The sequence below is a fragment of the Triplophysa rosa genome, linkage group LG2, assembly GCF_024868665.1.
Source record: "Triplophysa rosa linkage group LG2, Trosa_1v2, whole genome shotgun sequence".
In the NCBI taxonomy this organism is placed as follows: domain Eukaryota; kingdom Metazoa; phylum Chordata; class Actinopteri; order Cypriniformes; family Nemacheilidae; genus Triplophysa; species Triplophysa rosa.
This window is the reverse complement of record NC_079891.1, coordinates 23,628,871-23,730,758: the sequence shown is the minus strand read 5'-3', so window position 1 is coordinate 23,730,758 and position 101,888 is coordinate 23,628,871. Positions and strand designations below refer to the sequence as shown.

General features: G+C 38.0%; 11 protein-coding genes and 1 long non-coding RNA gene across 15 annotated transcripts; 9 read left to right on the top strand and 3 right to left on the bottom strand.

Moving 5' to 3' along the window:
- The first annotated feature begins 727 nt into the window (after positions 1–727).
- On the top strand, positions 728–4,327 carry dpagt1 (dolichyl-phosphate (UDP-N-acetylglucosamine) N-acetylglucosaminephosphotransferase 1 (GlcNAc-1-P transferase)). Its single transcript, XM_057361526.1, has 9 exons — positions 728–1,549; positions 1,641–1,761; positions 1,907–2,120; positions 2,197–2,343; positions 2,569–2,653; positions 2,735–2,923; positions 3,086–3,173; positions 3,470–3,625; positions 3,765–4,327. The coding sequence occupies exons 1-9, from the start codon at positions 1,389–1,391 to the stop codon at positions 3,828–3,830; spliced, it is 1,227 nt and encodes a 408-aa protein (XP_057217509.1). The 5' UTR covers positions 728–1,388; the 3' UTR covers positions 3,831–4,327.
- A 332-nt stretch (positions 4,328–4,659) lies between these two features.
- hinfp (histone H4 transcription factor) lies at positions 4,660–9,987 on the top strand. The gene is made up of 10 exons (XM_057360463.1): positions 4,660–4,730; positions 5,091–5,296; positions 5,383–5,612; positions 5,734–5,833; positions 6,021–6,173; positions 6,377–6,454; positions 7,650–7,770; positions 7,905–8,043; positions 8,287–8,411; positions 8,686–9,987. Exons 2-10 carry the CDS (start codon positions 5,134–5,136, stop codon positions 9,035–9,037), a joined length of 1,461 nt encoding a protein of 486 aa, XP_057216446.1. The 5' UTR covers positions 4,660–4,730; positions 5,091–5,133; the 3' UTR covers positions 9,038–9,987.
- Positions 9,988–11,408: 1,421 nt separating this feature from the next.
- si:ch211-117m20.4 (CUB and sushi domain-containing protein 3) lies at positions 11,409–13,580 on the top strand. Its single transcript, XM_057327741.1, has 6 exons — positions 11,409–11,452; positions 12,007–12,157; positions 12,485–12,646; positions 12,799–12,966; positions 13,181–13,384; positions 13,480–13,580. Exons 2-6 carry the CDS (start codon positions 12,040–12,042, stop codon positions 13,491–13,493), a joined length of 666 nt encoding a protein of 221 aa, XP_057183724.1. The 5' UTR covers positions 11,409–11,452; positions 12,007–12,039; the 3' UTR covers positions 13,494–13,580.
- A 318-nt stretch (positions 13,581–13,898) lies between these two features.
- On the bottom strand, positions 13,899–15,480 carry LOC130563787 (transcobalamin-1-like). The gene is made up of 4 exons (XM_057349568.1): positions 15,402–15,480; positions 14,729–14,870; positions 14,279–14,412; positions 13,899–13,998 (listed from the first exon to the last, which is right to left on the bottom strand). Exons 1-4 carry the CDS (start codon positions 15,478–15,480, stop codon positions 13,931–13,933), a joined length of 423 nt encoding a protein of 140 aa, XP_057205551.1. The 3' UTR covers positions 13,899–13,930.
- Positions 15,481–16,827: 1,347 nt separating this feature from the next.
- Positions 16,828–34,472, top strand: abcg4a (ATP-binding cassette, sub-family G (WHITE), member 4a). Its single transcript, XM_057328193.1, has 15 exons — positions 16,828–17,544; positions 19,540–19,777; positions 26,577–26,694; positions 26,780–26,912; positions 26,991–27,041; positions 27,187–27,332; positions 27,482–27,605; positions 27,723–27,837; positions 31,147–31,292; positions 31,380–31,478; positions 31,585–31,753; positions 31,953–32,053; positions 32,366–32,524; positions 32,932–33,050; positions 33,169–34,472. The coding sequence occupies exons 2-15, from the start codon at positions 19,549–19,551 to the stop codon at positions 33,392–33,394; spliced, it is 1,935 nt and encodes a 644-aa protein (XP_057184176.1). The 5' UTR covers positions 16,828–17,544; positions 19,540–19,548; the 3' UTR covers positions 33,395–34,472.
- A 3,482-nt stretch (positions 34,473–37,954) lies between these two features.
- Positions 37,955–42,606, top strand: nherf4b (NHERF family PDZ scaffold protein 4b). Of its 2 annotated transcripts, XM_057321816.1 has the most exons (11): positions 37,955–37,971; positions 38,986–39,019; positions 39,347–39,408; positions 39,685–39,896; positions 40,020–40,224; positions 40,448–40,584; positions 40,679–40,883; positions 40,982–41,178; positions 41,261–41,485; positions 41,848–42,070; positions 42,203–42,606. In XM_057321816.1, the coding sequence occupies exons 2-11, from the start codon at positions 39,006–39,008 to the stop codon at positions 42,229–42,231; spliced, it is 1,509 nt and encodes a 502-aa protein (XP_057177799.1). In that variant the 5' UTR covers positions 37,955–37,971; positions 38,986–39,005; the 3' UTR covers positions 42,232–42,606. The 2 variants fall into 2 exon arrangements, with proteins under 2 accessions (XP_057177799.1, XP_057177806.1); XM_057321823.1 differs by lacking the exons at positions 37,955–37,971; positions 40,982–41,178 and having other exon boundaries at positions 38,969–39,019; positions 41,415–41,485.
- Positions 42,607–43,180: 574 nt separating this feature from the next.
- atp5l (ATP synthase, H+ transporting, mitochondrial F0 complex, subunit g) lies at positions 43,181–47,238 on the top strand. The gene is made up of 3 exons (XM_057320457.1): positions 43,181–43,326; positions 43,816–43,976; positions 47,030–47,238. The coding sequence occupies exons 1-3, from the start codon at positions 43,275–43,277 to the stop codon at positions 47,126–47,128; spliced, it is 312 nt and encodes a 103-aa protein (XP_057176440.1). The 5' UTR covers positions 43,181–43,274; the 3' UTR covers positions 47,129–47,238.
- Positions 47,239–47,343: 105 nt separating this feature from the next.
- ift22 (intraflagellar transport 22 homolog (Chlamydomonas)) lies at positions 47,344–48,832 on the bottom strand. The gene is made up of 5 exons (XM_057320444.1): positions 48,552–48,832; positions 48,381–48,463; positions 48,194–48,283; positions 47,862–48,064; positions 47,344–47,747 (listed from the first exon to the last, which is right to left on the bottom strand). Exons 1-5 carry the CDS (start codon positions 48,585–48,587, stop codon positions 47,599–47,601), a joined length of 561 nt encoding a protein of 186 aa, XP_057176427.1. The 5' UTR covers positions 48,588–48,832; the 3' UTR covers positions 47,344–47,598.
- A 1,326-nt stretch (positions 48,833–50,158) lies between these two features.
- ftr82 (finTRIM family, member 82) lies at positions 50,159–55,153 on the bottom strand. Its single transcript, XM_057320429.1, has 7 exons — positions 54,388–55,153; positions 52,690–52,785; positions 52,071–52,304; positions 51,801–51,960; positions 51,314–51,370; positions 51,132–51,200; positions 50,159–50,999 (listed from the first exon to the last, which is right to left on the bottom strand). Exons 1-7 carry the CDS (start codon positions 54,976–54,978, stop codon positions 50,479–50,481), a joined length of 1,728 nt encoding a protein of 575 aa, XP_057176412.1. The 5' UTR covers positions 54,979–55,153; the 3' UTR covers positions 50,159–50,478.
- Positions 55,154–61,218: 6,065 nt separating this feature from the next.
- ftr83 (finTRIM family, member 83) lies at positions 61,219–67,604 on the top strand. 3 transcript variants are annotated; one of them, XM_057329012.1, is made up of 8 exons: positions 61,219–62,179; positions 63,147–63,242; positions 63,928–64,161; positions 64,342–64,501; positions 64,706–64,762; positions 65,187–65,294; positions 65,724–65,809; positions 66,599–66,712. In XM_057329012.1, the coding sequence occupies exons 1-7, from the start codon at positions 61,583–61,585 to the stop codon at positions 65,780–65,782; spliced, it is 1,311 nt and encodes a 436-aa protein (XP_057184995.1). In that variant the 5' UTR covers positions 61,219–61,582; the 3' UTR covers positions 65,783–65,809; positions 66,599–66,712. The 3 variants fall into 3 exon arrangements, with proteins under 3 accessions (XP_057184995.1, XP_057184996.1, XP_057184994.1); XM_057329013.1 differs by having other exon boundaries at positions 65,724–65,813; XM_057329011.1 differs by lacking the exon at positions 65,724–65,809 and having other exon boundaries at positions 61,226–62,179; positions 66,599–67,604.
- Positions 67,605–68,257: 653 nt separating this feature from the next.
- Positions 68,258–77,543, top strand: ruvbl2 (RuvB-like AAA ATPase 2). The gene is made up of 15 exons (XM_057327965.1): positions 68,258–68,332; positions 68,980–69,034; positions 69,134–69,189; positions 69,305–69,446; positions 71,809–71,938; positions 74,029–74,095; positions 74,514–74,620; positions 74,753–74,846; positions 74,944–75,067; positions 75,178–75,272; positions 75,428–75,546; positions 75,630–75,749; positions 75,965–76,094; positions 76,216–76,330; positions 76,954–77,543. The coding sequence occupies exons 1-15, from the start codon at positions 68,321–68,323 to the stop codon at positions 76,980–76,982; spliced, it is 1,395 nt and encodes a 464-aa protein (XP_057183948.1). The 5' UTR covers positions 68,258–68,320; the 3' UTR covers positions 76,983–77,543.
- Positions 77,544–94,327: 16,784 nt separating this feature from the next.
- Positions 94,328–95,634, top strand: LOC130548919 (uncharacterized). Its single transcript, XR_008962102.1, has 4 exons — positions 94,328–94,435; positions 94,663–94,755; positions 94,991–95,186; positions 95,458–95,634. It is a non-coding gene; the product is annotated as an uncharacterized LOC130548919 (long non-coding RNA).
- Positions 95,635–101,888: the final 6,254 nt, after the last annotated feature.

Below are 101,888 nucleotides of genomic sequence, written 5' to 3'. Positions count from 1 at the left end.
TCACCAATATGGCGACGGCGTTGACCTACGATCCAGCGGACAATGAGGCGTCTAGGGCTGCGACCGAAGTCGCCTACTTCCATACTATATAGTAGGCGAAAATGAGTATGAGTCATGAATAGTATGTCCGAACCCTCAGTATGCATGCATGGACACTTCTCTATCCCATGATGCCACGGGAGCTGAGCAACGGTCAAATTTCAAAAGTAAATCAAATAAATATAGCGGAAAACTTTAAGGCGGACGTCCACGCGTTGTGCACACATCGCAAGCGCCTCTACGCGCGCACGTGCTGATTCGCAGTATGTCATAAACAATAGAGTTTGTACATGCGAGTATAATATTACACCATTTATAATGAGCTTAAAAGCATAACATCGTAAAATAAGCGAGAACACATTGTAAATAAATGAAATATCGTATGACCAGTGCTTGTTTGAACCTGGTGCCTGTTGAAAACGTGCCGTTGTTCAATAGTTATTCACTTCAGCTAAATAATATAATGCTCACAAATATGCCCAGACTGGTGTGTTGCAACAATACAGACATAATAAAGTCTTCTAAGTATGAATGCTCATATAAATAAAAAAACATAGGATAATTCATTACTAAATGAAATAATTCAAATGATAATGTTACTACAAATAGAAACGGGACTTTTAACACTCATATGTTTCCGGTTGTGTTACGCCTAAAAGAGTTCGATTCAAACCAAGACAACAATAAATATATTTATAAAAATGTCTGATAAAAAACCCACATCATTACTATCATAGCACTGTATTTGGTTGCTTTGCGCTTTTAAGATGTTCGTGTCAACATCTTCTAAAATAAATAATAAGACAGCTGTGTTAATATTACTAGTCGGCGGACGGATTATGTTGACGGAAGTAGACGTGGATTTTGTGATGAGCCAAACCTACAGTATTCACTGACATATCTATCACGTTTAGATGTCAAAGTTTCCATGTTGCAGATAAGTACTATTAATCTGGTTTAGTAGTTATTTGGAAGATGTTCCTGTTCTAGGTTGTTATTTACCTGATTTAATGGAGATCTTGTTGTCAGTATAAAGTCAACGGACTGCCGTTCGTTGATTCGGTGCTCTTAAATGAAAATTGTTCGTTCCCTTCGAAAATAAGCAAGTCATATGTAATTCATACTGGCGTTTTTATAAGATCATGACTACAGTTGCGTCTACAGCTGTATTTGTCTAGACACTCAGTGAAATTTATTTAGCCAATTCCAGTTAAACTATGGGTATACAACTTAAAAGTTATGAATGTTGGTGACAGCAAATGCTCTTTAAAACAAGAGATTTAATTTGATGCATTGGCAAATTATAGAGCGACATAGTTTTTTATATACTATATAGATCGTGTTAGTCCATGAAAATGTCTCCTGTTCCTGTCCTTCCTATTATCATCAACTGTTTAATGTCTGCAATGGGGTGCATTGCAACACTTAAGCTTATTCCAGCTTTTAAGGAACATTTTATATCCGCAAGACTCTTTGGAATGGACTTAAATAAAACCACCAAAAATCAAGTGTGAGTGTTTCATTTATTTAAACACATTGTGCACTTGAAGTATGCATTGCAGTTTGATATCTGAAAATTGATAATGCCTTTTTTTAACCAGGCCTGAGTCACAAGGCGTTATCAGTGGCACAGTCTTCCTCATCATCCTTTTCCTCTTCATCCCTGTGCCCTTCCTCCAGTGCTTTATGGGAGAGCCATGTCAACGGTTCCCTCACAATGAGGTAAGAGCTAAATCTACAACTATGGTTCGACGTACACAATAAACCATCACTGTATGGTACTGTATGTGTACGCTGCAGTACTTTTCCTATTCAAGTCACTTCTTTCTTTTCCTTTTTATCTCTGATCTATGATACTGTCATGAAGTTTGTGCAGCTTATTGGTGCATTGTTGGCCATCTGCTGTATGATTTTCCTGGGCTTTGCTGATGATGTTCTGAACCTACGATGGAGACACAAGCTTCTGCTGCCCACTATGGCTTCTCTTCCTCTCCTTATGGTCTACTTTACTAACTTTGGTAACACCCTCATTGTCGTTCCCAAACCTTTCCGGGTGCTGCTGGGGATGCATCTGGACTTGGGTGAGTTTGACCATCAGACATCGTTGTATAATATGTTGAAAATATTCTAAGCACTTGTTTTTGTATTGTGTTTCAGGCATTTTGTATTATGTGTATATGGGAATGTTGGCTGTGTTCTGCACAAATGCTATCAACATTTTGGCTGGTATCAATGGCATTGAGTCAGGACAGGCTCTCTTTATATCTGGGTCCATCATCGTCTTTAATTTGCTGGAGCTCAATGGTAAGATGTTTGCCCGTTTGCTATCTTGTCCATGATGTCCTATATGACACATTTTTTTAACCTAGATCCATAATTCAAAACTCATGTTTCTAGGACATAAAGTAATTTCTAGAAATTATCAATTAAGGATATTTACTTTACTAATATTGCTTGAGTTTATATTTATAAGTCTGTAACATTGGCTTGAGGTCTTAACACCTCTTATGTCTTTTTATCCTCTGTCAGGAGACTACAGAGATGACCACGTTTTCTCTTTGTACTTCATGATTCCATTCTTTTTCACCACGTTAGCCTTGTTCTACCACAACTGGTTTGTTAAAACTATTTTTTAAGTTATATTTATTGTTCGCTTATGACGCATGATTAAATATTTTTTTATTCTGCTGTACAGGTATCCTTCCTCTGTGTTTGTGGGAGACACATTCTGTTATTTTGCCGGAATGACGTTTGCGGTGGTTGGAATCCTCGGTCACTTCAGCAATACCATGCTGCTGTTCTTCATCCCCCAAGTCATCAACTTTATTTACTCTCTGCCTCAGCTGTTTCACATTATTCCCTGCCCCAGACATCGTCTGCCCAGGTGGGTTATTAAAGTAAAATTTAAAAGAGCAAAGATTTATATATGCAGGGAAATTCAGTTCTGTGGAAACAAAAGAAGACATTTTGTGGAATGTCTTGGTGGTTTTCGTCGATACAGTGAAACTGACTTGCTTGAACCCTCACCTCTAAAACATTATTGCAGGCTACAGTCAGACACGGGAAAACTTGGCATGAGTTATTCCAAGTTCAAACAGAAAGACCTCGGCAAATTAGGACAACTTATTCTGAAGGTAAAAACAGATCTCATTATCATTATTTATCCTTGTTTGTGAAACCAATTATTATTTCATGCATTCTGAATACTAAAAGTTTTTTGTCCCAGTGATTCCTCAGTGTATAACATGTATTATTTTTCATGGCTGGTACATAGTAGTCCAGTTAATATGTTGTAGAATATTTTGACAGTATGCTAAATATTAGAACTCGAATCAGTGTTTATCCAAGAAGAACACATTCTACTTGGCAGACAGATGGTCACCCTGTGTACAAATGTGTTTGAATGGCACTTCTCTCCTCTGTCCTGCAGGTGGCAGAAATGTTATGGCTTCTGGATGTGCGTAGGGGACAGGAGGGGGATGATGAGTTTATTGAGTGTAACAACATGACCCTTATCAACCTGGTACTGAAAATACTTGGACCTACACATGAGAGAACACTGACTGCAGTCATGTTGTTTATACAGGTAGGTGTACATTCTAAATTGTTCAAATCCTATCCTTTACTAATGTACAAGCAAGCTCTTTGAGATTATCATCTTTAGTGATTTTATATGGCATAACTGTTGTTTAGATGGGCTAAAACATTTTTTATTGCATTCACAGGTCTTAGGAAGTGCTGTGGCATTTGGAATCCGGTATCACCTTGTGCGTCTTTTCTACGACATCTAGAGCCCTCAAACTCGATGTGTAAAACCCTGAGAGACTTGACAACCTGCTGCTTTCATTTAAAGGAAACCATATTCCACTGAATAACTGTCTGTTCGCTATAAACTATGGGATTTTACTACAGTGCAGTGCAGTTCATTAATGTTGTCTATACATCTGGAAATTGGACAGACAACAAATGATTCTCATTGGGATATGAACATCAGTACATTATGGACGACATGTATCTGACTATTTATAAAGAAAATTGTGAACCGAAAAGCACATTCTGTTTTGGAATGGGAAAGATTAAAATCAGAAATATTGGTGATGCAGGGATATAGGAAGTAGGATGTATTTTTATTAGTTGATGTTAACTTATATTGTTCTGTCTAATAATTTGCCTTGATTCATTTGAATAAATCAACGTGACAATGGACCACACTAGTTTTGGGGGCAGAAATATTTTGTATGTGTAAGTATTCTGCATTCAGACCTGAAATCAAAACACACTTCATTAACAACAATATTTTTAATTAAAATTTTTTATTTAAATTTGACAGCACTGCACATTGTGAGTGTTATTGATCTGACATGTTGAGAAGTTGACTCAAAAATGAACCCATGATCTAACAATACCATGGGTAAAACAAATTAATTATGTCATTATTAACATAAAATTAGTGAATGACGAAAAAACACATTTATTTCTTAATCGTATTCAAATATTGTTTTGAGAGCAAATCGAGCTGTGCTGTCGGAACACGAGAAAAAGTCCTAAAGTCCTACGGAATGATAATTTTGACGTACCTCGTGAGTGTAATTTGATTGGTTGAGGTTTGAAACAGACGGCGCAAAGGCGAATTCTGATTGGTTTAGTTATTTCTTGGTGAAACGAGGAAATGTTTCGAGTACTCGCAAAAGGTGAGTTATTTATAAAACCTTTAACACTCAATTAATTCCGTCTTAAAATCTTGAGTGAACTATTCTTCAACTTTTCTTACCCGATGCAAGTAAAAAAGAACAGTCAACAAAATGGAGGCAAAATGTTACAAATGTTTTCGTTGTGCTAACCTCTCATGCTAGGTCAACAACTTCCGCTTTAAAACTACCAGCTGTATCATTTTGGTAGTTAAAAAGTTTGCATGTTTTGAAGGTAACTATTACAACGTTGTTTGTTCATTGAGCACGGTTGTTGTCATTTGTGGTCCGAAGTACAATTTGACAGATATGAATAGACAGCTAACATGGTGCTCAATTAACTGTAGTCTTACTGTGTTTCAGAGAGACGAAGGACCAAACATTGTTTAACTTTCAGTCCTGCACGATGCCCTCCTCGGGCAAGCGCGCCCCGCGCAGAGAGGAGCTGCAGCTCGAGCTGATGTGCGAGTGGGGCTCGTGTCAAGAGACGTTTGGCAGGATGCAAGAGTTCTGCGAACACGTAGAGAAACATTATACAAGTGTAGTGGAGGCTGAGACTGATTTACTAGGTGGGTCCATGAAATGAAAGTGTCTTAAGACATTTATTTTATCAACAATTAACGATGCAAAATGGTGCTAAATTTGATGTTTACAGAAGAAGAGCATAACTGTCTGTGGCGAGACTGTGGCTTTTGCTCGGTGGATGGGGATGGGGAGCTTCTCAGACACATGTTCTTTCATTGCTACCACACAAAGTTAAAGCAGTGGGGACTTTCTATACTCAAGGGTCACAGTGACATGGGTTCCTGCTCCGTCGGTATTCACAACCGCAACATTGTGCCTGAGGTCCAGGAGAACTTCTTATGTCTTTGGGAACACTGCGAGGTAAGGAGACAATCCAATTCAGAGGTCTATATGTATTCTGTTCATCAGAGCTATATTTGTCTGTTTTTGGATAAAATGAAGTTCCAAATCTGAAGTAGCCGATAAGTGTGTTTGCGTTCAGATGTCTATGGATAATCCAGAGTGGTTCTACAGACATGTGGAGATGCATGCCCATTGTCTGGAGCCTAATGAAGAAAGCGTTTTGTTTTGTGGCTGGAAAGGTAAGTAGGGCCTTAAACATCGCGTATCAAGCAAATATAATGTGTTTGTGAGATGAAGACAAACTTCGAATGAATGCCTGTTGTCTTATCCTCAGTCTTTGCTGTGAATACAATTTTAGAGGTGAGCTTTTTGCATTTTAGAGAATTGTTACTGATTGGTTTCCATTTCACTTTTCTTTTTGACTAGACTGTGAGGCCTCCTTCAAGGGAAGGTTTAAGTTGCGTGAGCACATGCGTAGTCACACGCAGGAAAAACTTGTGGCATGTCCGACCTGTGGAGGAATGTTTGCCAACAACACAAAGTTCTTTGACCACATACGACGGCAGACCTCCATAGAAGGTGGGTTCAAGCTCTATGATTTGATGTGTTGCAGGGAAGGGAATAACATATGCAAAAGAATCAGCATTAACGTATATAACATCTTTAAAACTTTAAATGTATTTATTCTCTATAGATTTTTATTCCTTGTTTACTCGTTTATGTCAATGAAAATATTGTAATAATTTTGCCTTACGTGTTTGTTACATGTGTTTGTTTGATAGGTCAAAGATTTCAATGTTCTCACTGCTCTAAACGCTTTGCCACCGAGAGGCTCCTGAGAGACCATATGAGAAACCATGGTATGTGTCTTTTGTATGCACTAGGGTTGTCACGATTATTAAATAATCGTCTCATCGCGATTGTTTGACCTCATCGCGATGGTTTCAGATCATCGTAATTATTGCACATCTCTATAGAAGCATATTGCATATTTTATTGTATATATTGTAACTAAAGCATGGTAATAATTGTAAAATGTACCACCACAACACAATCACTTTAATAAAAACTAAAGCATTAGGGTTGTAACGATTCACTCAGCTCACGATGCGATTTATTCATGATTTACTCACGATTTATTTTTACAAAATGAGTTGAAACAAATTAGAAATGAACAACTTCACTTGCATTATTTCTTAAATGCTTCACGTTTCTTTGTATACTATTTTTTTTAATTTCAAATAACAAAACTAAACTGCAATTTTAAAACAAATTAATAATAGAAAAAGTATCTTTAATATAAACAAACTAATACTGTCTGTGCTTTTCTTGGATTTTTTGCATTTAAGAAATATCAGCATGTCCACGTTTAGGTTTGCAGTGAACATGGTGGCCCCTGCTGTTCAAAAAAATGTATTGCGATTCAGTTCACACTTCAACCGATTTGAATCGTCACACATTATAATCGATTTTCAAACGGCTCACGGTGAATCGTTACATCCCTATAAAGCATATACCTTAAAAATAACCTGCAGTACAATTTTATATTATTTCAGTGTGAAAACCAGTCTACCAAAATCTCATTAACATAGAAGTAAACTTTTATTGTAGTCTTGCAAGTGAGAAAAAAACAGACTAGAAGCTTTTCTATGACTGATAGCATTTTAATGGTGGCTTCAATTCACTCCTGATCAATTTACTTTATTTACAAGTATTTGGCGGTTGTATTATTGACAGGTAAAAGCCTAAACCTTAAGTATGATGACCCAATTTTTTCCTATGTATTTCCAAGAAAAAGAACATAGTCTTTATATTCAGAACAATATGGTCGTTTCAAAGCTGAATAAAAAATGTTTGAGAATTAAAAGTTTTTTAAAGATTTATTAGACAATTCATTTCATAATCGTGACAGCCCTCTCTTATGTTCTGTATTGATCAGGTTCTGCTCATGCTGGCATTGTTAGTAATACTGAGATCGGCAGCTTTAAAGATTAAAGAGGTTGATAAAGTAGCCTGGTTGTTCTAGTAATGTTCCTATCTGTTCTCTGATGACAGTCAACCATTATAAATGTCCACTTTGTGATATGACCTGTCCATCACCATCATCACTGAGAAACCACATAAAGTTTCGTCATTCCAACGAGAAGCCCTACAGCTGTGACTACTGCGAGTACAGGTGAGGGCACTCAGGTCAGGTTATCATTGACTGTGAGATGCATCATTGTTGGATTGTCATATCTATTGTCATAATTGAAGATGTTAATGTTTAGAAAGTGGAAGCTCATTTGTCTGTGTGGTTGTGGTTCTCAGCTGTAAAAACCTGATAGACCTGCGGAAGCATTTAGACACACACAGCAGTGAGCCAGGGTATCGATGTGACTTTGCTGACTGCGGCTACTCCACCCGCTCCCTTTACTCAATCAAGAACCACTACAAACGTGTTCACGAGGTGAGCCAAACAGAAGACGCCAGCAAAATCAACACTCAATCAGCCAAAAAAACATAAACATTTAAAAATCACTTTGAACACTCAGAGGTTAAAAATATGCAAGAATATATATTTATAAGCATTTAAATGAAAAAAAAATTGTGTAAATAATGTTTGTCTTTGAAGATTTAAATGTCGTATTTCATTCACGCATTGTTTTAGAGTTGTAAGAATGGTAATGTAATGGTTTTGTTCTGTGTTTAGGGAGATTACACCCCTCGCTATAAGTGTCACGTGTGTGAGCAGTGCTTCACACGTGGGAACAATCTCACAGCCCACCTACGCAAGAAACATCAGTTTAAATGGCCATCAGGACACCCCAGATTCAGGTATAAAATAAATTGTTCTAGTTTCACAGAGCTTAATTTGGTTTGCCAAATGTTTGGTCCTATCCATCTAGTCAGGTTAGCCCATCTGACCAAACCAGCCAATCAGATTTGAGTTAACACTTCAGATGCATATTTTTAGACAAAATTCTAATTCAAAGTCCGACACATTTAGCTTTAGCAGAGAAAAACAAAAATAAATCAAGAACAAAAATGAAGAAATTTAATTTAAAAATAGATTAAAATAAAATAATGCTGTTTCTGCTGGTCATTTCAGATATAAAGAGCATGAAGACGGGTTCATGCGTCTGCAGCTGATCCGCTATGAGAGCGTGGAGCTTACAGAACAGCTGATGCGAGAGAGACAGGGGGACAGCAGCGAGTCCAACCCGCAGAACATCCAGCCCGGTGAAGAAATGGAGATGGGAGCTCTTGGCACCATGGGTGCTGTTACAGAGACAGGAATGAGAAAGGAGGCAGCAGAAGACTGTAGGACACAAGAAAGCAGAGAAAGTGTGTTTCTGTTAATGACAGCCGGTACGTCCTCAGAGACTCAATCTATAAGCGAGGAGTCAGTGATGCTACAGCTGCAGGACACAGCACAACAGCTGGGCATGCAGGTGGTCTAACTGCGCCTCTGCTTACTGGAGCTCCCCAAGACTGATTTTTCATCATTTAAAATGAGTTGGAATGTGCCTATTAACTTTTGTGGTAAAATGTGTTATTTTAGGAGACTAACAGGGAACCAAAAGTCAAAACAGCTTGTACTTTAGGAGGAAATGGACAATATTGAATGGAGCAAGTTGGGCAAATTAGTTCTAGTGAACTGACACAATGTTGTTGTTCATGATGTTGAGCAGAGTGTCTGAGCGTTTTATTTTTGTTTTCAAAACAATGGAGGTAAATGGTTAATTATTCTGCCAAGTTTCAAAAGTTAAAAGAGTTAAAGGAGAGCGCTTTTTTAGAGATGTTCTGACAGCTCTCGTGTTTTCTCCTTTAGATAGATGGCAGGGCATTATCATCCATGAACAGCTAAAACGTCAGTTTCGGATCTCACATAAAGTTATTGGCTTCACAACATATGGAGCATAAATTCCATTCATTTCTTTGTTTTATGAAAAACACTTGCTGAGACATTCCGTCCAAGATCATTTGGGTTTATAGAAGAACAATGGTCTTTTGAAGTTGGAAGGTAGAAATGAGGTGATAGTGTGATGAAGTGATATTTCTCAGAACTTGACCATGAGAGAGAAAGGAAGAGTAGAGAATTTTAATCCTACTGAACAATTTAACTTGTTTTTTAGACTACAGGTTTAGTCTTAATGTGAAGGGAGAATCACTCAGTCTCAAGGTCTTTTTACAGTGTATAGTTTTATACAGTTTGGCTGTTTGCTTCTGTTTTAAAAGTGCCCCTGAAATTTAAGATGAACACAAACGTGTGTAATTTACGTGTGTAAATTTCTATTGGGGTCAGTTTATAGGTACCTGCGAACTGCATATAGATATGTTCTATTGAAAGTTTCCTTCTGTTGATAACTTGCTTTCCTGCAGCCTTTCTATTAAATTAAATTAAGTTTTCAATGTATTAATGGGTTTCTCATTTTTAAATTGTCTTCCATTTACACTCTTAAAAATAAAGGTTCTTCACGATGCCATAGAAGAACCTTTTTTTGTCGGAATGGTTACATAAAGAACCTTAAACATCCGAAGAACCTTTCTGTTTCACAGGTTGTTTATTGCGACAAAAGGTTCTTCAGATTATAAAAAGGTAAGAAACAGATGGTTCTTTAAAGAACCTTTGATGAAGGGTTCTTTGTGGAACCAAAAATGGTTCTTCTATGGCATCGCTGTGAACCTTTTAAGCACCTTTATTTTTAAGATTGTAGGATGTAGTTAGGAGTATTTTGTTGTTCAGTACTAATAATCTAGATAAATGTTCATTTTTGTTCTGTGTGGGTAAATAAGTTTGCCTAGGACCCAAAGCAGTTCTGTTGGGTCAAAGGTATCTATAGAGATTTTCATCTGTTTTAGTTCTGTCTTGGATTTTCATTCACTTCATTTTCCATCCTTCACAGGTCTTCACTATATATAAATAAATTGATTGTTTACAAATTTGAAAGCATCCACCAATCAGGTGGCCTTGCCAGCAAAGTGCAAGACAATACCAACTAATCTAGTAGTAATTAGTTGTAGCCTAATGGTTAGAAAGTCGGACTTGTGACCCGAAGTTTGCCGGCGGGTAACGACTGAGGTGCGCTTGAGCAAGGCACCTTACCCCCACTTGCTCCCCAGGCGCTGCAGTGATAGCTGCCCACTGCTCCGGCTGTACGTGTGTTCACGACTCACTTTGCATGTGTTCACTACACACTGGATAGGTTAAATGCAGAGGTCACATTTCGGGTATGGGTCACCATATCTGACAAATGGGTCACTTTCACTTCTTACTGAATGGCAGCCCATTAAAGATGAAGCAGAAATTCTTACACCAAATTGTAATTTTGAAATAACAGAAATGTCTGGCCATTGCATCCTTGACAGAATATTGAAATACTTCACAGTAGTGGAAGTATTAATAGTATACAATTACTTTAGTTCTGTCCATTGAGTCCCATAGACAAGTTGTGTGAAATTATGGAAATTTAACTACATGTCAGCAACTACTTGTAATTTGTTAACCTTCTAGTCAAGATCATTTTAATTAACAATTAATTTTGTCTACAGGTTTTATTGTCTTGCAGGTTTATTTAAAAAGGAGCAGAAAAATGGTTTGAACAAAATATTACAATGCTGTTTTTTTCTATTGAAGTACCTGTAGCTGAATAATGTTTCTTTCAACAATTGTGACAAACTAATGATTAGATTCAAACAAACTGTGTACATTACTAGTCCTGTAAATGCAGTGCTCTTTCAGTTCACTCTCATCTCTAAACTTATGCTAGGTGGTTAACAAGATTAAGGGTTCAGTTCTGTACTGAACACTGCATGTTTCTGCTTTTGACACTCCGCTCTGTATATGGATACCATGACAGCACATGTTTGATAAAGTAAGTGCAACTTTTTTTCTAAAAATGATCAGCCTCAATATTAATATTAGTATATTTTATTTTTTATATAGAAATATGTCGAAATGTTATTAATTATTCGGTATTAGTTTTAGTAAATATTTTGTTGTTCTTTAACAAGTTAAATATGGCAGCTGTTGTAATCTTTTTGAAGATTATTTTTTTTATGCTGGTGTCTTTGTTTCCACATTTTACACTGACAGTGTTGAAAATAACTGGTTTATAACAACAAGAATTGGAAAATGGTAAATATATAAATAATATATTTAAAGCCAAGACAGATTGGGTATTTGATGTTCTGGTATTATCCAGACAAACTAAAGAGTTATTGAGGGACCATTTCCCAGTTCAGTGTTTCTGGGGGCGTCCTATCAAAGCAGCGTTTCATTACATGTTATTCTGTGATATTTTAAACCATTAGGAGTCAGCATTGATGCATTAGTGCAATAATCTCTCTCTCTCTCTCTCTCTCTCTCTCTCTCTCTCTCTCTCTCTCTCTCTCTCTCTCTCTCTCTCTCTCTATCTATCTCTGATAGACTTATCAGAATTTGAGAAGATATTAAAACAACATGAATTCAGAAGCTGCACTGCTGCTAATACTTGTAAGCTCCTTGCAAGGAGTGTTTGCTCAAGTGCCTATAACTGCATTGTCTGAAGCAACAGCTGTGGAAGATTATCAAGGCAGTGGTAAGAAAAGCATTTATAGTTCTGTAATATATAATGGTGTATGCATTTGAACCGCACACTGTTAAAAAATGTCCTTTAAAAGGTTTGATGCCATAGATGTAAGAATCCATAAAGTTCCTTTGTTCCATAAAGAACCTTTAACATCTGAAGAACCTTTCTGTTTCAATAAAGGTTCTTTGTGGTGAAATAAAGGTTCTTCAGATTATAAAAAAGTAAGAAAGAGGTGGTTCTTTGTGGAACCAAAAGTGGTTCTTCTATGGCATCGCTGTGAAGAACCTTTAAAGCACCTTTGTTTTTAAGAGTGTAATGACTAAATATGTGCTTTAGGTCTGTTAGAAGTGGAACAGGAAGATGAAATTCGAGACACTTACTGGTCTGGGACAGCCCCGCTTTGTTTCGGAGGGTGCAGGGGTCGACACAAGGAGCTGAGTAGAGATAGCTGTGGAGATTCAGACTGCTGCTGGATGGGATACAAATCCCTCTGTAGAGGTATAACTTACGTTCATCACTAGGTTTACACATAACAGTTTTATGGAACAACAGCCTTTTCACAAGCCCACACCAATTGTGATACTTTCTGTGACAACCTTTCTGTGTAATGTTTTGTGCATTTAATTTCTCTGTTGTTGTCTTTGCTCTAGTGAAATGTGGGAAGCCTGATGTAGATTTTAATGGGATGGTGTATGGGAGTGATTGGTGGGTGGGCTCTGTGGTGCGTTATGACTGCAGACCGGGGTTCGTGTTGGTGGGGGATCCTGCTCGAGCCTGCCAGTCCAATGGAAAATGGACACCCAAACCATCCTGTCTACGTAAGTCATGGATTGCTTGGATTTTAGCAGCAACAAAAAATCTGCAAAGCGTTACAGGCTGTTATTATTCACACTTTCTAGTTCTGCTCTAGTTCTGGAACTGGAAGGTTTTCTAACGTACATACTGTATATATTTAATAGGTATGTGTTTAATCCGTTTAATCAAAGTCATCATTATGTGTGTCTGCTGTTCTTTCTCATGTGTGCATATTAGGAGTGTGTCATCTTGGGCGGGTAGAGATCAATGAGAGGGACATTGACGGAAAGTGCACATCCACCTGTCCAGATGCTAAGAGCTATGCGGTCCCTCTGAACCATCAGTGCAGTCGCATTGAAAACTGCAGGACTAAAGAACCGGGCTGGAAGGGCTGGTTCTCACTCTGTAACTACTGCGACTGTGACTGCTTCATTCCCTGTGGTAGGTGAACTAAACCGCTACAGCAGTAACACAAACAATGTCTCAAATGAAACAATTTATAGAAAAAAACTGTCAAATGTTTGTTTATTTTTTAGCTTCTGCAGGATAGAAGACAATGAATCCATTGGTTATATGGAATAATTATGGAAGTTATGGAATGAACTTCAGGACATTTAACTGAATGTTTAGAGACACTTGACAGAACTCACACTGAAGATGACGACATTACAAAAATGCAGGTATTAAAAACATCGCAGTTCTTCCCTGATCTGTGTTTAGTACAGTGATAAATCCTTAATCTTGTTACTGTCCTTGACTAAACTCCTGTAGGTGAGGAGTGAACTGTGAGAGCATTGAATATGACAGCACTCACTGTATACTATGTGTTTGCATATAATTAGTTTGTCACATTGTTGACAGGCACGTTTTTCAACGCTTTTACGTTCCTGAACAACGACCGGGGAAAGACTTAATCAATATATTTATTCATATCTTAATCTGAATTAAAGAGGTATCCTTTGTAACCAGAGAATGCATCTGATAGATCTATTTTTTCCAAGTGGTGAACCTCAGGACAATATGCTCATCTTTCTTGGGTTGGTAGCAGCCAACTCCTACAAATAAAAAATAAATAAATGAATACATGTCGTAATGTTCACACTCTTGTACTGCATGTTCTCATTGTAATTCTAAATGCGTTATAAAATAAGAATTTATGTTGTAGTGAAAACAAAATATTAGTAGATAAAATGGTTTTCATCTAGCTCTACGACATTTGATTATTCTGTATTCTGGGATTATGGATGTATAGAATGTAATTCTGGGATTATGGATGTTATAGAATGTAATTATTATATAGAATATAATTATTTTTATAGATCAATGACCTCTTACCAATTTCCAGTCGAATCAGGTTCCCTTCACTCTCAGTCAGAAGCTCCCAGTATGTTTGATCCTCATTAGACCCAGCCACTCTGTTTACACTCTCCAGAAATATTCCAAAATCATCATGAATAGAATAGGTGAAACTATTGCATTACAAAACAAAAGTAGCAAATCAGCACAAATCCTAAATCAAAACATGACTGACAATATGTGTCTTGAGTCAGTCCTGACTGTAATAACATCTCAGTCTTAAACCTGCCAACATCTTAATTTCCACAAATAGACTTTGTATAACACAAATACCCTTGGTTTTGTCTCCCCCTAGTGTTCACACTAGTAATTTTCAAATGATTTTAAGTCGCTTGATTCATCATAATTATTTATAGCTAGTCGACAGAATTAATTGGAATCAGATTTCAATTTTCTAGATATAAAGTACACAAAATACAATTGAAATACCTGAATCCATTGTTGGATTTTTGTAGATTATTTAATACACCAAACAGCACACCTCCCTCTATCACAGAGCTGGAGAAGGGGGTCTTTTCATTTGTGAGCTCATTGAAGACGGTCAGCTTAACAGGATATGTTTCAAAGTTAACTGTTCGGGACAGAAAAAGTGAGAAAAAAAAGATTCAGTTGGAACATGGAGACAAATTGCAATCATTGCAAAAATTGAATTTCTTACAAAGCATTTCTGTCTCGTTTTCTAGTACAAATAACTAAATATACTGATATTGTTCACCCAAAAATGTAAATTCTGTAATCATTTACTCACCCTCTTGTCATTTCAAACCTGTATGACTTAATTCTTCTGCAGAACACAAAAGAAGATATTTTGAAGAATGTTGTTAACTGGCCCCCATTCACTTGGTTTTGTGTCCATACAATAGAAGTGATTAAGGGCCAGAGCTGTTCGCTTTTTTTGTGTTCTGCAAAGGAAAGAAAGTCATAAAGGTTTAAAATGACAAGAGGGTGAGTAAATGATGTAAGCATTTTTATTTTTTGGTAAACTATCACTTTAATTTAATTTAATTTAATTTAATTTAGTTATACTTAACGTATAATGCTTTACAAGTTATCTGCAACTTGTCCTTGGCTTTATCAAAGAAAACGTATGTTGTTCGCTCACCTGGGTTTGTCGGCAGCCCCAGGGCAAGGAAAGGCAGAAAAGCCACAAAGCACAAAAGACCAGTCATTCTCAGAGTCATTCTACAGCCTGTTCAGCGTTTCTGAGTGTCTCTTACACAATAAAGCTGTACTTTATATAACATATTACTGCTTACGTGGCTCATATAATTGAAATGCTGCACTGTTTGTTTAACTTAACCTTCATATTTTGCTGTCTGTATATGTGTACTTTCTGATAACTGGTGGGAAAGAAACGGTCTGTTCCTTGGCTAAACCAGTTTTCAAGGATCTGTGATTATACTATATAAGCCTCTCTGTGTCGGATAATAAACTGACAACAAACTTAGACATAGCCTACCCTTGTGTGCATCTCCCTGACTTCTCAATGCCTCCTAACAGTACAGTAAAGTGTCCAGCTGCAGTACATAATTTATCTTTTACAACATTGTTCCACCAATGATTAATTTGGCTTCTTCACACTGGTCAATAGAAAAAAGCTTTCATGTTGAAATTTATGTAGAAAATTTTAAATATGCAAAGGGAAAATGAATGACTTGGAAGTAATCTTGTAATTCATGTGAAAAAAAAGAATTTTTGCAGTGTTGCTTGGAGTCTTATTTTATATTCAGTGTGCAAGTTCTGCCACAACAATGACTCACCAGAGATGTATTTATACTGCAATTTATAAAAACTCCTTGACTATACTCATTTGTCTGTTTATGTCTGTCTATCTGTCATATATGTCTGTCTGGTAATATCTGTCCTGTGTATTTTATAAACAATGGTATTAAGTATCACAGCAAAACAGCAGTAACAGTATGTGTATACGAGTGAATAATATAGGGCGTCGTTTGAACGCTAGTTACCCCATCGGTTTCACCGAGAGTAACCCGACCACTGCAGCATCAGCACCAGCGGATGCGCAGGTGCCGCCTTTAAAGAGACCGCGCGCTTAATTCTCTTATGCTACCGGATAGGATGTAATTTCCCTTTGTGTTTTTCGTCTCCATCATCTCCAAACTCCCACCCCCTCCCTTGCTTTCCTCCCATAGTAACCTCATAGGCAACCGTTACTAAAAATAGATTTTCCATACGTTTCTTGCTCCTGCCCTAAATTTTGAAAAAACCCTGTCCCCCGTTTGCACCACTTTGTTATTATTTACATGTGCCCACATCTTAGAGCCCGTCGCTATAGCTCAGACTGGGGAGACACAGTTGGACCTGCTTGACTTCTCTCCCGGATCATGAGAAAACTAAGATCTCCACCTGCCCCGTGTCGTACGATGGCGCAATGCCAACCCTGCCCTCACTTTCCTGCAGAGGAGTTTGTAATGTAACCCACCTCACACAGTCTACCGAGCATCACGAATAACAAAACATTTTAGCGGAACGGTGAATACCATCCATTTTTGAATCAGAAAAAAAGAAACTAAACTTCAAACTGCATCATATTAAATATCCATAAATCAATTATTTGGAAATGTTATCTCTAAATGGAAGAAAAACAATACAATGTGTAGGTAACTGAATTATCACGTCTTCTTTTATTGCCTCCCACTGTTTAACGCGGGTTCAGCCTGCCAGTTACGCCCAGTATCCCAGACCGCCGGGCGTGCCAGGATACTCTGACCACTGCGCGCAATAACCAGCTACTGAGGTGCAGCATCCGGAGGAGCGCAACTCTTCTCCCCACAGCACCGTACGCGTCCTGGATAATTGATGTAGATGCGCAATGATCGAGTCGCGGTTTGTCCTTCCATCTCCTGTCCTAAACGAAACTCATGCTTTAACACGGATGCTGCGTCTTTTTAATTATTCATGACTCTTATGTTTGTTTTGGATGGAGATTGTCTCCAGATATGAGTATTTCTAATAAACGATATGAATGTGATGTGTCGCTGTTTTCTGAAGGAGAAGATCATACTCTCATACACTGCTGAGCGGGATCGGTTGTGTAACGGACCCTGACGCGTACTGGGCATCTTTTTTTCTCGGCGGGACTATTACGCTGCCCTCTCCTGTTGATCGCTCCGGTGTGTACATATGATGTAATTGGGAGCGAAGGTATGAATTGGATATTTTTGTAAGGATCGACACTGCGAGCCCCTTGAGTCGTCTTTTGATCAACTCGGCACGTCAAAAAAGTATGTATAACGCAATTATGTGAGTGAGTGAGTGTGTATGCATTAACAGAGGGTCGCCTATCTAAACCCAGTCCTGTGTTTTGAATGCGAGTGATGTCATTGACAGGCATGTGATGGATGCTGTATGAGAGATTTAGTGTGTGTGCAATTAGAGCACATGCGGTACTCGCCGTGAGGAAGCTATAAAGATATTTCAGCCTATTTTTAGTTTTTTTTAATAGACTGCTCTGTTAACAAAATTGCTTATTGTGTATTCTGTCTCATATTTGTGTTGGGTAGTAGAGGACCAGTGAGTGAGCTTAGGCGGTGACCTTTCTCCGAAAGATCTTTGAACAGCCAGGCTATGATTCTCTATGGATATGGCCTTTCTTTGAATGGTCAGAAAACAGCTTTTAGAGTCAGATAGTGTTTTACTAATACAGTCAAGCAACGTAAATAAAGCCGTACATAGTGGGAAAATAAGGTCATTCTAATTGGAAATAGCTATACGTTTCCAAAATTGTTGTTATTAACTAAAGATGCATCAAAAAGAGGACAGGCCGTAATCGGCTTGATCTATGGATTGCCTCAACGTTTTGTCCAATGAGGATTTATGCTTCATCACCGATTCAATTATTTCATCCAGCTGTGACCACCGTCACATCATCACAGCATCAGGAATGATACGACCTTCGTCATTCAATGACGCTGTATGTCAAGCTTACTACAGAGGTCATGCTTTTCTCATTTACACTCATTGTGAGTGTTGGGTGTCCCATATGGATTTATAGCCTTCTAGATCACTGCTTTTGGAAGCACTGGTTTGTTCGATCCTTCAGTCTTCGCCCTTACTCATAATACAAAATACACAAGCCCTTCCTAATGGAATGTAGCATATTGACACGTAAGCACTTCAACTGTATAATTTGCTTGCTGGCAACAGTGAAAACATTTGGTCTTCAGAGAGGCATAGCCCTATCAAGCGTTGCCCCCGGAACTGGTTTAGACGCTTCTGCTGTATAAGTGCATTCTTTCTCATTGACATGAAATACAATAACTCCTATGGATTCCACATTCTCATTGCTGTCAGGACTGTTTGTGCCCCTGTTGCTTTGCGCAATGTTTTGCAATGTCAGTGTTATTGAATCTGAGTGGTGATTTTTAATTAAATGCTGATTTGACATTTGCACAATATGAAGTTCAGTATTCTCAAACTTTCAAATCAGCATTCCCACATCCAGAAGAAAACTAGTTTAGATTGTTTAAATTAAGATAAGAATGCACTGCATTAGTAATGACAGGACAAAAAGCTAAATACAGACATGCTCAATGCAATGGTCATTTCATCTGTATTCCAAATCTTCAGTGTCTGGCCCCACGAAAATGGAAAAAGCTTTCTTTTATACAGTAGATTCTAATTCTGGTATTAAATTCCACAGCCTTCAATTTCTGTAATAGTTGAAACTGTAAGTGCTTATCCATCATCCCATGCATAAGCAGATATCAGAGATAACAATTTTGTGCTTGAAAGAACAACTTCAATCCTATTCTGACGGCCTAAACCAATCACACTTCATATTATGTTAATAGGTATCGTAATAAGGTTAGCGTGAGAGAATGACCTCACTTAAAAAAAAAAAATGTACAAAAGTTTTCACTGAAGCTGTGCCATATTAAAAAGTAGGCACCTTAGCACCTTATAAATGCATATTAGTGCATACCAAATGTATACGTATCTATATGTAAATGGTACCGTCCCACTGATACCATTTCATTTTCGAGAGTGCACCATGGTTGCTTGAACACCAGAACAGCATGCTTAAATAGGGGCTTGAATATACACCCCACTCACCTAAGACAGTTTTGGTTTGCATTAGTGTGTGTGAATGACTGTGAAGTGAATGCATTGTTTTGGTTCATTTAATTGCTGTGTACATGAGGTGTATTTTATCGGACGCAGTATCTAATATGTTCATTATAATGATCTTCCCCCTTGTGTCCTCACACATTTTCCAGGCTCCAGGTATGGCTGCAAAGCCTTCAGAGCCGGGGTCAGTTTCCATACCCATGGAGGAGACCAAACGTGCTGGAGGAGCTCCTCCAGATGCTGCCATGCTTACTCATTTGAAGAAGGTGGAAAACCACATCACAGATGCGCAGAGGTTTTCTCACCTGCCTCGGCGTTCAGCGGTGGACCTGGAGTTTAGAGAGCTCTCATACACCATCCGTGAAGGCCCCTGCTGGAGGAGGAGAGGTACAGTGCGAATCCATTACTTTATGTGGTCGATTTAGTCAAAGTGTTTGAAATTTATCAACATCTAGAGGTGAGGTTGCGAATTGCAACCAACTGCTCACTCCACCCCCTCCCCTCTCACCTCCCTTTTGAAGAACTACGGTGGCTGACACAGGACTAAGATGTTGCTACGTTTTCGCTTCTTTGCCGAAGGAGATTATGTATTTACCAAACGCTCTGTGGAGCAGTTTGTCCGTTTAGGGCTGCTGTAGAAACAACATGGTGAATTCCATGTAAAGGGATCCGCAGTGTATGTAGATAGAAAAAGCTCATTCTAAGGTAATAAAAACATAACACATCATTATGTAAGTTCTTAAGACAGCTCTGAAGACATAGTTATTGCATTTCTGTCAAATATAGATCCTCCCAAAAATTACACACTGGACCTTTAAGGTGAAGTGTTTGAAACACCAGGACTTTCAATGATAGTCCCAACCAAAAACATGCTATGACATAGCACACATCAACACACATACTATTAGTCTCTAACAGCCACACACACTTACTCCACCCTGTGTGTTGGACTGTAGAGTGCTGTTCTCAGCAGACTTTAGATATAGTAAATAATTCACTTCCCCGGACGACTCATCTGTCTGATGCCGTAGGCTAACTAAACCAGCCCAACATGAGTTCAGCCCACACGCATGCACGCTCACATGCATTACGCTGATAGGGACCCTTTCCCTCTGCACCACCCATTTTTGTGGTTGAAGGAGATCACTGTACATTGTGTTCTTCACACTGTCTGCAGAATCCAGGCTGGTTTTGAAGGGTGCATTTAATTTAGGGTTATAGCTTATCTTGCCTAGACTTTTCTGACATTCTCATCTCTGTGGCTCAGGAGGTGCAATAAGAAATAAAATTATCTGAAGGCTGTATCATATCCAATGATGTCATAAGCAGAGGGTTGACACGCCTCTAGGAGGGCAGAAGGGGAGCTTTGGAGCCATTTAAAGCAATAGTTCACCCCAAAATGAAAATTCTGTCATCATTTACTCACCCTCAAATTTTGTTATTTTGCTGAACACAAAAAAAGATATTCGGAAGAATGTTTGTTATCAAACAGTTCTGGGGCACTATTGATTACCATAGTATAGTTTTTCCTAGTATAGTAGTCAGTAGTGCCCCAGAACTGTTTCATTACAAACATTCTTCTGAATATCTTTTTTTTGTGTTCAGCAGCATTTGAGGGTGAGTAAATGATGACAGAATTTTTGTGTCGTTTTCCACATTCTTTAAAATATCTGTGCAGAACAAAAAAATAAACAAGTTTGATACATCTTGAGGGTGAGTAAATGATAACAGAATTTTCATTATTGGGTGAACTGTCTCTTTAACATGGTTGTGGATAGTGTAATTAATTGGTGTAAAGGTTGGTCTATGTATGTCAATAAATGGGCCCAGTTGCATAAACTTGGCCATAAACTAGTCTCACTGACTAGCAATTAGTTAGGACTAATCAGTCTTACTTTTCATATTTCAATTAGCCCAGTCTACCCTTTTATGTATACCTGATTTAAAGACGTTATGACCTGTCTTGAAGAAAACAATTAGATGACTAACTTCTAAGACTAGTCTAAGCAGTTTATCCAACCTGCCCCTGGTACAGCTCATGTAAAAATATTATTTTGTTTTGAAATCATGTTATTTTCTGACAATGCTGTTTCTTATGTCTAGTACATGATGTACTTGAAGTTGTATGACATCACGGTATTAACATCACTTAGATGTTTTACCTGCAGAAAAGAGGTATATCTCTACATATTAACCTCTGAAATTTGTTAGAATTCCCCACTAAGGTTACTGTATTGTTTATGCATAACATTGATCGTTATATAGCCATTGATAACAGGCACTATGTTCTTCATTCTTCCCAGTTCATTTTTTATATATTGATGATCACGGTCCATTTGAACTGCTCATGGGGTTTCCCTGCATAACCCAACAATCACATTAATGAGCATAACTCTCTCTCTCTCTCTCTCTCTCTCACACACAAACACAAATGCATGGTTCTCACACCTGTGTTTATTTTTGCCAGTAAGCAGCACACCCAGAGGCTCGGTTAATGCAGTGCTCGGTTAATACAGGTGAATGATGAGGGTTGCACACGCAGCAGCTTCTGTAGCACCACATACACATCTCCCCGACACTCACATATACACACACACGTGGTGCAAACCGAGTACACACATAGGATGTAGACATGCTATTTACTCACCCTCTTGTCATTTCAAACCTGTATGACTTCCTTCTGCAGAACACAAAAGAAGATATTTTGAAGAATGTTGTTAACTGGCCCCCATTCACTTGCATTGGTTTTGTGTCCATACAATAGAAGTGATTAAGGGCCAGAGCTGTTTTTTGTGTTCTGCAAAGGAAAGAAAATCGTTAAGGTTTGAAATGACAAGAGGGTGAGTAAATGATGTAAGCGTTTTTATTTTTGGGTAGACTATCACTTTAATTTCATTTAACTTAGTTATACTTAACGTATAAAATGCTTTACAAGTTATCTGCAACTTGTTCTTGGCTTTATCAAAGAAAACCAGTGTTGGGTAAGTTACTCTGAAAAAGTAATGAATTACTAGTTACTAATTACTAATTACATATTCAATAGTGTAATTAGATTACTGTACAAATTACTCTGACCAAAAAGTATTTAGTTACTTATTACTATTTACTTTCTCTATCCTATATTCACCTTGATTAGTTAAGTGATTGGCTCCCAACGTTGACCTCCATTGAATGGACGCAAAGCCAGTAAAACATTTCACAAAATATCTTCTTTTGTGTTTCACAGAAGAAAGAAAGCCATACAGGGTTTGAACAACATGAGGCTGAATAAATAACGAGAGATTTTTCATTTTGGTGAACTATGTCTTTAACTTGCTTAACCAGCTTTTGTATTGCATTTTCTGATGCAATACATTACAAATGTATTGGCTTGCATTCGCTTAAAATTCTGGTAAAACATACCTTTACTGAATAATCAGGAAGTGTATTTGCAGTCAAAGGAACAGTCATATGCGACATATTAGTGAAGGACACGTCTTTCCTCCAAGTACCGCCCTTCCCTTAGCATGATAATACTGTATATGTAAATAAGCACAGAGCAAATCATGGTTATGTGCAAGCTGAAAACTGCTTTTGACGGCTGAAGCTGTGTGTTTTTTCTGCCATCCCCCCCAAATGTCAAACTGCCTCTTACCTTTGTTTTCCCTCTTCTAGCTTCTCATCTTTATTGATCCGCCTCTGTTGTTTTTGTTTTTTCTTGTCGCTCTCGCTCCAATCTGTCTCTCTCACTAGACTCCTGTCATGTTTTATTTTCTTAATCTCACAGCAAAGTCTTGTCCCATTCTTTTTTTTCCCTCTCTCACTGCCTCTCCTCCATCATTGTGCTGGTGTCAAAAACATGGATGGGTTTTGGATGCGGTTGCCTTGGAAAAATATGAAACTGTGGGATTTAACATAGATTCCTGACACAGATGTTAGAGTTACTAATGCATATGAAATAAATCCATTAATAGAGTTATTGTTAATGCTTAAAGACTATATTGCTTTCTGACAATGATTTTATTTGCCAGAGGACGACTGTCTCTGAACTTGGTGATCTATGTGTTAAATAGCAGCTGTACTATTTTACTGCACCAAATATTAAATTCAGTTTGAATTCAACACATTTAGTGTACACAGATGGCACCTTCATGCACTCCACAAGCTCATTACATTACTGTGATTCCACACTTCTAAGTTTCAGAAATCCTACTAATACTTCAATTTGTAAGTCTAACCCCATAGATATGTGCTCTGGTCTCAACCATATTGCTTGGAGATTGATGGATGCTTTTTCCTTATCAGAGCATAACCACAGACTGCATGGATGCATTTATTGATCCAGCGTGTTTAAGCTTTCAAGAATGCTTTCAGCCTGATCCCAATTCAGTTCATATTCAGAATACAGACCCATATGCAACAGATCTAATGCGGAGATGGATGCTCAGGTTACACAACATCAGCATGCAGAAAATCAGAATGAGGATGTCTAATTATTGCTTACATAAATATACAGGGCATATCATTTGTGAACGAGTTATTGATACTATTGTACACTCACACCTCAAAGCAAAATCATTGAGATGCAGAGTAGCATTCAGGAAGTTATAGGGCAATTAAGAGGATTGCCATCATCTTTTGCTTTTTGAGTTTAATTTGTCTTTCCGTAAGATTAGCACAGAGATTGAGAGGAAGAGGGAAATAGAAATTGCTTTTATAACCTCACTAATGACTCATAGCTTTGATTGACATATAGAGAATATAGTAGAGATATTATACTAGAGACGGGCGATTCATATGTAAAATAAATGTTAGAAATCGTAATAAAGTTATCCCACACAAGCAAAAGTGCTGCAGTTAATCACAGCTGTATATAGTACTAACTACTTACATGAACAGAAATAGCTGTATGGGGGTGTAAATATGGTTGGTGACTGGACTGAATTGCCTAAAACAGCTTTGGAGACATAAAAAGAAAAGGAGAAAACAATACATACAACAAAAAATAGAAGCTAACAAAGATTTTAGTTGCTGTTCCAGTTTTCTCCTTGCATAGATAATAGTCAACGGTATGACTCACTAACACAGGGACATAAACAGTCAGGCCACTTATTATTATTTGATCTCAAACTATTTTTTTAAAGAGCAAAATATATTAGGTTCTGGTTTGTTTCTTGCAGTTGGTCTCAGCAGATCATTCTGCCAGTTCATTCCACCAGAGATGAACAGAATGTATTTTTTGCTATTGACATTAAGTGACTGTAAATAAATAAAATGCTTGGGAATTTTCTTCATGATGTTTATTAGTAAAAATTACTGTATATGGTGTTAATGTGTAAAATATTGCACATTTGACTACTTAATTAATTATTTTGACAAATTTGATTAGAAGCGAGTTAAGGGTTAATCTTCTAGTGTTGCATAATCAACATACTATTCAAACAAAACATACTTATTTGGAGTTATAGCTAAGCATCAGACCCCTGTTTGTTTGCTGCTAACTACACTGACCAAAATTATAAACGCAACACTTGTTTTTGCCCCCATTTTTCATGAGCTGAACTCAAAGATCTAAGACTTTTTCTATGTACACAAAAGGCCTATTTCTCTGAAATATTGTTCACAAATCTGTCTAAATCTGTGTTAGTGAGCACTTCTCCTTTGCCTAGATAATCCATCCACCTCACAGGTGAGGCATATCAAGATGCTGATTAGACTGCATGATTATTGCACAGGTGTGCCTTAGGCTGGCCACAATAAAAGGCCACTCTAAAATGTGCAGTTTTACTGTATTGGGGGGTCCGGGGGGTCCGAAAACCAGTCAGTATCTGGTGTGACCACCATTTGCCTCACGCAGTGCAACAAATCTCCTTCGCATAGAGTTGATCAGGTTGTTGATTGTGGCCTGTGGAATGTTGGTCCACTCCTCTTCAATGGCTGTGCGAAGTTGCTGGATATTGGCAGGAACTGGATCACGCTGTCGTATACGACGATCCAGAGCATCCCAAACATGCTCAATGGGTGACATGTCCGGTGAGTATGCTGGCCATGCAAGAACTGGGATGTTTTTAGCTTCCAGGAATTGTGTACAGATCCTTGCAACATGGGGCCGTGCATTATCATGCTGCAACATGAGGTGATGGTCATGGATGAACAATGGGCACAACAATGGGCCTCAGGATCTCGTCACGGTATCTCTGTGCATTCAAAATGCCATCAATAAAATGCACCTGTGTTCGTTGTCCATAACATACGCCTGCCCATACCATAACCCCACCGCCACCATGGGCCACTCAATCCACAATGTTGACATCCGCAAACCACTCACCCACATATGACGCCATACACGCTGTCTGCCATCTGCCCTGTACAGTGAAAACCGGGATTCATCTGTGAAGAGAACACCTCTCCAGCATCTGCCAGACACCATCGAATGTGAGCATTTGCCCACTCAAGTCGGTTACGACGACGAACTGCAGTCAGGTCAAGACCCCGATGAGGACAACGAGCATGCAGATGAGCTTCCTTGAGACGGTTTCTGACAGTTTGTGCAGAAATTCTTTGGTTATGCGAACCGATTGTTGCAGTAGCTGTCCGGGTGGCTGGTCTCAGACGATCTTGGAGGTGAAGATGCTGGATGTGGAGGTCCTGGGCTGGTGTGGTTACACATGGTCTGTGGTTGTGAGGCCGGTTGGATGTACTGCCAAATTCTCTGAAACGCCTTTGGAGACGGCTTATGGTAGAGAAATGAACATTCAATTCACGGGCAACAGCTCTGGTGGACATTCCTGCAGTCAGCATGCCAATTGCATGCTCCCTCAAAACTTGCGACATCTGTGGCTTGTGCTGTGTGATAAAACTGCACATTTTAGAGTGGCCTTTTGTTTTGGCCAGCCTAAGGCACACCTGTGCAATAATCATGCGGTCTAATCAGCATCTTGATATGCCACACCTGTGAGGTGGATGGATTATCTCGGCAAAGGAGAAGTGCTCACTAACACAGATTTAGACAGATTTGTGAACAATATTTGAGAGAAATAGGCCTTTTGTGTACATAAAAAAAGTCTTAGATCTTTGAGTTCAGCTCATGAAAAATGGGGGCAAAAAAAAAAGTGTTGCGTTTATAATTTTGGTCAGTGTACCTTAGTTGTGCAAGTTGGAAAGTTGGCTACTGTTACTGTATAAAAAATGCTGATACTTTCTACAGGATTTAAAGCCCTTCTGAAGTGTCTCTCTGGAAAGTTCTGCAATCGGGAGCTTATTGGAATCATGGGACCCTCAGGGGCTGGAAAATCCACTCTCATGAACATACTTGCTGGTTACAGGTGAGCGTGCATGTTTGTGTTCATTAGGAGAGAATGAATATTCATAATATTTATAATATATTGAAAATGATCTCTCTCTCTGCAGAGAGACAGGCATGAAAGGTCAGGTCCTGGTCAACGGGCGACCCCGTGACCTCCGCACCTTCAGAAAAATGTCATGTTACATCATGCAGGATGACATGCTACTGCCACATCTCACAACACGAGAGGCAATGATGGTGAGAGCCTTGTGTGTGTATTTGTGTGTGAATGTGCATACATTTGCACATTATTTCATGTTTATTTGTTTGGTGTAGGTCTCGGCTAACCTCAAACTTAATGAAAGTATGGAGGTTAAAAAAGAACTGGTAAGTATAGTTTTTGTCACCAAACCATCTGCACAGATAAAAACATAAATGTTAGCAAATATTAATAATGTGACACTGTGAGGTGACGTGGTTGTTTCTAATACACAACTAATTCATATAAATCCATTAATATCATGTATGACAGGTGGATGAGATCCTGACAGCATTAGGACTGCAGGAGTGTGCCCAAACTCGTACCATCTCTCTGTCAGGTGGTCAGTGTAAGCGGCTGGCTATTGCTCTGGAGCTGGTCAATAACCCCCCTGTCATGTTCTTTGATGAACCCACCAGGTACCCATAGCAGCAATATTACACACATTTCTAAGCATAATCCTTTCTAAATCTGAAGAGAAATGTTGACTGTTTACGTGTTAATGTTTTACATAACATTTCCTTTTAATTTCCACAAAATCTACATGTGTGTTTGTTTGTGTGTTTAGTGGTCTAGACAGCTCGTCCTGTTTCCAGGTGGTGTCCTTAATGAAATCTCTGGCTCAGGGAGGAAGAACTATTATCTGTACCATCCACCAACCCAGTGCTAAACTCTTTGAGATGTTTGACAAGGTATACTCTCTATTTATTCTTTGATTTCTACAATCTAAAATGATAAAACTGTGTATTTTGGGGCACAAGTGCGTAATGATCTCTTTCAATGCGTTAAGAATTCTGTTTTCTTTATAGCTTTATATCCTAAGCCAAGGTCAGTGCATATATAAAGGGACAGTGCCTAACCTAATACCCTACCTGAAAAACCTTGGACTCCACTGCCCAACATACCATAATCCTGCAGACTTTAGTAAGTATTCCATTTGTGCATGTGTGTGAGATGACATAAGATTTGATGTGATGTATGTAAAATTTACTTCTTTTAGATTTAACTTGTTCAGTCGCAGCTTGTTATCAACTTAAGTTTTATTAAAAAGTGGACAACATTTTTCAAAATGATTGTTAAACGCAGACCATTAGGCCTATATTTCAAAACTATTCTAAAACCTATTAATTGGAAGCATTTAATGCTAATGCTAATGTTGCTAATCATTCTGAAACATCTATGTATTTCATTATTTTTATTTTTTGCCATAAATCATTATTATTAGTCATCCTTTATGTTTGCTAACAAGAAGTATTAAAAAGCTCTTGTTAGCTTTGACAAAACAGTATTTAATCATTAAAAAAGTACAGTGTTTTTTCAAGTTCCAGAAAAACAGCAGATTTGGACATACAAGGTTTCAAAAGGACAGCGACAAAATGCTTGTTGAGATCACAAGACTCACAAGACACTGTCATGTTCCTGCCTTCTTGTTCAGGATTTTCTAGTCTTGTGGCAGGATCGTGACAGATCCCTTATGTTTAGTGTGAGAAAGTCATGGTTTGTTTATCATTGACATTCCATGTGTTTTCTCGTGTCTCGTCATTGGCCCCGCCCCTCTCGTTTCCCGTATTGCCTTCCTGCCGTGTCTCATGTTCCTCACCTTCCCCTCGTTATCTTCCTTTGTTTGTTCCCTATATAATGCCCTCGTGTTCATTGTCCTGTGCTCGTTCGTTGTGCTTGTGTGCCTGTGCTTTATGGTGTCTGTTCAATATCCACTGTGTTCCTGGTTCCTCGTTTTTCCTGCCCTGCCTTGTCTTGCCCTGCGTGTCCCTTAAGAGTGAGTTTTGTTTGTTTATGATTTTAGTTCTCGTTTTTGTCCCCCTTGAGGGACGTTTTTGTTTTCCCCTTTTGTAAAGAGTCTTTTGTTAATAGTGTTTGTTCCCCCACGTGGGTTCTTGTTTTGTTTTATTTGATAATAAACCATCTTTGTTAACCCCTTCACCGCTGCTGCCTGCGCTTGGGTTCTTCCCCCCCTACAAACCGTGTCATAACGAACGAGCCTCTACCGAACCCAGTAGGCAGCTGGGCATGGAGTCGGATGAGGCATTTAGGAGCCGCCAGGCTCACGTCCTGTTCAGCTTCCGCCAGAGGGGGACCCCCGTGAAGGACTTCACCATGGGCTTCCTCTCCACCGCGCGTTACTCGGGGTTCACCGAGGCAGAGTTGAAGGTAATCTTCAACAGCTGCCTCGATGAACCCTTCAAGCCAGCAGAGATGCGCCGGTTGAGACCCCTGGGCTTCGTGGACCAGCTCCAACTCGCGATGAACCGTGAGGAGCCCAGGGGAACGTCCATGGCTTAGTCTCTCACGGGGCTGGCGGCTATCCACGAGGACAGCCCCTTGCAGGTCGGGGTTTTGGGTGTTGCCACACCATCCGCATCAACCCCTGCAGCCTCGCCTCCAGCCAGCCTCGGTGGCAAGCGGGGGAGGCGAGAGTCTTGGGGGTCCCCGTCGGAGGCCTCCAACCCCGAGCCAGCCGTGCCCTTCACCTCCTTCCTTCAGCCGACCACCAGACGGGTGGCTTGGATGAAGAAGAAGAGGCAACGGAGGGGGGCGCGGGATCCAGCCCAGCCGGTGCAGCTGTCGTCCCAGCCGGTGCAGCCGGCATCCCAGCCGGTGTCCAGTCTTGTGTCCAGTCCGGTGTCCAGTCTTGTGTCCAGTCCTGTGTCCAGTCCGGTGCAGCCGGTATCCAGTCCGGTGCAGCCGGAATCCAGTCCAGTGTCTTGTCCAGCCCAGCCGGTGTTTTAGCCGGCGTCCCAGCCGGTGCAGTAGCCGGCGTCCCAGCCGGTGCAGTAGCCGGCGTCCCAGCCGATGCAGCAGCCGGCGTCCCAGCCGGTGCAGCCGGCGTCCAGTCCTGCCCAGCCGGTATCCAGTCCTGCCCAGCCGGTATCCAGTCCTGCCCAGCCAGTATCCAGTCCGGTGTCCAGTCCAGTGCAGCCGGGATCCAGCCCGGTGCAGCCGAGATCCAGTCCGGTGCAGCCGAGATCCAGTCCGGCGTCCAGTCCGGCCTTCCAGCCGGCCTTCAACCCTGTTCGGCCGGCCTTCCAGCCGGCAATCAGCCCTGTTCAGCCAGCCTTCCAGCCGGTGTTCCAGCCGGTGACTCAGCCAGCCTTCCAGCCGGCGACTCAGCCGGCAGTCAGCCCCCTAGCCGGGTCTGGCCGCCAGCCAAGTCGGCCGCCACCAAGTCTCCGGGGACTCCACCCATGCGAGCGCCCCCAGGGACTATGACTGCCCCTGATTTTACTGTCAATGTTTGTTTGGTTCTTGTCACTGTCCCAGTCGGTCTTGTCTTGTTAGTCGGCCCCTTGGTGAACACCTGGGGGTGTTCATTAAGGGGGGGGGGCTCTGTCATGGTCCTGCCTTCTTGTTCAGGATTTTCTAATCTTGTGGCAGGATCGTGACAGATCCCTTATGTTTAGTGTGAGAAAGTCATGGTTTGTTTATCATTGACATTCCATGTGCTTTCTCGTGTCTCGTCATTGGCCCCGCCCCTCTCGTTTCCCGTATTGCCTTCCTGCCTTGTCTCATGTTCCTCACCTTCCCCTCGTTATCTTCCTTTGTTTGTTCCCTATATAATGCCCTCGTGTTCATTGTCCTGTGCTCGTTCGTTGTGCTTGTGTGCCTGTGCTTTATGGTGTCAGTTCAATATCCACTGTGTTCCTGGTTCCTCGTTTTTCCTGCCCTGCCTTATCTTGCCCTGTGTGTCCCTTAAGAATGAGTTTTGTTTGTTTATGATTTTAGTTCTTGTTTTTGTCCCCCTTGAGGGAAGTTTTTGTTTTCCCCTTTTGTGAAGAGTCTTTTGTTAATAGTGTTTGTTCCCACGTGGGTTCTTGTTTTGTTTTATTTGTTAATAAACCATCTTTGTTAACCCCTTCACCGCTGCTGCCTGCGCTTGGGTTCTTTCCCCCCTACAAACCGTGTCAAGACACACTCGACATAACTTCCCAGATAGCACGGGTCTGTTTGTAAGATATTTGCTAAAAATCTGGAGATCTGGAAAACATCTTCTGTGCATAAACATCTGATATACGTTTTAGAAAAGGCTGTTTTACATAAATTATAAATCATAAACATCTTACAGACATCATCTAGATATCTATCCCTTACGAAAATTTACCAAAAAAAGCATGGTTACTGTAGTAAAACGATGGTTATCACAAAATAACCATGGTTTTGAAAAACTCATCTGATCAGTCAGCATGTGCATGAGTTCTACAACTTCTTTGTTGGCAGTAATTGAGGTTGCTTCAGGAGAATATGGTGATCTGAACCATGTGCTCTTCGAGGCTGTCCAGGGTGGCTTGTGTTCAGATGAGGGCAAGAAGAACTCCATTGACAAGAATGATCCGACGACATCTTGTAACTCCCAATGTCATACTGTAAGCAATGTACATTAAATCTGTCTGTTTATCATTTTCTCTGTCTCTGACACAATACAAATTTTATGTTATTTTGTATTCATACAGGATTCAGGCCATATTGAGAAACACACGTTTGCTACCAGTAGCCTCACACAGTTCTGTATTCTCTTCAAGAGAACCTTCATCACTATATCCAGGGACGTGGTAGGACTTTTCCTCCCTTGTTATTGACTCTTTTGAAATTGTGCCTGTTAAAAACTGCAACTACAAAATAACAAAATCAATATATACTGTATATGTGTGTGTTTAGGTATTAACCCACCTGAGGGTGATGTCACACTTATGTGTCGGTGTGCTGATTGGTCTGCTGTACCTGAACATTGGAAATGATGCCAACAAAGTGTTTAACAACACAGGCTTCCTTTTCTTCTCTATGCTGTTCCTCATGTTTGCTGCACTCATGCCCACAGTCCTGACATGTAAGAGAATGGGTGTGTTTGTGTGTGAGGCATTATGAGCATAAAAACTTATTTGAGCTGAGTGATTACCAAATCCTTTTTTATTTGTGATTGATTAGAATCACTTAGATTGGCATAACAGAGAGTTAGTTCCTTTACAGAATCAGTGGATCAGATTCAGTTAAGCTCTGATTCAATAATGCATAAACTTTCATTGCAGTTCCGCTGGAGATGTCTGTTTTTATGAGGGAACATCTGAATTACTGGTACAGTCTAAAGGCATATTACCTGGCTAAGACAATGGCAGACATTCCATTTCAGGTACATCTGTTTTTACATCGTATTTGATGCTATAATGTTAAAGAAATAGTTCACCCAAAAATCTATTATTTACACTCATGCCACTCAAAGCGTGTTTATGAAACACAAAAGAAGATATTTTGAGAAATGTATCAGTGCTTTTGTGTCCATATAATGGAAGGCAATGACATCATTTGTTGTTTGGTTATCAACATTCTTCAAAATATCTTCTTTTGTGTTCTGCAGAAAAAAGTCACAGGTTTGGAATGACATGAAGATGAGTAAATTTTGGATTTTTTTACCAGTCCGTTTTTCTCTCTCTCTCTCTTTTAGATCATTTGTCCGATTATGTACTGCAGTATAGTGTACTGGATGACAGAGCAGCCTCCAGAAGCAGGCAGATATCTGCTGTTTATGGCCTTGTCCACCTCCACTGCTCTAGTGGCTCAATCTCTGGGGCTTCTTATTGGAGCTGCATCCACATCACTCCAGGTATGATGACTTTGTTACAGCTGTAACATGTATATATTTCCGTCTTGTTAATGGTCATGACATGAATATTTTTGGTCTTGGCGGAACTATATCTGCTTTGGCTGCTGCTCCTGTTTCAGAGCAAGTATGAAGACTAAATACACAGCTGCAGTGAGCATGCAAGTGATGCTGTTGCCGCAATGTAAGGCATAATATCCCATAACCCAATAAATAAATATAGACATGGGGAGTTGGGGAAGGGGGCGGGTGATTTAAATAGTATTCACTGGCTACAAATTACCTTAAAGCCAGCTGCTAGACATATTATTTAAACATATTCATGCAGAATCCATGACTTACAAGTTAGTGCATGTGATGTGAACCATCTGTGGGTGAACTTTGTTGTTCCTCTTTTGCATCATCTTCAGGTCGCCACATTTATAGGTCCAGTCTCTGCCATCCCGGTCCTGCTGTTCTCAGGCTTCTTTGTCAACTTTGACACTATCCCCAAATATCTGCAGTGGAGCTCCTACGTGTCATACGTCAGGTCAGTCGAGAACACTCCTAAACAGGCCCTCACCTAAACTCATACTAACCCCCTAAAACACACACACATTTAGATTTATTCATTTTTATGCTGAAGAATGTCATCTCTTCTTTTTCAGGTATGGCTTTGAGGGAGTACTTCTTTCTATCTATGGCATGAACCGCTCAGAGTTAGAGTGTCCAGTTAAAGTGTGTAAGTTTCAGAAGCCAGAGGAGGTGTTACAGCTCCTGGATGTGGAGGACGCTAAGCTCTACGTGGACTTCATGGTGTTGGGGGCCTTTTTCTTAATTCTGAGACTTGCCACATACCTGGTCTTGCGTTATAAAGTCAAATCCGTGCGTTAGGAGCTTATTATTAGACATATTTGATATTATATAAAACACACACACATAATACTCTCAATATATAAATGCACATTAACATCCCTTTGTGTGCAGAAACCTTCAGACACCAAAACCAATGCACATTGATACCGGGGCCATTAACTGGCAGTGCAACAATAACGTTCATGTTTTTGCTACTTAAAAATGTTTTTATTCTCGGATGAGTTTAAAATAGCGAATTAAAAGCTGAAAATATTTTTACTTTGATTTTCATTTTTTTATGTATTACATGCAGTTTAACTATAAATGCATTGTACATTGAACCTTGAAGCATGTTGACAGGTCTGGATGTTATTATAATGACAATCCCTTCAGAGCATGTGGATTGGCCAACACGCAACATATGAAAAAGGGATTGAGGGATAGTCATATTGTTAATGAATTTTATTGAGATCCTTTTACAGTGTTTTGGAAGAGAGTGTTCTGCATGCCTCGGGCACTTTAGGACAAGCATACAGCTGAACCAAGAACTTTTCTGAGCTTAATCGGATATACAAGTTGACCAACCAGCGTATCATCATTTTCTTTTTTGTCTTCCGACAATACACTGAGAATTTATAGAATAGCATTGACCTGCTGGATTTAAAGAACCCTTTATTTCAGTTCTGGCAATTTTGGGCAAAGAATTCATGTCAGCCTAAATCTGACCATTTGAGGAATGTTGCAGCAAGTGCCCTTGATTGGAACTGCCTGTATTTTTTCCTGAGAGAGAACTGCTTGACAAACATTTTGGTTGTCAGTATCAAATCCATCTGTCCTGTTACCTTGAATTTCTGGACAACTGCCTGTATGGATGTTTAAGAGATAAACGGCCGTACGTCTTGTTTTTTCTCTTTTGTTTTCATCAGCAGGGATCATACTCCTATGATCCAAAAGCTCCAATAGTGACCAAAAAGGTGAAGAATGTGAATTGGGGCCGATCACATAAGCACCTTTGAACTACTTGCTTCTCCTTAGGAACGGCATTACGTGCAATCCTGATGTCTCACATTAAAGGGATATTTCACTACCAAATCAAAATTTCCCCATGTTTTACTCACCCTTAAGATATCCTAACTGAATATGGTTTTCTTCTGGAAGAATAATCCAGTCAGAGTTATAATACCACATATCATTTTGCTTCCAAGCGGTAGAATGGGAGTGAACGGGTGTTGATTTTTTGAAGCTCCAAAAAGTTCATGCGCATTCGAGAGATGGCGGAAGCTAGACATCAACGTTAATAGCGCTGTCAATATGGATATTTCTCTTAAACAAATGCATGGATTCGCTTCAGAAGACCTTTGTTAAGACCACAGAGCCGTGTTGAGCAGTTCTTTGATCAATGGATGCACTTTTTGGAGCTTCAAAAAATCAACACCGGTTCACTCCCATTCTACCGCTTGGAAGCAAAATGATACGTGGTATTATAACTCTGACTGGATTATTCTTCCAGAAGAAAACCATATTCAGTTAGGATACCTTGAGGGTGAGTAAAACATGGGGACATTTTGATTTGGTAGTGAAATATCCCTTTAAGCCTGTCTCATAACAGCTGATCCTCGTGATATCCTCTTGTGAACGTCCATCACTACTGAGGATTTCAACCGTTACTCAACATTTGCTGTTAGCTGCACTATCAAGTGAATGACATGACCACACACAGGCCAGAAATGTGTGTCATGAGAAACATGGAATGCTGGATGAACAGTTTCTACATCTTCTTATAAACCTGGATGGATTAATCTTTGTCTCTTGTTTTCACCCGTATGTACACTTCCTGTTCCTTGCTTCTCTACCACCTAGCCAGGCTACTCAATACTGCAATGCAATGCAAACATTTTCACAAAAGACTCTGTGGAAATACTTCTGCTATGTGTTACATCTCCTTATATATTGATGAATACTAATATCCTGAATATATACTAAATGAAACTAAATGTTATGCTTCAAGCAAAATTGTAAATACATGTACAGTATGCACTTTTGTTCATTTTGTTTAATTTAAACTTTTTGGACGTTAATTTGTAATTACTTTTATTTTTGTATCCGTAAATACGACATGCACTGCTGGAAAGGGGGGTGTGATGGGAAAAAGCATGAGATACTTGGAATCAAAAAATAGGATGACGTAAGGCATTGTTTTGCACATTGTAATCCAAATATACTCCCAAAAGAAGTTGTTTTCGCTAAATAATCAGCAGACGGTTAATTTCAGGAGATCTTAGTTATGTTTTAGGAACATTACCATTGGGCTTAACCAAGCTGTTTTGTCATTTGAGAAATAAAAATGCGAAATAGAGGTTGGCCATCAGAATGAAGATTGTCATTAGTCAGTAGCATTTAGCTTTTACACATAGTACTGTAAGGTATGATTGCTCTTTTCAAGAATAATCTGTCCACTGAAACATTGCACACGGCTTTAAAGATGATCTTTTGATCATTCTGCAATCAAAAAATGCTGCTTTGATAGCTAATTTTTACTTTTTTTGCCATATGGTATACCCAGGGAAAACCAAGGTTAGCCAAGATCCTAGGTGAGCACCCATGGATGCATTAGGAGCACAGACTCCATTTTCAAAAGCAGAACAGACTCAGAGATCGATAAAAGGCGAGCAGACTAAATATTTTCTATTCAGGAGTCCACAACTCAATGTTTAATATTGTGTGATACTAAGCAATCTGCAGCCTAGCAGATAAAAGCGTCTTATGTGTTCGGTTTCCTGTTTCGGTTGCTAGATTCGAGGAAAAGTTGACAAGATTATTTTTTTCCTTTAATGGTACAAAGGTGTAACAGAATGTGCAGTTACGATCTATAGTGTGGAGAGTTGGGTAATACCTGTGTCTAATAGCAATACAATAGTAATTTTCTGTGCCTAGTGAGTGATATTTCCTATCTAATCCTTGAATATTCCATATAATTCCTGTGGTTGTCTATCAATTCTCTATTGTACAAATCACCATTTTGTGTTTATGTGCTATTATGTGTTTGTATGGGTTACTGTACATGGAGCCTCAGCCGAGAGACACCATATCCAAACACTTATAATTAGCACTTATGTTTAATTAACTAGCATTGGATCCATTTTAAACATTCATCACATTCTTTGTTACGCAGCATGCATGCCTTAACAAATACATATTACAACAATTCTCTCAGATTAGACAAAAGATTAACAGGTAAAGTGTAATGGGATTGTGAAATATTAAAAAAGAGTTATGTTTATTCAGTTTGTATGAACATATTTTGCAGGGTTTTGGCTTGCATCACAATTGTGTAAATCGTGTTCAGAAAACATGATTTATTACAGTTTCTGCATATTTATTATGTTTGTCTCATCAGAAATGCGTTATATGTGCTAAACCATGTTTAAATGATTATAATAAATGCATTTATATGTAACTAACATTTTAAGCTTTCTGTCTCTGCAATAGCCTTCACTTCAGTTTTCCAATATTTTGTAAAATCATCTCTAAAGGAAATTTTATTTTGGTATGATTTTCCTATATGCATAGTTAGTCTTCCTAAATTTCAAAACTGTTGAAATTATACTATGTGTCAATAATATGATACAATCTCATTTATAATGTTGTTTAAATTATTGTTTTAATGGTTTTCATAGTGAGCTATAGTAAACTGTTGTACAAGTTCTAGATACTTGGGTGTTTTTCATCTTTACTATGCATTGACGTCACTTTCCCATTGAGTGGTATAACACAGCAAAATGGCTGCTTTCAATCGGAGAAACAAAGAAACCGGGACTAAGACACAATTATTTGCTGAAATTACAAGCAGTTGGACTCGACGGTGATCCTTGTGACTTACAAAGGAACCAGGTGTCCTTGGACACTAGTATGTTGCTCGGAATAGCGTTTCCTGATATTGTAAGCAGCCATTTTGCTGAGTGTTTTGCCACTCAAGGGAGCGTGTTTTGCCGTGTTCACGTGGGAAAGTGACATCCGTGCATATGCCCTACAGTAAATGCTACTGTATGGCATACTACAGTATTATACAATATGCTATAGTATTTTGGGGTACAAATTAGCTTGGTTTAAAAATGTAATTCCTCTGATGTGTTTCAGATTCTATTTGTTTCTTTATTCTTCTGAATATGATTATACTTTCTCAGAAAAGATAAAGATTTTTTAGCTAGTTTTAGCTAAGGCTTTAGTTTCATCATACTTTTGCAATTAGAAGCTTAGCACCGTGTCCTTCAGAAAGGATACATTTTCACAGCTCTGGATAGCTGTGGAATTCTCACTCTGTCCCAGAATTACAAAATAATTTACAGTTTCTTTTCTAAGCCTAGATGCATTTTTACTAAAGTTTTATGTTGTGTTCTGGACTGGACTGGCACACTGGCACTGTGTGAATGAAGTGTGTGTGTATAGGTTTTTTATGCAAGAGCTCACATACAGTGTGCCCTCTCCCTCTGAGCACATAGTGAGATTAGTCATTAAAAGTGAACAGAATGAGGAACACACATGAGAATAAAACAGTGCACCCTAATCTCACGGTGTTCCTCATCCACAGCCGCTATGAAAACCGAGAGGCAACACAGGTACCACCACCTTCTTTTCTTCTTTTGCTCAACCTCTCGGTTTTGGTGCACAGTTTTGCACATTTTATTTTTATTCAACCATACATTTTATTTACTTTTGTTTGCATGAAGTCTTTAGTTCTTTATGGATTTTGCTGGTGAAATCTGGTTAATTACATTTTCATTTTCTGTGCATAAGGCATCAATTTTAAAACTACTGTTTGTGCTTTGTGTGATAGAATCAAACTTTTGTGTGTCCTCATAAAATGTCAGCTGATGATTAAAGTATTAGTTTAATGATTTACTGTAATTTATACTATTCGTTTATACAAAATTGGTGTATTTTGAATGATCATCATGAATGTTCAGGACCATCTCCTGCATGCTTTTAAAGACACACGACACTGTTGTTATTGAATTAGTCAGGGTTCTCTCTCTTTACCGATGGGAAAAGTCAACAGTAATTGTAAATCAGATTCACTCCATCATGCTTGGACATGCGTGTGAATTCTCACTCAAGGCTACTGGGTTAGGTTCGTTTATCATTGTTGGGTAATAGATCTATGATTGGCAGAGGTCAGCTAGTCTGCGGAGTGTTCTTTGTATCTGCATTGTTTATTATTTTAACCACCAGTAAACTACAATTGAAGCTTAAATGAGTAAAAACCAGTGACATGATTTACCAGGCAATCCTTTAGACTGTCATCTAAGCCTTGATTTTAAACAAAGCCTAGCCAAAGCAAAGTTAGTTGTGGTCAACAAACATCACAGTTAGAGCAGAAAATACCAATAGAGCAGATCAAGATCTGAATTATAAAGGGTGGAGATAGCAGATGAGCTACAACCATTTTTGGCTCGATTTGTCACAAAGTCTGTTTACAAAAACCCAAGGTGAAATTGTAATCTTTTATACAAAATGACTATACTTGTCTCAGTGCATAGAATGCGTGCTGTTGATTTTGTCCTGGAAAGTAAGGTGTGCCTCACTGTGAAATCTCACCATTTCATAATAATCTATCTTCCTCATTACTTCAGTTGCAGTTCTGGGTGAAAGCATGGAACTGACAAAGTAAGTTGTGCTTTAATGACTTTTTGATGGTTTTAATGCCTATTCACGATCACAGATTTACATGAGATGTGCACAGGCAGACTTTTACCTCATGACAGACCTTTCAGCTTTGACTTTGTGCTTTCTGGTTTGATAAGAGTGCATGTGCTCAGACACACCACACTACAATGATTTCAGCAGATCTCTTATTTTACTTTCTAAAAGAATGTCAGTGTAGGATAGAATATTGGCTGTTTTATTGCAATGCACTGTATCTTATTGGCTGTTCGTGTACAGTATATCAGAGGGTGAAAACTGATTCTTAAATCTCTTTTTATGTTCACTAAGAAGGTTTAGCTTTAATCCCAAGGAGGGAATTGACAATCCAGCCATGGTGACAGATGACACAGGTCAGTGTTATTTATATTTTTTGCTGTGTTGCTATTTAAACAAAAGTATTTATTTATTTATTTAAAGTCTAAAAGTACAGTACATAAAGTGTAGTTCATAAAAGTGATTGTATCAGGTTTCAGAAATCTATTTATACCACATGTTTATTTTATTATTAGAATTAAAAAAACATTTAAACACCACAGATATGAAAATGCTGTATTAATTTTTTAGCAATGTTGTAGTAAGTTTTAAGCATAAACAGCTTGTCATTTATCTGTAACCTTTGCCAACAGAACCTGCATCAAATCCCTCTCCACGTGTATGTGTGCTGAAGAGGAAGGAAGGAGAAAACTTTGGCTTCAATCTGAACGTGGAAAAAGGGAGGAAGGGTCATATTATCAGGCAGATAGATTCACAGGGTGTGGCAGAGAGGAGTGGGCTCAGGGATGGGGACTGTCTGCTTGAAGTCAATGAGATGTTTGTAGACAACATGGAACTCAAGGAGGTGATTCATAGGTTTAGTCATTATGATGCAATTTGTTTTTAGTACATGAAATAAAATACTTGTTGTGAAAGTCTCTGGGTAAAGTGTTGTAACTCACTTGTAACTTGCTCTTTTTCTCTAAAGGTGTCCCGTATGATTCAGGTGAGTGGTTCACACCTTTGCTTCCTGGTGTTGGATGGGCAGGTCTATGATCAGGCTGTGTCTGAGGGTCGTGACCTTAAAGAGCTGGCTAAAATCAACCGTGGGGAAGGATGGAGGCCTCCTCGCCTCTGCCACATCACTAGAAATGATGTATCTGGCTTGGGCCTCAAAATACTGCCCTTACAGGGTAAGGAAATTTTATATTTACTTTAAAAAAAAAAAAACATCTTCGAAATCAAACTTTCATGTAATGCATAATAGTCCTGGCCCAACCTACAACATTTTTATGTCCAACTTGTTAGGAGGCCCAAAGAATCAGAGCAATGTTTTAATAGTGACACAGAGCCACAATGTTTATCATTTATAAAAAGTAAATTATTGTTGTCTTGGTTGGTTTGTCTGTGCTGTAGGTAAGAAAGGCAAATTCATGATAAGCCCAGTAAATGGAGGTGCTGCAGAAAAGGCAGGGGTGAGGAAAAGTGACCGACTGGTTTGGATCAATGGTGCCATTGCTTCTGAACTTACACATTCTGCCATCAGCAAAATGGTACGCAAAGTTACGAAGACTTCCTTTAGATTCAAACAACAGGAATTCATGCTTCAAGATTGTTAAGTAATAGTATTAGTGATCCTATTTCCAGGTGAAAAAGAGCAATAATGATGTGACAGTGCTGGTGATTGACAGCGAGAGTGAAAAGAGTTATGCCCTTAGAAAATTGCCCATTCTGCCATCCATGGCTGATGTTGACAGCATGCCATATCGGCCCTGCAGACTGCATCTGGCGTTGGGGCCTGAGGGGTACGGCCTTCTGCTTACGCAGGGAAAGGCTGGTGCTGGACGCAGCGGTAAGAGATACAAATGCGCTTTACCTGCAAAAACTTCCACTTTCGGTAGGAATTTGTCCACACGAGAATATTTACACATTTATATTGAGTTTACACAGTCCATATGCTGGGTGAGGTGGATAAGGGCAGCCCTGCTGAACTGGGTGGTATAAAAAAAGGTGAGATGCTCCTTGAAGTGAATAGGGAGTCCATGGACTCACTAAGTCATGAGGAAGTTGTCAGCAAAATCAAACATAGTGGGCAGCAGGTCACCCTCACAACCATGCCACCTCAGGGCAAAGAATTCTACACTAAGGTACATCTACAGAGTTAAAAACTGGATAAGCAGGATAACACTTTATGACCATAAAGAAGTAATTATGTCGTTTTTTTCTCAGTTGGGCCTTTCTCCATTGCTCTTCTGTTTGGACGTTTCATCCTCTAGACCTGCAGAAAAAAATAAAATGCCAGTGACGCTTGAGCTTACAGCTCCCCCTGTTGAGACCAAGACGAATGTGCAGATCAATCCTAATATTAGACTCTGTGTTCTAGAGAAAGGTTCAGTTGGCTTTGGCTTCAATTTGGGTTGTGTCCAACAGAAACCTGGCACGTTCATCAGCCAGGTACAATGAAGTCCTTTCATTGACAAGTCTGTCTTTAGACAATACTGACCTCAGATATGATTTGGGCTGATTTCCAGGATAGAATTAAGCTTTGTTCTGGACTAAACAACACTATGTGGGTATTCTTCTCTTAATTATACACCTGGGAAATCAGCCCTGGATAGAACTTCCTTGCTTGGTTAAAGTAAAAAATGACTTCAAACAATCCTCATAGCAAGATTGTTTTTATATAAATATATTCTTGTATTTACGTAAAAATCTATTGGCCTATCTGTATAAAATAGTCTAGGTATGGATTATACATTTATATATATACATATAAACCATATTACTACCATGGTGTGTTATTTCATGCTGTTAAGGTAACAGCAGGAGGCCCAGGGGGAAGTTCTGGTCTCCTGCAGGGTGATGCGGTGGTGGAGGTGAATGGACAGAATGTGGAGAACGAGACTGTGGAGGATGTGATCTTATGTGTAAAGAGTGGAGGAAGATCTCTTACTTTATTAGTAGTAGATCGAAGAGGTTATGAATGGCTGAAGATGAATGGAAAGCCAATCACAGCTAAAAAAAAAAGCAACCTCTGTGGTATGATATATGCTCTATCTATACAATCACACACAATGAATTATGTAATGCGTTATGAGTGTTTTTGAGACAAGCTAGTGTTCATTTCATGCACTTCATTATTCATATCAATTCCTTTACTATTTGTTACAGGTGGACAGAAATGTCTCCAATGCTGCTAAACCAGCTAAAGATGACTGATGATTGTCTGATGACATGGTCTAATTCACCCAGATGTATGGACCATTAATAAAACTGCCCTGATAATGTTGATGATATGAACTTATGAATTATATTTAAATTGTTTAATGGGGCTTATTTTTGCAATAACAACCGGCTGCATGTATATTATCCCTTACGTGAAACATCAAATGTTTGCTGTGAATTTATGGGTGTTCTGTTTATTCCACATTTAGGCTACTTTCACTTTAAGTTTAGCCATATATTGAAGTCGTTTCAGCATTCATTCTGATACAAACTATGTTTCTTCTTAAAAATGTTTAAAAAGTTTTTTTAAGTTGTGTTTTAAATAAATAAAAGATCTATTTAATAAATAAAAAGTAAAATATATAAAATAGTTTTGTCTGAAAACATGACTATCAAAACATGATAATGAATATATATATATATATATATATATATGAATATTATAAATCGCATAATATGAATTTTATGTTATTTTAATGTAGGCTACCAAATATCATATTTTAGCCAGAAGATAATACAAGATATTAGGCTGCGTAACTCGATATATATTATATTTAGATGAGCAACTTATTGTTTATTTATTTTCAGAGAGTATTTATAGTCATTCTCATTCAACTGACACTGTTAATTTACTGACAAGATGAGCATCTGATTCTGCGCCAAAGATCTTCCAAAGAGTAAGTTATGGACGGATCTGCGCCATAAGCAGCACATACTGTACATGCACAATAGTCGCCGGTTTTGTGCCGTTTTGTACACAATTCATTCAATCCGGGCGAACACTTTGCGAATATTTCATTTTATACGTAATTTATATGTTCATAAAACAGTACATTTTATATTCAACAGTATGATATATAATCTACACAGGTGTATTTGTAGGCATGACCGAAATTTACGTCAGGCATATATTGTGCCTCCTAGTTTGCAGGGTCTTTCGCTGGAGGTGACATTCGCTTGAAGGGCCTCGGTTTGTAAAGAGAGTAGCGGCGATTAAAACTTCACAGGAACGCTAAACATGGCCCAGGCAGTACAGAAACTAGTGGCTAAAGTACCAACATTGGTCGGGGGTAAGGATATTTATATTTAAAGAATGTATTCGGTTTTATACATCTTTATTTGTTCGAGTTACATGCTTTTGATCGCGGCTTCTAGTGGAACAGGCCGCAGGAATGAGGAAAACATGCATTCGTTCAATATTTAAAAATGATTAGTTACACAGCTGTAATAATCCATAGATTTTTAATACACACGGCGGAGTAAGTTAATATAGACACCTTGCTAGTGTTTTATTGTCAGCTTGTTTTAGTGTTCATCTCTAATCTATAGCTGTCAATTCATTTTCATGTTTCGCTCGCCCTACAGTAACGTTACGGTGAAGTTTACGATAATATGTCGTTGCATGATCTCACTTGAAATATAATTTAATTTGACTAATAATTTAATTTATTAATTGTGTTTGATTAATCATTGTTTATATAAACGTCTAAATTTAATATGGTGTATGTTTTATGTTGTTGTAATTATTAATAATAATAACCTGTATTTTTATTTTGAAGCCGCTGTGAACTACTCCAAACCCCGGCTAGCCACATTCTGGTATTACGCCCGAGTGGAGCTGGTGCCACCAACCCCTGCTGAGATTCCCAAGGCCATCAGCGGTGTCCAAGATCTCCTCAAGGGCTTTCAGTCAGGACGGCTTGGTCAGACCACAGTCAGGGTCTGTATAACGTACATTCTTTAAACAAATGTGACCCAGTCTGTAAAAAAAAACAGCTGAAGTGTCAAAATCTAATAACCACAGTAGGGGATAAAAGTTTGATTTCAACCATTAATTTCACTATGATTTCAGTCTTTGCCTTACTCAGTCAAATATATCAAGGTTATATTTTCACAAAATGTTCTTTATATTATGATGATGATTTTTATGTAAAAAAAACAGTTAATCACAAAAAAATGACTAGCTGGGTTACTTTCCACAGACTGGGTAACAATATTTTCTTGAAGATTATTATGTGATAAATTAAAGTTGGCACATAATAATGAGTAAAATGTATAATCCCAAAATTTAAAGCTGCAAGTCCTTATCTTTGGCCTCATTGTCGCCATCTCAGTTTGTAACAGAAAATGTCAGTTATATGCGGAGTTATTTTCTTTAACGTGGGTTGTTCTTTGGCACTGCTGCACTGTGCGGATGAATCCGAGCTCTGTGCTCACTGACTGACTGCTCACAGAGCACATCTGTACATCAACGTGACAGTAACATGTGACCGTGTCTATACCAGATACAACGCAAAACGTTTAAACACATCACTAATATAGAATCAATTGTAGCGTTAGATAGAGGTGGGCATCGTCAATGGTCTCACGATTCGATTACGATTATTATGTTTTCGATTTGATATCCCGATGCACCGCCGCAATGCATCATGATGCGTTGCATCATCAATTTTAAACACCACTGCACAAGTAAGTCTGTCTCCCTACACTTTGTAAACATGTACAACTTGCAGTGAAATGTTAATCTGGTACACTCCAAAGACTATAGGAGAATATAGGAAATATATATACAATGGAAATTACAAAAACAATGTACTTGCATACTAAGAAGTTTAAAGATTGGATTCTTATGATAAATAATAGGTTTAAATAAGAGATCAGTGTTGATGTAGACAGCAGGTGGCAATGGAATCAGAAATGTGCAAATATATGTTACTGTGTTCTATAAGTACAATGGTAAAGTGCAAGTGCAATGAGCTGATGAATGACATTACACTGTCAGAGTCCTTAAAATGTGGGATGTGTCCATATTAAAACGACAACAGAAACCATTAAGAACAAGGCATTTATCGCGCGGGATCCAGTGGGGACAGAATTTCTGTATATAATAGGTTCTGTAGTCTTTTGTCACGTCGCACCTGCAAACAATCCGAAACTTTCGCGGCTCTTTCTTTTCATAGGCCCGAATATACGCTTCAGTGGCGCGCACTGCTTTAATAACGCGAGTAGATGCTTTTAGACGCAGTGTGGTGTCTTTAACATGTCAATCGTGTGCTTTACATCAAACAGCGGTCCAAGTTAAAAAATCTATGAAAATGCGCTTTATTTACAGTACACGCAGCTTCATCCACGCACACATATTTTCATCTGAACACATACAATATCTGCCGCTTTTGTTCTGACTAAATGAATCAAAGATTTACTTTAGTTAAAGGTTACTTTATCAATCCTCCAGATGTTTATTCAGCGTCAGAACTGAATAAATTGTGATGTTAATATGACATTCCCCAGATGATCGCTTTTTAAAACATTTCAGATTAAACACAGCCATCTAGAAGGCGATTTAAATTCTAAACGATGGTTATAAGAATGAACAACTCTGTCACCCGCATCCACACGCGTGATAACTAACCGGTTCCTCCAATTTCTGTTTACGGATGTGATGTAATGACGCAGAGAGGCACTCCCCCAAATTTAAATTCCCTGCTTGAGGCTACCTGACAGCACAAATGTGACCCTGGATCACAAAACCAGTCTTAAGTAGCACTGGAACATTTTTAGTAAAAGACACAAATACATTGTGTGGGTCAAAATTATCGATTTTTCTTTTATGCCAAAAATCATTAGGATGTTAAGTAAAGATCATGTTCCATGAAGATATTTTGTAAATTTCCTACCTTAAATATATAAAAACTTTATTTTTGTGAGTGGATGGTCTGCCACACAGTGCCCCTGATTAACAAATTCAAAGGCAATTTTCTCAATATTTAGATTTTTTTGCTCTCTCAGATTCCACAGTTTTAAACGGTTGCATCTCAGCCAGATATTGTCCTATTCTAACAACTCAGATATCTATAAAAAAGTTTATTTATTCAGCTATCAGATTATGTAAAAATCTCAATTTCGAAAAATTGACCCATAAGACTGGTTTTGTTGTCCAGGGTCACAAATTATAAATCTTTATTATAAGCTTACCGTTGTGAATCAGAGTAAGATAAGACAATCGTTTTGAACACTGATCTGTCTAAGTATTTACTAAATAATTTATTTCTGATTGTTTCCCCCAAATAAGTTACGGATTGTAGCTTTAAGTTGAGAGGCCTAGTTTTCATATATAATATATTTAAAACATATATTTTATTAGAATTGTGCAGTTGCTTGTCTTTCACCTAACCTGCGTTTTTTCTTAACATACTTAACTATTTAATGTATAGATGTGCCAACAAATAAAAGATATGCTTCCATTGACCCTCTTAATTTTTTTTAGAAAAACAAAGTTTGAAGTAAACGGGAAGGAGGCGGGAACCGGCGAACATTAAATAAACTTTTAATAAAATAAACAAACAACAAAACGAAAGTAAAGTAAAGGCACACAAACCTAATAAAACATAACATAAAATCCAGGCCAGGTTCTCTCTCGTCTTTCACTGCTGTCGCTCCGCCTTTTATGCTTCCGGAGCTCCTCCGTGAGAGATGCGAGACCGGTGCAACACGCAGCTGTGAACGGCCTTTCGCCGTTCCCTCACGGCCCTCGTCCCGCTCTGCTTGTCACAAACTCTTATAGGGATTTTTATGGGGTTAGTCAATTATGGATGGCACTGATGATCCAGTGGACTGTGTCTCGACATGTGCAATAGCGCCATTCTAACAATACTGTAGTATTGCATTGAACTAAGCTCAGAGGATATTAAATTCATGCATTTTTTTAAATTCTTGAATAAGCTAATTAGTAAGAATGTAATGTCTGATTTCACTATTCTCCTGTCTACACAGGATGCTCTAAGGAATGGACTTGTTGCAACAGAAGTTCTGATGTGGTTCTACATCGGGGAGATCATTGGAAAGGGAGGCCTTATAGGCTATGATGTATAAACGTGGACTGTCCTTTTTTGTTTGTTCTCTGCTGAGCTTTGTCTATTCCCTTCATTGTCATAATTCTTGGAATCCAGGAACTAAATAAATGGAAATTATTAAAGAAACAACAGCCTTTGTGTTTTATGGTTGATACTTAAAATATGTAATATGTTAGTCTGTGTAAATTGAGTTAATTCAGATATTGGTTAACTTGAGTATGTTGATCGATTTTTATTTTATTATAAAAATGCTAGTGTCGTCCATAGTGAATTTTGCACTACTTGATTCTTGTATGTAAACAACTGAGTAAAGGTCAACACACTTCTACATTAATAAACATAGTAAAACGTTTGATGGAAAGTGATTATATATATATTCAAGAATATGACTAATAGAAAAGATACCACAAACATTTATAAAACCATATGTATATTATGTGCACAATGTATATTGTGTGATTTAGATTCAGTGTTGTACAGAAATTCTAATTATGTAATAATTGACATCTCTTCACGTTCCTGACTTTCTGATAACATCCGCAGAACATTTCCCAAATATTTGTGAAACTCTTGACGGACGTCTTCAGGATCTTCCTCAAGATTTGAGTTAATAAGAGGCAGTTTGCTCAGCTTTGAGGCTATGGAAGAGAAAATTAAATATGTTAAATTTCTTTCAACACCAGTACATTATCTTTTCCTGGTCCTAATCAGGTTGAAGTTACTATAAAATACTGCCAAAAGTGTTTCAGTACCTAATGATGGGCGGCCAGTGTCAGCCCCACTTCCTGGTTTATGGTGTGCTATCAACAGGCACTGGGTCTCCAGTAACCCCTGAGAGGAGATGATTGTAGCATGCCAAGTCTCTATTTCCTTCAGATGGCTGGGCACATCTGGGTTGAATACTATAACCACCCCATTGGATTCTTTCATCAAAGCTGGCCAGCATGATTCAAACCTGTGTGCATGCATACAATGTTAAATAGAACTTCAAAAAAAGGTGAGATTTTTGGACATAGTGAATTTTAAAAACAAAACGCATCTAGATTACTTATAGACAAAACTGGTCTATATTTTATCAACCTACTTAAAATCTCCTGCACAATCCCACAGTTCCACCTCACATGCTGAATGTTTGTTGCCATTAGATAGATTTTGGGGTTCAAACTCAAGTATCCTAAAGATGAAAGTAAATGTCATAATTACGACAACAAAATTAAACCACTGCAGTAAAAAATATTTATCGCAAAAAAGCATCTCCACACTCAATTTACCTTACGCCCTGTGTTGGACTATAATCACCCCCGATTGTTTCCGTTGTATCGGAGAGAAAATTAGCCAGTGCTGTTTTTCCACACTGTTAAAATAAGATATTGTATATTGTAGACTTTCATCACAAAGAAGATACATAGCATCAGATTAAAATGTAAACATAACGATTTTACCTCGCTTGGTCCAATTAATAGTATTTTCAACTTCATCTTCAAGTATCGAGAGAAAAAGGTAAGGCGAAACAGACTTTTGCCTGTCGTACTGTTGGCCAGTCTAGCTAGCAAGCAAGCTAATAACAAGGCGCTTAAAACGATTGAACATTTCTTTTCTGTAAAAAATTAAATGTTGATTAAAGCGTGAGAACTGTCAAATCAGTGTGATCTTTCCTCATATAGATGTATGTAGCTAGATGAAGCTCATTGAGGAAACGGCAAGCTCGTGGCTAATATAAACATCTCGTTTCCAAGGCGATTGTAGATGTAGAGTAAGTTAGGTAAAAAGCAGCCGCAGATTCGCAAAGTTTTCTAACTGATTATTTTCTCCCCCTAGGTGTGTATTATTGAAAATTCAGATTTTGTAAAACGATATGAAATCAAAAGCTCATTTTGAACGAAATTTTATATTTACAAATATTTGTGTATATTTTTAATAGTTGTAGTAGATACTCGAAATTCAGTTTTAGTTCAGATTTAATCACTGCAGCTGGCTTATATAGCATTCTTAATAATTGATCTGATTAAGTCTGTTTTAGTGGATGAACATTTTTTCAGGATATTTGAATTTATTTATTTGCGTTCCTAGTGAACAACCCAATTTAAGCAAAGGTCCTATACGGGGCAGCGTTTAGTCGCGGATAAAAGACCTCTTCAAAATAATTTTACGTTTTTCAGAATTTACCATTTATAAGTACGTGTTTAAGTAAAATTATTATTTTCGTTTCATTATGTGAGCTAGTGACCAGATTTTTAGTTTTTTCTTCCAAATACCCAATTTTTTGCATTCATATGCAGAAAACAGGACAATGATCAAAATAACAAAAATACTCAATAATGTTTGCAAATTCTTAATACTGCAAAGAAAACAAGTACTATCCATATTTAAACATCATGTTTTAACATGTGTTTTAGAATCGGTTAAGAATAAATTTGATCGAATAAACCTGATTTCACAACTTTCTTGCAGCTTTGCATTCTCTCATACTCTCATACTTTCACGTTGCTGTTGGGTGACTTGGTCATTCTTGAGGTTTGTTTCTGTTGAAACTTAACACAAACTGGACTGGCATGGCCACAATACAGGCAGAAATGCTGAAGTGGTCTCTTATAATTATAATCTTGAACTGTTCTTGCTCCTTTAGGACCCGGTTTCACAGACACCGCTTAGCTTAAGCCAGGACTATGCCTCAGTTGAATTAAGATATTTATGTCGCTTTTATAAAAATGCCTAAGATGCCTACATTACTGGTGAGCATCTTGAGACAAAACAATTTTAAGATATTTCTGGCCAAGTTATATTCAGTTAAGACAGGGCAAACATTCATTTTAGCCTGGGACTAGCCTTAAGCCTTGTCTGTGAAACCGGGCATATAAATTTCTGGATGTACTGTCAAATAGTTATTAGGCCTACTGGTCTGTGATTAAACTTTGGTGGTTTCTGCAGGAACAACGCAACAAGATTAAAAATTACTGTAAATTCTGTGTGATCATAGAAAGGCATGTGTTAAATTGAAGAAACAAGAGGGATAGTTGGTTTATTATTACTGAAAATGACAGAGACTGGGTTTAATACAACAATGCAATTTTATTGAAATATGAAGAGGTCATTGTTGAATAATAGTGCATTTACATCTCTTGCTTTTGAATACACACAAAGATTATATTAATTTCAAAAAGCAGATTGTGGCATTGTTGAGGAATCATTTTCTTCCTTTAAGCGTCCAGATAAACATGGGATCCTTACTGAAACAATAATTCCTTCGGATCCTTAATAAAGTTGATTAAATGACAGCTGACAATTTGCATCAAACACATAAGGCAGAGTACAAAATATCAAAGAATAAAATAAAAATGTTGGACTCTTTATGAAAATCTCATTTCGTGTTCATTTTAATTGGCAGATCTTGACTGACGTTCCAACCCCAAAGCCAGCATAGACAGGCTCAGCAAATGTGGTCTCAAAACGATACAGACGTGTCATTGTTTCACCAATACTATAGAAGGCCAAAATCCCTGCAGAATGGTCCAGAAAGACCCCTATTCTTGATGAGTGTGGGCCGCTAACTGCCTTGTCAACCCTGTTATGCCAGGCAGAGTACCCTGTGTCAGAGCAAAGGAGGCTCCAAGATTTATCGTTGTAGCCCAGCAAGCACAGGGAACCTTTACCCTTACGGCTAATGCCCCTATACGCCACTCCAATGGAGAATTCCCCACTCCACTCAATTTCCCAGTAGAAGCGGCCACCTGACAGGGCGTCACGACAGAGCACCTGGGCAAAGCTGTCAAAGCGCTCTGGGCCATCTGAGTATGGCTGTAGGTCCCGGGTTCTGATCACCTTCTTGTTTCCTTCTGACAAGTATAGCTCCTTATGTGCTGTGTGGGGGTCTAGTCTGAGCTGACAGTAGTCTGGAAATAGCACAAAAACAAAGGCAGCGTTAATGGGTTGCTAATAACAGAACCGTGTAATTTGCAATGTCAGAGCAGGAAAATGTGACGAAAACACAGAAGGAAAGGCTTTTATGGAGGCCACATACTTACATTTTAGAAATTCAGATCTGCTTCTGGGTTCTGCCGGAGGTGCACTGTCCACTGTAAGGACCTCCTTAACTGAAAACAGAGAAAAACACAAACTTCATTATATTTCTTTTATATTTTTAATATCTATATTCGGTATAGCAATGGATATACACATAAGCATTTTATCCATCGTTGTGTCTTACCTCTGATACTTTTCTCCTTGGAGCGGTTCTCCACAGTGTACACAGGTACTTCATTCACTATAAACAGAGAATGAACAGATATGTTGAAAACCAGGAAATCTTTGTTTACAGTATATTACTTTGAAATGCCAGCAGATCTTGGGAAATCACAACATCCGATTGTTATTACGGTCTCAGAATAGAATTGTGCACTAGCTACTTGTTTGATCCAAACTGAATCGCTGTTTTGTTTGTTATTTGAACCTTGCTCGGTGAATTGGGAACAGAGCGGAGCTATGTTCAGACTCCAAACATAATCACATTTAGACCTTGTTTATAACTTCAAACTCTACTATGTACCAGAATTACCGGTTATTTCCTCATTTAAATTCTCATAGCTTGCTCAGAGATTAGACTTGATGTGTGCTAAAATAAGCAAGCAAAAGCAATTTCACACCTCAACTACTGTATGTATGTGCCTTATATGCATTGCTATGTGTCCTCTGACCTGATTTTGAGATCTTTCGCAGTTCCTCTCTGCCCATCTCTTCCAGTCTCTCTTTGATTTGCGCCACGGCTTTCCTGGCTGCACTGAAGGAGAAGTCGGGGTTCAGAGACACTTTGGGTATGAAGCCGTCATCAGTTGGGGTGCAGAGATAATTGAAATTCTGTTGAAAAAGAGAAAAATGAATCTCGGTACAACGTGTGTGCATTTGATCCATTAGGAAGATCCAGGTATTGCTTTTATCAGTTAACAATCCTTAACAATCAGTGATACCTGTAAGAAGTGGATATGATCCTCAGTGCTATAAAGTTGTTTCAGTCCAGTCTCTTTCTTTTTCAGTTCATCAATCTCCTGCTCCAGTCGCTCCATCAGCCCTTCGGCCTGACTGAACGCTGCCTTCTCATTGATGTTGATCAGTTTGGTGACCTCTGACCTCATCCTCTCAATGGAGGTAATCATTTCATCAAACATCTTTTTGCTTTCGGCCATCGCTCTTTGTGCAGAACTCTATAAACGAATCAAAATTAGAGTGTCTCTCTTTTTTTGTATAAAAGCTTATTCAAGAGTAGCTTTTGGTTGAGCCCAAGTCGTTAGAATTACTGGAGTCAAAAAAGCCACAGAATGTGTCAGCAGCACATTGTCTAAAGACCTTACATCTGGATTACTTTATGAACAACTAGAGAACAATTATGGCCCGTTTCAAGGACTGTTTGCTTTTCCAGATTGAAGCAGTTACAGAGTGACTTAACAGATAAAAGTTATTGTTCCAAAAATCACCTTTGCCCAGATAACAATGTATCCGTTTATGTTCTGATTTGGTCTAATGTGTTTCTGTGTGGCTTTGATAAGAGCAGTGCTAGCATCGAGCTGTTGCATAAGGTCTGAAACATACTTTCAGAGAATCCACATCTGTTTTTAGTTCCTCCAGTTCTTTGGTCCTCTGCTGGCATTTTTGTTTGATCTCTGCTTGTGATACTCCAAGAAGTTTCTGTGCGTACAAAAGAAGAAAAACTTACATTAGAATGTTTTTATGCAAACATCTCTATCATTACTAATGATCTTTCCGACATGATTCTGCATTTCTTCAGTAGTGCTTATCCTCCCATGTCACAAATCTTGATGTACATTAACTGTATGTTCTACGTTTAACCGCAATTTAAAGAATGGATGCTTTTATCTTTCAAAAGCGAGGGGAATGTTAATCATGCCAGGAATGTAAAACTAGCTGGGACTGCTTGTCAGAGACACATTTCAGGTGCACACGCTCGACTCTTCAGGAGAAAGAAAAGGGTTTTTTGAAGAAACCCCTCGCCAAGCTCACCGAACCATTCTTCAAGATAAGCTTGAAGGAATGTGGAGAATCTGGGGAGGGGGTGAATAAAAAGAGTGTGTGCGTGTGCGTGTGTGTGTGTGTGTGTGTGTGTGTGTGTGTGTGTGTGTGTGTGTGTGTGTGTGTGTGTGTGTGTGTGTGTGTGTGTGTGTGTGTGTGTGCGCGCTATAGGAGATGAGATCTCAAATGTGGGTTTCTGTGTTTAACAGAACAAACAAACCATTAGCAATTATGCCTGCGATAAGTGTTAGATCACAGATATAATTATCTAAATGATACCCATGTCAGTTTAGTCAAAACAGTAACATATCAACAGCTGTGCTTCCTCTTTGCCTTGAGCGCAGACTTACGTTGGTTATTCAATCCTAAAGAATTGAAGGAAAAGCTTTGTAATTTCAATCCTTTGAAGGTCTTCCTTCTATTCAGTGGTCTGTCCTGATGAAACAGTAAACATCTAGCCTGTATCTATATATAGTTTCGGTGAAATCTTTGTTACCTCAGTGTTATTTTTTCCCAATGACTCACACTGAATGTTTTCAGGTATTTAATGAACATTTAATGTACCAATTGTTGCGAAATTACTGTCAACAAGTTGAAGAGCCGGTTGTTCTTTCAGCTTTGCAATTTTTTTGCGATTCCTTTAGTAAAAAGACAAGGCTCTGTTTTTTTCCTTGATAGTGTGTGTGTGTGGGGTGGGGGTCTGTAAACTCCCGCCTGATTTTCTCCATCTCGCATTCCTTCGTGGGACCTGCCTCACCCCACACCAGAATCCAGACCTGCCCTGTTTCCCATCCCTCGTAGCTCATAACATTTATATCTCTCACAGCACGAACAGAGTTTTCCGGAAAGCAGGCCAGAACAACCTTTGAGTCACGTAACCGCTGAGACGCACGTTGTAAAGGAACACACCCTGTAGCATATCTCAAGAGTTTTATTGAGGAATCTGAATCTGTATCTGTTTCATTAAGTGCTCTACTGCCTTTCAATCTGTTTAAGGCAAATCTCCTTATTTGTCAATCCATGTTTCTTTGTAATGATCTGGACCAGTATGTTTTGCAATAACAGAACCGGTTATACTGTGTATCCTCAACATTTCTAAGCATTTTTTTAACACTCCACAGCAGAACACCTTTACCCTATACACAATCTCAAGAAGGAGAACAAACAATTAAGGTTCACTAATGTAACCATGTAGTGGTTACTTTTGTCCGTAACTATATTCAGAGCATATGAAATATTACAGCAGACAGCTTTTCTTACCTGTTTTTCACTCCTTTCTGCTTCGGCTGAGACGATGTCATGCCCTTTGTGCTCGCTGACAGTACAGATGGCACAAACACACATCTGGTCCGTGCGACAGAACAACTCCAGGCTCTTCTGGTGCTGAGGGCAGATTTTACGGTCCAGGTTCCCCAGTGCATCCACCAGTTTGTGCCTCTTGAACGTGGCAGACTCGTAGTGAGGCTTCAGGTGTTTTTCGCAGTAAGAGGCGAGGCAGTTGAGGCAAGACTTGACAGCCTTAAGTTTTTTACCAGTGCAGAAGTCGCAAGGAACATCTCCGTGGCCGGCGTAGCTTCCATTGCTGGCGGGCATCAAATTGAGGTTCAAGCCTGTCTTCTTGATCTTCTCGGCAACTTTGGTGAGGGTAGCGTTTGGCCTCAGGACGGGTCTCTGGGTGAACGTGATCCGACACTGAGGGCATATGTAGATGCCTGTGTAGTCAGCTTCATTCCAGTATCCGCTAATACAGTCCATGCAGAAGCTGTGGCCGCATGGAATCGCCACCGGGTCCCTCAGTAGCTCCGTACATAGAGGGCAGTTGAAGTAGTCTGAAGATATTTGTTCAGCCATTATTTTAACACATCTATACAAAAAAACCCGCCTGAAATGTCTGCAAGATGTGAGAGAAGGAAAAGAGAGAGACGCAGAGCTCTGCACAGATGATGTTTTACTACGGACAGCCTTGAAATTCTGAATTCCACAGGTTATTAATTAAAGGAAGGAAAACCCTCCCCTTTGTACTGTTGGAGTGTGTGCGAGAGCGAGTGTGTGCGAGAGAGAGAGAGAGGGGACGGGTGGGAGGGACACAGACAGAGAAAGATTAGGGCACAACCCAGCTCTGATAAACTGGTTGAGCCAGGACGGCAGGAGGCTTGAGTGAGAGACATGTAGTGGGTTGAGGGGAGGGGCAAAGGGGTGGAGTGAAAGACATCGAAGAAGAAAGGTACAGTTGAGAATGAAGGAATTGTAGTACAAAGCAGGACCATCCAAGATGAAACTTAAACATGAAAGCGCTCTCACACGTACACAGACTGAGTTTTGTTTAGTCATTAGCTGAAGGGCAAGTATACCGGTTACCCTATACCACAGTCTGTTAATAATTGGCCATTTTTTGCTCTGCACTTGTGTGTTGTGTGTGTGTGTGTGTGTGTGTGTGTGTGTGTGTGTGTGTGTGTGTGTGTGTGTGTGTGTGTGTGCGCGTGTGTGTGTGTGTGTGTGTGTGTGTGTGTTTATCAGAGTTTAGCCTCTGATATGGGAAAGTATTTATTGTAATGTGGACACTTTTGGACCCTTTAATAATTTATCCTTTCAGCAAAAATATTATTTGATTTAACACTTACTGCAGCTTGTGCTCAGTCAAAATGTAATGCAGTGCTTTTAGATTTAAAGGAATAGTTCACCCAAAAATACGAAAGAATATATTTTGTCTCAGTGGTTTTGTGTCCATACAATGGAAGCCAATGGTAGCCAATGTTGTTTGGTTGCCAACATTCTTCAAAATATATTTTGTTTTCTTCGGAGAAAAAAAAGTCATACAGGAATGACATTAGTAAATGATGATTGATTTTCATTTTTTGTTCCTTTAAAACTAACAGAATTAGGTTATGAAGTTGTGCATGTTTCATTGGCTTAAAACATGATATATTTCACTCTGTAACATACCAGTCTGTAACACAAAGGTCTTTCTGTTAAATTTATAGCCTTGAAACTGTCTTTAACACACCAAGGACTTTAACTATTTGCTCACAACACTAGACAAACACTAGTGACATTCAATGTGTGATGTGTTTGATCTGATATGGAAGCGTCTGAATGTATGAACTAAGGCCAGTTAAACTGGATTGGGTGTTGCAGACTTAAAAATATGTCATCAATTTGTTTTAAGTGGGTGTGGCATAAAAGAAACGAACAATATTAATTACGTTTTTAAAATATTTCAAACCACTAACGTGACATTTTCGTTTTGTAGTTAGTTTTTGCTAGTCACAAATATGTTTGGTGGGTGTTGCAAAAAATGTGAAGTATTTGAATTGTATAGACTGATGTGAGCATGAATGTGCTATACAGTATGACGTAAGCAGTCTTGTACCTTTGATATAATCTTGTGACATAACAAATCATTTTGAATGCAGTACAAACCTGTTTCAGATACAAGTAATTTGCAGTGAGATAAAGTCTAGGAATCATGCATGAGTAAATATGGTTTACATAATATATAAGCCAAGCTGTAATAAGTATGCACATTACTCATAACAAACTTCTCCCTGTTGTTGTGTTCTCCCTGCATTCCAACACATGAACAGCGATACAATTGAAACACTTTTTTTCAAGCGTTTAAGCAGATTCCGACAACAAATAAATATAAAAAGCTAATGTTGAATGAATGACATGATGCTTTTTCTCTTTATTTAAAGTATATGAATCAGCTGAACATGACATTTGGTGTCATGAATACCTAAAATATGATGTAAAAATGCATTTCAAAATCAAAATGGGGTGATCATTACTGTAAAATAAGAATTTTGAATTGGCCCAGCCAGAGCCCAGGTGACGCCCGACTGATAGAAACTGACACCTGATTGGTTACAAACGGTTTTGCCATTAGCTCTGCCCAATACACACATCTTGCATCACTTCATAAATAGTTTCACCTCTTTCCTTATTTGGTCTTGTTTCTGATAAGCCAGTTTCTTTTCACCTTTTCCCAGAGTTGATCAGATTCCAGGAGTTACAGTACAAGGTATACACCGCATTACTCATTAACCAAGAGTCAAAAACCTAGCATGGTAGCGCCTTTACTACATATTTGACATCGTTTTTGTTCTATTTTCTGCAGCTCGGAGGACTGATTTTCCGAATGAACGGGGGTCAAAGATCAGTCATATTCAGTGCATGGGGTGTTGTTTCTCATGGTCTGGATAAAGGAAATGTTGTAAGATGAAATCAGTTCCTTTAACACAACCTTTATTGTTCTCCACACCCTCGTTCTGACCCCTCAGAGTTCACATCAGTTCAGCAGAGAGTTTTCCTATTCAAGGAGTTGGGCATGCCAGAGGTCTTGTGTTTCCTTGTGTATATTAAGGGTCAGAGGACAAGTTTCATTAAACTACCTGATTAAAGGGAAGGTGGGTTTGCTGCCTGCTGGAGCGTGACAAAGTGTGAAGAGTAAGAAGTTAAAACCGTGGGCTCGCCCCTGGCCTTCCTAACGTTCAGTGGGTGGATACAAGGTATTTACAAGTGTTTCCCATGAACAATGGTCACCTTTGTGAGATTTGGCTAAAATACAGAGCGCACTGTTGTGGGTGTGTGTTTGGTTGGTCATCTGGAGAAAGGCCAGATAAAATTGTACAGACTGTGCAGAATGAAATTGACAAAGAGCCCAAAGGACGAACAGCACTCGGAGGAATTCATGAATCTCTCCAGGGTGTTTCACTGCGAGTACCTTACATGAAGAAACAGATTCTGTTTCCATAGGAGAAAACACTTATAAATAAGATCTAGCAATTGGTTTTCCAAGACATCATGTGATTTCATGAAGAACAAAAGGAGAATATTGCTTCGAATTATCTCGACTTTATATGCTCACAGTAAAAAAAATCACCAGCCTTACATTTTTAAGTTAAAGAAATTAGCTTTACGAGTCAATTGAACTTAAATATATTGAACTGACTTTTAAAATCGAGTTGTAAATACAAGTCGATTTTTTTAAGTCAGTTCAACATAATTTAAGTTTAATTGACTCATAAAGCAAATTTGATTAACTTAAAAATTTTATGAAGCTGTTTAACTTAAGTTTTAGGTTGGGTTTTTACAGTGTAATGTTATTTTATACCATATCAATAATTTTATAATCATGTTAATGTTTTGACGTCATTACATATAGGGATTCTGATGCATAAATATCATAAATATTTTTTGCTTTTAGTAAAATGGTTTATTTTTATCAATATGATGATGAAATACCTTTTAAAGTTTGAATAGCCTGAACATGGATTTTGTTTTGAAGACGTGAGTGACACAGTGAGTGATAAGTAGATAAGCTGTCAGGGAAAATGTCAATCATTCTGTTCTTGCAGCATACTCACGTCCACGCTTTCTTCAGACGCGTTACTGTGGAATGACAAGCAGTCTCAGTTACAACGCAATCAGGAAAGACTAGATCAGCCTATAAATACTCTTGCACCATCAGTACAGTGTCCATCCACTGACAGCAATGCAGACCAAACACTAACATATGAACTTGGTTTGGAGCAGGTGTTAAAACAGTGCTCAAACAATGAAAGGTTTAAAAGGTTGTATAAAAAGTATTTATTTGAAAGATATATAAAAATATAGAGGTGAATGTGAAATGTTGATGTTATTTTGTCTGATTAGAATGTAAGAATGTAGGCGATGTTGCGTTGCGATATATTTGTTGTTGTTTTGTTTTGTTGTTTTCATTTTTTGAGAATTTTTATATAGACTCAAGATATCGGAACTACTGTATGTGGATGTGTAAAATGGGGCAGGAAATTAATAAGTTTTTGCTTCATCCTGCTCCGTTTCGGACTTACTTCAATTTTGTTGCAGATTTCTGTGATTTAATGTTTTATGTATTTTGTTTTTGTTACACGCCAACATAGACTCCGTGTGTGTCTGTTTTATATACAGTATATATATATATATATTTGTTCGAAATAAATAAATAAATAAACTTATGAGTGAAGTGATCTGATGGGCTGTTTTGTGTAACTTATACTGTATGCTACACGAAAATTGCATTTGACAAAAGGCTCAGAACATTTGGAAAATATGGTTAAATACATTCTTAATGATAACATAAGTGTAATTATAACTATACATTTTTTATTTTGCAATTGCAGATTAACTTGAATAATTATTTAATTTATTAATCAACTATTCTGAGCTGTGAATTAAAGAAATAGTTTATCCAAAAATAAATATATCATCATTTTGTCATCTTCACCCTCATGTTGTCTCAATCCCGTATGACTTTCTTTGAAACACAGTAGGCAGAATGTTGGTGACTCAAAATTCTCATTCACTTTCACTGTTTGGAAAGTAAGAGAAATTACAACAATCTTTCAAATAGTCTCAGTTCTTCTTAAACCTCTATGTTTTACAGAAGTCCTGCAGGTTTGAAACAACACGAGAAGGGTAATCCAACCAGTAATTTAGTGACCACTCACACACACTGACTCACTGATCCGGAGTCAGACTCCAGATGCTGCAGACTCTCCTGCATCGACACACCACATGTCCTGTGGAAGTCTGGATATTCTCCTGCACAGTGGAAACTTTCACCTTTGCTGGCCTCCTGTGACTTTCTCTTATCTCACTTATCAGGCCTGAGTGCATTCCTGCCAACATTTTTTGCTCTCAGTGCTGAAACTCACAAGCCGGCAACCATCTTGTGCCGGAATCTTGACGTAAATTAGTGCAAGTTACAGTTGGCTGCTCATCTAGGAGTTGCGACTTTGGGTTTTCAATATAAATATTTATCTTTTATGTGTAATATTATTGAACATTAACATTTTGTTAAATTTGCATAAAAATATGTTTTAAAACAAGTTCTGACATTATTGGAGTAATATAAATGACTGAGTTATATGTAGTGAGAAATCCCAGCAGGAAAGCCCTAATTAGCTTTTAACAGCTCCATGCAAGCCACTGCAAACTCACTTCCACTTCCTGTTTTCCAACAGTGATTCCTGGAGCTTTGTGTGCTGTACAGAGGATGTATGCTCGAGAGAGATGAGAGAGGCTAATCTAAAACAAACACTTATTTCCATCTTTGAGCGACAGGAATAAACGCTTGTTAGAGGAGAATGAGACACAATAGCTTCAGTGAAAGTTACTATTTGAAAATTAACAATATAGTCTTTTTAAAAAATATATAAACTTTTTTTGTGTGTGTTGTACCATAGAAATAGAGGGATTCCCTTGCCTTGCAATATTTGGATGCATAAATACAAAGTTTGGTAGTTCAAGGACTTTTTAAGGGGATAGTTCACCCAAAAAAGAAAATTCTGTCATCATTTACTCATTCTGTCATACAAGTTGTTTCAAACCTATGTGAATTTTATTGTTCTGCTGAACACAAAGAAAGATATTTGGAAGAATGTTTCTAACCAAACAGATCCGGGGCACTATAGACTTCCATAGTAGGGAAGAAAATACTATGGTAGTTAGCATGCCACATTAAATAAAATGTCTTATTTTGTGTTCAACAGAACAAAGATTTATATACAGTTTTGAAACAACTTGAGGGTGAGTAAATGATGGTGAACTATCCCTTTAAGCTAAAAGATGTAACTCTTGTAATACTTTTGTAACGCTATTGTATTACTTATAACCAATTTTCTATCAGTTAAAGTTGTGTGAATGTGACTAGTCACACATATTAAAACGCCAGACTTACTTACTTTTGGACTACACTGTTTGGATAACAGCAGATAAACGAGGTGTTCAATAACCATGCAATTCAGCTGCAAAATCTAGTGTGCCAAAAAGTACACACTTATACTTTAGCAGATTAAGGAAAAATATATATTTTCTTACTCAAGTCTGTCAAGAAATGGGCCAAGTATACTCTTCCTCCCTAAAATAATTTACTCTCCAGCTTTGATGCCCTGTGCCAAAGATTACCGCATGCTTGGTCTCTAAGTACTCATCCATCACGGCAGCTCCTCCTCAGTGGAGCACTATGCCACATCTGACCGCATGGGGCCTGCTGTTCGTAAAAAGGTCAAACAATGAGATCATAGTTCGCAACAAAATGCATTAAGCAACACAAGGCAAGTTTTATTAAAGATAAAAGAAATGCAGCTGAAACTGACCAAAAATTAGGAACATGGCTCATTTTGAAATCGGCAGAGACAATATACATTCTTTAGATGAAATCATACATTTCATTCATTCTTTTCTACAACACTGTTTTCTTTTCATTGACACCTGATGATACATGTTGCCTCTTTCTCCCAATCTCTCTCTTCACCTGCGCTTCAGCCACTCCCCCATTCATTTAAAGGTTTCTGCATAACCAGTTTAGCCTCCCTCCCTGTTTACTCTATAAAACATGCAGTGGTGGCATTTTAAACTCACTTTTCTTGTCTCGCATACGCACGCGTTTCCTCTTCTGAGATCTCATCCAGATTTCTTTGGGGATTGAGCCATGTCGTTCGACCAGGACATCTGTTACCTCTGCAAGGAGGATCTCAGGGAACCTGTTTCTATCCCATGTGGTCACATATTCTGCTCGGTCTGCATCAAGACCTACTGGGATCATGCAGACCACACCGGACAATACCTGTGTCCACAGTGCAGGGTGACTTACAACAAGAGGCCGAGCCCACGCAAGCTTCAGTCCTCTCGGCATTCGTCTTCGACCCTGAGAAACTCAAGAAATTCCCAACAAGAAACGGACTTCCCGCCGGCACCTCCAACACCTGACTACAACTACGCAGGACCTCAGGATGTGGGATGTGATATCTGTATCGGAAAGAAGCTCAAAGCTGTCAAGTCTTGTTTGATGTGTCTGGCTTCTTACTGTGAGAAGCATCTGAAGCCTCATTTCGAATCAGCCACCTTTAAACGTCACAAGCTGGTGGATGAGATCGGACACCTGGACCGTCAGATATGCCCTCAGCACCAGAAAGGCCTGGAGCTCTATTGTCGGACGGATCAGATGTGTGTCTGCGTGCTGTGTACAGTGAAGGAGCACAAGGGTCATGACATGGTGTCGGCCGAACAGGAAAGAGCAGAAATGCAGGTAGGGCTCGGGAATGTGTTTGTGGAGGAATTGTGTGACTATCAACAGTAACACTGAGGTTATATTTTTACTATTGGAAAATGATGCTGGTTTGTCTGTTATGACAACAGATTAAATAGTGAAAAGTGTATCATCACCAGCACCATTATGAAAAATAATAAATTATGAAAATATTATATTATGAAAATTATATTATGAAAATGCAAGCTATATGCATGTAAAATGACATGAGAATATATATTGAATTTTCTGTGTCGGCATATTTTCAAGTTGAAACAGGAAGTTGGTGCAGAAGGGCTCTTAAAATAGCTAGTAGCCTTTAGTTTTTATATCACAGCCATTAAAATTATTTGCCATTGCTAGTCTGAAGTGACTAGGGGCATTCTCATTCTAAAGTGATTCTAAAAGTAATCAGTATTTTTGCTCCGTATTCCTGAAAAAGATTGTAAACTTGAAATGTGTATTTCTGCTAAAAGGAAATGTTTAAGAGTACACAAGATGCCCTTAAAGCTAACAGACATGGACAAACTTACCCATTTTGATTCAATAGGGTCTTAAAAGTAGCCAGCCTTCCTAAAACAAACACGTCCAGTGAGTGATCTCCACCCAGAAAGGAAATAAAGATTCGATCTGCGCTGATGTTCTAGTGAAAGAGAGGTTTCATTATTAACAGTAAAGAAAACCCGGCATTGTTCTACAGACACACGCAGTATTGCACAATAACTTGTTGGGTTTCTGTGGAAAAGAATGAAGCAAAGTTTCAGCAAACAAACCCACCATGTTTGATGATGTAAAAATAAATGAATGCGCTTCGAAATAATGGAGGTGTTTTCTATCAAGTACACGAAGAGTTACAGTTTATGAATACCGGAAGTGGAAGTTGTGTTGTGGAAGGATGCTGTAATTCAAACATTCCTTTGTGGCTGCAACTCATTGTCATGAATTTCTTGTTTATAATTGTCCATAGCAACGGTTGGGCGCCACCCAGGCTGAAATCCAGGAGAGGATCCACGACCGAGTGAAACAAATGGATGAGTTAAAACATGCTGTTGAAGCACTTAAGGTTTGTCTGAAGAATGAACAGAGATGTGGGGTGGGGTCATAGGGTGTAAAGACAAGAAGGTTGCCAGATTTCATCCTTTAATTAAATTTTCTCTGGTAGAGATTTTCACTCTCCAGAAGGTATTGATTTGCAATTGTATGTTGAACAGTAGTACTTTTACAGTTTCTAAGTGACATGTTCGTAGTATATTAGCAGTTCCATGATAAATAATGAAACTTAAAGGGTCAGTTCACACAAAAATAACAATTCTGTCATCATTTACACACCCTCAAGTTGTTCCAAATCTGTATAAATGTCTTTGTTCTGAAGTACACAGAGAAAGATATGTGGAATAATGTTTGTAACCAAACAGTTCTTGGCCACCATTGACTACCATAGTAGGAAAAATTACAATGGTAGTCAACAGTTCCCCAGAACTGTTTGCTTTCCTACATTCTTCAAGAAAAAAAAATGTATATATATATATTTATAAACCAATTTTTGTTCTGCTATGGTAGTCAAGGCCATGGCTAAGAACTGTTTGGTTACAAGCATTCTTCCACATATCTTTCATCAGAACAAAGAAATGTATACAGATTTGGAACAACTTGAGGGTGAGTAAATGAACACAGAATTTTTCATTTTTTGGGTGAACTGTTCCTTTAACAAAACAGCAACAGAATAATAATTCCAATCGTTTCTTCAGAGTTCAGCACAGCAGGCCTTACAGGAGAGCGAAAAGCTATTTGGTGACATGCTTCGTTCCATTGAAAGAATGCAACAGGAAATGAGCAAACTCATCTCGAGCAATAAGAAGGCAGCACTTAACACAGCCGAGGGTCACATGGAGCGTCTGGGTCATGAAATTGCTGACCTGAAGAGGAGAGACAACGAGCTGACACAACTCTCTCGTACCGAGGACCACATCCACTTCATCCAGGTGCCTGAATCAGAATGCAGAAAAAATAATGCATCAAATGGATAGATTTTAGTGTCACTCCACATTGAATAATATTGCATAAGTTCAGTATACAAAAAATTTGATTTAAGTTTTCTATTATGCCACAATAATAGCTAAAAAAAACTACAAATACTTAAGGTTTTTGGTTCCTTACTGCAGAGTTACCACATGCTGATCGCCCAGACTGAGGCTGAGGAGCTTCCCTCTGTTACTGTGAACCCCTACTTCTCCTTTGGTGCTGTCACGAAGACCGTATCTGAGATGAAACAACATCTAAATGAGTTCAGCAATGAAGAGCTGGTCAAAGTAGCAAAAACAGGTATGATTATCAAGGTTTGCAATATGAAATAAATATTTATTTCAGCATAATTATTACACTAAAATGTTCAGGCTTGTTGTATTCGCTGCTGTCATTGCTTTTAGATCATATGATGTCTGTTTTTGTCTTGTAAAAAATGTCATTTATTGTGGCATTTTACTTACAGATCCTAAACAACTGACTTTCTTGTTCATTTCTTTTTAGTTAACAAAATGCCATTCTGCCAGCTGGAGGACCACAAGAAGAAAAAGAGTGTGAAGTGTAAGTTGATGAAGCTTCAGCTTCCCTGCTGTTTACTTTGTGAAAATGAGCTGGAATTTTGGAATGGCATTTGTCAACACCCAATGTCGGAGACCAAGGATTTTTTGGGCCAGTTGCTAAGGAACGATCTTGAAAGCAACATCCCATTAAATGCAGATGTAGTAGCTGATCTTCCCAATGAAATCCACACACATTAAGGCACACACTTTTTTTATTTGACCTTCGGTTCGTGTAATTGTATCCTCACCTCACTCAGAAAGTACCTAGAGTTCCTCTTACTCACTGACATGATCTGTTTGTTATGAAACAGATGATTAAAGGTTTAAACGTGAAGTCCTGTCATCTGCTGAGATAACTGTTGAAATGAATAAGACTATTAGACCTTTGGTGATAATTTTCATCGTTTTCTTTATTGTATCTCTAGCTGATGATGTTGACATGCACAAGAGCTCCAACCTTGCAAGGGAGCCTCGAACAAGAGACGAGTTCCTCCAAACAAGAGACCCTCGAACAAGAGACGATTTCCTACAGTGTAAGTTTATCTGTGTTTACACAAATATGACATTTTTATGTGGTGTCAATAACATTCACAGGATATTGAGTAAAAGGTCAGTCGAATTGATCATTTTTATATGTTAATTAGCTCACAACTGCTTACAAGACATGCTGGCTTTTGTCTTGTTGTAGTGGGAGTAGTCTAACATCATTCCTTAGATACTGACTCTGTGTCCAAGCATATCATTAAAACAGGTTTAGTTTGCTCAGTAAGTGGGTGTATGGGCGATTCATTGTAACTGTCATCACTGAAAACTCAGCTGGGCTCTTTCAGTGAACTAAAACACTTACCATACAAATATGTCAGAACAAAGCTTGTAAAAATGTAGAGTTATGGAAAGAAAGACATATATGCAGGGTGTGTAGACATAGTCTTAAATGTGTATCGACCCTCTCGGCCCTCTAGATCAGAGGCGTCCAAGAACTGCCGGCAGACACCACCACCAAATGTCCAACCAGCTCTAACAGGCAATGTGCAGATTCAACTACTAGGCAGGTGATTCATTTATCAAGGCAACGCTTATCCACCTGACGCTTATGTTGTCCCTGTAACATTGTTTTTCAAGCTGTCGTTTATTTTTATTAAAAATCTGTATTTGACGCTTTCTTGTGGAACACAAGAAGATATTTTGAAAAAAATGTTTTAGGTTTGGTTTCCATACAGTGGAAGTCAATGGGGGCCAACGTTCTTCAAAATATCTTCTTTTGTATTGTGCTGAAGAAAATAAGTCAGGTCAGGTTTGGAATGACATGAGAGTGAGTAAATGATGAAAGAATTTTCATTTTTAAATAAACTATGCCTTTAAGGACTGCTGATCTAGGATCAGATTTGCTACAATGTGTTTGTAACTAGCTGAGCTGTTCCCAGATCAGGACTCCTAACGGAATACTAGTTCTTATTTATGTTTCTAATAAATAATTGCTTCGCCTAAATGGTAAATTAGCATTGATTGTTCTGCAAACACTATGTAGTCTTTAAATCTTTAGTCTAATTCTTAACTTGACCATTCACATTTGTAATCCACACTTATTCACACTTAAGTGAACTTGCGTCTTGAAGCACTAAAGAAATATAGACTTAAGAAAGACCCGCCTATGTACATGGATCAAGATTCTCGCATGCAGGTGGTTGTACACGTGGGTGCACAAAGATTCATTGTGAGCAGGGTCTTCAAATCCTTTTTATTAAGTATCGGGTCAACCAAATAACCTTTTGTCTACACACACACAAAGTATGTTTTTGTCAATGCATGACCATCCCTCTTCCAATTTCTTTTAAAGATGCCTGCCAGCTAACTCTGGACTCCAACACAGCATACAAACAGCTCTACATTTCCCGTGGCAACAGAAAAGCAGCGCTTAAGAGAGAACCACAGCCGTACAATGACAGCAGCCAGAGATTTGACTGTTTACCCCAGGTCCTGTGTCAAGAGGCTCTTTCGGGAGGTTGCTACTACTGGGAGGTGGAGTGGAGCGGAGAGGGAGCTTCCATTGGTGTCACTTATAAAGGCATTAAGAGGACAGGTTATGGGGACACGGCTCGTATTGGCTACAACCGCAAGTCCTGGAGTCTCTTCTGCTCTGACTCGAGCTATTCTGCCCGACACAACAAAGATCAGCTTGAGATTACAGCACCCTACTCGTCCCGTATTGGGGTGTTTCTAGACTGTGCAGGAGGCACTCTGTCCTTTTACAATGTGTCTGAGTCCATGTCTCTTATTCATCAGTTTAAAGCTACTTTTAGTGAGCCAGTCTATCCTGGCTTCTGGGTGTGGTATGAGTCTGCTATATCTATTTGTCAGCAGTAGATATTAAAGTGCACAGGGGGCATAAGGGATGTTTTTCTTTTTTTATTAATATAATATTTTTAAGTATATTCTTATGGTTCTGATCACTGTTGCTTTTGTATTTTAATCGATGATATATCATATAAAATGACATAAATAATATATTCAAATGTGAATCATTTTATTTTGTTTTCATTTGTGTGATTGTATTTTAGTGATTGTGAAGGTTTCATTTGCTGTATATTGTAAGATTTTGTCTAATTATGTGTGCATTACTGGCAACAAAATAAAAGTCTGTTTTAAAAGATGTATTGTTCGTAAAATGTTTACTTGAAGCATCTACGAAAATGTTTTGTGATGGTGCACAGATTATAAAGATGCTGATACCTACACTTCAGAATGCACAGAATGTATGAAAAGTTTGGTTCCAAAATGAGATAAGTCCGTTTTAAAAAAAAATCTAAAATCTTGTTTTTTTATTGTGCATTCCAATTAATATCAATAAATTAATATATAAAACTGCAGTTGGTTCGTTTTGATTCAAGCCATAATAACTCAAAAAATACATCTAACTAACACAATAAAACATGACACGTTAAATAAAAACATGATTTTTGATTTTTTTTAAATCGGAGTTATCTCCTTTTTGGAACCAAACTCTTCGTATGATCCCAATGACAACCAGATAAATAGTAAGAGTGACATCTGCTGGTTGCTACAGGTTATATCAGGTTAATGGACATTTTCTTGTTGTCAAAATCTCTATATAGTACCAGAAAGCAAATTCAACTATTTAATGTATTTACCTGTTATTTAATCAAGCTATTGTTTATTTCCTGTATTAACTTATTTATTAAATATAACATTAATTTAATAATTTATATACTGATATGCTAAAGCAAGCTGCATTACGATAAAAGTTACCTTTGAATTATATGTTCTATTTGCATTCTGAGCACTTGAGCAGTTTCAAGCATTCCATTTGATTGGTAGATAAAAACCTTTTCGTTTTCTAAAAAAATACAGTATACACTGCATAGATTCCCAATCCAGGAGAAGGGTCTCAAAGCGCATGTGTCCGAGTGCGCAATCGCGGCTGAGAGTGCATAGTCTGCAGCTAGATTCTATTGCAATCCAGGACCCAATCGCGAGATCCTGTGTTCCACCCGGACTGGTTTCTACGGCGCACTCATTCAGATACGTTACAGGAGTGAACATGGCAGCGCAGGTAAAATAAATTCATATTTTATTTTATTTCAGTTAAAGTAACTTATTTGTTATTCTTTCTGGTTATTTACAGGATAATGAATCAGTTTCTCACTTCCGTCTATAGTCTGTAGCGTCTTGAAATGTTTTAGACAAACAAGCTGAATGTAGTAAACACGTTTGTGAGCTAGCCGCTTTTAGCACATGTGCTTCAGGGTACAACAACAGATCGTTTTAATTTTGAACTTCTGATGTACTGTCATGAAAATGTATTACGACCAACTAGAGAGGAATCGAAGCCCATCCTGCCGAATTATCTTTTACAAGCATGCTTGTGATCATAGCTTAATTTTTATAGTGGTTTAGTCCTTGTAATCACATTCTTCAGTGAATATATAAAACTTCAACATGCTTACGTTACTGTTAATGTATTTGCAATTTAAATCTATTTTCTAAAACTAACTGTTACGTTAAGAGTTTTCGAAACCAGTTATCGTTAGCTGGAATGTTGTGACTCGTATGTCACTATGGCAACGAACACGCGCTTAACGACTGCTGACCTATCAAATGACAGAAACATGATGAAAACAAAATTAAACAATATTATCTCTTTGTTTAATACTCGCACGTTACGCAATATTTACATTTTTAATTTATTTGTTATGACAGGTGGCAACTACGAAGGTTCCGGAGGTGCGAGACATCACTCGGATAGAGAGGATTGGTTAGAAACTAAATTAAATAAATAATAATAAATGTCATAGAATAGTTCTGCAAGAATGTTTTTCGAAAAAAACGAAGTCAATCTTTTCTTCTGTCACAGGTGCACACTCTCACATTCGTGGTCTTGGATTGGATGATGCCTTGGAACCACGACAGGTAATATTTAATGTGTTTGATTGAATTTTCCAGTAACTACATACTCTTCTTTGACTTTTTAACCAGACTGCATGTAGTGACAAGCACTTTTCTGTCTGTCTGTCACTGTCATCAGGTGTCCCAGGGGATGGTGGGTCAGCTGGCACCTCGTAGGGCAGCAGGGCTGATCCTGGAAATGATCAGAGATGGTCAGATTGCTGGTCGTGCTGTGCTCATTGCTGGCCAGCCTGGAACAGGCAAGACGGCTATTGCAATGGGTAAGTTGCATTCTTCCAAACTTTATAACTATAGACCCATTTCCATGCTGCCCTTTCTGGTGAAAGTTCTGGTATATCTGTTGAAATTGGAGAATTTTCATCATCCCCAGTGCCGATAACCTGTGGGGTGCCACAGGTTTCAATTTTCGGTCCAGTTTTATTTTCCCTTTACATGCTTCCCCTACGCTTGATTCTTGAGCGTCATAAGGTTTCCTATCACATCTACGCAGAGGATACCCAGTAGGGGTGGGCAGATCGATCTAAATATCGATAGTATCGATGCCAACACTGGTATTGGTATCAGATCGATACAATTGTAATTGAATCGATATTTTAATTTAAATATCTCACCTCTACGTTCATTATACTTTGCTCGTGTCTTCTACCGCTACAATCCTGAGCAAACGCTGCTTTCACATCCTGGCCCACTTTGCTACTCCTCCCCCTCCTGCTGCGATTCGTTGTTGTGTCGTCAGGATGGCCGAGAGGAAGAGAAGCGTTGTGTGGAGCTATTTTACGGCACTAAATGATAATATTGCAACTTGTGATACGTGTAAAAAGAGCATTCGATACTGTGGCAACACTACAAACCTATACAAACACTTAAAAACACATGACAAGGAAAATGCTGAGCTACAAAAACGAAGAAATGAGGAGGGAAATCCATCCACTTCCAAACCCCCGGCACAGAGACAGAGTTCGTTGGGAGAGTCATTTCAGAGAGGCAGAGAATACCCAGGTAGCTTGTAAGAGTAGGCTAATATTATGTTAGTCATGTCATATCGCATCTTCAGCATTAGTTAGTGTGAGATTGCTCAAGAATAAGACATTGCGTAGCTGAGAGCAACCTGACTAACTTTAATTCTTACATTTAGACCTGGGCTATATTCACTTATCTTGCCCGCCCCCCTCTAACATTAGATTACACTTGTGCAAATGTGTAAAGTTGTAAAACAACACTTTAAATTAATTAAAAATAAATGTTGTGGACTTCAATACATTAATAAAAAATATTGTCTAAAGAATTGATCATTCATTCACCTCAGAAATAATGACATACTGCTCTCCCCTACACAAAAGTATTTTTTTTAAGTAAAAAGTATCGTATTGGTATTGGTATCGGCAATACTGACCCTATATGTATTTGGTATCGGATCGATACCAAATTTTGCAGTATCGCCCACCACTAATACCCAGCTCTATTTACCATTAGATTCTGGCAGCGACTCTGTTCTTCTCTGCTAGCATGTCTAAAGGATATTAAGGAATGGATGGATGAAAACTTTCTCCAGTTGAACGAAAAAAAGGTTATTCTGTTTGGATCCAAATACAGTGTAATTTTGGGGAACCTTCAGTCAAACAATCACTCTTGTGTTAAAAATCTGGGAGTCATTTTCGATTGCCATTTGAAGTTTGACAAACAAATTAACTCTGTAGTCAGGGCCATTTTTTCCAGCTAAAGCAGCTACGAAGGTTAAAATCTTTCCTTTCTTTTAGAGATTTAGAGACCGTTATCCATGCGTTTATTTCCTCAAAGCTTGATTACTGCAACGCCTTGTATGCTGGAATCAGTCAGTCATCACTCTCATGATTACAAATGGTCCAAAATGCTGCAGCTCGCTTTATGACTGGGACAAAAAAGAGGGAGCATATCTCACCTATCCGAGCCTCTCCATTGGCTCCCAGTGAAACAAAGAATTGATTTCAAGGTCTTAATCTTTGTGTTTAAAGCTCTACATGGACTTTCCCCTATTTATATATCAGAACTTTTAAGTTTTTATCTACCTCAGAGATCTCTTAGGTCTTCAGACCAGTAATTACTAAACGTCCCGAAATCTCGTCTGATATCTTTGGGAGACAGGTCTTTCTCAGTCAATGCTCCAAAACTTTGGAACACAATACTTTAATGATTAGAGCTTCCCCTACATTAACTGCTTTTAAAGTATCAATTAAAACATATCTTTTCTCTCAGGTTTACCCATAACTTGGTTTTATTCTCTTATGTATATTTTTTCAGGGGTAGTTGTTTGTGCTGTAGCTTGTTATTATGAATCTCTGTTTTTATATCTATTAGCTATCAAATAATAATACTTGGTGTGATTTGTTTTTATTATGTATGATTTGCTACTGCTTGTGTTGTTTTAAGGTGCTATATAAATAAACCTTGATCTTGACCTTGTAAGTAAATACAACATTTTTTGTGGCACATTAATTTACAAAGTTCATTAAATTGCACTTGCATTCACTTAAAGATTAAACTATGCATAGATTGTTTTTCTTTAAAACATTATTGATAAAGTGTGAAGTAAATTTGATGGCTCAGAAAATCCATTGATAATCGTAATCTGTTTTTATTCTACAGGTATTGCTCAATCTCTTGGTCCTGACACACCATTTACTGCTATGGCTGGAAGTGAGATCTTTTCTCTAGAGATGAGCAAGACAGAAGCACTGAGCCAAGCCTTCCGCAAAGCCATCGGTGTCAGGATTAAGTGAGTCAAGTTTATGGAATTGTGAAACAGCATACAGTTTTAAAATAATATTTTTAGAAAATAACTTTTACCAGTACGCTTGCTATCACTTTAACAGTATAATCTAATATGATGATCATGTGTTGGGTGTTAAATTGTTTTCTTAACTTGTATAATATTTTAACTTGTGTGGATGTCCTGTGAATTGGGAGAAGTACTGTAGAATTAAAAAAATACTATAATCTGGTCCTTACACATAACTTGGAAGACTTAAAGCTGTACAGCCTGAATATAGTTTACCCTAGTTGGTTAGGTGAGCCAATGTTCTACCTAGGGCTGAAAATTTGACTCGAAGCCTCGTTTAATCCATTTAACTACAGTACACACGGAGCGCTGCGTTTCCCCACGGACTGTTATTACTAACGCACAGCCCGCTAAACTCTATTCATGTTACAGGGCTCTCAAGTCTCACGCATTCACCGTGAAACAAACGCAAACAATTTTAGTCTGTTCACATGTATTTCTCATGCTGATAAATAAGTGATAGCTTATTGAAATGGTGAACTGCTATTTTACTTAGTTTTAGTCTATTTTGCGAGTTAAACTTGTTTTGCGGCTGCATTGAGTCCATTAAACTAGATGCGGACTTGTGGATGCCGAATCCTGTTATTTACACATGTCATCTGGCTGTTCTGCGTGAATGAACTGCACAGTTTAACGTGCTACACGCGTGATGCTCATAAATTTGTCTGCGCTGAATGATGACATGAACTTCACCTCCAGAGTTGCTCTGAGAGTTTATTTCACGAACATGTTATTGTTTGAGTGAAGAAACAGACATACTAAAAAATAAGCGTCTTCCGACAACCTGCCAAAATAAAAGTCATAGGCTATATATTACTATTTAATAGTAAAAAAAAGAAACTAAAACTAATTTATATAAACTAAATGCATCATGCATAAGCTGACGTTAGTTGTTTACCTTTGAAATTATTCTTTCTATTTTTATTCATGTTTCTTATTTATATATTTGTATTATATTGCATTTTGAATTTAATATGGCAATGGAATGTACTAAATAGGTTTAGTTTTCACAGATATTAATGTATGCAATTTCAGCAATAAAAACTTTAATTGTTCTAAAAAGGAAACAAATTAGTTTTTTACTCATTTTAAGAGACATGTCTTATTTTCTCTTGTATATTTAGTATTGCTTTTTAATAAAGAAAAAGTACTTATTATTCGAATACCCGATTAATCGATGGAAAATCAGTAGAATACTCAATTAGTAAGGACGTTTTCACACATAAGGGTTTGTTTCGGTACCTGGTGCATTTTCTCTCTTGGTTCGGTTCATTTAGTCATATGTGAACACGGCAATCGCTTTAGGATCCGCCCCAAAACAATCGCTCCGAGACCGCCTGAACAAGGTGGTCTCGGCCCTATTCCAAACGAACTCTGGAGCGGTTCGCTTGACGTGTGAAAGCCATCTGGACCAACGAACCAGACTGTATCATAATGTATGATGGGTAATTACGTAAAGTTGCGTGACGCAAAAGGGATTGTTTTGCTAATGGCTCCCTGTAACAATGTTCAAAGTAAGTAAGGAAGGAAGGAAGGAGGTGGGAACCGGCGAACGTTAAACCAAACTTTTAATAAAATAAACAAACAGCAAAACGAAAGTAAAGTAAAGTGCCGACAGCTCCCTCACAGTCGACTGTCGGCCACACAAACATAATAAAACATAATATAAAATCCAGGCCTGGTTCTCTCTCATCCTTCACTGCTGTCGCTCTTCCTTTTATGCTTCTCGAGCTCCGCCGTGAGAGATGTGAGACCGGTGCAAAGTGTCTTTGAGTGGAATCCCGGAAAATAAACAGATGCACTCTGACCATTCAAAGTAGAGTTTACTCGCACGTGACTTTTATTAACAAAGTTTGGTCCGTTTGGAAATATTGCCTTGTGAATGCGAACCGAACTAAAATAAATTGCAATATTGTAGCGATTTAACCCCCGGTTTCGGAACAAAGCAATCGATTCACATGTGTGAAAACGCCCTAAAAGAATCGATAGCTGCAGCCCTAGTTCTACCTTTCTTTGTTGCTCGACAGAGAGGAGACTGAGATTATTGAAGGAGAGGTGGTGGAGATTCAGATCGACAGACCTGCTACAGGAACAGTGAGTTTCTTTTTTTTTAAATCCTTACTTTGGGTGTGCTTCATAGATAATGTTTTTATTCTGGTTAGTTTTTGCCTGACACATTTTTTAAACTCTAATAAATAAACTTTTTCGTTATGCCAGCTGTATTTCACAATTAAACTTTAATGGTACTTTGAGAAGCTGCGCTGAGAAGCTTTGGCACATTTTCCCTATTCTGGAGTAATTTAGTTATTTGGTCAGAAAACATTATTTAAAGGGATAGTTCACCCAAAAATGAAAATTCTTTCATCATTTACTCACCCTTATGTAATTTCATACCTGTATAAATTACTTTGTTCCGATGAACACAGAGAAAGATATTTGGAAGAATGTTAGTCATTTTCAGTTCTGGGACATCATTGACTACCATAGTAGGACTGTTTATGTCTGTGTCCAGGGCGCAAAAGTGGGTAAGCTCACACTGAAGACAACAGAAATGGAGACCATCTATGACCTGGGTAACAAGATGATCGAGAGCCTCAGTAAAGAAAGAGTACAAGCTGGGTGGGTAGTTTAGAAAGCCCATATATGAATAACTTATTACTTATTTTTTCATTCCAAACAAAAAGAAAGGATGCTAAAGGATGTGGATTAAGTAATAATAAATGACTACATGCCATTTCTTATACTCTACAGGGATGTGATCACTATAGATAAAGCCACAGGGAAGATTACCAAACTGGGCCGGTCTTTTACTCGAGCAAGAGATTACGATGCCATGGGGTCACAGGTACACTTTCATTCTTCACCTATGATCTATTATTTTGTGGGTCTACCAATCATTTCCCTGACAGTTTTCTAGCGCTGTTGTTTTCGATGATTTTCAGACTCAGTTTGTGCAATGTCCAGAAGGAGAACTGCAGAAACGGAAGGAGGTGGTTCACACCGTCTCCCTTCACGAAATTGACGTCATTAACAGCCGCACTCAGGGATTTCTGGCCTTATTTTCAGGTTTGTCAGTCGCTTATCAACTTTTCAAAACTGACAAACCAGCTCAGTGGAACCGATCCCTGATTAGTCTTGAGAAATGATATGATATTCGACTGGTGTTTGTACTGCAGGTGACACAGGAGAAATTAAATCAGAGGTCCGGGAGCAGATCAATGCTAAAGTGTCGGAGTGGAGAGAGGAGGGCAAAGCGGAGATCATCCCTGGGGTAAGCAGGCCAGACAACAACCTTTAAATGAATAAGAACCAGGACTTTTTACTCTAGGACTTTTTTTGTTAAACACGTTTTAACCATTAGGAGAATGAGAGTATAGAGATGCATTTTGTTTGTAGTGTTCCTTAAATTCTTTTCTGTGGTTGTAGGTTCTCTTTATAGATGAAGTCCACATGTTGGATATAGAATGCTTTTCATTTCTCAATCGTGCTCTAGAGAGTGATCTTTCACCTGTACTCATCATGGCCACTAACAGAGGCATCACCCGGTACACACATAAACACAATATCAACAAATGACATTAATAAATTATATTCTCAATGAATCCTCGTTGTTGTTCATTTTTAAAAGCATTCGAGGCACCAACTACCAGAGTCCTCATGGTATTCCTATAGACATGCTTGACCGCCTGCTGATCATCGCTACATCTCCCTACACTGAAAAAGAGACCAGACAGATTCTAAAGATTCGGTGAGAGAACTTTCTGTATTGTAGTAGGTAATTTAACATGCAGATATAAGTGACTTTGATGTATTTTAAATAAATAAATTGGAAATGAATTAGTCTTATGTCTTTGGTCACTTGCCCATATTCTTCTATATAAAGTCAGTCATTTAAAATCTATTGTGCTTTATAAGGTCAGATCATAAGTGGGCATTGTGAGCTTTTTTCATTATTTGTAACAGCTGTGAGGAAGAGGATGTTGAGCTCAGCGAGGAGGCACACACAGTTTTAACACGTATCGGACAGGAGACTTCTCTCCGTTATGCCATCCAGCTCATCAGCACTGCAGGCCTGGTGTGCCGCAAACGTCGGGTAATGCCAGCATGACCGTGTCTAACATCACAGCCAGTGTTGCTGCCAAGCAGCATAATACATACAACTCGGAGAATAATAGAGACGTTGTTGTCTGACCAAAGTTCTACATTTCTTACAGGGCACTGAAGTCCAAGTGGAGGACATTAAGAGAGTTTATTCCCTCTTCTTGGATGAGTCCCGATCTTCACAGTACATGAAAGAGTATCAGGACTCCTTCCTCTTCAATGAAACACGTAAGTCTTCTTTTTAGTTGTTTTTTATTCTTTTATTTATTGGGTATTTTCAAAAACTTATTCCAGGACCCACCTGGACTGGTATAATCTCTCTCAAGACACATCAAAATATATTTTTTTATTGGTGAGAAAATCCACATTTGTTCTCACAGTAGAGAGTAGGTTTTATTTTTCTTGTTATTTTTTGAATAAAATGTTATTTTAATTTCAATACCAGCACACCTAATATTTAACATTGTCGTTGCTAATCATTAACTGTACTCTTTTTGGTGTCACTACACACTAGTGGGTCCCTCGCTTTAGTAATATTTATAAGCCTTTTAAAAAACTACATTTTACAACCGTTAGTTAAAGTCCAGATTTAAGCAGCATTCCAAAAGTGCCAATACATTTTTACATTCGTACTGCACAGCTTGTATAGTTCTGCTAGTAGTCTCTGTTTATGAACGTTGTTTGCTTGTTGATCCGTTTAACTGATCCCACCTCCGCTTCTTCAGAAAAACTTTATAAAAAATATTTTGCCAAAAGCTAATGAATATTTACTTCTTGTTCATAAAACATTTGTATGCTTAATTGAAATTATTTTGGTAACAAATGTATTTCCTCTCTCTTTCTCCTGTCAGAATCCACTCAGATGGACACCTCAAAATGAGTTGAATTGTGAAGAGACGTGTTTAGTTATTGTTCAAGTGAAGTTTTTTTTTTACCATCTTAAAAGTATTCCGTCATTTAAGTGTACTTATGAACATTTTCTCCTCTCATTTTGTTACTTGGTATTGGTAAATTTTATATGTTGTGTTCATTGAATAAAAATGTGAAATATCTTCTCGTTTAGCTGTAAAACATGGCGACCAACAGATGAAATAAAAGCTAATAAGACAAACTGTAGGATGAAACTATTAGTTTGGGGATCTTTGTAACCCCACTTAACCCCAAGCGCCTAGTGATGTCAGTGTTGACAACCACACCTGTGGAAATCTTTCCTAATCCTGGTTGTGTGGTGATTAACATGCTGTTTAGTTATATTGTGGATTCATGACACTTGCATGATGGCCATGTGAGAAAACAAACCAATATGTTGATTTGTCCACCTTCAATTTCGTCGCTGTCCAGCCGAAACCTAAGAGGTTCAAATTCAGTTTTTCAGGAAATGGAAAAAACGCTGTCCTTTTTAAATGATTAAATACTGTGTTGTCAAAGTTGACAAGCGGTTTTTAATTCTTTTTATTGATTAGATATTTGCAAAACCCAGTGACAAACATCAAGGGTGGATTAATAATAATGATTTGTGACAAAAAATAAAAATCACAAAATATAGAGATACAAGGTTTAGAAAGACAGCAGCAATAGTACTACATGTCACATCTAGGCGGCAGTATATATTCATTATTGAGTGTCATTATGCTGCAAACGAAATAACCACACGCTTTATATTTTTTCCCTGTAACCAGTGTTACAGAACGTTCTTTTTATGCATTTTTAATTAGAAATATATTCATTATTCTCTTAAAACCTACAAATGACTAAAACCATTGATATTAGTCAATATTTTGGCTGTTTGCAGATTTATAGACTGTGTATCTTGCAAACCCAAGAAAAAATGAGGAACCCAAAGGTTTTGATGCGTGGGTTTCTCTAAACAAATAAAAGCTATTTCATTCACAGTTAGGTGAATATATGAATACATTCACAGTGAACCTTTTCTTTTGAGTAATTTAGCAGAAGGAATTCACAGTAGCCACGTCTGAGGTTACAAAGCAACGTTTCTGATGCGCCGCATGAGTGAACACAGCCTTCCATTTACAGCCTGTTAAAAAAGAACCATGACTGACAAAACCACCAGACTGATAACACATGGTGGCAAGAAGGGAGAGGTGAACGTAAGAGATCATCCTTGCAGACACATTGAGGAGACGCCACTGCTCCTGTCTCAAAAGAACCATGAATCCGTTCTGTTAGATGAAATCATCAAGGTATATAAATTGAAAGAGCCTGTTCTTGTGTGTGTGCTCTGCGTTTCTCTCCAGCGTCTCAAAGATAAGGCTGTAATTCAAAACCGGCCATTAACATGTCAGTATAAATGGCAGTGAGAGAAGGAAAGGGACTGGAAAGCTATACTGAATTGAGGCCCAGATACTCCTGTGTGTGATCCCTGAAAATGATGACATCCGCTACCATCCAGGGACGCTTGACTGTTAAGACAAATGGACTGGAGGAAATTTTATTGTGTGATTAATTTAGGTCATAGACTGGCCAGGGGAAAAACTGTTTTTGCTGTCTTAGGTTGACTAATCCCACTTTTCTTTGAGGATTTTGTTGCGGAGTTCACCTGGTGCACTAAAAATCCCTTTAAGCGAGCATTATTGGAATACAAATCACTTTCATGGACTTTCGACCGTCTTACCCGAGATATTTGTGATGTTTCATAACTCTCCACATCTCTCCCTTTCAATCGAGAGGATTAATCTGTCATCTCTATCCCACAAATCCCCGTCGGTCTCCTACAGTTTATCAGTGGGCAGCTATCCCAACATCCTCTGCTCCTGCATCACAGAAGAGTCTGCTAGAGCCAGAACTCTGAAGCTAAAATAAGAGCTTGAAGGGACTATAGGAGATGTCCCACAAGAGACGGAGTATAGAATATAAAATAAAAGGCTAAAAACTGTGAATCTACATTTAACATAGTGTTCATTTGAAAACAATACTATCTGGTATAGTTACAGTATAAAATACTATTTACTGTTTTAAAGAAATTTCTGTCGTCATTTACTCACACTCTAGTTGATCCAAACCTGTATAAACCTTGTTCGGTTGATCACAAAGATATATATTTGGGAAACTGTTAGCAACTGACCATCATTGACTACCACAGTAGGAAAAATTTCAAGTCAAAGGTGCCCCAGAACTGGTGGTTTATAAATATAAATGTCATTATACAACATTTTTTTCTACTATGGTAGTCAATGATGCCCCAGAAATGTCAGTTGCTTACATTTTCCCTAATATCTTTATTTGTATTTAACAGGTTTGGAACAACTTGAGGGGGAGTATTTCATGACCAAATTTTCATTTTGGGTGGAGTGTCCCTTTAAGAAGTTGCGCAAGGTCATATCTAATTTTTATAAAGCTGTACAACTCATGGGTTTTATTCCCATAAATAAATGTGTTGATAAAATGTAAAGACAAAAACTACATTTGATGAAAGCATAATTTACAGCAAATTTATGAATACATTACATCGGCGGGGTGTCCGATTTCTCATAGCCGTTGTTGATGTTCAAATCACCAAAACAGACACACCCCTACCCCCATCTTTCGCTTTCGTCAGCGCTCGGCTCGGCTAATGTCCGTCCTGTGCACTGTGCACCTTACTGCTGATTGGCTACAAGGTTGTTTTGGTACTCGGCCCGACTTGTCTCAACGAGCATAATTCGGAAATCGGACACCCCGCCTTTAATGTACAAAAAACAATGCTTTAGGTAACCACAAATTAGTTTTGCTGCATTAACCATGGTGTTTTGTAGTAAAACCTGGTTATAAAAAAAGATAATCAATACAGCATATTCATATGAGAAATATAGAATGCTGTCTTGCTGAATGCTGGATAAATCTCTATTAGTGGGCAATTACCATGTATAATCCGAAGCGAGTTGTCATCGACTCTAAACCTCAGTGTTGGGACCGTTGTTATGCAATGCTGCATGTGTGTTGATGGATGTGAGGACAGTGAGGTATGAAGCAATCTGTTCTTTATCATGGTCCATCTGTGTGTTTTGTGGTACCAGCGAGTGCTCTCGCTCAGAGCTTGAACATTCAGGTCTTGACAGATTGCTCGAGTGTGGGTCATCCTGACATTATCACTAATAAACCAGAAACACTCCGTTTACTGTATACCATAAGTATCCAAGCTGATGGATCGCTGTGTAAAATGTGTGTGGATATTTTGCTGAAGAACTAAATGAAGCGGGTGTGGTGCAGTATGATACGATAAGTTGCTGTCATCATTTACTCTTCCTGGAAACATCTTTATATCGCATGAACAAGTGCAGCATCAGTCCTCACTGGGAACACACTGTTCTTCCTCTTCTGCCCCTTTCCCTACTTGGAGTTTCTTCACCTTTTCTTTGCTATTAGGGGTGAGAATAGCTCAGAGTAAGCCATTCTGAGTTCTGAATGGATGAGCCGTGTTTGAAGCTGTTGTAAAATGACTCTAAATGCACACCTGTATGGCACATTTTCTATGAATATCAAATTTATATGTCTCCTAGCAGTGGGGGTTTGGTTTTGCAAGCACCCATTAAAGTCGTATTTCAGAAAAACACCCAAAATATATATTTTTTTAGATTATATATCCTACCTCTTTATACATGTGTCCTATGTGATAAAAAGTTTCCTTCTCTTAGCATCTGTCAGCATCTCCTTTTCTTCTTTTTATATACTGTCAGTCTTTGGAGACTGCCTACCACGTTAAATTTAATTTGCTTCTTCCATCCGACTCCACCGTCTCTTTGCTTTGCCCACATGCTGGTTGCTGGCAGTTTAAATGTTGTCATCCCAAACAGGAACATCATACACAGGTGTGTGCTGAAAAAACAAAACAGACGCTACCGTGTGGCGACTTTTGCTAAATTTACACGCACGTGGACACCGAGTTCCGACCGATGCGCAAACATCCAGGTGTGTGCCTGCGATAGTCCCCTGTGGAATACCCCACAATGTTTGAGCTCCATTCACGCACATACACACTTACACCTCGGTGTGTTATATTTAGCAGGAAAAGCAAACATAGTGTTTCTGCTTTGGTTCAGATAAAGGTGTAAATCTATTTGGAGCACATCACAGCACTGCATCTCATTCAGAGCCTTCATGCCCACCCAATGCACTTAGTGCACCCAAAGACAGTAATATGCATCCCTGATATGAAAATATGTAACATTTACATTTTTGTTCTAATGCTTTCCAACCTCACAAACGTATGCATTTCTGCATTATTGATATACGTATATGTTGATATATAAATTGACTAGTTTACTAATTTCAAAGATATTTTTGACTAGTGATAAATGTCCCAAGTGCTAATTTAGTCCTTATATCATAACATTACCCACACTGTAAAAAAATCCTGTAAAAAATGACATTTAATAAACTGTAAAATAAAAAAAATCCCTGTAAAATTGCATGCTTTCCCTGTTTTTCCCAAAAAATTACGCTCTTTTGACCGTATTTTCAAAAATAAATTGTAAAAATTTTCCCCTGTTTTGCCTGTAAATTTGTGGGAGTTTTTTGTCATTTTAAGTTTTTCAAAAATACATTACAGTGCATGGAAGCTTGATCTCTTAAGCACCATGGGATCACCGCTTATGCTTATTAGCCTATGTGGAAAAATGGTGAGGCTATGTGGATGGAGACACTTGATCTTAGCAGCTGGGCTGCCCATTTACAGCTTGCTGAATGATTGAAGGTAGCTGGCAGCCATACAAGCAGAGGTGTAACAGGAAAGAATGTATGGAAGTTCAAAAATCATGCAGCATATTTGGGCATGCTTGAGGAAACATATGGCAGATGTCGGTAGCTGTAAAGGAGGGGATTTGGAGACATTCAGCCGTGAATATACTAGAGCCTGATGAACGGCTGAGGAGAATGGTGTTTGTGGAGAGATCCTTATTTTCTGTTGTTTACAGACAAATTTGACCATATTTCTAAAATCACTCTGAAACAGAATGAATGAATGTAGTTCTTAATGACAGATAAACAAAAAAATCAATTTAATGTGTATATAGTATTACAAAGAGTACTCCACCGCTCATCCCTCCCTTTCAAAGCACTATGGTGGCTGACACAGGACAAAGATGTTGTTAAGTTTTTGCATCATTGCAGAAGGAATTAACGTATTTACGAAACGCACTCTGTGGAGCAGTTTGTCCGTTTATGGCTACTGTAGAAACAACATGGCAAATTTCATGAAAGGGGACCCGCGGTATATGTAGATAGAAAAAGGTCATTCTAAGGTAACAAAACATAGCGCTTCATTATCTAAGGTCTTTATACACATCTGAAGACTAAGTTATGTATATTATATTGCGTTTCTGTCAATAGATCCTCCTAAATATTCCATATACCTTCAACACGTGACTTTAGAAAGAGAACACAGGCAAATGGAAGTATGGCACCACGCCTATTAGATTTTCATGAAACTTGTGGATAGTATGTTAGAAAAGAGTACAACTAATAATTTCTACCATAAGTAAGTTTATTTTCAGTCATTTCTTCACTAACTGCCCTTTTCCTCATTCCTCTGTTACCTCAGTCATTTGATTTTGGTTCCTGACACCACTCATTCATTATATTTTCCAGTCAGTTTCCAATCATTCAGGTAATTTTATTTTTTGTTAAATGTGTGTGTGTGCTTGTAAGAAAATGAACAACTGTGAACCTTAAAGTAAAGTGAACACTGTGTCCTTTAAGATTGTTGCATGAGGAAACGAACGAAAGTGGGATCTCAGTTGTTATTCATGTCAGACTGTTTGACAGTAAAAACGGACACACACAATAAGACCTGCCCTGAGAGTTGCATCATAGATTGTTAGAGAAGCCACACTGCAGGACAGCATCTCAAATCTTTGACACTGGCAGAATTTAACTGGATCTTTTAGGACTTTCAAAATTTGTGGCCAAAATGGTACATTGTGTACCCGGCTTAACTAAAGGCCATAATGCTTTGACACAGGCATATCCCTGGACCTGAAAAACCCTAAAGTTCAGAGGTCAAACAGCTAATCAATAAAATAAGAAGGGGCCTTGCCCTTTTAAAGCCCTTAATCATTGGATGCACCACTATTGTTTCTGTAGCCAAATTTGTCTCAATTGATTACTGGGACTATTTCTAATTTCATATTACTGAGGCAATGATTGAGTAGTTGAATGGGTGACACTATCTGTGTTTTTCTTTCATTGAGAGATTTTCATATATTATCTGTCTGTTTTAACTCATCCCCGGGTTAACTGTTTATTGTTCCTCTCCTTCCCATTTGGTCTGTGGCTTCTACTGCGTTCCTTTCATGTTCCTCAGTCAAGTACAGACTACACGAGACTGCTGAGAGTGCATTCACACACACTTCCAGAATAGCCCCCCCATTTACTCCCACTGATGTGTCTTATTCTGGTGCTGCAGTATTAGAGGGATATTTTGCTGCAGGGGTGTGTCAAGACATTGTAAACTGTTTCCTTTTCATTTGGTTCTGTCTTTGTCTCTCATGTCTGTCTGTACGGTTATTTAGCTCCCAGGCTGATGATTCACAATTATCATAATGTTGTTTTATCAAGTAATTCAGACCATTTAAATTTTGTTGTGTGACACCCAAGTGATCCTGAATTAATCCTGAATTAATTACATTCCAGTTATGTAATAAGAGGAGGTTATTCTCGTTATAAGTGATGTTGTTGACACATTGGTCTCAGTGTAATCAGGGCCGGCCCAGCCTCTGTTGGTGCCCTAGGCAAGATTTTAGATTGCGCCCCTCCTATCCAAAATAAAAAAATATATATGTGAAAATTAACTTTTTTTAGAAGCAAAATTCATATTTATTTTAACATAACACGAATTGTGATTAACATAAATAGGAAGTAAATAAATAACAACTAAAAATATTTGTAATAAAAATGTTTCTAATTACCTACTCATCGTTTGAAAATAATGCACTGAAAATAAAATAAAACTGATCGTTTTCTCAATAATACTATATTTGAAAATTCGAAAAAATGAAAATTTGATTATTATTATTATTTAGATAAAGGTTAATGACAACGTTTTTTTTTTACATTTTGTAAAGCTCTGCGCAAATGCTGTAGGGACACAAATAAAAACGTATTGTATTGTTTTGGATTTTCTTAAATAAATGGCATGGCCACTGTGCCAGTAAACACTTTTTGCAGTTCACTTAGTTGAAAGCAGTCAGCACGCAGTGTCAGTGTTACCAGTAAAATGGTTCTAAATAAGCAAGTGGCTCTGAGCAGGATTCGAACTTAGAACCGGTAATGAGTCCAGCATGGGAAGCAGGCGCTTTAACAACGAGGCCACAGTCTAATGAAAGTTGTGGGAGCATCTCTTGAAGTCGGGGAGTGAAGTTTACCTGCACAGATCACACAACCTGCATAATTAACGTGTTAAGATTATCAATCAGTTAATCGTCTGGTGCCCCTCTGGTCACTTTGCACCTTAGGCAACTGCCTATTGTATGTCGCCTATGCTACGGGCCGGCCCTGAGTGTAATGAGGCTGGAAAGAGGAGAGATGGGGTTGAAGGACCTCTAATCCTGGTGTGTGGAGTCACTGCACTCATCCATGTTGCTCAACCAGAAATCCACTGAAAAACACATGGCCTTAGATAAACAAGAACACAAAATGTCTGTAGTGACCTCTATCCTCAAGTGTTCTCTAGCAAATGCCTTATTTGCATGTAGATTTTATAGCACATTTACTCGGTGGACATTTGGTATATTAAACCTATACCTATATATAACCTAGAGTATGTTTTTGTTTTGGAGGTAAGAGTGAAATCAGAGATTTTAGAGACATATAAAACATGAGAACGGGGGCTGCCATTTACAGGTCAGAATTTAAACAGGTGGCCACAAACACAACCCATTGAGTGCAGTAAGAGGTTTATCTAAAACATCTAAACAAGAAAGTCAGTCGTTACTGCAGCTGTATTAACATAGAAAAACAAATATGCAGCCCAAAATAAACTCAACCATCGTTTTTCTGTGTAAAGCCATGCAGCTCTAAATTTTTTTGCTATACCTAAATATCATGAAAACCCAAATGCTTCAACCAATGTAAACAGCACTAGCTATATTTACTCTTAATGTTGCTATCAGAGCACTGAAAACCAAATACCTATTTTAAAAAATTCAAAATATTTAATCTTTTGAATCTTATGTGTATAATCATTGACACAGACCTAAAAGAAGAAAGAAAGAAAGAAAGAAAGAAAGAAAGAAAGAAAGAAAGAAAGAAAGAAAGAAAGAAAGTAGGAAGGAAGGAAGGAAGGAAGGAGAAATAAATAAATAAGGAAGAAAGGAAGAAAGAAAGAAAGAAAGAAAGAAAGAAAGAAAGAAAGAAAGAAAGGAAAGAGAAAGAAAGTAGAAAGGAAGGAAGTAGAAAGAAAGAAAGAAAGAAAGAAAGAAAGAAAGAAAGAAAGAAAGAAAGAAAGAAAGAAAGAAAGGAATAAAGGAAGGAAGGAAGGAAGGAAGGAGAAAGAAAGAAAGTAGAAAGGAAGGAAGACAGAAAGAAAGAAAGAAAGTAGGAAGGAAGAAAGAAAGAAAGAAAGAAAGAAAGAAAGAAAGAAAGAAAGAAAGAAAGAAAGAAAGGAGAAATAAATAAATAAGGAAGAAAGAAAGGAAGGAAGGAGAAAGAAAGAAGAAAGGAAGGAAGGAGAAAGAAAGAAGAAAGGAAGGAAGGAGAAAGAAAGAAAGTAGAAAGGAAGGAAGGAAGGAAGGAAGGAAGGAAGGAAGAAAGGAAGAAAGAAAGAAAGGAAGAGCTGCATTTCTTATTCAAACTACTAGGAAGGAAGGAAGGAAGGTGTATAATCATTGACACAGACCTCCATTCCTGCACACTTCCACCTGTGTGTCCAGCACTGAAAGAAAGAAAGAAAGAAAGAAAGAATGAAAGAAAGAAAGAAAGAAAGAAAGAAAGAAAGAAGAAAGAAAGAAAGAAAGAAAGAAAGAAAGAAAGAAAGAAAGAAAGAAAGAAAGAAAGAAAGAAAGAAAGAAAGAAAGAAAGAAAGAAAGAAAGAGCTGCATTTCTTATTCAAACTACTAGGAAGGAAGGAAGGAAGGTATGTGTATAATCATTGACACAGACCTCCATTCCTGCACACTTCCACCTGTGTGTCCAGCACTCAAAGAAAGAAAGAAAGAAAGAAAGAAAGAAAGAAAGAAAGAAAGAAAGAAAGAAAGAAAGAAAGAAAGTAGAAAGAAAGAAAGAAAGAAAGAAAGAAAGAAAGAAAGAAAGAAAGAAAGAAAGAAAGAAAGGAACGAAGGAAGAAAGAAAGAACCTTGAGGTGTACTTTGAGGTGATCTAAGGTTGAATTCAGTGTTAGCATTCAGGCGCTCTGCCTCAGCACACAGGCGTAGTGTTCTCCTCTCCTCATGAGAGAAGGAAGCCATTTGTCATGTAGGAACGTTTTGGCATAGCCAGAGACTGAGAGATTTCTCTTGTGAATGTTATTGTAGCATTAAACAGTAGATAGAAAATGAGTTCAAAGAGATGTCAGTGTGGAAAGCCGGGTGACTGAGAAAGTTAGGCTGTCCTTTAGAAATGGATTCTCGACAAACCAAATCCTCATAGTCTGCAGAAGATTAGATCAGTACAGTGATGCATGAATGATAGTATATAATGATCATGACCTCTGCTGATAAGAGTCACACATCTATAGTGAAGCATATAAATTCTACATGAACACTGATTATGTGACATTTGCACATCCAAATAATGGTAATACTTCACATTTAGATAAGTGTTTGTATTGGATGCAAGCAGTGCTACTGTCTAGAAAATGTACAGTTGCCTTTTAAACTCAAGAGACTGATGGCAGGATAAAAGCAAGATGATCTGTATTTTCTGATGGGATTGGAAAATAATGGTATGCCTTGAGAATGTTAAAGAGATAGTTCACCCAAAAATTTTATTGAACCTTATACACATCCTAATGCCACCCTCACCTTGTTACACTTGTGGTGTTCCCAGGTCAAAATGACCCGCCTACCAAAGAGAACTTATAAATCACACGTTATGCAATTTTATCACCAAATATTGGATTCAATCTTTTGTCAACTTGTTTTAGTTCATTTAGGACTGGTTTTGTGTTTCTTTTTTGAACTGATTAATCGTAGGCCTCATTATCTGAGTTTACGCAGCTTAGTTATGCGCGAAAAAGCATTATTTGCGTATAGTACTTTTGCTAAAATTTAATTAAATATGAAAAAAATCCACTGTTTATCACACTACTGTACTGTACACAATGGTCAGATTTGACACAGAAACAGCATAATTGTTACTTCACACCTTTATTCAGAAAATAAAATGATTTCAAAATAAAGGTCCTGAGTTTTTTGATCTTCCACACTTACAGTGGCCGGTCATTTTGCCTTAGCTCAGCTCAGTAAAGCCTACGATTAATCAGTTCGAAAAAGAAACAAAAAACAGTATTAACTGAAGTAAACAAATTGACAAAAAGATTGAATACAATATTTGGTGATAATATAGCATATCAAGTGATTTATAAGCTCTCTTTGGTAGACGGGTCATTTTGAGTGTCAAGTGTGATTCTGTGCCATTTTGTACACAATTTTCAAGTATTTCAAAACAGACTTCCTGGTGTAACAAATTAGTCTAGATTAAAGCAGACTTGTTTGAACAACAATGCAAATTTTGGTAATATTCTATTTCATATTGCCAAAATTATTAAAAAAAGCTTTTTCCAGTCAAAGACTGAAGTGCTTAGTCCTATGATTAATCCGCTTCAAAAAGAAATGCAAAACCAGTCCTAAATGAAAGAAAACAAGTTGACAAAAAGATTTAATCCAATATGGTAATATAGCATATCGGGTGATTTACTGTATACGGTATCTTTGGTAGGCGGGTCATTTTGATTCTGTGCCATATTGTATGAAATAAAAGCATTTCAAAACAAACCTCCTGGTTAAACATTAAATTAGGCTAGTGTGAACAGCTGTGCAAATTTTGGTCATATTTTATTTAATATTGCCAAAATTATTCACCAAAAAAAATGCTTTTTTCAGTCAAAGACTGAGGTGCCTAAACTCAGATTAACTAGGCCATACTTAATCTGTATGAAAAAGAAACACAAAACCAGTCCTAAATGAAAGAAAACAAGTTAACAAAAAGATTGAATCCAACATTTCGTGATAATATTGCATAACAAGTGATTTATAAACTATCTTCAGTAGCCGGGTCATTTTGACCCGGGAACACCACAAGTGTTGTGAACACAGCAAACGGGTTAATGGAAATAATAAAGCCAAGGGTTCATAATGGTATTTTTATGGAACCCATTAGAATGTCTCCTTTTTTCAGCAGGGATTCCTGTAATGTTGCTCTGACACAAATTGAAGTTTGCTGCACAATCTAGAAAAAAATCCTGTTGGACTGTTTTGTAAAATGTATTTATTTTGTGTAAAAGCATTTGTTAAATGTTAAACACATTATTATCCTAATAAATAGTCCTAATAAATTAAATGTAAACATAATTAGGCTACCTGAAACATCTTCAGAACACATTCGTAAACGTTAAGCTTAACTTTTTAAAGCTACTGAAGTCAAAAGCATAGGACTTCGGGCTGTTCGTAATAAATAACAGAATGCGCACTTTGTATCGTTCATCTTCCGGGCAATCTTCCAGCTGTGCTCATATGTCGGGTAAGATACATACATGCTCGAGTTGGTCGATCCCGCTGCAGGGGCCCATGAAGCGCGGCGAATGGTTCACGTGTCGCATGCTGCGTTCATTGCAGTAAAATGCACGCGCTCAATGATGAATGGAAAACGACCATCGTAAATGAATTAGCGCAGGGAACGTGAACTCAAGACTCAAGAGTGGCGCGGATTAGTGAGATTGGTCGGTGTGGAAGACACGCGTGCCTAAGCGAAAATTCACCAATAGTCCCACTGTGATTGGGTTTATTCCGATTAACAGATGCAAAGCGATACGCTTACAATCCATCATATAAGCATAAAGGCCATTAAGGATTTAATTATCCCCCAAACACACACTGTGTTACAAAAATTTCACAGTGCCACACATTGCACTGAACTACGCATGTCCCATTTAGATTCCTTAGCAGATTAATGCATTCAAGGTGGCATAAAATTAAAAGTAATTTTTAAAATGGCAATTAATTTAGCATGTCACGTCAGTCTGAATTACCAAGCATATAAGATGCTTAATTGCATTACTGCACATTAATGAGATCTTAATGATGGAAAATGTGGTATTGCTACTTACCTGTATTCCCAAAGACTCTTCTTGTATCTTTATTATCATCTGCGCGCGCACGTGTGTGTATTCTTTTAATATGCAGCCAGCTGTTCATATTCTGAGTTTAGAAACAAACCAAAATAGCAATTCTTCTTTTCATGAGAGAAATACGTTTGGATGTTGAAAGAATGATTTTGGGAACGGGTTTTGAGTTTGTCCCCAGGGCTTTTTTAGACTGATTGTACTCATCTGTTATTCTCTGCCTTTTCTTTCTTCTTTATTAATGAGGGAAGATGGAGACAGTGGCTTTCCCTCTAAATTTAATGAAGGGATGTTTTAGGCTAAGCATGTGTTATTTTAATCCCTAAATGCACAATTAAGATGTGTGTTTTGGGTGCGTGGTGCTATTCTTAGCGTTGACCTTTGCATTGGTCTCTTGCGTTTGAGGAGGAATAGCAAATACGCTGACTGCACTAAAACGTGCGCAGAATGACTTAATTCATAATCAGACAGCCTGCCTTCAGAACTCATTAGCTTTTTAGTTCTTGTCCTTTATGAATTGAGTTTTCCTTGTGTAAGTGCGGATTTTTAGTCCAGATTAAAGGGATAGTTCACCCAAAAATAAATAAATCTGTCATCATTTATTCACCTTCGAGTTGTTCCAAATCTGCATAAATTTCTTTGTTTTGATGAACACAAAGAAAAATATTTGGAAGACTGCTTGTTACCAAACAGTTCTTTGACCCCATTGGCTACCATACAAATTACTTTATATTTCCTTGTTTTGTTGAATACAAAAGAAGATATTTTGAAGAATGTAGGACTGCAAACAGTTCTGGGGCACTTTAGAATATCATTGCAATTTTTCCTAGTATGGTAGTCAGTGGGGTCCAAGAACTGTTTGGTTACAAGCATTCGTCCAAATATTCTTCTCTGTGTTCAACCAAACAAAGACATTTATACAGATTTGGAACAACTAGAATTCATGACAGAATTTTCATTTTTGGGTGATCTATCCCTTTAAGACTTTGCACTAGACATGGGTGTCAGATTCGTTCAGGTGACAGCTAGATGATGTGTTAACATGACATTTTTATATCAGATTTTGACAGAAGTATGTAATATGTACAAAAGTATATTACATTAAATCACTAGAATATATTTAGACTCTTAATTGTTTAAAATAAAATAAAGTAGCTTGTCAAAAAAACGACTGACTTCATTTGCTTCATCAACTATTTGCTTAAAGCTAGAAAAATCCCCTGTGTTTTCAGTCCACATAGTGTCCTAAAAGTTTCATGGAAATAAACGGCAGCATTGACTTTCCTGTCGAGTATAAGGAAACATTATATCCTGTCTACACCCTTGACTTTCCTGTCTGATCTCCTCTCTTCTGTGTTGACTTTGTCACAGTTTTCGCTGCATGGTGTCATGTCAGAATTCAAAGTTTGTTTGGCTAGTGCATTTATGTCAATTCATGAGAGTCCAGTGAAGGAAAATCCTCCTCACTCCATCAATAAAGTATATTTAAACAACATAAAATGAATTCAAATACAAATATTGAGTGTTAAAATGTTCTGGTGAGGGTTCTAACAGTATGAATTGCAACAGATGCTCCACTCCTGTAAGAATGCAGTACTGTAGCTTTAATTTGCATTTTAGCTTTCTCATTTACCAAAATGTATGTGCAAATGACTTTCAATAACACATAGGCCCGGTTTCACAGACAATGCTTAAGGCTAGTCCTAGACTATAATGAATGTTTGACCTGTCTTAACTGAAAATAACTTGCCCTGACATATCTTAAAATATGTCAGTGCCACTGTTTTTTCTCAAGATGCAAACCAGTAATTTTTTTTCTATAAGGCATTTTTATAAAAGTGCCTTACATATCCTAATTTCACTAAGGTCTAGTCCTGGCTTAAGCTAAGCCTTGTCTGTGAAACCGGGCCTTAATGGTCTAATTTTGAAATTGGATGTTTAGATTGTGAACTTATTTACATTGGGTTCTGTATAGATGTTAAAGGTTAGAGGAGGGTCACTTGCGATAAGAAAAGCTACTGTGATCACGGAATGGAGCCATAGATTCTGACTTTGAGCAATCAATTCTGTTTAACTAAAGTTAAACACCTCATCATTATTGGTTGATTCTTTGATAATACTTGGCCATACAAGCATTGTTGTATGTGTTTTTTTGCGAAAAGGCAAACAGTCTAAGAAGCTGACATACTAAAGATATGAGGTAATTCTTTTCTCAGCTGTGGGCATGTGGCAGATATTTGTGAATTTTCTCAATTTGCTTTTATACGCAGTTAGGGTTACACCATGGACAAATATTGCTCTTTCATCTGTAATATGAATGTGAGGACTGTTGCTACTTTCTCATATTTTCACCAAAACTCTCATCACTGGGTATGTAGGTGTATGTGAGACTATGTATGCGTGCTCGCATGTCTTGTCGACAGACTGCTGACCTTCTCCATCTAAATTCTTCTTCTCTGGAGTCACAGAAACTGTTGCCGGGCAACAGAGGTACGGAGTGCCTCTGTAAACAATGCTGGACTTTATCCAAGCCCCCAAATCAGGGCAGACTCTTACATTACCCGATGAAAACGAAACCTTTGCTGAGCCCACCCCATCCTAACCCCGCTTTTTCCTGGAGCAGTAAAAGTATCCTTTCTATCTGCTCAGGTATGTGCTAATGGGTCCATGACATTAGAGTTCCTTCATAGACCCTTGAAGTGTCAACCCAGTCTCACGGCAGTTCGTGATATAGTCACGAAATTTAATCTATTGGTTCGTGTTGGTGGACACGAATTTCCCTCTTTTTTCGTGTCACTCACCACGAATTTCCATCTAATGTATTTCAATAGGAAAAGTCTTTCGTGACCTCCACCACGAACATAACCCGTAACGCGAACNTTGCATTGTTGGTTGCGGTGCTCTTCGAAGCCAAATCAGAGTCCAAGCAAGGTCATCGGGATTTCCCGGTGCTCCCAATTGCCAGTGAAAATGAAATACAGCCTGAATCATTATCCCACGGAACAGAACAGCCCGGATTAAAAAAAAAACAGCCACTGGCACGCTTTTCTTATACTTTTCATACAGAAGACGCGCGTTCAATGCAAACGCGCAATCAGTTGCTGTGGGAACATAATTCTCAGTCGTTTCTGTGAAGGACCAGACACATTTGAAACTCATTGTCAACACAGTAGGCTATACACACGTCAGGGTCGAACACCTTACATTGCCATTATTTAGAATAAACTCCTACTACACAAAATAAAAATAAATCAACTAAAAGATGTTTAAATTGTTTTTCAATTAATCTTTTTATATATTTCCCTAGCCCAAAAGACGGCTCTGGCGGTCATACATACAAATATACGAGACTGCGTTAATTAGAGACACACACATTTATTACAGTATATAAATGATAAAATATATATTCTGCCTTATTCTCTGATAAAAATTGGGGGGGATTACATTTGGGATTTCTGTCAGCATTACCCATGATCCTCAGCCTCCGGAGCCAGGCCGCAGCCGCGGGTGAATTCTTCTCATTGCGCGCTCAAACCACAGTCCAGGTAAGTTACGAGCTAATTACCAATGATCACGTTTTGTTTAAATGTTGTAATTGATGCCTTTCTTTGCCATTAAACTCACATGGTTTAAATGCTTGAGCAGCAATTTAAACCCGACCATTGGTTTGCTCCTTATTAGCGAATAATAACAATAACAACAAATTAGGCTTGCTGAACGGAGCTAGCTAACTTCAATATAAGCTAACTCTATTAATAGAAAGAAATTCAAGGCACTTCTTCTGGTCCAAAAAAGTTAAAAATCCTTTATTCACTTCACTGCACACTGATGCATTTGGGCCTTCATCAGTGTGTGTTTAATTGTAACTGTTATATATAATTAGTCAGTGAAGTTGGGAGAAATCAAAAGAACTGTTACAAGGGGACCTAAAAAATATACAAATATCAAATAATCAACTACAATAATCATACTATTAAGTTTTGATTATTTGCCTAAAGTTACTGCACATAAAGTTCCTTTAAATCTGGGATGAGGAACCCCAGACGCATGTTACTATGCCTTTTAACTTGTCATACAGGAAATTGGAAAATCATGCATTTTATTAATTTACCTTAAGTATTTATAAGAAAAGGGAACCTCTCTTTGGGTACTTAAACCTTATTTTAACAAAACTACTCTACACTACATAAATAACATTTTCTGTTTCCCCTTGCAGATCCTGTCAAACAGTCACCTGTCCGAACATATACACCTGATTTACCAGAACCCAAAGGCACCTTTTAAGAGCCTAACCTATCTGTCTGTCTGTCCGTCTATTTAACTATCTATCTATCTGTCTAACTCTCACAACCTCTCTGTATACAGTACATCTGTCGGTTTGTTTCTGTCTGTCTGTCTGGCTGTGTGTGTGTTCATCTGTCTGTCTGTATCTGTTTACGTTGCAATGGCCTCCAAATATAAACTTGACTCACAGGATCCCCACTACCAAGAGGGGGGCATTTTACTTGAACGTGGATGGGTGACAAATTAAAGGAAAAATTTGAACGCAAGTGTTTTTTGCTAGTTTCAGCTCTTAAAGGGAATGGGAGATGAGACTCTGATTGGTTTACTGCACGTTTTGCCCAAAACACACCCGACTCATTAAGAGAATAGGGACCACCCTTTTAGACCATGCGCCTGCTGGGCCGACCATTTTTCCCATCTTTAAACTAGCAAAAGTGGATTCGGACACGCCCTAAGTTCACTTGCGCTTTAGACCATGTGTTTAGATGGTTAAAATAGGGCCCTTGGAGAATCTATGGCAAGGTTCATTTTAGCCATTCAACACCTTACTAACACACTGTGTTGTGTTTTCCTTTCACTAATCACCTGTCTTTTGGATCCAGTACCTTTAACAACATCAATCTTACAAGAAATATTCCCCCAACACACAGACAGCAGCTGTGGAGAGGAAACGTGCACGCTCTTCTGTAGGAGACCCTCCACAGACCTCTAAAAGGGACTTATAAGGACATGGCAAGCCGAGGGGAGGCAAGGAGGGCGACGCCAATCTTCAGCTACAGGTTATATCTGAATTCTTTTACATTTGTAAATTGTAGTTTAATTGAGTTTAAAATATTCCAATATCTAAAAAGGCATTAAAAAAGTACATAAACCTTTCGGTGGCACTGTAGTAGAATACATTACCAAGAACATAACAGAAGTATGTCTGATTTCATAAATTGTTCAGTTTTGGATAAAAACAAACATAGCCTAACATGTTTTTATTCTTCTATGTACTGTTTTTCAGTCACACACACCCCAGTTGAATGCTCCCTATCATCCAGTGTGGAGGTTCCACTTACTGTGCCCTCAGCAGAGCTAAATCCTCAAGAGCAATTTGGTAAATCAAAGTGATGAATTTAAGTTTACATCTAAAATCCATGTGTGATTAAAGAAAAACCCCTTAGACAAAACTGACAGTGCCGTAAATGGATTGAGAACACAATTTAGTAAAGATTAAGGCCAGTTTGATACTGAATCATGAAATGGTGTTTATTCTAAATATTGATCAGTTGACTTTTAATTTGTCCTCATCTAAATTGTCCCTTACAGCTTTTTTCATATTTTCTTTACAGAAAAAATATGGAGAGGCTCTCTGATATTTTGACATCTTATCCTGCTGCTGAGCCTCAGAAAAGCTCTGCATCATCATGGTCTTTGCGGCAGCAGAAAGCCTCAGAGCGCTAGACCATACCACCTAAAATGCCTTATTGCAAAAGAGGCTGATGGTCAGCCGTTGTGTTTTCTTTACTATGAGCCTGCTGTTATTAGGTTGGTTTTAATGTTTAGTGCTCTGCTTTATAGGCTAATGTGCATGTGTTTCGGGGGACACCCAGATGAAAACCACATTTATGAGGAAAGTAAATCTACGACCTTCTTGCTGTAAGGTGACAGCGCTAAACACTGAGCCACCATCAGTCCAATACAATAAAATCAAACCTAGTATCTAACCACATTTGGAATAGCTTAAATTGAGTGTGTTATACTTTATATGAGTTAATCACCTGAAATAATGTTACACTATTTTTTCTTTTCTCCCTAGGTGCAGAGAGTGTCTTCCTGAGGAGTGGTTCTGTGGGGACTGTGATGTATTGCGACACAAAAAACAGCCACTCCACAACAGGGAACGTGTGATTCATGGGTTTTTTGAAGCAAACCCTCCAACCTCATGCGTCATTAAAGGGCAAGATGGATATTGCATCCGTGAGAAAGGTATGTTCTCGCAAAAGCCCTCATTTTGCTGCTCATGTGTGCCTGCAGCCAGTTACAGATAATCTAAATTAGTGGTTTTCTTTCTTTTTGTCAGCTGCATTCAAACTGGGCCTATAGACTGCATCTTGCAGGACAATTCACTACTACCTGTGGCAGCAGTATTTAGAACAGCTTCGGCAATACCACATTTGATTTTCATCTGAAATGTCATTTTTGTAGTTTCATTTTCTCTGTAGCAATTGACTGTAGATGCTATTGGCTGTTACAATTGTACCCTTCGAAGCAGTTGATTGACAGGCGATCTGACCAATCATAACGCCGATATTATGTGCCCCCCGTGACTGACCGACAATTTTGTCCGACAAACAAACCAGTCCTGTACCCTGGCTTAGTAGAACTTTGGTGATTAATATGAAAAAATGCTTTTTAATTATTGTAATAGTAAAACAGAAGATCGATATACAAGTTTACCAGGACTATTCACACTATAACTATAAACGATAACTAAGTTATAACTTATCTTTAAATAAAGGAGAATAAGCGGAGTTCACATCACAACTATACCAATACAGATATGAACACGATATTGTTGGAATCATTATTGTACAATTTCAGATGGACGGAAGCTTCGGAGAAGTGGTGTTTTAAGGCGGAATATAATACTTAGTTGATATATTACTTACATATTACATGTATGAGCAAGCTGGCAAGATATGTTTGGATCCTGTGATATGATGAGCCACAGCCTTCAGAGAGCAGCATTTGCAGTGACATTTTAAAAGAAAGACGTTTTCAGCAATGAAGTCGTAGCAAGTGCATTTTTGTATTACACAAAGTAGCTGAGACTGTATCCGTTGACTATTAAACGTTTATTTATTCACAAAAAACACGGCACAATCTGCTGAGTTACCTTCAAATGCATACAATTTCGGAGTTAATTACACATTAGTTGACATCTTGTGGAAGTACGTTAGTAGCCTACTGCATCATGTGAGCTTAGAATTAGCGTAATGTTATCGTCTGCTGGTGTGGACACAAATATAGGTATAATTATTGTTAGTTATCTCAAATCCTGAATGTATCCGTCAAATGCATATCACTGACCTTTCTGTCAGCATGTCATTTTTCCAGAAATTCTTCACCATTTTTCTCCAAGGAGTGCACACATTTATACTGGGAGCACATGGCTGATACCGAAGCTTGTCGGACATAGCAACAGTAACGATGGGGAACGGGGTTTTGCGAATTGTCAATTGCAGTCGTGTCAAAATCTATGGTATTGCACATGGTATTGTCATTAGCCAACATGGCTGTTTGTAATTTGATGATTTAGACAAATGTAAACAATGTGTGAAACTACTCAAGAAGTCTGATTTGAGTGCCAGGATTATAGAAATTTGTGCAGTGTCTCTCAACCATTCACAATGTGCAGAATTACCTAACTGTTTTAAAGAGTTATTAGTATTTTGTGATTTTTAAGATCCTACTTTGCTTTATGGAGTGTCTAACAACAAGTTTACGTGCATACACAGTGTGAAACACTTTTATTTTCTAATAATAGGCAGTTATTATTACCTCACTTCTTAATTGACTCTCAAATATAAAAGATTCCTAACTAAACCAAACGAACAATACACGTGTTAACGGGCTAGATATCGGCCTACTCGGACTACATAGAGCTTGCAGAAAATAACATAACACACAAAGGGAATGTATCTGTCACCCACTAATAAATCATTAAAAGCTAATTACCTGAGATTGTCCGGCATTTGCCTGCTGATGCTGATTATCCATCTTCACACGCCTGCCACGACACGAGTCGCATTGGAGTGACGTCACCTCCCCCTTCGACGGATTGGCTAGAGGAGCAGCTGTCAATCTAGAACTAGTAGACCAATGGTGACGCTGAAGCCCGCCCTGAGCCCGACCTAATTTACATGAAACTCTAACCGCAACATTTGGAAACGCGAGCGCAGAACGTGGAAACGAGAGCAAAGGGGAAAAGACCGTAAGCACACAAAAAAAATATGAGCGGGAAACCTGATTTTGTTTGTGATTTGGAAAATGTTGAATTCATGTTTCAGTTTTGTGCAATATAATTTTAAACGTGTTTACATTTTTGATTCACGCTTATTACTTTTCGATCCGTGACCGCGTTGTTTGTTATTCAAATTTTTTTTGCATTTGTTTTTCAGTTTTTTGCGCTATTATTTTACACGTGCTTTTATTTTTTTTATTTACGCTTATTATTTTTCAAACCATGACCACAATAGTTGTGGCGGGAATCTGATCCCATACACGCGTCAACCAGCCAGCGTGAGAGAGTGTATGCCCATCAATGCCGCTTCACTCGGCTGACGAAAGTTTAGCTGTTTGTTTGCTCACTGCATTTTGGTGATAAATGCAATATAAACGGTGGATATAACATTGGATTTGGAGATCATTTGAAACTGATAGATGGCGCGGTCTCAGCGCTAAAAGATGCTGGACATGAACTGCACAAGGTAAGTCAAACTAAGTCATATGTCTGTGTTTTGTTGGCAATCGGCGTGTACGTGCATAATGTAAACAACACGAAGTCTGTAGTCTCGTAAACTGGGACAGGCTAGGATTGGGGCTGGCAGCACACTTACAAAGTCCAACAAACACGCGAGGGTTCAGGACAGGCGGCTTACAATCCAATACAGGAATGAAGGTCTGTGGGAATTGGAGTCCGAATAAGAACCAGTCAATATTCCGGTGAAGGCTCCCTCTGGTGGTCCGGAGGAGTTGGAGAGAGAGCTTCACCCATAACAAAAGGGATACTCCACCCAAAAATAAAAATTCTGTCATTATTTACTTGTTCCAAACCTGTATACATTAGTTTGTGCTGATGAATACAAAGAAATATATTTGGATGAATGTTAGTAACTGACATTTATGGGGCTACCATAGTAGGAAGAATTATATCTTTTTTGTTATTTTGACCACAAAATGAGATATTTTGAAGAATTTATTAAAAGCAAACAGTTTATAGGGCACCTTTGCCTAACATTATTTTTTTTCTACTGTGGTAGTCAATGATGTCCCAGAGTTGCTAACATTTTTCCAAATATCTTTCTTTGTGTTCAACAGAATAAAGAAATTTATACAGGCTTGGAACAATTTGGGGGAAGTTCATGACAGAATCTAACAGATTACTTTATATTTTTCTAGTTAAAACCGTAATATTCTCTTTTCATGCTGTGTACACCACTTTTTTATTCTCATTACCGATACAGGTAGTGAGTAGTAATGGTAGTAATAGTAAACAGGTAGTAATGTTACATGAATAATGTTCTATTAAAATATAATTCATTAATTTCTTATTATGTATGATTAATAAAAACTTACGTAGGCATCATGGCTTTGATCTTTTTTTTTGTGCAAAACATGCTATGGGATGTTAAGCTGTCAGTAAAAGTTTTGAAATTAATGCCTTTAAACATTTTTAAAATTAATATAAAGGAAATGTGTTGATTCAAGTGTTTTTAAGAAAATCACGTTGTCACCCACCTAAATGCATAAAGTTTGTTTTACACTATCCAAAACATAAAATAAGCACAATGAAAGTAAATAAAAGCTGATTATTAATGATAATACATAAAGTATTTCTTTGTTCTGCTCCTAACAAACCATAATTTAAAACAAATGGATTTGACAGCTCAGGTAGTTTATTTCACCATCATGTCATACATTTACTTTATTTTGTGAAGTAATGAACCAGCAGATGCCCCTGTACTGTAGCAGAAATGGTGATGTTTATATATTGTTTCTCAGATGTTTGTCATACAAAAAGTGTTTAATTAGACACACCTTTATGAGTGAGCACTTCTCTATGTTTATTAGATTATTTGTTTCTATGCCTGGGTGTCCTTCAGTCATCGCTTTTTTTGTATTCTAAAGGATTCACTATACCGTACACAGGCAGCATTATATCAAAATGCTGGAGCAATTTCAGAGATTTGTGCTAAAAAGGTCTGTCTTTTATTCTCTTAAGCCTCATGTTGTGTTCGGGTCATTTTGACCTGAAAAAAATATATTTTACCCACAAATACTAGTTAATGTTATTCGATTGGACTGAAATTTGGTGACTTTGTTCACAAAGTCTTTAACAACCTCTCACAAAAGGATATATGTTTTGTTGATTTTTTGGTGGTTTTTCCCCTCCTTGTTACACTTGTGGTGTTCCCGGGTCAAAATGACCCGCCTACCAAAGAGAGTTTATAAATCACACCTTATGCAATTTTATCAGCAAATATTGGATTCTGTCTTTTTGTCAACTTGTTTTCTTTTATTTAGGACCTGTTTTGTGTTTCTTTTTCAAACTGAATAACCGTAGGCCCAGTTAATCTGAGTTTAAGCACATTTTTTGGCAATATTACATAATATATGACAAAAATTTGCTCTGTAGTTCACACTTGTGTAGGTTTAACCAGAAAGTTTGTTTTGAAATGACTTAATTTCATACAATATGGCACAGAATCACACCCGGGTGATCCCGGGTCAAATTGGCACCTACCAAAGATAGTGTCATGAATTGCTCGAAGACACACGGATGAGGATTCAAATGCAGTTTATTAAAGACCCGCCTACCAAAGAGAACTTATAAGCAGAGGTGGGTAGAGTAGCCAAAATCTTTACCCAAGTAAAAGTACAAGTAACTAGATAAATTGTTACTCAAGTCAACGTAAAAGTCACTATTTTAAAAATGACTCTAGTAAAAGTAAAAAAGTATGCAATGAAAAAAACTACTCAAGTAGCTAGTTATTAGTTACTTTGTAGCTGATTATATACTATTCATAAAATAAATATGAATGCCAATATTTTAATATTATATTTTAATCAATATTTATTATTATTATTATTGTTATTATCATAAGCAGATATCTTTGCCATATACACACAGAGACTAAAGAATATATAAACACAGAATAGACAAGCATTTCTGTAAATTTCATCTAGTCCCAATGTCAATGTAGCCTTACACAACTTATTTAGAATAATAGACCATGTCAAACTGAAGTAACCCTGCGTTTATTAACTAAACTAAGCATTTCCTAAGATGATCTAGAACATCTGCAGTGCTCTCTTATATGAAATACAAACTAATTTTAGACAAAACTCATTTTCTCGTGTTGTGTCACACATGTGTGTGTTATGAAAAGCTCTTACTTGTAAACATAGAGTAAACGGTGAAACACACGCCCATCAACATGTTTTCTTCCTTCTGTTCTTCAAATGTATATTTCTGCAAGCCCACGTCTCTGTGTCTGACAGGTCGCGCGCATGTTGCTGTGTCTGACGAACAGGAGGCGGATATATGGCAGGCATTTATCATTGCTGGATATGAAGCCTACAATTAATCAGTTAGAAAAAGAAATACAAAACCAGTATTAACTGAAAGAAAACAAGTTGATAAAAAGATTGAATCCAATATTTGGTGATAATATAGCATATCGAGTGACATAAACTCTCTTTGGTAGGCGGGTAATTTTGACCCGTGAACACCAAAAGTGTGATTCTGTGGCATTTTGTATACAATAAAAACATATCAAAACAAAATTCCTGGTTAAACAAATTAGGCTAGATTAAAGTAGGCTAGTGTAAAAAACAATGCAAAATTTGGTAATACTTCATTTAATGTTGCCAAAATTATTTTAAAAAAAATTTCAGTCAAAAATTTAGGTGTCTAAACTCAGATTAACTAGGCCTATCATTAATTTGTTTGAAAAAGAAACACAAAACCTGTACTAAATGAAAAGAAATAAGTTGACAGAAAGATTGAATCCAATTGTTGGTGATAATATAGCATATTGAGTGATTTATAAGCTATCTGTCATAATCACCTACTGGAGTGCCCTCCCAGAGGGTACTCCCCACATCAACCAGACTGTTGCCATTCAACTGGACTACATTACCCCAAAACCATTGCCTGGACTCATTATCCATCATTACTTTCACCTGTGTCCTGTTAACTGTTGTTTGTATGCTTATTTAAACCTGGGTTTCTCAGTCATTCATTGCAATGTCTTGTCTAGTGTCACACTGCAATTCTAGAGTGGTCTGTCTGTCTGTCTGTCTGTCTGTCTGTCTGTCTGTCTGTCTGTCTGTCTGTCTGTCTGTCTGTCTGTCTGTCTGTTTGGACTGACCACCTGTGTTTGGATATATGCCTGTTCTTGGGATTTAGTCTTTGGATTGCGCCTTTAATAAACTGCATTTGAATCCTCATCCGTGTGTCTT

What these genes read in the sequence shown, in the direction of transcription:
- nherf4b (XM_057321816.1), top strand. An exon ending in ATTCTGCCATCAGCAAAATG is followed by an intron (nt 40,585 to 40,678) that starts GTACGCAAAGTT and finishes TCCTATTTCCAG; the next exon opens with GTGAAAAAGAGCAATAATGA. An exon ending in AAAAAAAAGCAACCTCTGTG is followed by an intron (nt 42,071 to 42,202) that starts GTATGATATATG and finishes TATTTGTTACAG; the next exon opens with GTGGACAGAAATGTCTCCAA.
- ift22 (XM_057320444.1), bottom strand. Translation starts at nt 48,587, where the DNA reads ATGAAGTTGAAAATACTATTAATTGGACCAAGCGAG. An exon ending in GATTGTGCAGGAGATTTTAA is followed by an intron (nt 48,065 to 48,193) that starts GTAGGTTGATAA and finishes GCATGCACACAG; the next exon opens with GTTTGAATCATGCTGGCCAG. An exon ending in CACTGGCCGCCCATCATTAG is followed by an intron (nt 47,748 to 47,861) that starts GTACTGAAACAC and finishes TCTCTTCCATAG; the next exon opens with CCTCAAAGCTGAGCAAACTG.
- hinfp (XM_057360463.1), top strand. Translation starts at nt 5,134, where the DNA reads ATGCCCTCCTCGGGCAAGCGCGCCCCGCGCAGAGAGGAGCTGCAGCTC. An exon ending in GGCTGAGACTGATTTACTAG is followed by an intron (nt 5,297 to 5,382) that starts GTGGGTCCATGA and finishes TGATGTTTACAG; the next exon opens with AAGAAGAGCATAACTGTCTG. An exon ending in ACGGCAGACCTCCATAGAAG is followed by an intron (nt 6,174 to 6,376) that starts GTGGGTTCAAGC and finishes TTTGTTTGATAG; the next exon opens with GTCAAAGATTTCAATGTTCT.
- ftr82 (XM_057320429.1), bottom strand. Translation starts at nt 54,978, where the DNA reads ATGGCTGAACAAATATCTTCAGACTACTTCAACTGCCCTCTATGTACG. An exon ending in CAAGGAGAAAAGTATCAGAG is followed by an intron (nt 51,201 to 51,313) that starts GTAAGACACAAC and finishes CTCTGTTTTCAG; the next exon opens with TTAAGGAGGTCCTTACAGTG. An exon ending in CAGATCTGAATTTCTAAAAT is followed by an intron (nt 51,000 to 51,131) that starts GTAAGTATGTGG and finishes TGCTATTTCCAG; the next exon opens with ACTACTGTCAGCTCAGACTA.
- abcg4a (XM_057328193.1), top strand. Translation starts at nt 19,549, where the DNA reads ATGGCTGCAAAGCCTTCAGAGCCGGGGTCAGTTTCCATACCCATGGAG. An exon ending in CAACACGAGAGGCAATGATG is followed by an intron (nt 26,913 to 26,990) that starts GTGAGAGCCTTG and finishes TGTTTGGTGTAG; the next exon opens with GTCTCGGCTAACCTCAAACT. An exon ending in TCCTACGTGTCATACGTCAG is followed by an intron (nt 33,051 to 33,168) that starts GTCAGTCGAGAA and finishes CTTCTTTTTCAG; the next exon opens with GTATGGCTTTGAGGGAGTAC.
- LOC130563787 (XM_057349568.1), bottom strand. Translation starts at nt 15,480, where the DNA reads ATGACTCTGAGAATGACTGGTCTTTTGTGCTTTGTGGCTTTTCTGCCT. An exon ending in AAATCCAACAATGGATTCAG is followed by an intron (nt 14,413 to 14,728) that starts GTATTTCAATTG and finishes GTAATGCAATAG; the next exon opens with TTTCACCTATTCTATTCATG. An exon ending in CCTGATTCGACTGGAAATTG is followed by an intron (nt 13,999 to 14,278) that starts GTAAGAGGTCAT and finishes TTTTATTTGTAG; the next exon opens with GAGTTGGCTGCTACCAACCC.
- atp5l (XM_057320457.1), top strand. Translation starts at nt 43,275, where the DNA reads ATGGCCCAGGCAGTACAGAAACTAGTGGCTAAAGTACCAACATTGGTC. An exon ending in AGTACCAACATTGGTCGGGG is followed by an intron (nt 43,327 to 43,815) that starts GTAAGGATATTT and finishes TTTATTTTGAAG; the next exon opens with CCGCTGTGAACTACTCCAAA. An exon ending in TTGGTCAGACCACAGTCAGG is followed by an intron (nt 43,977 to 47,029) that starts GTCTGTATAACG and finishes CTGTCTACACAG; the next exon opens with GATGCTCTAAGGAATGGACT.
- ftr83 (XM_057329011.1), top strand. Translation starts at nt 61,583, where the DNA reads ATGTCGTTCGACCAGGACATCTGTTACCTCTGCAAGGAGGATCTCAGG. An exon ending in ATGCTGTTGAAGCACTTAAG is followed by an intron (nt 63,243 to 63,927) that starts GTTTGTCTGAAG and finishes TCGTTTCTTCAG; the next exon opens with AGTTCAGCACAGCAGGCCTT. An exon ending in AAGAGACGATTTCCTACAGT is followed by an intron (nt 65,295 to 66,598) that starts GTAAGTTTATCT and finishes TTTCTTTTAAAG; the next exon opens with ATGCCTGCCAGCTAACTCTG.
- ruvbl2 (XM_057327965.1), top strand. An exon ending in AAGCGGAGATCATCCCTGGG is followed by an intron (nt 75,273 to 75,427) that starts GTAAGCAGGCCA and finishes CTGTGGTTGTAG; the next exon opens with GTTCTCTTTATAGATGAAGT. An exon ending in ACTAACAGAGGCATCACCCG is followed by an intron (nt 75,547 to 75,629) that starts GTACACACATAA and finishes CATTTTTAAAAG; the next exon opens with CATTCGAGGCACCAACTACC.
- si:ch211-117m20.4 (XM_057327741.1), top strand. Translation starts at nt 12,040, where the DNA reads ATGAATTCAGAAGCTGCACTGCTGCTAATACTTGTAAGCTCCTTGCAA. An exon ending in GGAAGATTATCAAGGCAGTG is followed by an intron (nt 12,158 to 12,484) that starts GTAAGAAAAGCA and finishes TATGTGCTTTAG; the next exon opens with GTCTGTTAGAAGTGGAACAG. An exon ending in ATACAAATCCCTCTGTAGAG is followed by an intron (nt 12,647 to 12,798) that starts GTATAACTTACG and finishes TCTTTGCTCTAG; the next exon opens with TGAAATGTGGGAAGCCTGAT.
- dpagt1 (XM_057361526.1), top strand. Translation starts at nt 1,389, where the DNA reads ATGAAAATGTCTCCTGTTCCTGTCCTTCCTATTATCATCAACTGTTTA. An exon ending in CCCAGACATCGTCTGCCCAG is followed by an intron (nt 2,924 to 3,085) that starts GTGGGTTATTAA and finishes ACATTATTGCAG; the next exon opens with GCTACAGTCAGACACGGGAA. An exon ending in TAGGACAACTTATTCTGAAG is followed by an intron (nt 3,174 to 3,469) that starts GTAAAAACAGAT and finishes TCTGTCCTGCAG; the next exon opens with GTGGCAGAAATGTTATGGCT.